At 37.3% G+C, this 144,179-nt stretch overlaps 2 protein-coding genes and 1 pseudogene across 3 annotated transcripts in view; 2 read left to right on the top strand and 1 right to left on the bottom strand.

Moving 5' to 3' along the window:
• Positions 1 to 31,290, top strand: part of PPP4R1 (protein phosphatase 4 regulatory subunit 1) — an 84,948-nt gene extending 53,658 nt beyond the window's left edge. For both annotated transcript variants that reach the window (XM_044666851.1, XM_044666858.1), the window contains 9 exons: positions 19,619 to 19,794; positions 21,239 to 21,334; positions 21,707 to 21,892; positions 22,841 to 23,002; positions 23,880 to 23,980; positions 26,272 to 26,392; positions 26,488 to 26,622; positions 27,154 to 27,295; positions 30,218 to 31,290. In XM_044666851.1, the coding sequence (XP_044522786.1) occupies positions 19,619 to 19,794; positions 21,239 to 21,334; positions 21,707 to 21,892; positions 22,841 to 23,002; positions 23,880 to 23,980; positions 26,272 to 26,392; positions 26,488 to 26,622; positions 27,154 to 27,295; positions 30,218 to 30,381 (1,283 nt within the window). In that variant the 3' untranslated portion in view covers positions 30,382 to 31,290. The remainder of the gene's footprint in view (positions 1 to 19,618; positions 19,795 to 21,238; positions 21,335 to 21,706; positions 21,893 to 22,840; positions 23,003 to 23,879; positions 23,981 to 26,271; positions 26,393 to 26,487; positions 26,623 to 27,153; positions 27,296 to 30,217) is intronic.
• Positions 31,291 to 39,158: 7,868 nt separating this feature from the next.
• On the bottom strand, positions 39,159 to 88,062 carry RALBP1 (ralA binding protein 1). Its single transcript, XM_044666844.1, has 10 exons — positions 87,951 to 88,062; positions 68,798 to 69,090; positions 61,811 to 62,269; positions 58,359 to 58,708; positions 56,580 to 56,741; positions 49,786 to 49,917; positions 48,667 to 48,774; positions 45,415 to 45,536; positions 44,985 to 45,108; positions 39,159 to 39,512 (listed from the first exon to the last, which is right to left on the bottom strand). Exons 2-10 carry the CDS (start codon positions 69,039 to 69,041, stop codon positions 39,243 to 39,245), a joined length of 1,971 nt encoding a protein of 656 aa, XP_044522779.1. The 5' UTR covers positions 69,042 to 69,090; positions 87,951 to 88,062; the 3' UTR covers positions 39,159 to 39,242.
• An 18,720-nt stretch (positions 88,063 to 106,782) lies between these two features.
• Positions 106,783 to 119,510, top strand: LOC123254070 (annotated as a pseudogene).
• Positions 119,511 to 144,179: the final 24,669 nt, after the last annotated feature.

Here is a 144,179-nt window from a genome sequence, read left to right as displayed (position 1 = left end):
TTAGCTTTGTTTTGGGGGTGAAGAAAGGTTCAACTCACCAAATAATCAGTTCTTATTCTGTTAAGGTTGTATGTGAGGTAAATTCAGAAACAAAAATGAACAGTTGTACCTGACCTCAAGGTGTTTGAATTCTGCCATAGGGTTTATATAACATGGATAGAGATGAGTAAGTATGAGGTAATTTGAAGATAGAAATAGCATTAACAGGATTTTCCTGTAGAAGGCAGCACCTCAACATAACCCTTGAAGGCAAATTAGGATTCTAAAAGGTAGTGGCAAAGAGGGAACACATTCTAGGTATTTTTCCTCCCACTCAACAGCACCCCCAGGGTTTTATTCTCTCTGTAACAAACACCCATGGGCTGCCCCAGCTTGGAACATACTGTGCAGTTACAGATATCTATGCACCTTGGAGAATGGGGACTGAGGGAGGAAGGAATAGGCTCTTGGCTAGGACAGAAGGTTGGGGAAGGATGGTGTTCTGAGACTCAAAACCTCAAGCACAAACAAGCAAGGAAATGAATCTTTCTGGCGAAGGAGGGGCCAGTTCCAGTCAAAGGGCCAGGGCTTTGTAGGGAGAGGGATTGTGCAAAGGATAAAAATGAGAAGTTAACTGTCCACTCCAGGAACATCTAGTAAATGATTCAGCACATAGAGGGTAAAGTGTAAAAATTCTAGAAACATAGATCAGGAAGACTTGCTTTCAGATCCAACCTTCAGGTACTTGTTGTGTGACTCTAAGCAGGTCACTTAACCCTGGTTTTCTCATCTGTAAAATGAATTGGAGAAGGAAATGCAAATGACTAGTATCTTTGTCAGTAGAGTCATTAAGAGTCAGATGCAACTGAACAACAATAAAAACATAGGTATGACTCAGAAAAGAAAGGCTTTTAAAAGAATTTGCATTTTAACATAGAGCTGCCAAAGATTTTTGAGCAGAAGAGTGACTTGGGAAAGGTTATTTTGGCACTCGTGTGGCCATGGATGGATGGAGAGGAGAGACTGTGGAAATCAGAGTAAACAGTTGATCTAGGTAGGGCGATTAGGACAGGAAAAGATGTGAAGGGGAGAGTAGGAAGAGGCAGGAATGACTTGGAGATCACAAATATGTGTGACTGGAAGGATAGTCCCCTTAATAGATACAGGGAAGCTGGAAGACTGTTCCTAACAACTTCTCAAGCCATCTCCATTACTCCCCTCCCCTTCCCTGTTAGTAATGGGTCATTCCTCATTTGTCACTGGAAAAAATGAGGTCTTTCATGAGCTCCTTTTCATCTCCAGTTGTATACATTATATCACTTCAGCATCCTCCCATAAATTTCTCCTCGTTTACTTCATTTATAATACTACCATCCATCCTCCCAATAAATGTTTTTGCCTTTGGTTATATCTCATCCTGTTTCTTCTAATAGCTTTTTCTTTTCAAACATGCCCTCTCTCCAATTTTCAACCTCATTTTTTATTGGTTCCTTTTCCGCAACCTTTAAAACATGCCCAGATCTTGCCCATTCTTAAATTAAAACAAAACAAAAGCAACAACAACAAAAAAACTCCTCTTGACTCTACCATTCCCACAAGCTATTATCTTTTGTCTTTCACAAAGAAACATCTACAAAAAGCTATCCCTCCTCTCACTTTCCCCCCCTTTTTTTCTTTCTTTTTATTTGGATCCTTGCCATATGTCTTTAGTATCAATTCTAAGTCAGAAGAGTGGTAAGGGCTGGGCAGTGGGGTGTTAATTGACTTGCACAGGGCCCAAAGTCACATAGCTGGGAAGTTTCTGAGGTCAGATTTGAACCTAGGACCTCCCAACTCCAGGCCTGGCTTTCAATCCACTGAGCTACCCAGCTACTGCCTCCCTTCTACTCACTTCTAAACAGCTTGCAGTATGACTTATCAAACTGAAACTATTCTCTCCAACATCACTAGTGATTGCCCTTCATGGCTAAATCCGAAATCCTTTCTCATTCATCTGTCTTTGATTTATCTGCAATGTTTGACTTTTTTTTTTGATTGAAGAATTTTATTTAATTAATTTAGAATATTTTTCCATGGTTACATTATTCATGTTCTTTCCCTTCTTCCTCCTTCCCCCCCCCCCCCCCAAAGCCAATGAGTAATTCCACTAGGTTTTACATATGCAATGTTTGACATTTTTGATAACCCCTTTTTCCATATACCCTTTCTTCTATGAGCATTTGTTACATTCATCTATCATCTTTCTATGTCTTTTTCATCATCCTCCTTGTTCTCCTTATTCTTAGGTTCTGTCTTAGGTCCTCTTCTCTTTCTACACTTTCTCTAGGTGACCTCCCGTGGATTCAGCTGCCCTCCAGTCCTAGTCTTTAGCTGACTGCTAGACATTTTCACATCAATAACCCATCAGCATCCCAAGACTAAAATATCAAAAAAAGAGCTCATTCTCTTTCCTAGCCACACCCATCCCTTCTAGCATTCTTATTTTTGTTGTGGGTATAACCAGTCTTGTAGGCAAGATTCCTGGCCTCATTATTATCCTCAACTCTTCACCCTCTGTCACTCCCTTGTATTTGATCAGCCATCAAAGTCTTGTCGATTCCCACCTCCCCAAGGTTTCTCCCAATGGTCCACTTCTCTTACTCATACCTCAACTACCATATTTCAGACCTTCATTACCTTCATTTGGGCTATTTTTTTTCTTTACAAATCTATTTTATTATGATCCAAATTGTCTCCCTCCCTTCTTCCTCCCCAGAGTTGGCAGGCAATTCAGTCTAGTTCTACATGTATTATCATGCAGAACATATTTGTATATTATTCATTTTTGTAAGTGAATAATCATATAAAACCCAAACCTCAAAATATATCCAAATAAACAGGTGAAAAATCATATGCTTCTATCTGCATTCCTACTCCAACAGTTCTTTCTCTGGAGGTGTGGACAGCATTCTTTGTCATAAGTTCCTCAGAATTATCCTGCATCAGTATATTGCTGAGAGTGGCTAAATATTTGTCACAGTTGATCATTCCACAATATTGCTATTACTATGTACAATGTTTTCTTGGTTCTTATACTTATTTCCCTCTGCATCAGTTCATGTACTCTTTCCATCTCTCTCAGAGCACAATAGTATTCCATCACTGTTGTATATCAAAACTTGTCCAGTCATTATCCAGGTGAGGGGCATCCCTTTAGATTCCATTTCTTTGCCACCACAAAGAGAGCAGCTATAAATATTTCTGTATAAACAGGTTCTTCTCCATTTAAAAAATCTCTTATACAGACCTAGTAGTCATATTACTGGATCAAAGGATATGTACAATTTTATAGCCCTTTGGACATAATTCCAAATTTTTCTCAATAGTTTGATCAGTTCACAACTCTACCAGCAATACATTAGTGTCTCAATTTTGCCACATTCCCTCCAACATTTATCATTTTCCTTTACTGTCTATTGACCAATCTGATAGGTGTGTGGTGGTACCTCCGAGTTGTTTTAATTTGCATATCTCTAATCACAAGGGATTTAGAACAGTTTTTCCTATGATTATTGATAGCTTTGATTTCTTAATCAGAAAACTTCTTGTTCATATCCTTTGACCATTTGTAATTTGGGGAATGATTTGGATTCTTATGAATTTGACTTAGTTCTTTATATGTTTGAGAAATGAGACCTTTATGAGAGAAATTTTTTATAAAAAGTTTGTTCCCAATTATTTCCCTTCTAATCTTGGTTGCATTAGTTTTGTTCATATAAAAAATTTCATCTGAATTATTGCAATAAACTCATAATTGGTCTCCCTACACTCACTTTTGCCACTCTCCAAACAGTCTTTTGCATATAATTGCCAAATTGTTGTTTTTAAAGTGTAGGCTTAATATTGTTCCTCTATTCACAGGGTTTCAGCTAACTCCACGTTGCTTTTATAATAATAAACTATAAATTCCTCCAGCATTTAAAGCCCTTTTTAATCTGGTTTCCACCCATTTTCCCAGGTTAATTGCACATTACTAAATATTGGGAATTCTGTAGTTCAGACAAACTGATTCACTTGCTTATTCCCCATGGAAAATTCCTGTCTTTTTGCCTTTGTATTACTTGTCCTCCCTCATTTCTGCCATGCTCTCCTTCTTCTTCAGCTCCGCTGTTTAAAAAACCCCAACTTCATTTAAGGCCGCTTCTTTCAAAGGGAAATTGGAGACATGCATATCACTCCTATTTGAGCTGGAAATGACAAAACAAAAATAATGATTCACCTTTGCAGGATTGGAAAATACATACTTTAAGTATCCTGTATTTATTTAGCTGTTAAGCATGTTATTTCCCTAGTGTAAAGTAACCTCTTTGAGGGCAAGGAGCTGTTTTTGGATCCTCAGTACTAAGTATAATATCTGATAAGCTATTTATTCATTGATTGTCTTTTGGTGGTTATGTTTTTTGGGGGGAAATAATTTGTCTTAAATATGTTAAGCTTGGCATTAGACATCTAAGTGGAAATGACTAACAGGGAGATACTCTCTGGATTATGGGACCAGAGTTCTGGTGAAAGATTATAGAGTTGGCTATCTCCATTTTGGAGTCATTTTCAGTGATATGACATTTGAACCCATGGGAATAGACAAGATTGCCAAGGGGGGAGGGTGAGGGAGGGAAGAAGAGAGAGAGAGAGAACACCCATCATTTGAGTGTGGAAGATAAATAGTGATCTAGCTAGGGAATCATCATCATCATCATCATCATCATCATCATCATCATCAGGCAGCTAGATAAAAAACCATGAGAGAGTAGTGCCACAGATGCCAAGGTAGGAAAAAAGCAGAGGGATGGGAAATATAAGGGTAGTTATCAATTTCAAAAGGTATGGAAGGATCATTGGTTTAAGCAGTGAAAAAAGACTACTGATAACTTTGTAGAGAAAGTGTTTTGAATTTAAGGGTGGGGTTGGAAACCCAATTATTAAGATTTCAAGAAATAAATGGAAAATAAGGAAATGTAGTCAGTTAGAGATCATTGTGTTTGCCTGACCTCTTGTAAATCTAATGAAAAGAGCTTTAAAATAAAAAAAGATGTGTAAATCCATCAAGCTAGTTACCTTTGAAGAGTAATCACATGAAAGAATAACAAATCCAGAAGTTCACAGGAAACAAAATGCTTCAATATTTATATATAAATGCATAAGCAAGAGGAACCAGTAATAGAAAGAGGCTAATTTTGACTCATTGGTAACAATGAGACTTGTTGAGATGAAACCTTGGATTGGAATCTAAGGAAATCTAGGAACCAGATAGGAAAAGAAGAGAAAAGAGAAATCCATACATTTTATTGAAGACAGGGAAAAGCAATTTTGTCATCACACTATATTACAGACCCCTTGGACATGGAGGAAAAATAATCAGAAATTTAGGGAATGTCACTAGCCCTTGGTACAATGGCATGATGTACTTAGTAGTGATCTGTTTCAGTTATTCAGGCATTAGCCAGGTAGTAGTACTTCTCCACCAAAAATAATAGCTTCTTGACTTTCCTTAATGATCTTTTCTTCAAAAGATGGAAAAAATCAATAAAATGAACTTCTGTTCTATATCTGATTCTTACAAATTGATTATTGAAGTAGAAGTGGTAGAAGTTAGAAGGGCTAGACATTGCCTGACATATCTTCTAGATATGGAGAATGCAGATTCCAAGGGATTCAAAAGAAGGATAGACAGGCATGCTTGATCTAAAAATTCTTTCTGGCAGATTTGTCTAAGAAAGATGGAAAACTTTAAGAATGAAATTCTGAATCCACAAAGGCAAATAATTCAAGCTAGAAATTAAAATTATAAAGTGACTAATATGAATGTCACCAAATAGCTTAGATTTTTGAATAGTATGAACAGGTCACAGATGTATATAATAATATGAGAGTGATAAAAAAGGGTAATGATTTCCTAAGTGCCAGGCTCTTTACAAATATTATCTTATTAGATTCTTACAACAACCCTTTTAGGCAGGAACTATTATCAATCCCATTTTACAGATAAGGAAACTGAAAACAAACAGAGCCACACAACTTTAACCTTACTATTCCTAAGACTCTTATCCATTGTGCCATGTAGCTGCCCCTGTAATAATGCCAAGAATAGAACCGAGGCTGGTAAGGAAAACTAAGGACAACAAAAATGTTGTTTGTTTTTTTAGCTATATTGGGGGAAAAGGAAGGATCAAAGAAAGGACTGCTGCCTGGGATGGATGGGACACTGATAATTGACACGAAAGAAGGTAGACCTGCTTAATTCTTATTTTGTTTTTTGTTGGCTTTTTTTTTGTTTGTTTTGTTTGTTTTATGCCAAATAAGAATGACCTTTGTACTAGAAATGGCAGAATAAAAATGGGTTACAGGGAATTGATAACCAAGATAAGTAAGGAAATACTTCAAGTAACACCTTGTTTACCCTGAATTATTGAGGTCATTTGCTCCATATGAACCACATTCTTAGGTACTAAAAAAATTGGTGGGTGTGATTCCTGTGCCACTATCAGTGGTATTTGGAAAATGTTGGAAAAGGGGAAAAATATATATCATTAGGCTGGAGAAGAACAGATGTAGTCTTTATCTTCAAAAGGATGAAAAATAGAATCTGTATACCAAAAGTAAATTGTCTTGACTTTACTTCTTGAATTTCAATTACGAGAGAAATTCTAGAATGGATCATAAAAGAGATGGTTAGTGAATATCTAAAAAAAGGAACCAAGAATATTAAAGAACCAGTGTAGCTTCATCAAGGGCAGAGCATGCCATACTACTTTTTTAAACAAGTTGTTCACCTGGCAAATCAGTAGAATAATATAAATATTATAAATATTAGTATAATGTAGCAGCTTTAAAAAGCTAATGCAATATTGAACTACATTAAGAAAGAAATAAAATTCTAGAATGAGGAAGAAGTGATCATTTCTCAGTGCTCTGGTTAGACTAAATCCAGGTTATTATGTTCAATTTTTGGCAACCTGATTTAGGGAAGGAGATTGATAAGCTGGAATGTGTTTATGATAGTGAAGAGCCTTGAGCCAGTGCTATATTTGGATTGGATGAAAGAACTAACTGAGCATATTTAGCTTGGGGAAAAAAAGCAGCTCGGGGGACTTTTGATGAACATCTTGTGGAAGACAGTTCTATTTGATTCTAGGAGATAGCAGAAGCATTGGATATGAGTTGCAAAAAGGCACAATTAGGTTTAATAGAAGGAAAAACTTCCTAACAATTAAGAAATAGAATGGGCTGTCATAGGAGGTAATTTAATGGTTTTCTGTTTATTAGGAAATCTTAAGGTAGAGGTTTTATGATCTTTTGTTAGAGAGGGGTTTGATTTGCACCTACTTGGGTCCCTTCCGACTTTGAAATTCTATAGGTAACTTTGAGAAACTCATCTGTAAAATTGAGAAATAATCACTTTAAACCATAAAATATTTAAATCTTAATATGTTTTTTAAAACCATCTCATGGTTATTTTGGCAGTTTACACATGATATTAATTTAGAGTCAGTATGGAAAAGGAGAATAGTGTTCTGAGCTTGGAGACAGGAAGAAGACCTAAGTTCAGTACTTACCTCTAATACTAGCTGGGTAACCCCTGGACATGTCACTTACGCTGTATGTCTGAGGCAATCCCTGGAAACTTAGTACAAAAATCACAAAGGGGTTGTAATGGATACATCACATAGAAATCACAGGTTCAAAATAAATGAAAATAGGGGGCTGCTAGGTGGCTTAGTTGATTAAGAGCCAGGCCTAGAGATGGGAGGTCCTAGGTTCAAACCTAACCTCAGACACTTCCTAGCTATGTCACTCTAGGAAAGTCACAACTTCCATTGCCTAACCCTTAGCACTCTTCTGCCTTGGAGTCAAATGTGCCATATTGATTCTAAGATGGAAGGTAAGGGTTTAAACAAAAAGACTAATAGAATTAATAAATCTTTAAAGGCAATTTAATTTAAAAGGGCAATCACATTAAATTATCAACAGTTATAGAGTGATAAAAACCTACTTATAATTATCTGCCAGAAAAACTAAAAATTCAAAAGATATATAGGGTTTTTCGTGAAAATATGAAATACTCAAATCAACAGAATGCCAAATATATGAAATAATTAAATCACTAGGAAATTGAACTCACTGTAAAAGAATTACTTTCCTCCCTGCCTCTCCCATCCCCCAAATAAAACAAAACAGAACCTTGACCATTTAAAGTGTGATTTTTTTCAAGTTCTTAAAGAATAATTTATGCTTTTATTACCAATTTTTTAAAAAGCTTGCCCAATTAGCTTTACAATATGATTTTTCAAGTTCTTAAAGAACAATTTATACCTTAATTATAAAAGTATTCTCAAAAATTGAGAAAAATAATTTGTCAAACTTCTTTTATGAAATACAACTTTTAATTCATAAATCAAGGAAGAAAAAAATTACCAAAAATTGACCAATAGCATTAATTTATATTACTTCAAATTTTAAAATTATAACAAAAAGACCTACAACAATTTACCCCCCAAAATTACTTTGATCAATTTAGATTTTTGTCAAGGTCACAAAGATATGGTTCAACCTTAGAAAAATGCTTAACAAAATCTTTTAAGCCAATAATATTCCATACTGATACGTTTTAGAAAGATTTTCTATAACAAGAAGAGATTCCACAATCTTCCTTGGTAATTAAATTTAACAATCTTCAGGATCCTACATATATTTTATACAAAGTTCTTCCTATTGTAATTTCAGTTTGTGATTTTGGGGTTAGCCTTCAGTTTTTGTGTGTTGGGGGTTTATTTTTTAACCCATACTATCTGTCTTAATATCAATTCTAAGATAGAAGAGCAGCAAAGATTGGGCAAACTAGGGTTAAGTGACATGACCAGGGTCACACAGCTAGGAAGTATCTGAGTTCAGATTTGAACCTACATCATTCCAACTCTAGGCCTGGTGCCCTATCCACTGTGCTACCTAGCTGCCCCCTTTATTTCCTCTGATAGCATTCTCTAAAAACAATTTTCTTTTTTTTTTTTCATTCAGTTTGTTTGAAAAGTCATAATGCATTTTTTAAGCCTTTAAAGTTTAAACAAACACCCTCTCTTAAATTGAGGTTTATTGTCACTTTCCTTTTCAAATTCAGAAATATCATTTTGTGGACGAATGAATTGGGGTCATACTGAATGTGGAGCTGATTAAAAACTTGACAAAAATGAGCAGTCATTTCAGGTCAAATGTGTTCTATTTTGGAACTGCTGGGTTGTGCAGCTTCTCAACTAGAATTATTTGAAGACCAATTTGTTGTAATTTCTGGTTTTATGTTCACTTTAAGTTATTCGTTACAATCACAAATACTTTTCCTCTCTGAGAGATTAGTATACACATATAATCACGCCCCAAATCCTTAAATAATTTTTGCCTTATAAATGAAAAAAATTTAAAACATAGTGAAAATGTCTCTTTGCTTGACCTTTTACCACACAGTTGATAAATCTTGCTTCAAAAAAAGCTTTTTTTTTTTTTAAACCCTTACCTTCTGTCTTAGAACCAATACACATACTGTGTATTGGTTCTAAGGCAAAAAGGTGGTAAGGGCTAGGCAATGGGGGTTAAGTGACTTGCCCAGGGTCACATAGCTAGGAAGTGTCTAAGGCCTGATTTGAACCCAGGACCTCCTATCTCTGGACCTGACTCTCAATCCACTGAGCCACCCCGCTGCCCTCCAAAGAAAGCTTTTGATAGCATCCATATTGAACTAAGTTGATGACGACCACTATCACGGAACCCAGTTGAAAAGAGAATGTCATGTTTCACATTCCTTCATATGTCAAGATTTCTCTTCCCTGCTACACACTTCCCAATCCCCCATATAGATCTAGTTAAATTCTAATTAGGAAATTACTTTTTGTCATGGGCACTTGTTTTCCAAAGAAATATTGGAACAGCTATAAGAATAATTTCTAGTCAGTAAATTCTCGTAACAATGATAAAAAATTCGGAAATGTCTCATGAGGTCCAGAATGAGGGGTTCTTGTCAGGACTTGACTTTCCTTAGTTGATATATTCTGACTAAATTAGTTGATATTATTCCAACCAGGTAAAGAGGAAAAGGAAGCTATAAACAGGAAAGGGAGAAGTTATAGAGGATAAGTGCAGGTACACAGATTCTTCTTCAAAACCTTGTAAAAATAGATTGGAGGCCTCACTAATGTTTTGGGCAATTGTCCAGAAACCCTGGCATTTAACTTTCTTCCTTTGACACATGGGAGAGCAATTAATATCTTTTTAGCATGTGTTTAGTAAGGACCTACTATGTTCAAAAGCACTGTACTGGGGTGGTCCTTAGGGAGAAAGTTTAAATAATTTGTATTTAGCACAAACTAGAATACATAAATATAGAAATATAGCAGTCATAATAAAAAGCTATATTGTTAAGGAAACTGTCAGCATATTTTTACATTTAAATGACAAGAAATAATCACCAATTTTTTTCGCTGAGTACTAGTTCAGCTTATACATAAAGGGCTCTGGCCTCAATTCGATTCATCAACTTTTATGATATAAACAGTTGAGACCTAGAATATATGTATAGTCTATGCAACAGGGAGAGATTTTGCAGAATCAGAAAACTTCCCTGTTATTTCTATTATAGGCATCCAGAGGTCTCTGATTAGTATCATTGGAGTCAAGAAAGATAACCTATTGGGTGCAGCTAAGTGACTCAGTGGAGAGAACACCAGGCCTGGAGTTAGGAGGACTTGGGTTCAAATATGGCCTCAGACCTAGCTGTATCACCCTGGGCAAGTAACTTAACCCTGTTTGCCTAGCCTCTTGCTCTTCTGTTTTAGAGTTGTTACTAAGACAGAAAATAAAGGTTTAAAAAAGAAAGCAAACCAACTGTTTTCCTGAGTTCTTACACCAGCCAAGGAAACCTAAAATATGTAGACTTTGCTACATATAACCTTATGCTTCATCCTCCACTGCAGGTATAAAAGGAAATAAAGGCTGATCAACTTTATAATTTTTCCCTAAACCAACAGTTTCATCTCACTCATTTACTAGGATTATCAAGTTCCACTTTCTCACCATTCACCTCTTATAATCTAGAACTATACTTAAGTATCTTTTACAAGTCAATAGTGACTTCTTCATCCAAATTTGAGGGTTTTTTAACTTCTGCTATATTTGCCACAACTTTTTGATAATTTCCCCTTTGAATGAAATTATTTTATCCAAATTATTATTTTAAATGGCTTGGGAAAGACATGGATGACATGCTTTTGCAAGCACAAAACTAGATTTAGCCAATGCTTTGGATGAGAGTGTAAAAAAGATCCTGATAGGCTAGACCAGTGATGGGCAAACTTTTTAAAGAGGGGTCCAAAGGAAAGGAAATGCTCATCTGTCAGTCTGTTTCTAAGGCAACTCTTTTGAAGTTTCATTGTATTGTATCCTACTCATTGTATTCGTCAGATTAGGAATAATGTCTCGAGGCCAGATAGAACATTTCAGGGGGCCGCAGTTTGCCCATCATTGAGCTAGAACATTGAACTAAAACTAATAACTAATAAGCTTAATAAAGATAACTGTATAAAAATGTTAAAAATAAGTTTTAAGAATCACAAGTTTAAGATGGAGATGTTGTCTATTATATTTTGTGTGAAAAAAGATGGAGTTTTTGTAAAGTGATCAAAAATAGCATAATACTACAACAGAGACAATCTACATTAATTTCATTTAAATATGTAACATTTTTAATTACTTCATAACAACTATTTAAAAGTTACATTATTTGAGGTATCATAATTGCTCAATATGTGGTACTTGTCAGTATTTCTTCAGAAATTTTTTAAAGATACTTTCTTTACATTTTATTAAAATTATGCTAAAAAGGGAACAGGCAATTAAAAAAATCTTTAATATCTAAGAAATCTATATCACCCATGAAGGAGGTAATAGTTTTACTGTACTTTGCTCTGGTCAGTTGCCCATTAAATGTTAAGTCACTTCTGGCCCCATGATTTAGGAGTGGGAGGAAGTTGCAGGTGAGGTGCTGAATTAATAGGGTTGGAGGAGAACCTTAAGACTTTATAAGTTAGATGGAGAAGTAGCTAATAAGTTTTAATATAATTAAGTTTTAAGATTGATTTTAGCTGGGGAAACATGCATTCACTGGTAGTATTTGGGCTGATAATCTCAGGGGGAGAACATACAATTATTGTCATTAAAAAATAATAATACTGATAATATGCTTTAAGGTTTATAAGCTCTTTAAAAACATAATCTCTTTTTATGTCCTCAACAGCCCTCAGAGTAGCTACTATTATTATCACCATTTTATAGATGAGGAAACTGAAGCCGACAGAAGTTAAATAATTTGCCCAGAGTCACAGACTTAGTTAAATGTCTGAGGCAGGTTTTCAATTCAGGTCTTCCTAAATACCGAGTGCAGCACTACCCACTATAACATCAACAATATATGTTGAGCCTACTCAAGAATGATATTGTAAACAACCCAGAAATTGTTTTTATCTGTATTCATGTTTTTTCATTATTATTACTAACTGTAACTGCATTGAGAATACTGTGTTTAGCTGGTGGGATCAGAGATTGTTCAGAGAGAAGAGCAATTAGTACAATCAGAGGAATGTTCTTTAAGAACACATGTAGGGGGGCGGCTGGTTGGCTTGCTCAGTGGATTGAGAGCCAGGCCTAGAGATGGGAGGCCCTGGGTTCAAACCTGGCTTCAGACATGTCCTAGCTGTGTGACCCTGGGCAAGTCACTTAACCACTTGCCTAGCCTTTACTGCTTTTCTGCCCTGGAACCAATACATAATATTGATTCTAAGACAGAAGATAAGGGTCGTTTTTTGTTTGTTTGTTTTTTAAAAACATCTAAAAGGCTGAGTCTTTATAGCCTGGGAAGCCAACAGCAACTAAAAAGGGATCATAAGATTTCAGTTTGGAAGGAATCTTAAAGGTCATATTAGAGATGAGGAAACTAAGGCAAATTGTTTACTTGGTAATAATTATCAGAGCTGGGATTCAAATCACTACTATCCTATGAGTCTTGTGTTCTTTGCATTGTGCCATGATTTAATATTGGACATGAATATTATCTTCTAGATGTATGTACTATATAGTCACCTAGGAGACGTGTTTCTTTGTAAAGCACAAGTCTCCTTCTAGACTCCTAAATAGTTCTTACTCCCTTAAATAGTACTTAGCTGCAAAAGAGTATTCTGGAGCCCAGCTCCAAACACTCAGAATGTCCATCTCAGCCAGACTTTATCAGGCAACACAGAGTCCTCTAAGACACAGGCTTATTGGAAAATGGTGTCCAGGGGAAAGCCTTTAGGTATGTGATTAGGTATGATCAGCTACCTCTTCCTCTTCTCTAAGCAAGCCAAGTTGCTATTAATTGCCCGGTTGCCCAGCATTGCATTTGACCCTCAAGGCTTACATATACTCCTATCTTTCCTTGCTCATCTAGCCCAGTGAATCCATAAGCATTTATTAACTACTCCAAGACTTGGAAATACAACTAAAGGGCAAAATCACTATCCCTGTCCCCAAGGAATCCACATTCTAATAAAAAAGACTATATGTAAATAGGTCCATAAGAGATATATACAGAGTAGATAGCAAGTAATCTCAGAGGGGAAAGCACTAGCCATAGGAGGGGGGATCAGGAAAGGCTTCTGTGGAAGGCAGTATTTGATTTGAGTCTTACTCGTTTCATTTAAAAAACAAACCTCCCCTCTAAAATCCAACTTCTGACAAATAGTGACTACAAGCGGTCAGCTCAATGCCTCAGACACCTGATGAAGATTAAGTTACTGTCTACAGTGGTAGAAGAATTTTCTTCACCAAGATTTGCTTATACCAATTAAATCATAAAATCACAGGAATTTATTATGCCAGTAAAGTTACAAAAGGGAAAACAATCACAGAAAAAAATGTCTTTTTTAAAATGTTTTCACAAACAATCCTGTGAGACAAGCAGTGTAAATATTAATATTCTTATTTTATAGAAGCTACGATTTAAGTGGCCTCATACAGCTAAGTGTTAAAGCTGAGTAATGAATTTGGGTATTCTAATTCTGAGACCGGTGCTCTTTCCACTATACTATGAATCTCAGGTCACTTCTCTCTTCAAATATGTTGCAAAGAACAGTTTGTAATAGGAGGCTATGCTGTGAGCCTTAAAGCAGATTAGTCATGCCTAGTATATACATTCAAAGAGGATATAAAATTTTAGGGGAAAGGTTCCTCTTTGTTTAACTTTGGTGATCCCAGAGGGCCAGAAAGAATATAAATAATGTGGGAATGGGGTTAGGTTTCAAGGGCTGGTTCTCTGGTTCATCTGTGATTCCTCATTGCTAAAGGAGTCAGCAGTTGATACTTGCAATTTTCCCCAGGAGATAAAATAGTTCTTAATCTTGAACTTACTGTATCCAGAAGTGCCTATACTTTCTGGCATTTTTATTTGAAATTCTACATTTCAAGGGGCAGCTGGGTAGCTCAGTGGAGTGAGAGTCAGGCCTAGAGACGGGAGGTCCTAGGTTCAAACCCGGCCTCAGCCACTTCCCAGCTATGTGACCCTGGGCAAGTCACTTGAACCCCCATTGCCCATCCTTACCAATCTTCCACCTATGGGACAATACACCGAAGTACAAGGGTTTAATAAAAAAAAAAAAAAAGAAAGAAATTCTACATTTCAGCAATGTTTTTCAGGCATTCAGACAAAACAAGATAAATACAGAATACTTGTCTGGCCATCTACTCTAACATACAAGCTACTTCCTTCTTTTACCCTCCCTATGTATCTTTCACAATGAGATAGCAAATGAGGAATGATCAGTTTGGGGAGTTTAGGGCTTAAAGTTGTAAGGAACCTCAGCATACATCTTGTCTTAACTAATCCTGTAGTTAGTAACACATTAGCTATTAGTTTTTCTCAACATTTGCAAAAAACATCATAAGTTACTTAAACATGGCTTAAATTCAACATTTCAAAAATAAATCATTTCCTACCTATTATTATTTATCCCCAATACCTCTTCCCTTCCAACTTTCATTTCTATTTAAGGTACATTATATCTTCCTTTTACCCAGGTTCCTAACACCCCCTTCTCCTTATCTTTCATATCCAGTCTATTGATTATGCCTCCTTCATAACAGCTCACATCTGCCTATTTCCCAACTTAAAAGGGTTATTACTACTAACCTAGTTTAGGACAAGTACAGTAGTCTTCTAATTGACCTCCCTGAAATTCATATTCTTTTCTTAACAATCCGTCTTCCACTAGTTGCTAAATTCACAGTCTTAAAGCACAGACTACTTTAAAAAAAAAAAAAAAAGATCCAGGGGCTTCTCTAATTGCCTCAAAAATAAAAAATAGAAATTCTTCTGGTTTAAAGCCTGTTATAGTCACTCTCAGCGATCAACTATTATTCTAGGCTGGTTACACAGTATTTTCTATACTCCCTTTACACTCCCTCTTCCCCATATCTGTATCCTAGGCAAACTGGTATGCTTCCTGTACCATCTGCTATATATATTTCATGTCCTAGACGTGCTTTTTTCCTCCCTTCCTTGTTCCCTCCCCTACTACTTATACCTGGAATGTATTTCCTTCTGACTTCTGAATCTTAGAATCCCTGGTTTCCTCACAATGTTAAATTCCTGCCAGTCTCCTACAGAATACTTGTTCTGATCAACTAGTGCTTTCATCACTGGAAATTACCTTGTATTTATCTATCTGTGTAAGTCTGTTTATCTGTTCCTTTTTTTGCTGCCTTTTGTCAGTTATATAAATTCCCTGAGAGCAGTGATAGTTTCATTTTTGTTTCAGTATCGCCAGAGCCTAGGCACAAGTTACTTGGCACATGCTTGTTGGGATGGATAAGTGAACAAAACTCAAGTTTGACTTAGTCTAAGAATAATCTGATGTGTTCCATTCCTTTTGGAAAAATAAGGGAATATTTTACTATAATTTTTGGTACCAAAAAGTGTAAGTTCTAAGTTGTTTTTCTTACTCGTTTTTTTTCTCATTTCTTTTTCACTCATTTACCGTCAATATTAGAAACTAAGATAGGACAACTCAGTTCTCAACAAATAGTTTATTTTAATAATTTTAATTATCTATTTCTATAGGTACAAAGATTCTAAAATTCAAAGAACACTTTGTATACATTTCCTTAATTTTTTTAAAACTCTTACCTTCTGTCTTAGACTCAATTCTAAGTAATGGTTCCAAGACAGAGGAGCAGTAAGGATTAGGCACATTGGGGTTAAGTGACTTGCCCAGGGTCACATAGCTAGGAAGTGCTTTGAGGCCAGATTTGAACCCAGGACCTGCTGCCTACAAGTACTGAACCACCAACCTGCCCTTATGCACATTTTCTCATTTGAAGATAGGATATGTATTTTCTCTTCATCTACCTCCCCAGGAATCAAAGTTTTCGAGTATTTTGCTTAAATGAACTCATTTTCACTGGTTCTGGTTTTCCAGAAGATAATAGATGAAACTGAAAAATGATGGTCCTTTGCAGACATTTAGTTTAGTACACCTTCAAGGAATCAAGGTTCCAGGTGAAACACTTGTTACTTTCCTATGAAAGGTAACACCTGCTTACTTCCTCTTTTGCAATATGGGAAAATTCACCCAACAGAAACAGAAAAGGTCATAGATGAACAAGACAAAATCTGCTAATGTTCCCCCAAGGAAGTATGGCTGAACACAATTTTTCTTTCCAAAAAATGTTAGAAATATTACATTTTATCATTAAAAAATACATTTAATGACCTTTAACTTTATCCTAAACATCTTTATTAGGAACAGTATTGAATAATTGAGACTTGGATACAGAAAGACTTGAGTTTGAATCCTGCCTCCTGGTTAGCATTTGACCTTGAGCAAATCACTTAACTACTCTGAGCTCCAGCTTTCTTATCTTTAAAATGATGGGAATAATAGTTCCTATAATAAATGCTGATTAGTTGGTTGATTCAAATTCAGTAATGTTTTTAACAAGCCTTTTGGTATTTTAATCAGTGCCCACTGTCATCAGTATCTATTTTCTTCTCTTTTTAAAGTACCTTATTGGGGCAACTTGGTAGCACAGTGGATAGAGCACCAGGCCTGGAGTCAGGAGAACTTGGGTTCAAATCTGGCCTCAGACATTTCCTAGCTGTACACCCTGGGCAAGTCACTTAACCCCAGTTGCCTATCAATTCTAAGACAGAAGGTAAGGGTTTTTAAAAATAGAAGAAAATTAAGTGCTTTATTAAAATTGGGGGGGTGTGAATTAATTTTCCATCTTGGACATCTGAAAAGTAGGCTTTTGAATTTTCAGAATTTATGCAGACATGTAACATAGATAGGAACATAATAGAGCACTCCCTTCACCAACCTTTCTTCTATTTTTATAGGTGTAGATAAGTCCTAGAGAGCTTCCTGAGAAACATGGAGGCATAGTGTCACACAGCTATCAAGTGCCAAAGGCATGTTTGAACACAGATTTTGCTGACCAGGACTCAAATATATACTATACCACAAATCTCTAAGAACAAGTTGTTAAAAGTTATGGGATTCTTATATGCCACTTCATACTTTGTTAAATTGGCCAGTTAAATTGTAAGGATCATGCATCATGTTTTACTGAATATAAGATGGAGCTTATGTTTGGTTTTAGTAAAGATACATGTATTTTAATAACACAAAGTAGATACATTTATTCTGTAGAATAGAACATTTGGCAATTTTGGATCTTAGGGCATTCAGTAGCTACCTTTATATCTCTGTCCTATTTTAGTAGTTGATAGGCATTTTGGGCTTTTTTTTTTTTTTAACCTACGCAAACAGTGAAATTTGAAATTAACTGAAATTCTATTTATTCAGCCACTGTAGTTTGGGTATTTTTGTAGTAGAAAGGCAAGACTGCTATGTGATTCTCTACCAAGATATTTTTCCTCAGAATAAGATTTGAAGTGTTTTCTATTTTTATTAATGCTAATGGTGTCCGTATTAACAAATTGGCACTTAGTTTGAGAACAGAATAACAATCTCTTGATTCAAGGCTCTTCAGAATTAGATATGCCCTTTAGAAGTTCTGGATTTCTTGAACAATATTTCTATAGTTCACTGTGCCAATTTTGTTTTAAAAGATACTTAATAGTCACAGAACACCTGCTAAATTTGCAATTTTGAATCTGGGGAAAAGATATTGTTCATTATTATTATAACCTATAACTTCAGAGAATATAAGATATATGACTAACAGATTTCCACCATCTCTTCCATTTGTAACTTACAAATTAAGTCTAAACTCCAGATTTGATAGAGCTTCCATTGTCAATCTATTCTGTTCCCTGCAAATACTATTTCCATCTTTAAAATTAAAAAAAGGGAGGCAGCTAGCTGGCTCAAATCTGACCTCAGACACTTCCCAGCTGTGTGACTCTGGGCAAGTCACTTAACCCCCATTGCCTACCCTTACTGCTCTTCTGCCTTAGAACCAATACACAGGATTGATTCTAAGACGAAAGGTAAGGGTTTAAAAAAAAATGTTTAATTCAGCAATGAAAACTGGCATTAAGGGTTGATTAGGCTATTAATATTCACATAAGTGGAGCCTAGTAGCATTTATTTACAAATTTTAACTTTTCTGTATCCCAACAATATGTGAATAAATAATGTAAAACTAGCCATATTACATTTCTTTACATTACTTGTATAATATGAACATTTTTTCTGAAAGTTTAAAAAATATATATTTTAGGCCATTTTAGTGGCGTTCCTTCAATTCCCCCTCCCCCCTGGGGGAAAGTGTGCGTGTGTGCATACGTGCGTGCGTGCATGCCTGCGTGTGTGTTTTAAGGATTCCATCCTGAATAAATACTTACTCCCTTTTGGAATGCTGCCTTCATTTTGTATACTCTTTATAAACAAATCCAGAAATTAGAGACAATGGCTATATAAGAAGGACATTATATTCCAGGTACTTACAAACAGAAGAAGTACTTAGACTGATTTCTCTTTTGTTACAAAGCAAGAAAACTGTTTTGAATGGGACTACCCATTATTTACTACAAGAAAAGAAAGGGAAAAGCAATTTTAGAAGTTAATTTGGATGAGATAAAGAATATTTAAATGCTAAATGAATTAATGTTTATAACTACCACCAAGAATCTATGTAATTACCATTGTTTTATATTGGCAGGATTTGTGTGACTGCTCATCTGCTAAAATGGCTTAGTAAGTAAGCCTTGTTGGTTACATTTGATTCATATGCTACCAAAACAGTTAACTTTTACTGAATTTACTTCTTTAATAAACCAAAGACTCCTTCTACAACTTCGTAGTATTTGTCTGTTTATACTAACACAAAATAATGTTTAGTAGTAGTTAAACTTTTAATCTGTCCCGTGAAAACATATTAGTTGTATCTACTTTATCTGGAGGGACTAATAATTGAATTTTCAGAGTAGAAAATTTTCAGCTTCTGTTGTTAACTTTAAAAGTTCAAATGTCAATTATAATGTGACTAAATTTACATATTTTCTTTTGGAGTGTGGAAATTCTTTTGCTCAGTGTCATTGTTCTCTTTTTTTGTTGTATACTAGCACAAGTAGAAGTATTATCTGCTGCACTTCGAGCCACCAGTATGGACACTCAGGAAGAAAAGATGGTCAGCTTAGCCAGGGAAAATGACTTACAAGATGAAATCCTTATAAAAGAGCTACAGAATTGTAAAATAAGTCAAGATGATCCTGTGCCTTTAATCAACGATACTGTTGAGGTAACAAATATTTGTCACTTTAGAATAGTTGAATAATGTTGATTAATATTAGGCTGTATGGGGAATAGGTGTAGCTAAAATCTGTAGTCAGAAATTATGTCCATTCCTTTTGTTGCTGATTTTTCAGCTTTCCATACTGCATTCAGTAGAAGTAATTGTTCTCACTACGTTCTGTCTTTGTAACATCAGCATCATGTTGAGTGCTTCAGAAGTTAGATCCCAACCCTGTCTACATGACCATTTTAGTAGCCTCAATGTTAATGTAGCTCACTGCAGTGAAATAGTCTTACTGGAAACAAAGCCCTTTTATAAAGAAAAAAATTAACTCTTTCCTTTTCTTTTTGGAGAGGTGCTTTGTTTCTGATCGGACCATTTCACTGCAGCAAGCAGCACAGTATCTGAGCAGGAGAAGATCGGGACTTGAGGCCATGTTGCGGAGGGCCAGTGGCATTATCTGGACTCTGGAGTGTGAGGGTGGGTACAATTACTAGCATCATCTTTGGTTTGTACTTGTAGCTGAACCTTTGTAATAATCCCCCAGTTCCTTATGTCCCACCCCTCCTCCTTATTAAACATTGGTGTTCTTTTACTACCTTATTTGTGTAGTGGGGCACAAAACATATTTTCATTTTAGCAAATGCTCCAGCCTAAAAGTCACTTCATAGCATGATCAGTAGGACCCATAAAAAGGGAAGGGGGGAGGGCATCTAACACCTTTGGGAGAGGTGTTATACAATTAGAGTGAAGTTCTGTTCTTTTGATTAAATCACATTGAGTATAATTAGTTTATATATATATAATGCCACAAAAATAAGCTCCTAGCCATTTGGTATTATTATAGATGGGATTGTATGATAGCCTAGTCATATTTAAGAAAAACTTTGTCGTTTTGCTTTTTTATAAATATATAAATAAAAAATATGTTGGCAAGCATGACAAAAGCCACAGGGCTACCAGGAACATCTCATGGCCTCTTTACCTACAGATTGGAAATTTGAATCTTTTTACAGATACTGTTTTGTACAGATTGGAAATTTGAATCTTTTTACAGATACTGTTTTGTACGCTAATTCAGAATGATGGTCCTAATTCACAACTTCCCCAATTCTACATTGTAAATGTGTGTGACTTTTTTTCAGAACTACTTGTTTTCATATGTTTAATAGCCTGTGCATTTTGTATGAGGTTGTTCCGTAAGTTTTTGTTAGATGAGAAAAATAATACCTTTAGAGGTTTAAGATATTTACTGTCTGAATTTCCCTGGGGGAATTAGAAGGGAGAGAGATGTGGTAAGTGGGAGAATAAATGATACTTTAGAATATGTGTTTTGAAAATAAATCTTTTGGAATCCTTGAAGGTAAGAATATCATTAAGACATTTAAATAAAGAAAATATCTAGAGATGTAACACACTTTTCTTTAAGTAGATCTTTTTTTCTAAACAGAGTATGGATTCAACTCTCCAATACATCCATAATGATTCAGACTTGAGCACCGATAATAGTTTTAGCCCTGAAGAGGAAAGAAAATCTAAAGTACAAGTAAGAAATAGAATACCCTTTGACACTGATTTGTAACTTGTCTATCCTTTCCTTGTTTCTTTCTTGACCCATATTCATTAAGTGATTTTTTGTAGTGATACACTAATTCTAATTGTGCTTTAATTTTTTTTCCTTTTTCAAATTTAAAGCCTAATTTTTTTCATGTCTTCCATTTTGTTTCCTTTGGTTGTTACTACCATCTCTTGATAAGAGTTCATTTGTTATTAAGTACTTTTAGTCTGATATTAATCTTCCTAAATCATGAATAATGTTATTTTAAGATAAATTTGTATATCTCTTTATCTTCCAGTAGACTAGATTTTTTGAAACTATTGGAGAAAATGTTAATATTGTCTTTCTTCCTTATATTAGGATGTTGTGCCTCAGGCATTGTTGGATCAGTATTTATCTATGACTGATCCCTCTCGTGCACAAACCGTTGACACTGAGATTGCTAAACACTGTGCATATAGCCTTCCAGGTGTGGCACTTACACTTGGCAGGCAGAACTGGCACTGTCTAAGAGAGACTTATGAGACGCTTGCATCAGATATGCAGGTGGGTGAAAGATTTCAACTAAGTTAAAGATAAGCAGCATAAAGTTTTTAAATTTCTTCCTTTTTCTGGAATTTTCTAAAATTAAAGAAGTTGCGTAATCTTTTCTACTGCTTCATCCTGACCTTTGAGATGCCCAAAACATTTGGAGATCCTGAACTCCAAAAACTTTCTCTCTCCAAGTCATACATACAGTTAGGCTCATTTTTTTTTTCAAAGTATTTCAACATATTCAAAACTAAGACAGTTCCCAGCCTTACGTGTCATTTTTATTCCAAAAGTTAATTTGTAATTGGTTATTTGAAACTCTTAAATCATTTTTCTATAGAAATAATATTACAAATGATGTTTAGATTTTTAGATGATCCCACAAAAGCTTATTTCATCTATAACCTTACATGGGTTGAGGAGCTATTCAACTAAGACAGGAGAAGAAATAATCAATCCTTAAATTTTAGTAAAAGAATAAAAAGAAGTAAAGTTCTGGTAGAGAGTAAAGCAGAGATTTTTGGACAGTGAAAAGGACCACAAAGTCAAGCCAGTCCTCCTGGAGAAGAGTCTCTTCCTTAAATTTATGTTTTTCATAAATTTCCTTTCTCTACATTTTTAATTCATAGATTCAAAATTTCCCATAGCAGTGTTAATAGGTGTTCTCAGGTTGGTTAGGGTATCTCTGTCTGAATTACTTTTTTTTCAAATGGGAATGGATTAATTATTCAGAAACTACATTTTATTGCCAAATAAAAGGAGTTTTCTTTATTTATTGCTCTGCTACTATACTAGCACAGACAGTGGAGAATAGATCACAGTAACATTATTTCCTGTTAGGTTTATTCATATTTCATATTTTGTGAGTTATGGACCCTTTAATTAAAATTTAATTTCATATACCATTAAAGATTAAGTATTCAATAATTTATTTACTAATACATTTAATTTATATTTTTTCAGTGGAAAGTTCGGAGGACATTAGCATTCTCTATCCATGAGCTTGCAATAATTCTTGGAGACCAATTGACAGCTGCAGATCTGGTTCCAATTTTCAATGGGTTTTTAAAGGACCTTGATGAAGTCAGGATAGGGGTCCTTAAACACTTACATGATTTTCTGAAGGTAATTTTTACATTGGTTTTTTCATAGATGCCTAAACCAGCCAGCCTTTCTACTCCATGTTAAAATTGAGTTTCCAATGGTTCCTTCCTTATATAAAACACTTTCTCATAAGCAAATTAAGGTCCCAGGGCTAAACAATACCATCAAGCTGTGCTAATTAGTATTCTGCCAAATCCTCAACAAAAGTTATGTTCAAATAACAGGTTTCTTTTGGTTTTATCCAAATAGCTCATATTTACATATATTTTGTTTACAAAGCTTTTTACATATCTCATTTGATGTATATAATTCATTAATGGTAATAGTGTGTTCAGTTTTTGTTTATTGATATATCAGATCAAGATCTTACGCTTTCACACAGTTTGTTCCAATATTAATATTGATTGAACTGTATCAAACTGTGTACTGCATTTTCTCAATTTATGTATAGTTATGTATAATTTATGTAGCAGTTCTAGAAATTAATGTGTGTGTGTACAGTTGGTGAGTAAGAATTGAGTTCCTCAGATATAAGTAGCCAGAATAGTTTCTATATATGGCATTAGAAATTAGGAGAAGGTATTGTCCTTTGCATTAGCCCCTGGGAGAAAATTCTCTTTCTCAGGGACCAGGATAACTTTGAGCCTTCAAATCAAACTTTGATATTCAACTGTCTGTCTTGACCTACTGAGTATTAAAAGAAGCAAGCAAATATATTTTATTTATTTGGTCTAGCTTAAATTATTTGGAGAAGAGCTAGTGCATTTTTGATACCCTGTTCTTATAAAGTTAAAGGTTCTTTTTTAGTTATTTAAAATATTCTCTGCATTCCACTTAATATGTTGTCAACAATTGCTCTGTGCTGTGCCTTGATGAAAGTTTTATTCTACTATTTTAGCTACTTCATATGGACAAAAGAAGAGAATATCTTTATCAGCTTCAGGAGTTTTTAGTAACAGATAATAGCAGAAATTGGCGCTTTCGAGCTGAACTGGCTGAGTATGTTACACTTTTTGTTACATTTTATATTGGACATTTGGTTTTGCTTTTGAGAAGAAAGATTATATTTGTGTTTGCTTTATTGTGAAATTCATTGTTAAGTTATAAATCATCTTCATACTTAAAACAAAAAGTCTTCAGTTCTGACCCAGGCTTTGCTGCAAATAATTAGATAGCACCAGTCAGCCCACAGAAAGGCAAAAACAAAAACAATCCTTTCCCTCAAAAAGCTCATAGTACAATATGGAGATCCCAAGAGGCATCAAGATGAAGTAGGTTGTGATGGGAGCCTTCCAGGCACCAATTACCTGGCTTTCATTGGATTCTACAACACTCCCTTATCTTGTTAGGCTTGTGAATGACTTGTAGTTGAATAAGAAAACTCTTGACCTTGACTTCTGTAGATGAGCATTAAAACTAGGCATTCTACCGCTACAATCCCTGACTTTAAATAGGGCACTCATATATAAACTGCTGCTCCTGCTCTTGCTGTGGGAGCTAAAGTTGTTGCTATTTGTTGCTGCCAGGAGATCTGTAACTGTTCCTGATGTTGATCAATCCCTGAGGAGATTAGAGCCTTCAGGGCTCCTACTCCTGCTCTTCTAGGGGACTTTCTTCCTCAAAGAAGAAGAAAATTCATACATTAATTGGGTTCAGACCAGGAACACTATCTCTCTTAATCTTGCTATTTCCTCTGGTTTAGAGGCATTATCATATACCTAGAAGTCCCTGGTAATTTTCTTGGTTATACTTGTGAAAATATCAGAACCACATTTCCTTGGACTACTTCACTCTTCTTCATTAGAATAAATTTAGAATTTTAAATTAAGAGCATAAAAAGGTATAATGTTTTGTGGTGTCTCAGAGGACTACTGAAAGTATTCAGTTAGGGGAAAATCTTTCATAGTGTAGCTGCCATTTAAGAAATCAAGAACTATACCACTGTAGCTATTTTGGAATAGCATAAAGTTTTTCAAATAAATTACCTTTGTGCCTCTTGTTTTTACATCAGGATCATTTCTGGTTATGTAATCTGTTTTCCTCTCCCCCCCTCCCCCCTTCTATATTGAACCATTCACCCCTTCCTCTGAAATAAAAAAAGAATGGTTAAGCAAAAACTGATGCAATAATAAGACAGTGTGAACAACATTCTTCCTTTGTTATCTCCCTGCCTCTGCCAGGAATAGGGTGGCATGTTTCATTATTCTCCAGGACCATTTGTGGGTTTTCAGGTACCTTAAGAGTTTGCCTTCCTTTTAAAGTGATCTTTTCATTAATACCATTCTTAATACCTGTACATATTTTTTATTCTGCTTACTCTATTTTTTTAACCTTTTATCATTTCATATAAATATTTCCAAGTTTCTCTGAATTATTTTTATTACTGAAGTTGCATAAAATTTTAATGGGACCTCCCTGGTTCCATAAAATATTACTTTTACCAACACACCCCTTGAATCCCAAAATTGAATGAACAAACAAATCGCTCTTCAAATCACGTGGGACCTAAGGGAAAAACAAGGTGATGAATTAGGAAGCTTATGGCCCTGGAGATTCTACTCATTCCACAGTGGATAATCAAGCTACCAGAAAATGCACCCAAAACACCACCCTATACATTTTATACTTCCCTCCACTGAGAAGGGTTGATCTAAGTAGTCAGGGGTAGCACCTTGTTCAGTAGAACTGGCTTATTACTGACAATTTATATCCTCTTTAATAAAGCTGTATTTAAGAAAAAATAATTTGCTTAGTGCCACATAGCCATCTGTCCATTTTTTAACCTATTTTTGGCAATTCTGTAACCAAGTATAGAAATTCATGTCTATATAAATTTAAAAGATGTCTAAAGGATTGTCCTTGATCACATAGGCAGGAAACAATAGAATTAGAATTTGAACCTGAGTCCCCCATCTCCAGCTTAAAAGATTCTCTTCACTACAACATCCTTCCACCTCTTTAAATCAGTCAGCCAACAAAGCTTATCATATGACAAGCACTGATTACACCAAAGAAAATTCTAGTAAATTTAGGGAGTTTGATAAAAATTAATCGTGATTTCCCAGCCAGTTTGATAAGATGCCAGTTGATCAGTACCTGTATTGAATAATGGCATACAATTTATTAAAATGGAAATATATTTTCATTTTAGATAATGGAGTCACCAAGATTTTTATCAAATTAAGTGGCTCCTTTGCTTATGTGGACCCATAACACAGTAGTTTTTAAGTTAGAGAATTTTTATTAATTCATTAGTAGTTATTTTCTTTTGACACTATTCATTTTTTTAGGCAGCTGATTTTACTTCTAGATTTATACAGTCCCAGAGATGTATATGATTACTTACGACCAATTGCTCTGAATCTATGTGCAGACAAAGTTTCTTCTGTTCGTTGGATTTCCTACAAGTTGGTATGTTCTAAACTTTTAAATTTGGGATAAGGAAATGGTAAATGAGTATCACAATATGGAAATTATTCTTTATTTCTCCAATTTAATATTCCTAGGTTAGTGAAATGGTAAAGAAACTGCACATGGCTACACCACCAACATTTGGAGTAGACCTCATAAATGAACTTGTGGAAAATTTTGGTAGATGCCCAAAATGGTCTGGCCGACAGACATTTGTCTTCGTCTGCCAGGTAAGTGAGGGGTCTACTTTTTGCCTGTCCTTTTTATGGTAAACCTTTCTTCTTTGAAACCCAGATACTTCTTTTCTTCTTCCCTACTTTCTCAGTCCTTAATTAGCAGTCCTTTCATATTCTGTTGCCTGCAGAATCATGGGTTGTCCTTGTTAACCCATGTAATCATTGAGATATCTGTACTGTCATAAACAATTGCCATAGTTGCCAGCATCGTCTTGCTAGCCACTGGCCTGGAAGGTAAAGATTGAGAGTCAGTCTTTGTTGCTGCAGGTATCTATAAGGTTCCTAAAACATCCAAGTCCCCTAAATGTTCTTAGAAAAAAAAATTCACAGGATTTGTTTTCAAGTTATCTTAATTTCTCAACTAAGGCAGCATTCTTCAAGTATACTGTGATTTGAATGTTAAATGAGCAGCACTTTGAAGAAATTCTAATAGATACTGAAAGATTTTTATGGACCCATTATAACTTTTATGATCTCAATTCTAAATTTATGCAAAAACCTAAAATAGTACCTTTTTCTTGCCAGACTATCATCGAAGATGATTGCCTTCCTATGGACCAGTTTGCCGTGCATCTGATGCCACATTTGTTAAATTTAGCAAATGATAGTGTTCCAAATGTTCGAGTACTACTTGCAAAAACATTAAGACAGACTCTCTTAGAAAAAGGTTGGTGGTATTGAGGGTGGAGTGGTTTTCTTTTTTCATATTTTTTTATAACTACTTGAGTAAGTGAACATCAAGAAGCAGTCAAGTCAGCAAGGATTTTTTAAACGCCTGCTATGTGTGGGACACTGTGCAAAGAGCTAGTGATACAAAAACAGGCCAAACAATTGAAATAGTTCCTGCCCTCAAGGAACTCACAGTCTGATGGGGGAAAAGTATACAAGTGATCATTTAAAAACAAGATCTGTTTGTGTAATTGGGAAATCTTGAACCCTTGGACTTCATCTCCAAGAATCCCTTTCCTTTTTGTCCCCAACTTGCATACTTACATTGTATAGATAAATGTGGGTGTGGCCCACCCTTGCTCCTTTACAGCCAGGTCTAATCCCTTTTTACTCTTGCTTTTTATTTTCTTTTACTTCAAGTTATTATTAATAAATTTTATGAAATATACTACTTGGAGTATTTGGATATTAATTTTTAATCTTATATATTCAGTGGTAAATTAGAAGATACAAGCAATCAGGAAAGGTTTCTTGCAAAAATGAGACTTTTGCTGAGACTTAAAAGGAAGCCAGGAAATCCAGGAGACAGAGATGAAGTGGGAAGGAATTTCAGGCAGTGGGGATAGCCAATGAAAATGCCTAGAGTTGAGAAATTGAGTATTGGGAGCTGGAAAGAGCAAGAAGAGCCAGTGTCACTTGAGCTTATGAGTAAATGAATAGAAGGAAAAGTAGGAAAGGGTCAAGTTATGGAGAGACTTAAAAGCCAAAGAGAAATAACAAGTAATCCACTGGAACTGGCTAAATTTGGGGGAGAGGGAGAGGCAGGGAACAGGTAGCGACATTTTGACATACTTTTGACAATACTTTTGACAACTGAGCAGATGGACTGGAATAGGAAGAGGCTTGAGACAGAGACACCTACCAGTAGCCTATTGCGGTAGTCCAGACATGACAGTTTGCACCATGGTGGTGACGGTGTCAGAGAAAGAGGACATTTACAAAAGCTACTAGATACAATGAACAGAATTTGGTAATTTATTTTCAACTGTGGGGGAGTGAGATCAAGGAACTTGAGGATGACATCCAGATGATAAATCTTAGGTGATTGAGAGAAGGGTGATACTCTTGACAATAATAGGGCAGTTAGAAAGAGGGGAGAATTTAGAAAAAAGATAAGTCTAGTTTGGGACATGTTTAGAATGGTATTGAATGTTATCCTTGTCATGTATGTATTGTGAAACACCCATTTAATATAGCAAATTGTTTATTTTTATATGTCCTATTTTCTTTTATGTCAATTTAATTCAACAAATACTGAATTTTCTGGGCAGTTGGGAGAGGGGAGGGGAAGGTGGTTTCTGCCTATAGATAATTGTTCTATGTCCACTTAATAATTTTAGTCTAATTGTGGTGAGATGCAAAATTCGCTTCCTAAAGTAGATTTCTGTTAAAAATAGAGTGGCAATTCCTGCTCTTATTCTCTAACCAAAGTGCTCTGCCTATATTTCCAGGCTTTTCACTTAGTTTCACTATCCTCACATATTATAGATCCCAATAGAAAGAAATAGATTGTGCATTGGCCAGAGTCTTCTGTGGAGAAGAGGGGTGGTTAACTAGTAGATTGCTTGGAGGAAGGACAGGGAATATTTAGTCCTGGAATAGTCTTCAGATACACACAGAATTACCCTTTACTCAGAACCATTTTGCTAATTCTGTTCCACTTAGATTATTCTTACTGTTTCAGACACTGATTTTTGTGCCTTTGCCTTAGATATTTTAAGATCATGAACCAATGTCTTCATCTTCCATAGTACCTAACATAGTGCCTTGTACAAGATTGGAGGAGTGCAAATGAAAACAGGGTTTATTTTTCTCTGACATTCATACAACTAGGTAGAATAATTTTTATTAGACAGTAAAGAAGAAATAACACTTGATTATGCTTGGAGGAACTTTAAAATAGTATATCACTTTTCATACAGCTGCAAAAAAACTCGTCTCTTCCCAGACTTGCTATATTAAGACGAAAGTAAGGAGAACTATGCTTGGCATAGTCACAGAACAGACCTTTTCAGGATTCATCAGGAAAAGACCTTATAAGAATTTTAAAGCTGTAAGCGTCACATCCTTGGGAGCCATCTAATTCAAACCATATATCTAGAGTAGAGCCCCTTTTCCAGGGTAGCTAACAAATGGTTATTCAGCTTGAAGACTTACACCTGGTTTTTATCTAAATCAGCTCTCACATTTTAATGGTCATTGTATCAGGTTTTCCAAAAAACAGATGGTTAGTTTATCTCTTTTGTCTTTAAATCATCTTTTTCCTCTGAACCCTCTCTCCTTCCTAGAGAGTTAGCTTGTATAAGAAGAAAAAAACAGTTTAACAAATTAAACAATATGTAGAGAGAGTTAACATTATCCATGGTGTTTCAAACCTATAGTCTCCTACCTCTGAAGAGAGAAGAGAAGGGAGGTACCTTTTTTTTTTTAACCTCCTTGAAGGGGCCTGGTAATTGCTCAGCATTCATTCAATTTCCTTGGTTCTGCATACTTCATTTTGCCTCACTTCCTGAGTCTTCTCATACATCATTGGTATTCATACTCATCATTTCTTTTAGCCGTCATATTCCACTATGTCCACTTGCCAAAACTTACTCAGTCATGTTCCAAGTGATGAGCATCATCTTTGTTTCCAGGTCTTTGCTACTCCAAAAGGGATTGCTCTCAATATTTTGGTGTTTGTAGGACTTGAGTTTTTAATCATTGACTTTACTAGGAAGGAGTAAATGAATAGCAGTAGAATGCATCTCTTTTTTATTGAGTCACTTAATTCAAATCACTCCAAATTATACAGCAGACATTTTCAGAATTTGTACATTAAATACTGTTGTACTTATTTTGTTTTTGTTTTCATTTGCAGAGTATTTCTTAAGTTCTGCTAACTCTCATCAGGAAGCTGTGGAACAAACAATTATGGCTCTTCAGATGGATAGTGACAGTGATGTCAAATATTTTGCAAGCATTCACCCTTCCAATACCAAAATTGCTGAAGATGCTATGAGTACAGCTTCTTCAACTTATTAAAGAGCCCAAGTCTCATTGTCTCTTCTGCTTAAAACTCCACAAGTGCTCCTCACATGGATGATCTGGGACAGCCTTTTCTGAAGGAGGAAAGATCTCCCTCTCTTGCCAGACTTACTACAGGTGCCAGTTACCTACACCTGATGCCAGGGATCTTAAGAGTCAAGTGAAAGTATGGTAAACTATCTCATCTTGACTTTAGGAAATACTAATTTCTCAGAGGATTATACTTGTCACCGAAGCCTTAAATCCTTCTGTCTTCCTGAATGAATGAAACTTGAATTGGCAGAGCATTTTGGAAGGGATGACAGTCCCATAAACCTGCATTGTTTTCTCCTCAGGAGTTAACTTAGCAAGTTTTACTTTAGCAACAAGTAGATGACATACTCATAGCCATAAAGGCAGATGTGTTATAACAGGATGTAAAAGAGACCTCCAGTATTAGCTCTAAACATTTTTTTCCAGGCAAGGACTTGATTGGGTGCTGTGGCTTGCTGCCTGGCCCCATCCTGAGTAAGTGTGAATAGTTTTTGATGTGTGTAAATTGGGAAACTAGAAATTTTTGGATTTCTCTTAAGGGCTTGATGCTAACACTAAACTAGAATCTGATTTTAACTCTTAAATGCAGCATATTGCTGTATTCATTAGCAGAAACCTTCGCTGAATACCTATGTCCTATTTTTTTTTCATGCTGGTCATGACCTGAAGGAAATTTATTAGCACGTGTACTATATGTCAGGTATTTTTAACTTGATCATGATCAGCTCTGAGGTGCAACTTTTTTCTTCACATACTGTACATATCTGTGACCACTCTTGGGAGTGCTACAGTCTTTAATCATGTTGTTTAAAACTGTTGTTGTGACACAAGTTGTTCTCCACTTGTCCAAATAAAATTTATTAATAAGATGTACATACTTTTGGCTGGTTTTAGACACTTGCAAATAAATGTGATTGATGGTCTGTATTTATAATTTAGTTCAATATGGGGGAACTAGATGATTAAAAATTTTATTTGTTTTAAGTAGTTTAGTATTTTCTCCAAGGCCCTGAAAATTTTCAGTGAACACATAATAATATTCTTTGTCCTTTAGTATTTTTGGCAGCCCAACAGTGGGCATCATTGGAATCTTAACCTTCTATCCCAGACTCTGGGGTAGTCCTCAAGAGTACAGATTGGAAAAGTCAAATGTGTTCTTTTCCCTGAGGGACTTCAATCTAGCTTTTAGTTTGAAGGACCGAGCTTAAGATGGCCAGGGTTCTGGCTTTCCCCATCCTATAGGAAGTGCTAGGGGACAATAGAAACAAGACAGAGCAGGTCACCTATTGGGGGTTGCCTAACTACTGATCCTCACTGCTGGAATGGCTGAAAGGTCCCTCAAATGATTTGGAATACATACAGGGAGAGGAGTACATAGACATTTCTGTACTTAAGGAGCTAACACACAGCTAGATTGCTACACTTCATCTTATTACTAACCTGTCTTCCCTCATTTTGAATTTTTAATTCAACTATTTACTAGTTTTTGACATTTAATTCACTTTCTAAAGCTTATTTATTAACATTTCCCCAAAAAATTTCCCAAAAAAGTCATACAAAGCTCACAATCAGTTTCGTGGGGAGACAACATGCAATATCAACAAAACAGGAAGAGAAGGAAGAAATTGGGAAAGGCCTCCTGCACAAGGTGGCATTTGAACTGAGTTTTGAAAGAACCCAGGAGAATGGGGGTGGAGGAAGGAAAACTTAAAAACTCATGTTTTCAATTCTGGGCTGTTACTATCAACCATCTGTAAATGTAAAGAATTAATTGCTGAATTTTTGTTCTGCTGCTTTTAGACTTACTGGTATTTTTCTATGGAACATCTTGAAATACCAAATACCTGCTTTGTTTTTAATGTCCAAATACAAATCCTTAAAGGCCTTTCAGTTAAAACAATACAATCAATATGTCAAAGATCTGCCAAATATCAGCCCTGATTGAGAGGCAGGCAGTAGTATGATTTGGAGTCATGAACATGGGTTCAAATTCTGCTTCTGCTTAAGTAACTTAATAATCTTGGACTAGTTGATTTCTCATCCTCAGCCTGGGCTTTTTCCTCTGTAAAATGAGAGGGGAAAGATTGGACTAGATCTTTTAGGATCTCTTCCAGCTCTATCTGTGATCCTATTTGTAAAGTTAGCCCTTGTTTGGGAGTAAACACATTTGAAATGAGAGGCTTTTAAAAGGATAGTCCCTTAGTCACATGTGCCCTAAAGACAACTAGCCAGATGTGACTTGCTCTCCTTTTTTCAGGCATGTTATGGGGAAACAGGAGCTGAGCTGAACATGGGGAACAGGAGCTGAACTCCTGAAGACAGCAAAGGGTTTTGGAACCGAATGTAGCCTCTGATCAGTCAGGATCAGTTTAAGCAAGAAAATTCTGGCTTCCAGCAGCAACAGCAACAGCAGCAGCAAGAGGCTGGGTGGTGAAAAGAGATAAGGTAGAAAAAAATGAAAATGACCTTCCTCATGAATTGTCATGAGGGGGAAAAAAAACCAAACAGCAAACTTATTTGTACTGCCCTATCTCAGTATTAACATGAGAGAATAGAGGGATTACAGCTACTGCTTCTCATATGCTTTCTAAAATTTAGGTGATCGTTGACCCTGGGGACCAGCTTTGAGGTTACTTTTTTAAAAATTTCTGAGAAGTCACTCATTTATTTCATTTAAATCAGTGAAATTGAAAAATTTTGACAGCTCCATGCAACCTTGATTAGCTAACACTTCTTTAATTCAAATCATATGGGCAGGATAACAAACTTGAAAAGTTGTTTTAGAATATAAATATGTGCGTGTGTGTGTGTGTGTGTGTGTGTGTGTGTGTGTGTGTGTGGCGTGTGTTGTGTGTGTGTGTGTGTGTGTGTGTGCACTTATATATATGCTTTGTTTTATAAAAAGCTTACCAGCCCTGTAACCTTATGAAGTGAACCTTTATTAATGAAACCAAGTTTCCTGAATCTCTTCTTGGTTTCTGGCAAAGTGAGGGGGAGACCTTATATACGAGAGTACTTGAGTTTTAAATTTGAGAAACTGCTGAGTATGGGCCCCAAGAAGGTTTCCTGGGCTTTTGCTATTTTTTGAAAGGCCTCTGAGTATATAGAGTACTTCAGGTAAATCTTTCACTTTGCAGAACTCAGCCCCAAGCTGTTCCAGGAATGTGTGGTATCTAACACAACAGGCCCATTTGGCACACAGAGGATCCTAGGAGCAAAGATATTTGACAGCGCGCCCTTGGGGAAGAGGGGAGAGAGATGATGGGGATTTAACCGACTGGATCCAGGAAAAACTGACACTACTTGAGTCCTCAAACATGGCAGAACATTTTCTTGTATGGTCATGCTCTCAAGGAGCAAGTTACAATAGAAGAGTTGGGAAAGGAAAATCCATCCCAGCTCAGAACAAAATATCTTTAAAAATCGGTGACTGATTCAAACTGAAGGAAAATGAGTTGTTTCCTCAGTTCTTCTAGAACAAGGCTCTTGGAATTCTATGTCCTAGCAGATGCTTAGTTCTTAGAGGTTCTAACCTGGTACTAGAGGTGATTTTTTTTCCCCACTTAAGTTAGGCAACCCACTCAAGAAAAAGAATAGGCTGAGAATGGCATCAGCAAAAATGCCAAATAGAATAGTAGGAAAGAATTTGGGGTGGCACAAGAAGCACAGGCTTTGCCAGATGAGGTCTTAGACCAGGCTTTTTAAAGTCAGTATGGCCAAACCAAACCTGTCCTGCCAAGCTTTCCTCCTCCCACCTTGACTCACTCATGCTGGAGGCAGGTTTTGTTGCTAAAGCAAAGATTCCTCTACCAGTGATGGTGAAGCTTTTAGGGACCCCATGCCATATCCTACCCCACCCAACTCAATTTCCACTCCTGCCGCCATAGGAACCCATCCCTGCATCCAGCTGCACCTGCCTATTGGGCTGCAATCCTCCTCACAGGTGGGAGCAGGGGGCACAGTTAGCCTTTGGGAGTCAGGGTCCCTCACCCAGACTGGTGGGGAAGGAAGTGGTGGAGGTCCTTTAAGGGGTGGGGCCAGGCCTAGTGGCAGGAGGCGGAGACCCCTTCTCCCCTGCAGCCCCTCATCCCAGATGGGAGGGAGGGGTATAACTGCAGAAGGGGCAGGGTGGCAGTTTGGGGGAGGGGAGGAGAGGAGCTCCACCCAAGTGTCTCTGCCTTTCTAGTAACTAACACCTACCCAGAGGTCTGCATGCCATCTTTGGAACACGTCCCATAGATTCGTCATCACAGATCTATACTAACATCCTAAAAGACTAAAAGAATATGGGTGAGGCAGGTCTATTCAAAAATGCTCCCTCATGCTACCCATTTGGGATTCTTTTTAAGATACTATACCCCTTCTTAAAAGTAATAAAAACTCTGGTTAAGCTCAGGTCCCAAAAAATCTAAAATTTTGTTGAGTCAATACTAGAGGGTAAGGGGGGGGGGGGAACATTGCTTTTTGGCATAACGACACTGGAATTTAGTGGAAGGGGAAGAAATGCCCTTATTGGCTCAATTCAGATCAAAATAAGCAAAACTGAATGACAAGACACTAAGTATCCTACCTTTGCAAATGTCCTTGTGAGGTACTACATACTACATACATACAGACCACAGAAGCAAGAAACAGTGAACTTCCTATTTTATGTCTGCTGTAGTTCTCCTGACCTACAGTGAGGCTAAACTTGCTAACAAAGCTGCCAGTAGCTTAGCAATCAAACACAGTCTAAGCAACATCACTCCCCTCCTCAAAAATCAATGGCTTTGGTTAACACAGCTTCCACCCCAGCCTCATTTCCTCGTCCTCTCCTCTCCTCACTCCATTCCAGCCAAACCAGCTTGTTCCATCTCACCCTTGTGCTCCCCACACTTGGATCACATTGCCTACAAGACACAGCTCAGATGCCGGGTCCTGTCTCTGATGTGTCCATAGTTGTTAGTGTTATCTGCTTGCTCAGTTAGATGAGCTTACCGGTGAATGTATCCACCCCCACACCCCTAAGAATAATAAGCTGCTTTAGCATGGAAGACTGTTGCTTTGTATCCCACGGCTGTGTACACACTCATCGTATCAGTCACAAAGGAAAATGTTCAGCAGAAATGTTACTAGGTTAGTGCAAGTTTATCACACACTCAAAAATCAGCTGTGGTATAAAGAACACTGAGGATGGGTTCACAGTGGGTACTTATTGCCAACAATTCCATTTTCACTTAAATCATTTCAGCACTAAGCAAAATAATCTCTACATCACTTCGTTCTAACGTAGTTGTCTTTTCTCTAGGTTATTTCATTAATTCTTCACATGCCCTGGTTAGAATCACTGACCCCATAGTTTTTCTTTTCATCTGTCAGAAGACCCAGGCATTTGCTGAGCCTAGTGAGAGTTGGAAAGCATGAAGGATCAAAACGAACTTTTACTTCCTAGGGGAAGAAAAATCCTCAATTGTCCTTATTTGGTTTGAATAACAAGAACAAAGCACTAAACTCTCCAATTCTTCTGAGCTTGTAACAAAGCCAGAAACAGCTTTCTCATTAGTACCTGCTGGACCAGACTGAAAAGAAACAATTATCCAAAACTCCAGAAAGAGAAGTATTTTCAGTCAGAACTGGGGTCAGTTCTAGGCATTTCCTGATTGGTTTGTAACATCACAGTTGGTTCAAAGATCTTAGCAGAGTGTATCCTTCATGTTCTAATTCAGCATAGTGATCTAGTCTAGTTTTAGTCCTGAGGATTCCTTTCAAATCCTGGCAAAATCCTTACTCTGGGGATATGACCCCTTCAGAGGCACCATCTCACACAACACATTTATACCTTGTATTTTTTCGTTAGTTTTGGAAGACTTTTAGGAAAAAATGATTCATGTACATGTAGATTTGGGAGTTGATTTATACAATTTAATCAGACCAGAAAATTTTCCCCAAAAAGTCATCTGAAACATTAGAGCCGGAGTTCTTAACCTGGGATCCCTGGAGATTTCAGGTCCCTGAACCTGAATGGGGAAATATTATGTTTCCTTTATAATTTTATGTATTCTATTTTCTATACCATTAAAATCAAAATATCAAGCATTACCTTAATATTTTTTCCTAAGCTTTAACTTGTAAAAATCTGTAAGCTTTTTTGTCTAGGGTTACATACTGTCAAAAGAAACCAAAGTATTTGCATGATTATTTTGGTAATTAATGGTAAACTTGAAGTTCATTCAGTGCATAAGTTTAAAAGAAAGTACCTATAGGTCTTATTTCCAAGCTGATGGATACTTAACTTTCAGTAGCAGAGCCAGAGAAGAGTAAAATAGCACTGATGGTGAACCTTTTAGAAACCAAGTGCCAAACCTGCATGCCTCATGTGAGCCTCCCAGCCTTACCCCAGACAGGGCCGCTGAGAGCGAGGCAGGTCATGTGAGAAATGTCCTCGGGCTGTGGCGAGGAGGGGAGTGGCCCACTCCGGCACACGTGCCATAGGTTTGCTAACACAAGTATATTACTAGTGACATTTTACCAAAAAATGGATTGGCTTCCAATTTTCGTCACTAAAAACATAGCTTTGATGAAGTTGGCTCCCTTGGTTAATACCTAAGATCCTGGTGCCAGCCCCACATAAGCCTGTTTGTTTCACAGAAAATCTGTTTCATGGCTGTATCTATACACCTAACTGCAGCCATTAGGCTGATGCAAATAGAAGCTCTTGGTCACAAAGAGAACTGAGAAACAAAAACACCACCAGGACCGAACACGATAAGTACAACTGGATCACATACCCAGCTTTACACGTGAATGGCTAGACTAGAAAATGGTGGCACTGCAGCATGAGAGAGCCCACCACACCCACCTCAGACACACGCAGGCCACGAGAGCCTCAGTGTTTCAGGACTGACGTCTGCAGTGAGAGCAGGAGAAAGTGTTCTCCTGAGGAGGAGTTCCTTACACCAGTGAAATCACAGGTCCGGCCCCTTCCCACCCACAACACACGCACTACCACCACCCATGCAGCCACCCACTCCCCCCAAAAATCCTAGATTACACGATCCCAACCTCTCTCTGGCCTCTGGCCACAAGATACTTAAAACCATCCCCCAAAATGAGCACTTAACTTGCAGAAAACTAAAGAAACTGGAAACTTTTTTTTCCCAAATGGCTGCTTAAATTTATTTGCTTGATGCTTAATGGTCCTGGCACAAAATAAAAGTTAGCCAATATTAAGAGAATGGAAACACTGATTTAAAAAAATCATAACAGCTTGATAGAAATTAGTGTTTACACAAAGTAATCTTAAATATTTTTGCCAGCAAATAGAAAATGAATGTAACAGACAGGACACCAAGAAGGCTTTACACATTTACGTTCATCACCTGACCATATTTTAGTCACCATAATATCTTCTCTCCAGATTTTAAAAAAATAGTTATGTTGTTTTCTATAACATATCAAAGCTTTTTTTTTTGTACAAAATCAAATAGTGGCCAACAATTCACAACAGTGCAATAGGTAGAGGAGGATACAACCACATCCAAGAGGTGCTGAAAATAAATACTCAAAATTCTAGGGAATAAAGATTACCAATGTTCTTGGGGTTCATTTTCATTGTCATATATTGAATATTTGACAAATTCATGGATATCATTTAATCTAACAGATAAGAATATTCAGTCTTAAACAGAAAGTGGCCCAAGAAGACAGGCGTTAGGGAAGTATCACCGCTTTTAGGTATAAACCTCAATGAAACAAGAAGGAAAAGAGCATAGCAACTATTAAAAAGTAATGTTTTTCTATTGCTGAATCCTATCAAATGGGAGGCTATAAATCAGGCTCACTTGAAAGATAGAATTTAAGATTTTGTTCGAGTATATGGCTTAACCAGGCAAAGAGACATTACATTCTAGCCTAAGCAAGCAATAGAAATCCACCTTTTAGCAAAAGATCAGTCACATTAAAGATTTACCCATTTCTGTGTGGAAAGGAATTAGGAGGCAAATGCCTCCAAACAGCTTTGTGGAAAAGTTACAAATAACATGAAGGTACGTATTGATTAATGGTGTGGCCAAAATGAGCAACAAGCGGGCCCAACCTCACTTTCTGTTCTTTGTGGCTCGTGCTGCCAAACAGTTCTGATCCAAGAGAGCATTAAGGGCCATCACATCTGTCTTACTGGGACCAAACCATGCAGTTCCGGTGTGTGGTGGAAATTTATTTTTATGCAGTTTAGAATTGCAAAGTTAGAATTTATAATAAGGATATATAAAAGTAGCCAGTTAGCCCAAGCCATTCTTGTCCATCATGAAAGGTCAGATGGCACCTCCATTATGCACCAAAAAGGTATAAAAGGCACAAGCAAAAGTGACTTAAGTAAGCAGAAATCATGATGGGTGAAACAATAGATCAATTCACAAGGCAGATACAGTAATTCATTTCGGATTTGTTTTCCCCTGAAAAGAGAGAGCGGGCCTCCAATTCTGCTGCAGTGAAAACAAAAGAACATTTTTGGTTTAAAAAAGTCAAACTATTCTCGAGAATTAAAAGTTTTGAGGTTCATTTTATGTGAACTGAAGCAAATTAATCTTCAAATAAGCTAACTCTATCTGGAAAACACATCTGTCCCCTCCAAGCCTGAAAATGCTTTCGCTGCTTTGCACACTCATATGTAACCTGAGCCTGATGGGTAGAATTCATACATAGGAAAGAGACAGGCGTCCCGGGATTAAACGACATCTTTACATAATGTACACCAGAAGAGATGCGCGCACTTGTTCTCAGCATTACAGTAAATTGCACAGTCCTTGTTAAGTCCAGTAGATTTCATGGGCGCCTCGCACAGCTGATCAGATGGGTGTCTCCTTCCGGTCTTTGCTGGGTGAGGGCTTCGCCTGCTCCTTGACTGCCTTTGGCTGCTGCTCTTTCGCCGCTTTTGTGTCGGGGACGCCGTCTCTCTGCGGCTGAGGCCCGCCCCCGCGCTTTTCTGGCTCTTCGTCTTCCTGCACCTGCTGCTCGGACTTTGCTCGCTGCATCTGAAGCAGTCGAAGCTGCACTCGAAGTTCAATGATGGCCTCTCGCTCCTCATGAATTGCTTGGTTCAGATGATTGTTCTTTATCTTTACCAAGAACAGAAAGAACAGTGTTAATGAAGCAGTGAAGGCCAAAAAATGGTTTCTCAATGGCAAAGAAATAGGATACCATGATCTCCTTGATGCAATAAGTTCAACTAGGGAAGGAAAAAAAATACTGCTTCCTCTGGTGGCTCCAGACTTGGATCCTTTAAAGAAATACGGCGGTGTTTACTTGGAGCCTCAGTCCTGTAAGCATTTCTTGTAGGCCTGAGACAGTCTACGCCCCTTTCAAAACCTTTATGACTGCCTCGTATTGTATTTAATGTACAACTGACAGTCATTGTCAACTCACTCTTGGTCATTTATCGGAAAAACAGGAGCTCCCACACGTCATCCATATTTGGTTTTAGAATACTTTTTTTTACCTAAGAAACTGGTTTATTGGGACTTATGAAGCTCTTAATGCAAAGGAATCTTGAGAAGTGCCTCAGTCCTGCTCAAAATCCACTCTGCAGCAGGAAGTGCAGAAAGTCTGTTTTAGATGCTTGGTAAGTAAATAAGAGGGTTTGTTTTGGTGTTTTTTTAAATGGTAGAACAAGGCAGAAGCTTCCTTTCCAGCTACTACCTGGTACATTCCCTTCTGGTTTCAGACACTTCCTAACTGAGAGGCAGGGCAACCTCTTGGCTCCAGTTTCTGTAAAATAATGGCAGTATTTCCCTCACAGAGGAGTTGGAGGATCAAATGAAATTATACATGTGACATCTTAAGGCACTACATAAATTATAGGTAGCTATTATTACTACTAAATTTTCCCTGGAGATACAGCGTACACTATAGTGATGTGGTTTAAATATCCTTTCCTGGAATTGAAACGTTTTTTGAGGGAATAAAAAAATTATCTAACCTCTTCACCCCACTAACAATCATTCCTGTGATGGTGTCATTTTTAGTTCACCTTTCTGGAAGGGAAAAGAATCCTGTGATGATAAAATACTATGAGCTCCAAGCCAACCTCTGTTGAAAATATTATTTAAGGGGATGAAGAGGGAAAAAACAGATCTGGCCTCTACATGACCATAAGGCAGCACAGGCCTAGGTAGAAAGTTAGTGATGTATTTGGAGCAGCTCTGCTCCTTGGGTCACTAGGACCAATTGCTTCACTTTTCAGAGTCTAAGCTTCCCTCATTTATAGCTGAGAATATCCAAGGGACCTCCAGGTCCTTATCTATGATTCTACAAAGCTGTTCAATCTAAATCAAGACCTCCCTCTTATTCTAAGTCAAGTATAGGAAGACGGGATATTTAATGGGTCCTCAGTCTCTACAAAAATGCCTTCTCTTTCCAAGAGTATGAGAATTACAAGAAGAGTGGCTAGAAGAAAAAGATCAAGAATACCAAGGGAATGAATTTAAAAAAATGTGAAGGAAGGTGGCCTAGCAGTACCAGATCTCAAACTGTACTATAAAGCAGCAGTCATCAAAACAATATGGTGCTGTCTGAGAGACAGAAGGGAGGATCAGAGGAATAGACTTGGGGTAAGTGTTCTCAGCAAGACAGTGTACAACAAACCCAATGATGCCAGCTTTTGGAACAAGAACCCACTGTTTGACAAAAACTGCTGGGAAAATTGGAAAATAGTTTGGGAGAGTATTAGGTTTAGATCAACATCTCACACCCTACACCAAGATAAACTTGGAATTGGTAAATGACTTGACTATAAAGAAGGAAATTATAAGTAAATTAGGTGAACATAGAATAGTTTATCAGATCTATGGGAAAGGAAAGAATTTAAGACCAAGAGATAGAGAATATTACAAAATGTGAAATGAATAATTTTGATGAAATTAAAAAGGTTTTGTACAAACAAAATCAATGCAACCAAAACTAGAAGGGAAGCAACAAATTGGGGAAAAAATATAACAAAAACCTCTGACAAAGGTCTAATTTCTCAAATCTATAAGGAACTAAAAATCAATTGTACAAAAATAATCAGGCCATTCCCCAATTGATAAATTGGCAAGGGACATGAATATGCAGTTTTCAGATAAAACAATAAGCACATGAAAAAGTGCTCTAAATCTCTCAAATTAGAGAAATGCAAATCAAAACAACTCTGAGGTATCATCTCACACCTAGCAAATTGGCTAATATGACAGCTAAGGAAAGTAATAAATGTTGGAGGGGATGTGGCAAAATTGGGACATTAATGCACTGCTGGGGGAGTTGTGAACTGATCCAACCATTCTGGTTGGCAATTTAGAATTATGCCAAAGGGCTTTAAAAGAATGCCTGCCCTTTGATCCAGCCATAGCATTGTTGGGTTTGTACTCCAAAGAGATAATAAGGAAAAAGACTTGTACAAAAATATTTATAACCGCACTTTTTGTGGTGGCAAAAACTGGAAAATGAGGGGATGCCCTTCAACTGGGGAATGGCTGAACAAATTGTGGTATATGCTGGTGATGGAATACTATACTGTGCTCAAGGGAATAATAAACTGGAGGAATTCCATGTGAAGTGGAATGACATCCGGGAATTGATGCAGAGCGAAAGGAGCAGAACCAGGAGAACATTGTACACAGAGACTGATACACTGTGGTACAATCAAATGTAACGGACTTCTCTACTAGCAACAATGCAATGATCCAGGACAATCCAGAGGGACTTATGAGAAAAGAACGCTACCCACACGCAGAGGAAGAACTGTGGGAGCAGAAATGCAGAAGAAAAACTTATGATCAATCATGTGGTTCAATAGGGATATGATTAGGTTTTTGATGTTAAAAGATCACTCTTCTGCAAATAGTAATAATATGGAAAGATGTTTTGAACAATGATACATGTATAACCCAGTGGAATTGCTTGTCAGTGCTGAGAGGGGGGTGGGGTGAGGAGAGAGAAAGAACATGAATCATGTAACCATGGAAAAATGTTCTAAAAAATAAAATATACTAACTCATGTCAATTAAACTCCTTAAAAATATATATACATATAAGTAAATAAAGAGTGGCTAGAGAATGGAAAATGTATGGGAATAAGTTGCTATTTGGCTATTGTCCCCCAATATGCTGTCTCTCAGTTCACTGCTGCCCAGATATGATGCTCTGAGTTAGCAGGAACCTCACAGGCCAATCAACCTGATTAGGAATTCCTTCTACAACATCCCAAATTCAATAGGTATCATTGAGATTTCTACTTTATTTCAAACACTCCAATAGGCATGATATATCAGTGGTTCCCAAACTTTTTTGGCCTACTGCCCCCTTTCCAGAAAAAAATATTACTTAACCCCCTGGAAATTATTTTTTTTTTAATTTTAATAGCAATTAATAGGAAAGATAAATGCACCTGTGGCCATCACCACCTGCCCTGGATTGCTGCAGCACCCACCAGGGGGCAGTGGCGCCCACTTTGGGAATCACTGGTATATACAAAGAACAAAAATTCCTATTCTGACATTCTACTAGGACAAAAGATATAAACAGTAGATACAAGGTAAATGGAGAACAGAAGGGTTTCACTAACACCTGGAAGGCTCAAACTTAATAGATGATTGTACTTGAGATGAGCCTTAAAAAGTTAAGGATTCCTGGAAGAGAAAAAGGGAAAGCCTCCCAGGTATAAAGGGCAAAGACTATGGAAAAGCAATCAGGAGATGGAAAGTTCATGTGCGGGGAACAGCAAGCAGTCCAGTCAGGGTAAAGCTTGCACTGTATGCATTGTATCTTAGATAGGCTGGCGCCAAATAAAGGATATGAAATGCCAAACAGAGGAGTTTGTATTTTAGCTTGGAGGCAATAAGGAACCAATGAAATTTCTTGAGCAAAGTGACATAGCCAGATTTTTATTTTAGGAATATCAATTAAGCAGCTATGGAGAGTGAATTAGAAAGGGCAGAAACTGGAGGTAAGCTAATTAGACTAACTGCCCAGTAGTCCTGGAAAGAAGTGATGCCCTATATTGGAATGGCAACCTTGTGAGTGGAGAGAAAGGGAGTAGATATTTTATATATTGCTGTGGCAAAATAAGACAAGGCAGGTAACTATCTCCATCTGATGGTTAAATGAAAATGAATTAACATTGATCCAGTGACTAGAAGACTGTTGGTACCCTCAACAGAAATCAAGAAGTCAGGAAAAAAGGGGTGTGTTTGGGATCAGGAGGGAAAAGGTGGGGAGATTGTAGATATACTGAACTTGGCCTATGGGCCATCCAGATAGAGCAGGCAATTGGCAAGGTAGACAATCCCCAACAAATGGACACCCAGCCTTCACTGAAAAGATCAACAGTGAAGGAGAACCACAAATTATTATAATCTTTAATAGCTGATACAGCGGATAGTCTGTCTTGGTGCCAAGAAGATCTAGGTTCAAGTCTAGCCCCTGGCAGGTTGGCTGTGTGACCCCACTCTAAATTGATGCTCTAAAGCAGTGATTCTCAAAGTGGGCGCTACCACCCCCTGATGGGTGCTGCAGCGATCCAGGGGGGCAGTGATGGCCACAGGTACATTTAACTTTCCTATTGTCATTAAAATTTTTTAAAAAATTAATTTCCAGGGGGCTAAGTAATATTTTTTTCTGGAAAGGGGGCGGTAGGCCAAAAAAGTTTGGGAACCACTGCTCTAAAGCAACTCTCCAAAATTTCAAATTGCAGAGAAAGTAGTTACCCTGAAAACACTGGTCCAGTCTCTCATCCTAACCCTTTCCAATCATTACAACTTTTCCCTTATGTTAAACTTAAACCTGCATCTCTATAACTTGTACCCAGTACTCTTGAGTTATGCTATCTGGAAAGGAAAATAAAGTCTATTCCTGCTTCCATAGGACATTCTTCAATTCAGAGAGGACACGAAAAGCTAGGAGCTGCAGTTCCTTCAATCAGTCTTCTTATTTCATGATCTCAAGGCCTTTCATCATCTGGTCTCTCTCCAGCTTGATCAACATTCTTCTCAAAATATACCCAGAACTGAATACCTAGATATGGTCTAACTAGGACAGAGCTGAGTAAGTGTATCATAATAATGCTCTGGATACTGGGGCCTGAGGTGGCATTAGCTGACTTGACACTGGTCTAAAACTGGTGACTCATTTTGAACTTTCAGACAACTAAAACCTCTAGGGAGTTTGCAAATATAACTGGAATCATAAAATTCCAGGTTACTCAGTCAAACACTCCTTCATCTCATACAGGAGGAAACCGTCCTGTTGACAGGTTACCTTAGAAAGGTCTTCCTTAAGTTTGGATGAAAAAAATTGGGTTTTTATGCAAATTTTTTTTTTCCTGAGGGCTCATTTTAGCCAACTTAAATAGTAGGCCGAAAAGATCTTGGCTAGCCACCAACTGTGACATTCACCTGTCCGAAGAAAAAAGCCTAATATTTCATAAGTGGCTACCCCATGTCTAATTATAATTAATACTAAGATGGAAGAAAAAAACTTCCCCAAGCAAATGTGTCGTTTATAACATTCAATTTCCAAAACTAGGACGGAGACTTTTTTCAGAAACAATTTCTCACCTCAAGCTCTTCATTCTGTCTCTGTAAGTCTTCGAGAATGACCTGCAGCTCCTCTTCATCCTCACTCTCACTCTCACTCTCAGAGGAATATTCCTCTGTTTCACTCCGGCCATGCTGCTGACGACTAGAATGGTAAAGGGGATCACAAGTTTCATGTACCAGTGCAAAGAGACATTTGCCTGTGGTTTGGTGCTTTCAATACTGATTAGGTTTCTGTGCATACTTTTAATTCGAGAAGTAGTAGTATTTTGGACAAAGGGAAAGCTGAATGTGGGTTAATATAAAGATTCTGGGGCTTTTTTGTTTTAAGTAGGGAAGGAAAATGATAAGGAATAAAAATCCCCAAATTACAAAGGTCAGAAATTATGGCAAGCCTTAGGAGAAGGATGGGGTAAGGGAATATTTCCAGAACTTTCTCAGTCTTCCTTACCTTTGAATTTCAGCAATTTCTGCTCTGAGACGTTCTATCTCTTCTTTTTCTGAAGCAATCTGTCTCCGGAGGAATTGTTCCATGGCTAGGAGCTCTTCTTGTTCAGTCAGAATCTCATTTTCCTAAAATAACCAAAAAAAAATCTCTGAAGAGGTCCTGAATTTTTCATAGAAGATTTTATAAAATCCAACATTCTTATTTTTTTAATACTACTTTGAATTTTTATTTTTTTTAAAAATTTTTCCATGGTTACACGATCCATATGTTCTTACTCCCCACCCCCCAGCCAACATGCATTTCCACTAGTTTTAACATATGTCATCAATCAAGACCTATTTCCATATTATTGATAGTTGCATTGGTATGGTTGTTTCGAGTCTACATTCCCAATCATGTCTGCCTCAACCCATGTGTTCAAGCAGTTGTTTTTCTTCTGTGTTTCCTCTCCTGTAGTTCTTCCTCTGAATGTGGGTAGCATCTTTACCATAAATCCCTCAGAATTGTCCTGGGTCATTGTATTGCTGCTAGTACAGAAGTCCATTACATTCGATTTTACTACATTGTATCAGTCTCTGTGTACAATGTTCTCCTGGTTCTGCTCCTTTCACTCTACATCAGTTCCTGGAGGTCTTTCCAGTTCACCTGGAACTCCTCCAGTTTATTATTCCTTTGAGCGCAATAGTATTCCATCACCAGCATATACCATATACAATTTGTTCAGCCATTCCCCAATTGAAGGACATCCCCTCATTTTCCAGTTTTTTGCCACCACAAAGAGCACAGCTATAAATATTTTTGTACAAGTCTTTTTTATCTATGATCTCTTTGGGGTACAAACCCAGAAATGGTATGGCTGGATCAAAGCTCTAATTTCCAAGAGCTCTAAGGCAACCAATATACAATAATAAATTCAAGATTGAAGAGACTAGCTCTGCTTCTTTTTAATTTTTTTTTTTTTTTTTTTTTTACTATTTGATCGCCCACCAATCTGAGTCAATAACTTTAAATTTCCTTCTCAAACACCAGGTCCAAAGTGACATTAGCTACATAAAACCAGTAAGATGATTGATGGAGATATAGAAACAGGTTCACAGTGGGTGTTAAGTTTCAAAATAAATTAAAATAGGGGGGCCATTAGGTGATTCAGCGGATTGAGAGAAAGGCCTAGAAATCTGGCCTCAGATACTTCCTAGCTGTGTGACCCTGGGCCACTTAACTCTCACTGCCTAGCCCTTACTGCTCTCCTGTCATGGAACCAATAGAGTTCTTAGTATTGATTCTAAGATGGAAAGCAAGAAATTTTTTTAAAAAAAAGATTATTTTTCGTTTCTACCAAATAAAAACCAGGGTGAGCAGAAGTGAGATGACTTGATCATAGCTAGTCAACACAATGACTGAAATAATTAGTTCTAAATTGGAGAATGACTGAACAAATTGTGATATGTGTTGGTGATGGAATATTATTGTGCTATATGAAATGATAAGTAAGATGATTTCAGAAAAAGCTGGAAAGACCTACAGGAACTGACGCAGAGCAAAATAAGTAGAACAGGGAGAACAGTTCTTGCAGTTTTTTGCATAATAAAATTTTTTTTAAATTAGCTTTAAATAAACTTTTTTTCTGTGTGATTCTCACATAGAGGAAATGTTTCTATTTCTTCAGAAGACCTTAGGAATTAATCTTTGGTCAACAAAGATAATTTAATTTAAGATTTCTTGAAAGCCTTTTTAAAAAACAGAGTAGGTTAAAAACACATTACAAAAGGGAACATACATCTTACTCTCTCTGAGTGTGATATTCCCTGTGGGCCAGAACCAGGCCATAGATCATAGGGCCATGGGAAATAGTTGCCCATTACTGCTCTATGCAATCACAAAAACATTGTGCAATTTAAGCTAAATAGCAATCATTTTCTCCCAAACTATGAAATTTATGTCGCATACTGTAACTATGGCATCAAGAATATCATCTCGAGAGCTTGGAAAAAGACTTTGCTCTTGCCCTGTTCTCATGTTGGTGAAGGCATGGCACGTATGCTCCAGTGGCATGGAGGGGGCTGTTCCAACACCTCTCTCCACTGTGCCCAAGGACAATTTTCACATGCCCCACCCCTCTGCCCAATTCAAGCACTTCTCCTCCTGTCCCCTATCTGGAATAATGCATGAAGGTAGCTTGAAGACGTGGTTTGGACATGTGATCTCTAAAAGGTTCACCATTGCTGCCCTATACACTTGGACAAAGCAAACTCTAACTTTATACCTACAGTGCTTACATCTTTTCCCAGTAAAAGAGTACTTTCCAATCAACTAGAAAGACAAACTAAAATTTCACTGTAATGGGAAGAAGGGCCCTGATTCTTTTTTTTTTCATTGTTCAAAACCTATTATTATTACTATTTGCATTAGAGTGATCTTTTAACATCAAAAACCTAATCATATCCCCATCGAACCACATGATTTATCATATGTTTTTCTTCTGCATTTCTGTTTCCACAGTTCTTTCTCTGGATGTGGATAGCATTCTTTCTCATACATTCCTCTGGACTGTCGTGGATCACTGCATTGCTACTAGTAAAGAAGTCCATTACATTCTATTTTACCACAGTGTATCAGTCTCTGTGTACAATGTTCTTCTGGCTCTGCTCCTTTCACTCTGCATCATTCCAGTTCACATGGAGGTCATTCCAGTTCACATGGAATTGCTCCAGTTCATTATTCCTTTTAGTACAACAGTATTCTACCAGCATCAGATACCAAAATTTATTCAGCCATTCCCCAATTGATGGATATCCCCTCATTTTCCAATTTGTTGCCACACAAAGAGCGTGGCTATGAATATTTTTGTACACACATTTTTCCTTATTATCACTTTGAAGTACAAACCCAACTGTGGTATGACTGGGTCAAAGGGTAGGCATTCTTTTAAAGAAGGGCCCTGATTCTTATGAAATATCTGTATTGATATTTGTTTTTACTTAGCCAAAAAAAATTTCAATTAATTCTCCATCTATAAAAACATTTTATAATAATTTTGGTTACATCTGCCTATTGCTAATATGGATGGCCTTTCATGGGTCACACTTTGGGAACCACAACTTCCATTAATTCGCTTTATCAAAAAAAGATCCCTTAAAAGCCTATTATTAATCTAGTCACTTCATTCTCTGCAATGCAGCACATGTAACCGAATTTTCTTGAGGCATAAAAGGAGGAAAAATAGCTAGAAAATATTAGAGACTAAAAATGCAATACCTGGGCAAGTAGAATATTTATAACTTCTTCATTTTCATTCATTTCTTCTTTGGAAACATCCTCTTTTGAAAGGCTGGCAATCTCTTGGGCAATCTTGGTTTCACATTCCTGTCAAGCCAAACAAGTGATTAAGAGACCAGTTATTTCATATTCACAACAGCTTTCAGAGAGTTGCAAAAGATTTGTCATTCACATTTTTCTAAAATGTTTCTTCTGAAAGATTATATTTATGTTTCTTTTTCTAGAATTTAAAAACAATGGTAATCAAGATAATCATTTGTCCATATCCAAAAAAAAGTATTATGAGATAATGCATTCTGTAAAGGAAATATTTACAGCTGCTACTTTTGACACTGACACTTCCCTGACATTCTAAGACATTCACTACCACACTGAATCAGAACCTAAAATCACAGAACCCTGACAGCACGCATAACCTTCCCTTCTTCCCTATCTTTCCCTCCAAAAACAGTTCAAAAAAATACCAGAGAAAAATCGGGAGCTTCAATTTAACCTTTTCCATATTGGCCTAGTCATTAAGTAAACTGACAAAAAAATGCTGTGTTCAGATTTATGTTCTTTCAGAGAAATATAAGAAAATCAAATTTGTATTGTCATCTCTTGTTAAGCCAGGGTCCAGGACCTAGAGCTGATAAGAATGAGCAGGAGTTTCACAAAATTTAAGAGTTAAAAAATTTATTTATGGATTGGGTTGGTTTGTCACTAGAGACCAATTCCAATCTCATGTTTAAAGGAAAAGAAAAGGACACAGAAAACTGGGCAAAAGGAAGCAAAAGGTTTAAGAAAATGAGGATTTGTCAGTGAGAACAAGAAATATACAGCAGTATCTGCTTTTTACTCTCTCTCCAACTCTCAAATTTGGGCTCAGATAATTCCTAGCAGTATGACCCTGGGCAAGTCACTTAACCCCCACTGCCTAGCCCTGACCACTCTTCTGCCTTGGAACCAATATACAGTATTGATTCTAGGATGAAAGGTAAGGGTTTAAAAAAAAATTTTTTTAAAGAAAAAGCTAGAGCGCCAAGATTTCCAGTCCTATATATATTGTGGATAATAAATTATAAACATGGCACACATAGAAATAATATGATTACTTACTTGTCTTTTTGCTTCTCTCAATTTCCTTTTCAGGGCTGTTAAAATTCTTTGTACCTCCCATAACCTTTCTTCCTTGGATAAATCTTTTATTCCTGCCTGCAAATCTCGGTGTAGACAGTTCAAAAGAAACTCCTAAAAAAAAAAAATAACACAGAAACATCATTTGCAACTTCTTACAATTGAAATATATAACTAGATCTTTTCCAACCTTAAAATCACTATGTGCCACTTCTAAATGTTATCTGGTCTAATAAGGCAAAGTAATGCTATATTGAAAATGGTAACTAAAAATTATTTTCTATTTGTTTTGCTTAGGATGTCTCTTACTGTTGTGTTTTCATTTCCAGTTTGCTTTCATTCCCTAAGCACTGCCCAATGATGGGGCAAATAACTCTAAGAGCACAGGAGGTGGGCAGGAGATGCAAGCCTGTAATTTCAAAATCTGCTTCAGGTAAACAACTGCAATAACAAAACAATGCCTAATTATCTCATTGAAAAAATTTCATGGAGTATTTATCACGAAGGTTTTCCTCTTTAAGAACTGTGCTATGCTCATTATAAGGTAATCATTTAATGATATTTCAAAGATTAAAACGCCTTCAGGGATTTCCAGGGGTCTTTAACCTGTTTTGCTCTCAGTAGAAGTCTAGTGAATCCAGTGGACCTCTTCTCAGAGTATGCTTTCAACTCTATAAACTACAGAGGATTATTTTTTTGTTTTTGTTTTTTTAAACCCTTAACTTCTGTGTATTGGGTCCTTGGTGGAAGAGTGGTAAGGGTGGGCAATTGGGGTCAAGTGACCTGCCCACACAGCTGGGAAGTGGCTGAGGCCGGGTTTGAACCTAGGACCTCCAGTCTCTAGGCCTGACTCTCAATCCACTGAGCTACCCAGCTGCCCCTACAGAGGATTATTTTTAAAAAACAATTATATTGAAATAGTTATTAAAATGTTTTTTACAAGTTCAGAGACTCCAGATCTTCTGATGTCATCCATTCCTTTGCCAATCTCACCTGCTTTTAATTCTTACTGTTTAGAACATTCAAACTTTTTTTTATTACTAACCCAAATTCCTGTATGTTTAGGTATACCTATTTCTAATACCTTCTCAAAAGAAACTGAGTAAAATTAATCACAATAATACTTACCTATACTTGAAAATCTTTACGATAACCCTTAACCTTATCTCATCCCTGGGTTAAACCTGCTCCCTTTTAACTTCTCATTATAAAGGGTAATTTAACATTGCTATTCTTTGTGAGTTTTTAAAAATAATATGTCACCATTCATTTTTATATTTCTCAAACCATGGCTAACAAGCTAGAACTAGGGTTCAAATCTTCTGAAGCATTGCAATTATTTAAGAAAATTAAGCAAACAAAAATAAGAGAACATTTTCAACTCTAGACTCTATTTTTGTTCATTATTCCCAGATTTTGTTTTCTAGGAAGTCATCCTTTCCAAAGTTGTTTCCACAAACGTTTATCTATAAGTGATCCTCCATGTATTCACAACAACCAAACTATCAAGTTCTAAATCAAACTTTGCTAGTAACAGTTAATCCTCCAGTTTGTCATCTATAACTATAAACTAATGTTTTATCTGGATGTGGGGGCATAGTGATTAGGGAATTGCTTATGGCAGTGATGGAAAAACTACGGCCTGGATCTGGCCCGCAGGGAATAGTTTGTCCATCATTGATTTATGTCAGTAGTGAAACTTCTAAGAGGCATAAGTTCAGAGCTGGTACTAACAATAGGCAATGTAAGTAGTTGCCTATACCACAATATGCAAGAATGCACAACATTGAACACTTTTTAATATGACTTTAAAGTGATAAAATTCCACTTTCTATGATGTATACATATTTATTTTATGCTCAAGTGAGTCCTGTGTGTCATAATGAAGGATTAAAAAACTGCCCCCTTACAATTTGTGTAAACTGATATCTTGAAATTAGAAAATTTGTTGTAAATTATATGACACTCCTACTCATATTTTTGTAATGAATTATGTTCAATTTAAATTTTGTTTTTGTATCTTATTTATTTTTTTTAAGAGCTTATTTTTCCATGGTTACATGATTCATGTTCTTTCCCTCCTGTAATCAACAAGCAATTCTACTGGGTTTTAAATGTATCTCAATTTAAATTTTAAGAACTATCTTGCTTCCTCCCTAGAAAAAGAGAAACTTATTTAAGGGGGCAGAAAGAGGGAGCCTAAGTCCTCCTGAGAACTCCAAGATCAACAAGCTATGTGATAGTTTGGGGGAAATCCCCCCAGATCAGTCCATAACAGAGTGATGATACTAGATAATATACATATAGGAAAATAGGAGAAAAATGGCAATTACTATGTGGGAAAAGGTAGAAGAAAAGATCTTGTAAAACCAACTTTGTAAACTTATAAGGACCTGCTTGAGGCCATGTATTTAGGCAAGGTCATACACCAAATCACACTGGAAAAGGGTTATAGAATTCCAAAGCAACAAACTGGCTTACTAAGAAAAATAACTATATCCAGCCCTAGCCTGGAATTAGTGAGACTTGATACTTGAAGTAAAATCTCTTGGAATTATAATTTATGTTATTCTAAGTACTGAATTCAGGTATGATTATCTAAAGTCAGTAATCTGCCATTTGAAAAAAATTCCACAAGATACTCAGAGTGTGATCTTAAATTGCCATAGGTAGATGACTGTATCTGGAAAAAAGCCAAGAGGATAATCTTGGAATGACTGAAGGAGTCTCTTGAGTCAATTTCCTTTACTTCCTGTTACTTCCTTTTGAACAGGAATGTTGCCCACCTGGTTAATCCTGAATCTGGCTATCAACTGTGACTCTTACCTGAAATCGGTTATGTTCTATCTTGATACACACACACACACACACACACACACACACACACACACACGAATCATTTTGTGTCCTTGGGCTTAGACCAGTTTGATGCTGTGATAATCAATCTGCTTTTTCCTTTTATAGTAAATTTCTATATCAGAGTAGGTGAATAGTAGAAGTTCTACTATTGCAACACTAAAGCTGAAAAGTGTGTAAAATCTTACTGTTTTCAATCTGAATATGTGGTCATTCCATATTCAAACAACTAAGTAAATCAGTGCTTGGGCTTCTCATCTGCCTAATAGTTATATAGTCATATATAAGATTAAGTCCCTGAAGAAGCTCATTCTTTCAGAATGCCATGGGAATAACTGAACAAAGACTTTTAAAGCTTGTGAAACAAAGATATGATTCTATTAATTTGTGAGGTTAAAAGTCAGAAACCTATTTTGTTTTAAGGAATAGCATCTCATTGCAACCAAAATGATTACCTTAGTGCAGGGGTCGGCAACCTTTTTGGCTGTGAGAGCCATAAACGCCACATTTTTTAAAATGTAATTTCATGAGAGCCGTACAGTGCTCACAGTGCGCACTCCTGTAACAGCGCCTGAAAAAAAATTGACTTTATGGCTCCTGCAGAAAGAGTCATACATTGCCGACCCCTGCCTTAGTGGAAAGTAATGTTTATATAATATACAATCCATTTGAATATCTTACATACATTACCAAAACAACTAAATAAGTCTTCCAATAAACTATTCTTTGTATACAACTGGGAATTACTTAGTGTACCTACAATGTCTCATTCCAGGTCTTTTGTTACAATTGGAATTAATTCAGTCTCTTTCAAGAATATTCATTTGTGTAACCACTGAACCTAGAGGTAAAAAGCATCTACTCACAAAAAGTGTTATTACCACCTATGTTATCATGTATAGGATGAGATACTTAATAGCATTTGATCAACTTAAGAGAATTGGAATTAAGAGTCAAAAAATTTTAAAAAGCAACAAGAGCTAACAATCATCTGTGTTAAATATAAAATGATCCTAATGGGGCATGCAAAAACTTAAATTCTCTGAAGTGTCAAATGAACTATATGGGTTCCTAATTCGACATTCCACAGATAGCTCTATTATTTATTCATTTTTGTAAACCCTTACCTTCTGTCTTTTGGAATCCATATTGTGTTTTGGTTCCAAGGCAGAAGAGTGGTAAGGGCTAGGCAAGCCCTCCCATCTCTCAGCCTGATTCTCAATCCACTAAACCACCTAGTTGAACCCTTGTAGCCCTACTGATGATCAGAAACATAAGGTTTGAGCTGCTTTTTACCACATGAACTAATGAAGAAATAAAATTTGAGAGGCTGCACTAACTTGTACTGACATCTATAAAAGATAGACCGTCTAAGGATCTTTTCAAGTAACTGAACAAGAGAAGCAAATCTACTGAAGAGATGACCACCTCAGAACTGCCCCAAGAACAAGAACTATCCTAGAATATTCATGAGAAGATATTTCCAGACTGGGCTACATGGAACATCTAAGATCCAAGATGAAAATTACTGATTAAATAGATATTAGAAATGGGGTACTAGAATACAAGGAAACCTGATGTTAGTTAATATAGATGATTATTATTGTATTACTTTGACTTTTTGCTTCACTGTATCTGTATAATGAGTTCTCTCAGTTATCTTAGTGTTATGTGAATTTCCCTCAAATTTGTTTATGGCTTATTATCTTCTTCCTATGACTTATGCTTTGACTGCTCAATCTTATTGTTCTTACATTAACTGGAAAAATTGTGAAAGGTCTTTCCATGAAGAAATCAAATTACTCCAATTCCATTTTGTAATTGATTTTTTATTATGTATCACCCCCAATATACTACAAAATTGCCAAAGTCATGTTTCTTTGACTCTGAACTTAATTCAGAAATTCAGCTAACCTGTAATAAGTTAAGAAATCTAATTCTCTCATTAATCACCAAATGTCATTGATTCTCTCTTCACCACTTTGGGTGGAAGAAAAGTGTAACAACAATTCTCTTTTTGGTTATATTATTTCCTGCTTGTAATTATTTTGCTGTAGTGGGTTGTATCTCCAATGTAATTCACTGTTGAGCTCCTCTTCCCTCCTCCATAAGAACTACTCATCTACTGCTCAGAGAACCTTTTGGAATAAAGTATTATCAAAAAGAATATATGAGCAAGTCACAAGGGGCAGAGTGTACAGTGGAAGCATGAATGACCTCAAGTATCACAGTTAATGTAAATAGCTCTATCCCATGGGAATACTTGCATGTGAACCTGGGCCATCCCTAGCACTATGCTTTCTTTGTTCCATTTCTATATAATATCTGGCCTGACTTGGGGTTATTGTGGAGATCTACCACTATCATCCTGCTAACAAGGACTAGGCTCCTGAGTTAGCTCCCTCCAATAAAACCTATCTCTTACCATGCTGGTGTGAACTGCCCCTCTTTCTTTGATACTTCAGTGTTGTAAGGATGGGATTTGTGAAAGGGGGATGGGACCAAAGGAGCCAGAGAAGGCAGTTGCTGACAGTTGAGACGAGATAGGATTCTGGGAACTGACTCGGGAGAGGAGAGGAGAGGAGAAGAGAAGAGAGGAGAGGTCTTCGGACAGAGGACTGGAAAGTGGGAGTAGGACAATCCAGCTTGGATCCAGTCCTGAGGGCTTCCTGAGGATCTTTCTTTGGAAACTGAAACCCTGATTCCCTGATCAAAGCCATTCCATTGCATCTCGCCCATCAAGACTTCAACCATAAAGACAGCTTTGGACTCCATTTTGGGAGCACTTCTCTTAGTCTCCTTCACCCATTACCCAACCTTGCTGAGAGACCCCTTTCAGTCAAAACTTACAATTATAGAAAAGGATAGAAACAGAAAAACAGAAATAGAAATAGAAGAAGGGGCAAGGGGAGAAGCTTAGGAGTGAGAACCACTAAGGTTCCCACCTAAGTGATGGACCCCATAGGAATAGTGAAGAGGACACCCCAAAATCCCTCTGCCTTTCACCCCTTTCCCCAATCCCTGATTTGCGAATAATAAAAAGCCATTCAACAGATAGCGTTCCAGTGTGCCTGAGAGACAACAAGGGAGAGGGGAACCACAGTTTGGTCTGGCTGCCTCCATCTTGAAGCCAGACCCCCCCCGCTGTGAATTTAACTGATTAGGGGGAGGTTTGTGTGAACCCCGTCCTTATTCAGGATCGAATTGGGGTACCACATACCTCCAGCTCCTGTGGGACAGCAGGACCATCCAGGTTACCCAGTTTCGGGGTGACACCCCCTTAAAGTCTCCTAGTATATATTCGGCCCCAGGGGAGTGCTGGAAGAGAGACTCACCCCATAGACTTTTACTATCTCGATTTCTATCAAACATCCCTAACTGGTTCCTTTATTATTACAATATTCTCTCAGGGGGTGGGACTGCCCCTCTAGATGGTCTGCCATCCTACAATTGGCACTATCAGGGCAAAACAGATCTGCCCCTTACAGTATCCATCTACCCATTTTCAAATGCCAAATGATTTATGCTATTGCATTAGAGAACAGTTTAATCTTTAATCATACTAGCTCTAAGCCAATGAATATGAACCACTCTTGAACAGAAGAATAAGGAAATCAAATGAACTTATTCAAAACCTTAGGTTTTGAAGTTATCCCTGAAGAAACAGATCACATCAGTCAAAGGAACATATTATTAAACAGTATTAAACACATTCCAGAATATGTCAATGAAAACATTTAATATTCCTGTGTCTAGTGCTGGATATATCAGCAAATTAAAAACTTTTCCCTCTATGCTAGATGAGGAAGCAAAGCACTAAAATTCAGGTCAAAGGCTTGATCTTTGAGCCAAAATATTATTTAATTTACTGGGCTAAGAAAATACACATATATGAAATATATACATATAGGATTGCAAACCTGTCTTCTGATTTCCTCTTTGATGCTTTCTTGTGTTTCTGGCAGTGTTGGCATAGTGGCCATGTTAGACCATCGAAGAGGTTTAGTCACCTGTTTTAGAGTTACATTTCCAAAGAGCTCTTGTACATGTGTAAAAAACACATACAGGACCCGGTTACTTATCTATAAAGAGAAAAAAATTTTTCAGCCTTTTTTGTAATTCCAACTTTCTTTGCACTAATGAATAGACAAACTTATAACAGAATTCTCAGGAAATCTAGTTCAATGCATTTCTGAACAAAAATATCCCTTGGGTAATCAATCAAAATTTTCTTATTTTATTAGCAACTAAACAAACTTCATTCAAATGTCCATGGACAAACATTAATTACAAATACAGAAAAAGTTAAGTCATTTTTACCTACAACACTGCAAGTGAGAAGTCAAAAATAAAACACAAATTCATGACTCCTAATTTCTATCCTTAAAGACTTATACACTGCTATTTTTATATGCCCATCATGATTTCTATATATTTATCTTCTATTAAAATCTTCAAGAGTATGATAAGGGATACTACCTTTTGATGAACAAAATTAGAACTATCATATTGGAAAGCTCTCAAAACTCTAAGTGCTCATCTTTAAATATGAATACATAACACTACAGTTTATTTAAAAGTAGCATTGCAAGGGGTTACCTATCAACTTTTTTCCTTTGGAATTTGTTTTGGTAATTCTCTGGTAAGCCACTAGCTTACTAAAAATATTTTTAAAATAACCTTTTATTCCTTTCCTATAACTTACTTTAAATAGGACACATGCAACTGAAACTTTAGTGATACTAACAGTCCTAGTACAATACTGCTATGTATCACAGTAACAAGTTACCCAATTCTGACATTGTACCTGATAGTAACAGATTGAAAATATGGGAAGTAATGGGGTCTGCATTTTGCTCCCAATACAGCATGACAAAATATCTATACAAAGGATGCTTGGCAAAAGCAAAAACCCTGATTTCCAATTTGGTTGGGCTTCTCAACAATAATACTAGATTAGAGTAAGCGGGTATGTACACAAAAATGTATGAAAATGCAAAGAATATGAATACTGATTTCATTTCAGCTAAGTTAATATACTACCCAGACCTGAATAAGGAGAAAAACACAATAGTACAAGTTCTGTCTTGATGTTTTATATCCATATCATACAAAAGAATGCAAACCAATTAAAGCTGTTGCAAAAAAACATCAATTAACATAACACCCAATTCTCTTACTAAATCATCTTTCCTCTGATTAGAAAATCATTAAATTTCTAACACCCACTGTTTTACAATGAAATGCTAAGGTCAAAGCTTGACTAAACCAATTCTAGCAAAGTCCTCTGACCTTCTTGCACAAACAATACAAGCCTGGGAACAGTATTTTAACAGTGAGTTTTATTTGTATGATATAATTAGTTAATGCTTGATGAGATAATTAAAAACTTTTAAATGACATGTACAATGGGCTCCTCCCATTTAATGATAGGTCACTGTCATTGTGATATAATTTAAAGTTTCACACCAAAGTCTCTGCAATATTCAAATCACATAATTATATGGAAGGCTAACTATTACCACCTAGCTGATGGCCATACAGTCCCTAGTATTGTGGGTCTAGTCTAATCCTGATACATGCAGTATCATTTTATTCTTAACTGCTTCTTATGCAGGCAACACAAATAGAAGGCCTTGCCTAGGCTCCCCCTGCCATTTCATCTGATCTATGAGTTTTGTTTAGAAAAGACCAAATACCTGAACAGTAGGGCTGAGCACTATAGAAATATTCTGTATGTTCATTTTTGTTTCCAATTCCTTTGATATAACATGGTCCATGTGCACAATCAGCCAGGAAATCAGAAGATAGTTACACTCTGGCAACTCTTTCAGCAAGCGCTGGAATTCCTGCACTTTCTCACCCTCTGTGTTCCTCCCACAAGCCTCTTCAAAACGGGACAAAAGCTCTTTGGTAAGCAAGTTTTCTGGAAGGTCTCGCAAATACTGCTTCAGCAAACTGGCTACAGTATTAGGTTCATATTCTTCCAAGTTTGGAGTTTCTTCTCGGTCATAAGCTGCTTTTAGCTCATCCACCTTTGATTTTATTCCTTAAAATATTTGAAATTTAAAAAGAAAGAACACGGAAAAAAAGGAATCAAACATACTTAAGCAGACTAAAACAAACCAATTTGCAAGCTATCTTCTTCACTATACAACTCTTCTCATTTCTACTAGATTAAACCAACTACAAACAATCAGATCAGTAACAAATTATCTGCTACTAAATTATTTACTTGCCTAAAGGATAACTGACTTGATCTTCAAACATTATTTGCATATATGACTGTATTCTGTCAGAAGCTGACAATTAGAAGCCTTGCTATTTATCTAGTACAAGATATGTTAATATTTATGGAATCAAAGACTCAAAATTTTCTTGCAGAAAGAACCTCATTCATACAGTAAAATTTAAAACCCAAACCAGCAAATAACTAAGAGTTCTAGTAAAAATGTAAAAAACTCAATTTGGCATGTGTAGGTGTACAAAGATACATTTCTGAAAAGACTTGGAAAATCAAATAATTAAATTTGAAAAAAAAAAAGCTAAATAAATTTCAAATGGGAATGGGGAGCTTTTAAACAAAAACCAGCCTTTTGATTTGTATTCTTTTGTGATTTAAATGATCACCTGACTGATTTAAAGATACTTTTGTATAAGGTTTTTAACAAGTATTTTCTTAAAATAAGACACCTGTCTTGGACAAAAACAAAAATGGAGGACAAAAGATATATTTTTGTTTAAATAAGGCTTCGATTTTTTTTTTGGTTGGGGCAGGATAAACCTTTGATTTTTCAAGATGCTAAATAGCAAATATTTGTATTTGCTTCATCTTTAGTCAACAGAAAATATTTTATAATATTTTATGATTTTTTGCTTTTATAAAGTTAAGTTTTTAACACCTAACCATCAATAGGATTTGGTAAGATATTCCTGCTTTAAATTTTATCAAAATTTGAAGGTGAAAATTATGAAAAATGAGTTAAAAACTTATAACTCTCAGATGTAATGCTGGAAAAACTATTGCATTCCTAGAATTACTGACAAGTACATAATAAATACATAAATAATTGACTTCATAAGACTTGTGATTATAGCAATGATAACATAAATGCAATGAATAAAACAAACCCTATTTCAAAACATTCTGTGAGAGAAATAAATTTGCGATTAAACATAAAATCTACTTCTAATCAAATGTCCATTTTGAATTTATAAGAGTTTTATAGCAATACTTATAAATTTATGTATGTAGATGACAGCTAAATATCATTCTATTCATGTTCTTAACCAAATCTTTGCCCTACCTAATTTCTACCCCACCACTGGGCACACCATGGATGGTCATTTAACAAAAGGGTTTGGGTTGGTTTTTTTGTAAGAGCTTTAAAATTTCCCCAAAATGTTTTTCCGGCTAAAAAATTTACATTTGAAAAAAAATTTACATTTGAAATAAAGCATTCCATAAAGAGAGACAATCTGGATAGACATTAATGTGCTATCATAAAGATCAAACAAACTGTATAAAACAAAATTTCACATCAGTTTCAAATTAGAATTACAAATGTATCTATTAAAACTAAATACATCACAATATACAAAAATCAATGTCTGATTATTAATTCTGCTAAATAGTTTCCAAAAATAAAATATATCATACACTTATATGCACTATGCTAAACATAACACGTCTCTACTCCTGAATAGGCCACAAGACTATTTCAATTGATAAGAGAATCAGCTTAGTCTTTAATTAATAGGGGACCAGCTAATCTTGAAAGATTTACACACAAAAAAGGGGATTTCTATCACTGAAAATAACTAGAAGAGCTCTACACTGACAAAATGTACTTTATAAAAGCTCTGTAGTTCTCAGCATCCAACAGTGAAGAAGTTGTTTAGTCTGTAAGATGCCGGTCAAGTTCACATAAAACAACTAATTTGCCACACAGTTTTTGTCTAATAATTTGTACATTTGAAAAAAGTTTTCAAACTCCTTTGAATATTATTTTGACATTGCTATCAAAGAGCTATTTCAAAGATTTCTAATTCAAAGTCAAAATTTTTCTTTCTAGAAAATGAAGACATAATTTTCCCAACTCTAATAATCAAAAAAAATTTTATGACACATGTCAAAACTTTCACACAAATTTGAAAGGTGAAAAAATAATTCAGGAATATATTATTTTCAGGTTTTTTAGGAGCCTTTCCCATCTCCCCAAATCATTCTTTTAACAAACAAATTACCAAACAAATGTGTGAAAAGAGCACTGCATTTTGTAATATAAATATGAAAACTGAAATTTATCATACACTAAGAAGCTGAATATAAACATTTAAGCAGATAAACTGCCTTGTTATACAGGGCACAGGTTGTATTATAATCAATCATGCCCCATACATGATTCACACTGAGCTATATTATATTCTTTAAGAGCAACAAATTTTGGATAATGTGAGGCCCTCCACAGAAGATATAATTTCTGTTAAACAAATGGAAAATATGTCTGTACATGTAAGTACTACACATGGCTGAAAGTACTGTTTAATGTTTTGGCCTAAAAAATTTAAGACCAAAATGTTATGCCCCTTACCTGGGGGAAATACAGCTCCTCCTGTTCGGTGGTGATGACAACAAGATATGTCTTTTAACTCAGGGGCTTCTAGAAAACATAGCTTTTCTCCTTTCTCCCACTAGGTGGTTTTGCTGCCAGGCTGTTGTCCCTGCTCTCCTACCACTGCTACGTCCAAGTGCCTCACTGCTGGGGGAGGGGGATGAGGGTGAGATGCAAGAAGGAAATAGGGTATATATGGAAGGGTCCAGATTGGGAGACAATGCCCAGAAATTCTACTAGTCTCATTTTCTATATCACTGGGCTACAGCTGAATATCAAACTGGCACAATATAAATCTCTCTCTATATAACTCAAATGTGAATCATACTAATGGAAAGAAATATGGTACAGGAAATACAGTGCCCAAATGCCAAGTTTTAAATATTTCCAATTTGGAGACATCAAGAAAATGAACTTTGGACTAGAGCAAAAGACATAAATCTTCTAACCTTAATCATGTTTCTTCCTTTGATAAATGAGGAAATTTGATGTTTTGGGGGTTTTTTAAACCATAACTAGTAATAGGGACACAATACCTGAAACTCTGTAGATGCCTTCACATTTCATGCCATACTTCTCTACATAATCTATACATTCACGAAAAACAGCTGGCAAGCGGATGCCATCATACATCATGGTCCTCTCTGCTGCTTCAGCCACAGGTATCCCAAAAATGGGTCTGAGACTTGGAACATCAACCTGAGGCATTTCTGGCTCCTGAGTTGGCTTTTTCTTTTTCTTCTTTTCCTTCCACTGTTTAACAACATCAGCTGCTGTCAAGTCTTTTGATTTCTTCTCTTTATGTTTTTCTTCCTTGTGCTTTTCTTCTTTATGTTTTTCTTCTTTGGGTTTCTCTTTTACTTTAAAATCCTTTTCCTTCTTTTTAGAAAAGCTCGGTTTCTTAAAGACATGTATTCCCTTGGACCTCTTCATTTTGGAAGGACTTTCTGCTTCATCTCCTGAGCTGTCCTCCTGAAAGGCAGCATAGCCTTCAGCTATCAAGATAAAAGTGGGGGACATTCATTACATCTTTGTTTAATGTCTAAAATTATCAATCCACTTGAGAAACAATGGATATCCTTGTTATGAAACAGATGATAGAATATAGTTTACCTCTGAAACTAGACATTCTGCCTTTGTCTATAGCGTTTTCAAAACCATCAAGACTGAAAACAGGTTTCTGTTTTCATGAAAACAAAAAAGCTGCAGTGACCTGTTCTAGCCACAAGAGGACAACATGCAGCTAGACAATTAGCACTGCCTTCCAATAGGCAGGCAGTCTATTTTCCTCTCTCAGACATATTCCTTAAAAGTTCTCTCTGTAAATTATATTAAACTACTATATTTTGCATGCACTAGAGAAACCTTCTACATAGAGTTACTAAGCTGAGTTTTCCTCTAAAACAAAAGACATGTCATTTTCTCCAATATCCCATTGAATCAATTACATGCAACACTCCTAAAATGTGATTTATCTCTGTTACATAGGCAAATTAAAACGAATCAAGAGAAGTAAAAAAATGTATAAAAACAAACATTAAGAAGTTAAGTTCCAAAATGTGTCAGGAATTTTTAAAATCCAAAACATCTAAACTTATACTAAAAAGAGAATCCTGCTGATTTTACGCAAAGAACATTTAAAGTTAATAAATATATTTGCTTCCTATGCAACAACTATCACTTTATACTTTGACTTTTAGCAAAAAAAGAAAGAAGAGGGGGCATGTAGGTGGTTGAGTGGATAGAAAGCCAGGCCCAGAGATGGGAAGTCCTGGGTTCAAATCTAGACTCAAATGCTTCCTAGCTATGTGACCCTGGGCAAGTCACTTAAACCCCCTGCCTATTACAAAGTATTGATTCTAAGATGAAAGGGTAAGGGAAAGAAGAAGAGGGAGAAAAAGAGAGAGAGAGAGAGACAGAGAGAAGACAGAGAGAGAGACAGAGAGAAGACAGAGAGACAAATGGGTGTTTGAAATTCCTCACCCATTTACAAGATTTTTAAACAAACTTGCATGAAAACTGTTATTATACCCAAATAATGATAACAAAACAAAAACAAAAAATAAATGTCCTCCAAACTCAATTTTTGAGAGCTCTTCAAGTCTGGTTTAATTTTATATTTCAAGAGTTAGAGGCCCATTCAGAAAAAATGAAGAAAAAATTGTATCACAACAAAAACACAATGAGATTTGAAAAAAGAACTGATGAGGGGACCTGAGTCTGTCACTCTCCTCCCATTCAGAAAGAAGCAGATTCAAAAAAGCAAGCAGGAGCAGTATGGTTCAAACCCCAGGGCCAAAGCAGGGTCTTAGTACCAAAATCAAGTCAGAAACTGCAGGTAAATAACCATGGCAGGAATCCTAAACCAAATGGAGCTTGCAATTCTTATGAGGAGAGCTTCCCAGGTAGCTAATAGTGGTGGAGGCCAGCAGCTGTTTGCTGCTCAGAATCCTGGTAAGATATTTGCTGAACTGCTGGGGTATTCTGCCCTACAATTTGGAATTATGGCCAAAGGGCTATAAAACAATGCATACTCTTTGATCTAGTAATAGCACTATTAGTTCTGTATCCCAAAGAGATAAAGAAAATGAGAAAGAACTTGTTTGTACAAAAATATTTATAGCTGCTTTCTTTGTGGTGGCAAAGAATTGAAAACTAAAGGGATGCTTCTCAATTGGGAAATGGCTAAACAAACTGTGGTATATTATGGTGATGGAAATCTATTGTGCTATAAGGAATGATGAACAGGATGATTTTATAAAGAGCTGGAAAGACATTCATGGACTGTTGCAGAGTGAAATAAGAAGAAACAGGAAAATACTGTACACAGTAAGTAATAGCAATATTGTGGAATGATGAAATGTGATAAACTTTGCTACTAACAGCCACAATGATCCAGAATGATTCTGAGGGACTTATGACAAAGAAAGCTAGCCACCTCCAGAGAAAGCACTGTTAGAGTAGGAATGCAGTTGAAAACAAATGATTTGTCACCTATTTGAATATATTTTGGGGTTTTGGTTTTATAAGATTATTCACTTACAAAAATGAATAATATAGAAATATGTTTTGCATTATAATGCATGTAATAACCCAGACTGAATTCTTTGCCAGCTTTGGGAGGAAGGAGGGAAAAAGAAAGGGAGACAATTTGGAACATATAACTTCTGAAAACTTATGTGGAAATTTGTTATTAAAAATTAAAAAAAAAAAAAAAAAAGATCTTGGCCTGAATCAGATGACTTTGGAAGCACTAAAAACTTGCAGATTCCTACCTTGTCAGTCAATTATATTAGGCTTAAAATAGATTTGGGGTTAATTTTGGGGGTTTAGTGGTTAATGACAAAGTGAAGATCCTATCTGAGTAAGGAGGAGGCAGAATTCCTGATAAGGGGTTCTGAGAATTCTGGGAAGCTTGAAGTTGGTTGGTTTTCTAACTGCTAAAAGGGCTCTTGGAGAAAACCTCCTCTCAGAGAGGCTGGATGGTTCCTGATCTCTGGAGTTACTCTGGAAAACTAGGAAAACTGTACTGGCAGTTAGTGAAAACAAGTTGGAGTTTGGAAGTTAAGTTGGTGAAGAAGACCAGAAGAGAAGAAGGAAAGAGAAGCTGTTTATCATCTGTGTGGTCCCAGAGTGGAGGCAGAAAGAACTAAAGTGAGCTGAAATAATCAAGAGACTGTTACTTAAGATATATAAAGGATTATAAGTAGCATGAAGTATTTAGTATAGATTTTTGGGTTTTAGTAGTAGTTTAAGGAGAATAAGGAGGTTTTTGGGAAAACCCAAGTGAGAAGCAGATTCGTGAGAATCAGGTGGGAGTAGGAAAGCTTAGCCCCTTGTTAGATTTAGGGATCCAATCCTTACCTTTTGTTATCTAGCTTTACCTTTCCTAAACCTTTTAAACCTTATTAAATATAGGTTTTTGTTTTCTTAAAAACTGTCTCTTTAATCCCAAATCTATTTGAATCCTAATAATAGTAAACACTTATTAACTGCCTACTATGTAGGAGCTAAGGATGTAAAAAGAAACAAAAGACAGTCCCTGGCCCTGAGGATTTCACAATCTAATGGAGGAGACAATATGCAAACAAATATGTAAAAACAAGCTATCTAAATGATAAGGAAATAATTAAGGGAAGGCATTAAGAGGGATTAGAAAAGGTTTCCTACAGAAAATAGGTTGTTGTACAAGAGGAAGGAGAGCACCCCAGACAGACCCTACTCTCCAGAACTGTACAGACCCTGCCCTAACATCCACAAAGTACCTAACAGAATATGGAGAAAAAAAAGACTCCCATCCTAAACAGCTATTGTGGTGAGAGATGCTCAAGAGACAAACCCAGAAAAAAGGAATCATTCTAAAACCTCTAAGCAAAGCTTAAAAACAACAAAAAAACAAAAAACACAGCATAGGCACAAATTCAATAGGAATTCTGGGAAGAGATGAAGCAAGAGTTTTAAAAGTTTAAAATATTTTTGTCAATGAAACAATAATACCTGAGGGAAAGCTGGAAAAAGAAATGAGAGCTGTGGAAGAACTAGGAAGGAAATTAACAGCTTGGCATAAGAGGTACAAAACCTTGCCCAAGCAATAAACTCCCTAAAATTTAAAATGGATGAAATAGAAGCTTCCATGGTGTTTCATGAAACAAGAAATATTAAAACAAAGGGAAAAGACTGATTTGGGGGGAGAGAGGGGGCGGAGTATCTACTAGCAAAAACAAATTGCCTGGATGACAAATCAAAGAGAAAATAATTTATGAATCACTGAACCACCTGACCAACAAAACCAATAACAAGAGCCTAGACATCCTTTTTCAAGAAATCTTATAAGAAAACTGCCAGATCTCTTAGAACTAATTAACAAAATGGAAACAGAAAAAATCCAGTGGTCATCTTTTGAAAGAAATACCAAAATGAAAAGCCCTAAGAACATCATAGTCAAAATTCATAACTTCCAAGGTCAAAGAAAGAAAGGATAGCCGATGGGGGGTGGGGAAGCATTTGAAGAGGTGCTCATCAATGGGCAATAGATAAACAAGCTATGGTTCACAAATGTAATAGAATACTATTGTGCTTGACACAGTGACCAAACAGGATTCCAAATGATTAATGATGAAATATGCTCCCTATCTGCTAATAAAGAGGTGAAGGACTCAGAATGTGACAATTTTTTTTAATATGGCCAATGTAAAAATGTGTTTTGATTGAATTGACATGTTTATAATTATTTTTCTTATAGTCTCAAAGGGGGAGGAAGCCAAAAGGGAATTAAGGGTAGAAGAGTAAAAACATAGATCCTTGTTGGGAAAAAAACCACACACACATACACACACACACACACACACTAACTTGACATTATCAAACATTAAAGCATTCCATTACAGAGGGGTCGGCAACCTTTTTGGCCGTGAGAGTCTTAAATGCCACATTTTTTTAAAATGTAATTTCCTGAGAGCCGTACAGTGCTCACAGTGCGCGCTCCTGTAACAGCGCCTGAAAAAATTTGACTTTATGGCTCCTGCAGAAAGAGCCAGATACGGCTCGAGAGCCATATGTTGCCGACCCCTGCCCTATAGCAACATATTCCATTTTTGAAACTCCCAGGAAGGGACCTCACTCATACAGGGGAAAAAAACCTAGCATAATGAGAGCTTTTCAAATATAGATACCTCTGTAGCATCTTTCTCCTCACAAGTTTTTAAATCATTACTATATCTGAAGCATAAAACAGACATAAACAACAGACAGCTATTATTAAAATTAGTCCAATAACCAAAATCTCTGTCCCTAGAAGTACAAATCTATTTAATTTACTGTTTTGTTTTGTTTTTTAATTCTTACCTTCTGTCTTAGAAGAAACAGAATTCTAGGACAGAAAAGTGGAAAGGGCTAGGCAATGGGGGTTAAGTGACTTGCCCAGGATCACACAGTCGTAAAGCATCTGAGTCCACATTTGAACCCATATCCTTCTGACTCCAGGCCTAGAACTCTATCTTCTTTGCTAACTGTCCCTATTACACTTTGAAGAGAAAAGCCAAAGGAAATATTTTTTTCCATAATAACATATAATTTTTAAATTACTTGTAATCATATGGCATTTTTTCCAACTATTACATCTGAAGCATGGTAAACTATTCATATGCTGTCTCAAGGGAACTATCTCTCATTTCAACTTTCAGGTTTAATGATTTAAAAATTAATAATGGTCCTATCAGGATTAACAATAAAACTACTATTCAACTGATTCAGATCTAAAGTTTCTCATAAAATTAACTCTTGTTATCATTAACAAATGAAATACCAGAAAAACCTTCAAGTCTATTTCAAGTATCTTAAGCATCTACTACTATGATCAATTTTATCAAGCAGGAATTTTCTTTAAAACCCTTACCTTCCATCTTAAAATCAATATTGTGTATTGGCTCCAAGGCAAAAGAACAGTAAGAGCTAGGCAATGGGGGTTAAGTGACTTGCCTAGAGTCACATAGATAGGAAGTGGCTGAGGTCACATTTTACCTGGGACCTCATCTCTAGGCCTGACTCTCAATCCACTAAGCCAACCCATTCAAATATGCGTTTTTAAGTAGGTACTGGGGGATAACAAGATAGTTCCTGTCCTCAGGGAACTTACATTCCATCAAAGGAAATAATATATACACATTAGTACCCACGAGAATCATTTGGTAGAATTCAAGGCAGAAGTAGTCTAGGAAAGAAATGCCTTGGAATGGACTTTTGTCCATTTTTTTCTTCCATACAAATAGATATATGGTAAGAAGTACATAGAAAATAAAGATATCCTCTGCCAGGTGACAATTCATGGATAGCTTCTATTTTAATGGGTGTATTAAAATGATACCAAAATAATATTTGATATTTAAAAATAAGTCTATATATATTCCACCTCCCGCAAGATTTCAGAGGAACAAAATTTAAGAATTTTTAGAAATACATTAATTTAAATAGCTCTCCACCTAAAGACCAACTTATATAAATCATAAGAGATAGTATGGTATTCTGAGCTCTAAGAAGTTTTGCCAGCTGTAAAAGCTTCTAGTTCTAGTTTGAGATATTGTTTGAAGACCAACCTAGCTAAACTGAGAAAGGTGTAACACCAAACTGCCACAAGGTAATAAGTTTTTCTGCCACAATAACTCTCCTTAAAAATTTCACTGGTGTACCCACACCCAACAAAATCACAGATCCTTGAAGTAATTTAAATAACTAGTTCTGGAAACTTTTCAATTGTAAATACTAAAATATCCATGTGGAAATTCTATTATTTTCACTTAGACTACATAAAAACATACTTTCAGATTGGGAAAAAAAAGATGTAAGTTTTTTGTAGGGTAAGTCTTGTGTTCACATATACTGCAACTTTCAAAAGATATAACAAAAAAAGGAAATGTAAATAAGACTTGGACTATAATCTCAAGAAGATTAAAAATCACAGGATTTAAATCTGGAAGAGGCGTGTGTGTGTGTAAAATTGCATACAAGGCATAAGAAATTCTACTTACTCCTTTTTTCCTTTTTCTTAAATTTTCCTTTTTTCTTTCCATGTTCCTTTTCATCATCAGACACTATATCTGGAGGCTCATGTAGGCTGTCATGGGGAGGTGATGGCTCACCAGTTCTATATAATCCAGGGAATTTAGTAGGGCTGATCTCTTCAGAGCTGGGAGTTCGAGTAAGACCACTGCCATGCTCCACCCTACGGTGCTCACTGGGGCTGCTGGTAGGAGGCAGGAAGCACTCAGTCATTTTGACTCCTTGACAAGTGAAATCCTTCTCTGTTACCTATCCATTACACCTGCAAAAGGAAAAAAGAATTTCATATGCAATCCAAATAAAAAATTCAGAAGTGCAATTCACCTAAATGAGAGAAGACCTCCCCCTTTTTTTGCACTATTTCTTCACTATAACTAAAGTATACCCTTTTTATTTCTCAAGGAATTATAAAGTAGTGAAATCTAAGCAGACTATCAAGATTGTACAGCCCTCAAAGAAGTGTTCTTGAAAGTGAATGCCTTGAAAGAAATATTATAATCACTATCTGGAGTACTCTTGGCTGTATTCTTCATCAAAATTCTTTTTTTTTAAAGTTGGAACCAACCATACCATATTTGAACAAGAAACTAGGAAAGAAGAATATATTTGTGCTTAGTGTTAGTCAAATAACGTACAATTAAGTTATTAATCTGTCATGTAATGATATACGCAATCACTTTGGGGACTTCATTAGCCATTGTACTTCTGCTGCATGACAATTTCTCATAAATTAGCAGCACATGAAATGGATTAATTGCTATTAATATTAAGTCAAACCAATTTTTCCTCATATCAACAATTTGTTCCTGACCGTGTAAAATCCTCTCAAACACTAATAAAACCTTGAATATTGTTAAATGCTATAAAGAAGTAAATACATGATCTCATTTGATCAGTGTCCCTATAAGGGGCAAAAGTGAGTCTCTTGAGAGGATGAGTAACTTAATCATGACCACAAGCTTTTTTTTTTTTTTTAATCCTTACCTTCCAACTCAGAATCAATACTTTGTACTGGTTCCAAGGCAGACAAGTGGTAAGAACTAGACAATGAGAGTTAAGTGACTTGCCCAGGGTCACACAGCTATATGTGTCTGAAATCAAATTTGAAATCAGGAGCTTGCATCTCTAAACCTGGCTCCCAATCCACTGAGCCACTTAAGTTGCACCAACCACAGGCTTTTAAGTGGTAGAGCCAGAAGCAAAGACTATCACATCTCACCCAGTATTCTTTCTCCTATATCTCCTGGATCAACTTAAATTTCCATTCAAATCATCATTTACAAAGTACCCACTACATGAAGGGTGCTGCGTAGTGCTAGATGCTAAGGATACAGACTAAAATGAAAGAGATCCTGCTTATAGAGAAGTGATGGCGTACCTATGGCACAGGTGCCAAATACAGCATGCAGAGGGCTTTCTGTGGGCATGCGTGCTGCCTGCCCCCATCCCCCAAGTTCACTAATAGAAAGGCAGAGAGACCCAGGCAGAATTGCTCCCCTCCCCATCTCCACCATGCCTGACAACATTTTTTCATATCCCCTCCCCCTCTGCCCGGCAGCCAAATGGGATCTCTCTCTCCCTCCCCTATATAGGGTAAGGGAGGGAAACAGAGAGGGTCACAACCAGTGGGGGAGAAGGGCATGGCACTCGGTGGGGGGTGGCAGGTACAGCACTCCATCTCTAAAAGTTTTGCCATCACTGTTACACAGCTTACATTCTAGTGGAAAGAGAGGGGAATAAAACTTTTTAATATAAAGTATTTTATCTTTTTTTAGACTTGATCTCATAGACAACAGTAATTATCCATTTCTAGGTAAAATGGCATGATGAAAATGGGGCAGAGGGTTCAGAAAGATTTATTAAGGGGCACTGTGCAATACAAAGTAGTAGGGAAAGAATGAAACCAAAAAGAACAGCTTACTTTAGTAACTCACAACTATAAGTGGACAGGAGAAATAGATGTGTTTGTGTGGTCTCTAAGCTTCAGGGAATGTCTTTAAACTTTTTTTTTTTTTTTTTTTTTTTTTAAATAATCCTTACCTTCCATCTTGGAGTCAATATTGTGTATTGGCTCCAAGGCAGAAGAGTGGTAAGGGTAGGCAATGGGAGTCAAGTGACTTGCCCAGGGTCACACAGCTGGGAAGTGTCTGAGGCCAGATTTGAACCTAGGACCTCCCATCTCTAGGCCTAGCTCTCAATCCACTGAGCTACCCAGCTGCTCCCTGTCTTTAAATTTTAAAATCTTTCCTAGTCCACATTTAACTAGAGAACAATCACTACCATATGTAATGAAATAAAAGGCAATACTGATATGTGGGGAGGAATAAATGAGGATATATGTGGGGATAGCTGAGTTAAGGAATGAGAGGGGAATATAGAAAGGGATGAACAGGGAGTATGGGAAGGGTTGCTCAAACAGGCTAGTCACTGAGGCTAGAGATAGAGGATAGGTACTAGGAGGAAATAGGCTGGGTCCTCAGGTAGGGGGTTATCTCTGTGATTCAAGAACTGAGTCAGCAAGAAGTAATATGGGTCTGACTGAAAGGGTTTTGTTGTTAATTTCTAAAGTCCCTTGAGGGAGGAGACAAGAGGTTCCTCTTTGCCAGTGAAACTCAAATCTACAGGAAGTCTTGGCTATCTACTTCCTACCCAAAATGGATGCCCAGGTTTGCCCTCAAGAAATAAAAGTAAAGTTATTCCTTCCCTCTTCAGCCTTTACCCTAATATCAAGTATAATGATTCAACAGAGGCTTTTGTGTAGATATCAAAGGGGATCTATTGATGTCAGGGGTAATGAGAGGGAAAAGGGGTTTGAGGGTTTTGTAACTGCTGCTATGGAGAAAGCTAGTGTTGGGGGAAGGGACACAGGAGAGGGTCCGACTGAGAGAGGCCAGCTCTCTCAGTCAGGGAAGGTTTCACTGCCCTGAGATAAAAGGATTTATCAGGTCACTAGATAAAGGGATGGCTTGATTTAGGTTGTCCTTCCTACCTACAGAAGCTAAAACCCACGATGTCTAACCACCAAACCACCCTTCCTCCCAGGGCCCAATGGGAAATACGGGGAAAATAGCAGGATGTAATGGAGAGGTCAGGGAGAGGTCTAGAAAGAACAGACCAGGTCCCAAAATGCCCCAAAGGCAAAAAGCCTTTCAGTTGGAACTTCAGGGCTATTTATAGCCTAGGTTGAGGGTTTTCCAGTAAGCCCAGCCTCCAAGCTGGTTCAACATTCTAAACTTTTCTAACTGAGATGCTGTTACAGTTGGTTTGCAAAAGTAAGGGCTTTTGCTGCCACCCTGCATTACACATACCAGTCAATATGACAGAAAAAAAGCTTTGAAGTTTAAAAGTTTGGCAGGAATTAAAAAAAAAAATCAGCAAGCAAGTACAGACTATCTCACAGAGTTAATGTTCCATCTCCCACCATTGTGCCTTCGAACAGACTTCTCCCTATTCCATCTATTGTTATTCTTCTGACCCACAGAATCTTTAATTTCTTTCACAGAATAGCTCCCCCCACACCTCAATTACTATTTACTTTCTATATATTTTTATTTTTTAAGTGTATGGGAGGGAGAAAGTGGAGATGAGGGAAAAGAATAAGCATTTATCAAGTGCATTTTTTTATATGGTTAATGCAGGAATTTGTTTTGCTTGACTAAACAAATTTACAGTGAGTTTCATTAACTCCCCCAGTTTACAGACAAGGAAATGGTGGCCCAGGCAAGTTTTCGTTTCAAGGTCAAATAGGCTGATTTAGGAGAGAAGTTGAATCCCTGTCCCCCAACTCCAGAACCAATGTTCTTTCTGTTACTCTACCGTTTTCTATTGGTTTAAGAGTTCACGAATCACTAAAATGAGTAATCTCGCTTTTCTAAGGAGAAAAAGGTTGTGGCTATGAAGCAATAACGTTAACTGCTTTTAGCACCAAACTAAGACGAGGCATAGCAATAAGCTGATGGTGGTAGTTAATAAAACTTCCCCAAGCCTCAGATCAAACAGTAAAAAACACAAATGAAATTTCCATTTCTACAAGGAAATAGAATACATTGTTATTGAAATAACCTTTTCTGTCTACATCCCCAATATTATCAGTGTACATAATAAGAATCACCCATCAGTGAAAAAAGATAAGCAATAGAAAGAGAAAAAAAAATGAAGACTACTCAATTAAAATTTCTTGAACTGAATTTAACAATAAACTTGATGGTTTATTAAACTTGATAACATCTTTAAAAGGAAACCAGAAAACCATCAGCTTGCTTTACCAGTTTTACAACTAGCAGGAAACCTGTCTACTTTAAAAATAAATAACAGTCTTAAACTCATTAAGAAACCCATCTGAAGGGTTTTAGGAAATCTATCTGAAGGGTTTTATTACTAAAATGGCTATAAAATATCTTCTCTTTCAAATTACCATTTAGAAAACTAGGAATTGCTTTGGTTCTTCAATATCTTGCATACTAAGCCAGACCTCACTTCTGAATACTAATGTTCTTTTTATTGTCTATCACAATTACATTCTCATCCCTTTCTCTCAGTAACACCCTACTTACCTGAAGAGATTGAATCCATATATCTCAGGCTTTCTCAAGTCCCTTCTGACATACCTCAAAAGTTTTTTATGCCCTCAAATCAAGCACAATTTTCCTCCAAACTAAGAGTTGGCCCTCCTCCTTACCAATGCCTAAGAGGGTACCCATCATCTTCAGGATCTTGTTCTAATCAACCCTTGGCTCTTCCTCCTTCAATCTCTCTCTTTTGTATTCTGCCTTCCCTGCACAGGTCTCCCATACTCTTAAAAAATAATAATAAAACAACCATTCTTCCTTAGATTCGGTCACCTTAAAAGTTAAGATAATAGCTCTACAATTCACAGTACAAACCTCCTCCCCCTTCCCCCCCCGAATATGATCAATGTGAGAATTTGTTAAGACTGAATGTAACAAAGGTTTTGTTTTTCTTTTTCTTTTCCCCAATGATGGGGGTGGGAAGGTGAAAAGGAGAGAAAATATATTTAACTAGAAAAAATTTAATTTTTAAAAAAGAGAGGAAGAGGGTTTTAAAAAATATAGTACTATATTTTTCCTCTCATTTCCTGTTAAAAATTCTTGAAAGAAGGGTCTATGTTCTGCTTCCAATAGTGTATATTGTCTCTACTACCTTAATTTATTGCAATCTGGTTTATATATTCCCAGAAAGCTAATGAAAAGCTTCTCTCACTACTTATTTCCTTCACCTTATTACAACATTTAATGTCACTTAACACTGTTGCCAATGCTCCCTCATTAACCCTCTCCCCACTCATGGTTTCTTTGGCATTATTCTCCTTTTGCTCTCTTCCTAACTCCTTTTCTTCTGCTGCCTTGCTTCTTGGCCTTCATTCTCTTCCCTCTTTATCAAATCTTTCCTTCTTATTGATCTCATCCATGCTAGGACTTCACCTCTATGCAGATGACTCTCAAATCTCCAATTTTATCACTCCTGGGAGGTCCAATTCCCCATGCCCCACTACCTCCTGGACACTTTGTCTCCTCTTCCTGCATATTCCCCAGCACTTCAAATTCAACTTGTCCATAATTCACATCTTCCTTTCAATCCTGACTCCTAATTTCTCTTTTTGTGGTAATCTTGCAATCTCTCAAACTCAAAAATCTGGCATCATATTTCCCTTTTCCACTCTAAATTAAATTCAATAAGCATTTACTCAGTCCCTACAATATGTAAAAGATTTCTTTTTTTTTTTTTTTTTATGGACCAGACCTGTGATTTCATTCATCTAGGGAACTTTCCTTACCAATGAAAGTTGGCACCTACTCTGCAATTTCTAAACTTTCAGCTGCCATGGGCAACAAGAGGTTATAAGATTGGCATAAACAAGTATATATGCCAAAACAAAGACCTGAACTCAGTTCTTCCAGTCTGAGGCAGGTAAGGTTCTCTAACTACTTTATCAAGTTGCAAGCTAACTGAAGAAAGATAAAAAAAAAGAAATACTTTCCCAGTCCTCAAGGGACTGGGGAATACAGTATGTAAATATATAAGCAAATACAAAATAATCTGAGGGAAAGATCATTAACAGTTATGGGGATCAGGAAAGGGTTCAGTCAGATACATGAAGGATACACTAAGAGGTTGAGGTAAGGAAATAGTTCATTACAAACAAAAATACAGAGATAGGAGATGGAATACTAAATTTATACAAAACAATAGGATAGTTTGATTGGGAGTGTATTATGCGAAGAAGAGTAATGTAAAATAAATTTTTAAAAGATCATAGGATGATAGATCCAAAGCTAAAAGAACCTAAGAAGCCATCTTGTCCAACCTCCTCATTTTACAGATAACTGAGGTCAAGGGAAATTAAGTGACTTTCAATAGGGTTACCCACAAAATTGGGAGCCGAGGTGAGATCTGAACCAAGATCTTCTTACTCCACAACCAAAACATTCCAACTATACATTGTTGCTTCTTGTGAAAGTCTTAAATGCCAAACATAGAAATATTTAAACAGAGACAACTGAAAACCACTGAAGGTTAGGTAAATTTTTTTGGCAACTGTGTGAGAAATGGATTATGGAGAAGAAAGACTAAAAACAGAGAAATCCATGAGGTTATTGTAATGGTCCAAGTGAGTAGGTGATAAGGTAGAGGCTTAAGACGGAGGAAAAAAGACTCCTTCACATATACTACAATTTCCTCCGTGCATATATCCAACTTTTGAAATCCTTCTCTTTCTTCACAGTAGGTTCTAGGCAATAATCCCTAGATATTCCATAGTTCATGGATATACTCCCATAATGAGTACTATCTAGTTTGGTTGCTGTATATTTTTTTTTTAAACCCTTAACTTCTTTGTATTGGCTTCTAGGTGGAAGAGTGGTAAGGGTGGGCAATGGGGGTCAAGTGACTTGCCCAGGATCACACAGCTGGGAAGTGTCTGAGGCCAGATTTGAACCTAGGACCTCCCATCTCTAGGCCTGACTCTCAATCCACTGAGCTACCCAGCTGCCCCTGTATATTTCTTAAAAGAATAAATAATGACTATTTAACAATTTATTAAATGCTAATTGTGTGTGCCAGGTACTGTGCTAAGCACTGGGAAATATAAAAAAAAGATTAAAAAAAAAAGATCCTTGACCAAGAGGAGCTCCCATTCTCTAATGGGGGTAACTTACATTAAATCAAAACTATAGAAAATATCTCTCATATTTGAATGTGTTTTTGAAACAACCACTTATTAAAATGGCTAGCTGGCCTACTACTGAACCACCTTGGTAAGTTTCGTTCCCATTGCAAACCAGAGTTAAGAAGAGCTACTTACTATTTTTCTAAATCCCAATGTTTTGTGATCCTCAATTTCATAACATATTGAAAATAAAATCACCAAGAGAATATTTGCATTATCTCCTTGAGGAAAATTACAACTAATCTGCCATATATAATAGAAGCCTGACAAATGCTGAATTTAATAATTGTTTTGTGTCTTCTGTTGATCAAATACACTCCAATATCTAAGTTAGTTTGATCCCAAAGTATAATTTAATAGTGCTTTAAAAAGCACTTTCCTCTCAACAACCTTGTCACTGTAGAAAGTACAATTAATTATCCTCATTTTATAAATAAATAAGTCAGATCTTAGAGTGCTTAAAAGACTTGCCCATTGTCATTCAGTGTCAAAGCCACAAAATGAATCCAGGTCTCCAGACTTCAAGTCTCCCTTCTATCTCCCTACAAACCTTCCTTGGAACTATATATACCCTAAGGATAAACAGAATCATGAATATTCTAGGTAAAATCTAATTTGCCTAATAACAATTAGTATGCCATATTTTCATGTTTATATTAAATACCACTAACCTGGCTGTCATAATTGCCATGACTTTAAAGATATAACCTACGAGAAAAATCTAATCAAGAAGAAATGCTTTTTTAAATTGAAATTACATCACCAATGGAATACTATGGTACCACAAGAAACAATAAGCAAGATGATTTCAGAAAAAGCTGGAAAGATGTGCATGAACTGACGCAGAGCAAAAGAAGCAGAAATGGGAGAACATTGTACATGATAACAGCAATATTAGATGATAATTATCTGTGAAAACTTGGCTACTCTCAGCAGTACAATGATATGAAAGATGACTCCAGGGGACAGCTGGGTGGCTCAGTGGATTGAAAGCCAGGCTAGAAATGGGAGGTCCTAAGTTCAAATCTGGCCTCAGACACTTCTTAGCTCTGTGGCCCTGGGCAAGTCAATGGTTTTATTTTGGGGTTTTGGTTACATATGACTTTGCTCTTACAATAATGACCAACATGAAACCATATTTTGTGTGACAATAAAAATTAAATTAAATTAAAAAAAGAAATTACATCACCAAAATATTAGCCTCGAGACCATATAGTTCTTTAGGGTATATCCATTCTAAGTACTGATTATGACAATGAGAAATGGAAGCTCTTAGTAATTTCTAGGATATTTTTGCTTAAAAAATCTAAGAAGTAATTATTGCTCTGGAATCCAGCATTTGGTGTGATGTCTTTTAACTTAACCTCATACCTGCAACAAAATGGTAAAGAATGTAATGAAATTATTTATGAGCTAAAACCATTAGGAATATATATATATATCCTTTCACCCTCTCTCTAAAATATTTTATGCTTTGTATTATTCTTTCCATGAAATTTACTGCCTCCAGATATAATTTTTGTACTTGTGATCACTCTTTCCCTGGGTAATATTTATTCACTCCAATACAACAGGCATTTAAATGCCTACCAGGCACCAAGCATACAAAAGTAAAACCAACAGTCCCTACCTTTGAAGAACAAGATATAAATAGAAAATTAATAACAATATATAGGATCATATAATCAAGGAGATAGAGCTAAAATAGACCTGAAAGGTATTTAAGAATAACCCCTTCATTTTACATGAGGAAACTGAGACCCAGAAAAGTTAAATGGCTATCCCAGGAGACAATGTGCCTTTCATTAGACTACACTGCCTTCTAACTATACGAAGTAATTTTCTAGAAGAGGACTAGCAACTGGAGTGTGGTGAAGAGTAAAGGAATCAGGATAATCTGTACAAAACAACAATTTAACTAAGATGTGGTATAAAGCTAGAGATACTAAAAGGTAGTAGTAAGAGAAAAGTACATTCCAAGCAGACTGGGGTCCTGGCCAGAATGTTGGGGCTTGGAATTGAGTAAAATAGGAGACATAGGTAGGCCAGTTATCTGTAGCAGATTATGGAGAAAAAAGTGAAACCAAATTGTGAAGGGTTTTAAAAAGCAAACAAGAAATTTTTTTAATATATCCTGGTGACAAGAGGAAACTACTCTAGCAAGAATTTTCATTATCTAGTCAACAGATGTGGATCGGGGGGATGTGAACTGTATAAGGAAAAAAATTACATCTCTATTTCAATATAATTAGTTTCCTATGTAATCCTATATATTTTTCTTTTATGTATTTCGGTGGAGAGAAAACTTACAAAACTTAGCAACTGACCAGTTATGACAAGATGAGGGACTATTAAGAGTCAAGAATACTATACAACTTTTTATTAAGAGTTTGACTATGAAAGGAAGAGAAATACAATAGAGTAGCTTGAGGTCTTCAACTACCCTATTCAGATAACTTCCAAATCTTGATTATTTAGTTCTGACATCTTCTCTAAGTACCAGACACACATCTCCACATGGTTACAGTTTTGATGCTCCAAAAATCAATCAATAAACATTGTTCCACGCCCTGTAATAAACTGGTACAATGAGATTTTGGTTTTGGACAAAAGCAAAAAACAATTCCTGTCTGTGGAAGCTTACATTCTAATTATTCTTACAATTTCAGTACCTCAAATTCAAAATATTCAACTTACCCCTAATCCTTCCTTTTTCTTATGTTGAGATAATTTCTGTCTGTGACACTAACACTCACTGCTCTCTCATTTTCACCATCTTATCTTTCATTTTTTTTTATACCTTTATCTTCTGTCTTAGAATCACTTCTAAGCCAGAAGAGCAGCAAGGACTAGGCAAGCAAAAGAGGTTAAGTGACTTGCCCAGGATGAAAACTGCTAGGAAGTATCCAAGTTCATTTTTGAACCCAGGTCCTCCTGACTCTAGGCCTAGTGTCCACTGTGCTATATATATATATATATATATATCTGCTCCTTGTTATCTTTTCATTCTTCTCTCTCTCCATATGGTATCATAAAAATCTCAAGAGTTGGAAGGCCACCTAGTACTATACCTGGCCAAATATCTTCACTACAAAATCCCCATCAAGTTTTTATCCATCCTTCAAAGATCTCTAATGAAAGAAAACACATTACCCTATAGAGAAAAGCTCATTCTCTTAAAAAAAAGAATCAATACTATATGTTATTGGTGCCAAGTAAAAAGAGTGGTATGGGCTAGGGCAATGGAGGTTAAGTAACTTGCCCAGGGTCACACAGTAGAAAGTGTCTGAGGCCAGATTTGATTCCATCTGTAGACCTGGCTCACAATCCACTGAACCGTCTAGCTGCCCCACTCATTCAAATTTAAAATAACTCAGTTGAACTATTATATATGAATGCAATGGAAAGTTACTATGTGGTAAGAAATGATGAAAGACAGTTTCAAAGAAAACTGGGAAGTAATATATGAACTGATGCAAAAGAGAAGTGGGTAGAACCATGAAAATAATTTATATAATAACAACACCATAAAGTCAAACAACTTTGAAATATATAAGAACTCTGATAAATTAAATAAATGACCAATCTTGACTCTAAAGTATTAATACCCACCTCCTGACAGGATGATGAATTCAAGAAACAGACTAAAACATAAGTTTTTGGTTGTGGCCAATATGAGAATTTGTCTTGCCTGATCCTGGTTTCCCACCCCAGCTCTTGTTGGGGGGGAAGGGGGGAAGGAGGCAGGCAAATAGAAGGGAATAAGATAGGATTCTTCTCCCCCTATCCTAAAATGAGAAGAGAATGGGAAGAAAGTCAGAAGAAATCAGAGACAAACAGAATGGTTTTTAAATTACCTGTTGAATTTGTCATACATTTTTTAAAGAAAAGGAAGCTATTCATAAGGTTGGCAGTTTCAGATATAAGGCCTCTTCTGTTTTTTGTACAATGTACAAGGAAATAAAAATGTCTTAAGTTAAGAATAAAAAAGAAAATGATAAAGATAAAATTTGAAAACTTAGAAATTTTTCTTGATCTCAAATCTAAATCTTTCTCTCTTCAACTTCAACCCATGCCCCTGCTTCTGGCTCTGAGGTCAATGACAGAAAATTTATATTTGAAGACTTATAAAAGAAAGAATGTTCCCCTACTGCCACGCCCAAGTCTTCTCTTTCCCAGGATAATAACTTTCAAATATTCTCGTAGCATTATCTCAGATGTCATTCTGTACACCTTCCTCTGGATGTTACCCAGTTAAGGTCATTCTTAAAGCCTGGTGCTCAGAAGTGAACACATTATTTCAGATACACTCTGAGTAACATAATGTAATCTGATTCTAACCTCCCTCTTCCCAGACGCTGTGCCTTTGAACTAAGGTAACAAGTTAGTATTTTTTGGCTGTCCTGTCAATGTCCACTAAAACTACCAGACCATCAATCAATCAACAAGCGTTTGTTAAGAGCCCTTGTACCAGGCACAATGCTATGCACTAGAGATACAAAAACAGACTCTGCATGAATTATTCATTTCTGAATTAATATAATATGTCATTTTAAAAAAAAAAATGAACTCAACTCTAGGATTTATCCATCTTTTCAATCTATTAGATTTTTAGCACTCTTAATTCAAACCAAAAGGTACCTAGGATGGCACATTATTGTTTTTCTAAGATCTCATTAACTTGATCAAAGAAATATGATGTAACAATGTTATACATTTACAAAAAAAAAAAGCTCTGAAAGTTTCATGTTCAATGTATTTTTAAAAAAGAGGTATGCATAATAGACAGTTTCAAGTACACTTGTTTCTGTTCTATATGGGGAAATGCTTATATTCAGTGTTTTAGTTCATAATTTCTTATTTTTCTTTTTTAAAGCAATGTTACATTAAATTAGTTGACAACAGTAGGGTTGTTCCAGCAGTATAGTAGTATCTAATAGGCTATCTAACTAAATAAGTGACTAACCAAAGATATAAAGAGAATTTTGTCACATTATACTGTGGACTGGCCATAAAGGAATTTTTAAAAATAGATTTTTAAAATAAATATAAAAATATAAATCAACATAAATATGCTATAAATAAAATACAAACAAATTTTAAACATAGATTTAAAAACAGTTTCCTACACTTATCACAAAGAATGGTTTGTTGAACATGAAAAAGAGAAAAAATTCAGTAAAACCAATCGCTATGATGAAAAAAATCTGGCATGTCAAATGTTGCACACCAGTGCACTTTCAACCCCACAAAGGGGAAAAGGGAAACATCTTCTAATTGGTCTTCTTTTAGGGCCCAATTTGTTCTTAATTTTTCAACATTCATTTTCAATTTTGTTGTTTCCATTTACATGTTGTTTTCTTGTATTTTTTTTCCTGGGCCTATAAGCGTCTTCATTCACATATTAAGTCATTCTTTGCTTCTCTATATTAAGCATATTAGTCATTTCTCACAGCACAGTAATATTCCATTATATTCATGTACCACAAATTTCCCCAGTCACCAAATGAAGGGTATCTACTTTGTTTCCAGTTCCTTGCTACCACAAAAAAATGATATTCTATATACCTTGTTCATTTATCAGTGATTTCCTTGGATATCTGTCCAGCAATGGAAAGAATCTGAGTCAAAGGGCAAGGACATTTCAGTCATTTTACTTACACAATTCCAAAGGACTTTTCAGAATAGTTATACTAATTCACAACTCCAACAACAATGCATTAATGTGCCCCCACAACCAGGCACATGCATATTGAATATTCCTGTCTTTTGTCATCTTTGCCAATTTGCCGGGTGTAAGCTAAAACCTCAGATGCTGTTTTGTTTTCTATTTCTTTTATTATTAGTGACTTGTAGCATTCTTATTATATGATTTGGTTTAGAGGTCAATATGCAACTGCTGATTTTACAGACTTTCATTTTTAAAGAAATTCCTACCTCTTCAAATTATATACTGTGTTGGGATTCATATTCACCTCATTTAAAAAATGACTGATAACAAGAAGAGTTCAAAACACAAAGCCTATTTATGTGATATTAAGGAGAACAACATAGTGGTCCAAAGATATTAACTCCTCATAAAGCCCAAACAACCAGTACTTATTTATTAAGCACCTATCATATGCCAGGCTCAGGATATAAAGACAAAAATGAAAGGGAATCTATGTTATTAAGGGGGCAGCCAGGTAGCTCAGTGGATTAGTAGCCAGGCCTAGAGATGAGAGGTCCTAAATTCAAATATCTCACCCCAGATACTTCCTAGCTGTGTGACCCAGGGCAAGTCACTTAATCCCTACTACCTAGCCCTTAATGCTCTCCAGCCTTAGAAACAAAATATGGTATTGATTCTAAGAGAGAAGGTTAGGGTTTAAAAAAAAAAATTTAATTGTATATAAACAAATCTGTCATTAACATAAGTCAAAGTTAAAACTTCTTTTTAAAAAATGTAAATCCTTCAATACTCCCAGGACTCATGCAGAGTGAGAAGCAACAAATGGATGATTTTCTAGCTTTTTGTTCCATGCTCTGATCATTTACATATGTGTAAATGTTCATATATACATACATAAATATAAATTTGCTCATGTGGAACTTACACAATTTTTAAAATATATACAACATACTATATGTGGCACCATTCGTCCAAACTTCTTACTATGTATGATCTCTTACAAAAAACACACTGAGTCTCTACCACTCCATAATGAAGAATTCTACTTAAAGACAGGGATAGAAATTAGGCTTATGATTCCCTGACATGAAATTCTCAGGTAAGAAAATTTTCCCTCAATAAGAGAGGTTCTTTTTCAGCTGTTATAGCTTTCTTAAAGAGCACCAATCAGAACTGCAAATAACATTTTAGTTTAGATACACTATCAATTATAAGAGATTGTTCTCTTGTTTTTTATTTCTAATACTTTTATTACTATTATAAACAAACTTTGATTAAATGGAAGAAGCCGCACAACATAGTGGATAAGGAGTCAGCCTTGAAGCCAGAAAGATCTGAGTTCTTAAAAGCTCTGTGACTAGGCAAATCACTTAAACTTCGAGGACAGAGTTAACTCTCTAAGATTGTACACTGCAGAAAAAATGATGACCTATTTGATACTGATGTAACCTAAAATACTATTTGAACTTCTTTTTTTTTAAACCCTTATCTTTCATCTTAGAATATATGGATATACTATGTATTGGTTCAAAGGGAGTCAAGTGACTTGCCCAGGGTCACAGAGCTGGAAAGTGTCTGAGGTCACATTTGAACCTAGGACCTCCCTTCTCTAGGCCTAGCTTTCAATCCACTGAGCCACCCAGTTTCCCCCACTCCTTAAACTTCTAAAAGCTGCTCTTCAAAAAGATATGAGCTAAAAAGAACTGACAAGGCAACTAAATTAAAAGGCAGATAAGTTTTCACATACACACAAAAATAATAAGGTTAGGATTTTTTCAACTTGGAAAGATGTTGATTATTAATGCTACTAACAAAAACCATTTATATAACACCTAGTATGTGCCAAGAATTTTACAAATATTATCTCATTTGATCCTCACAACAACCCTGGGGGGGTAGACCCTCAATGAGATGAAAATGATTATTACAAAAGTCTACAAAAAATAATGTGAAAAAAAATGCTCTTTCTTCTTTCTTTCTATGTAAAAATCCTCCATCTCATTATGAAGAGCTCTGCAACCAAAGTAGCCTCAATTCAATTCTGAACTCCTACATTAACACTTTACATGCTACCTAGCTCTCTGGTAATGAACCACATACCCTGTAACATCCAGAACACTAGTTATGGAGTAAGAAGATCTGAGCTCAAATCCTAGCCATGCCATTTTAGAATCTGTGCCTTTGGAAAAGTCACTACCACTGTGGGTTTTGGTTCCTTCTTCTGTAAAATGAAGATAGATTCAATAACATCTAAGGTCTTTCTCCCAACCCTAAATCTAAAAGCATAGAATTCTTTATATTATTGCTTCCTGTTAATTAGCTTTTATACAGCTACTTCGCTTTTTACCCATTTAAGATTTTGCCTTTAATTCTAAACTTTCTTTTTGATACCTTTATCCGTTCTACAATTTTCAATATCACTTCTATGCTGATGACTTGTAAATCTATATTTATCTCCAGCCAGAACCTCTCCAGACAAATGGTTAAACTCAAAAAAGTAAAAGGTAATGGCCAGCAAACACTAAACCATACATACCATACATAAGTATTCTTGCTGACAAGGACTTATTAAACTACATATTAACATTATCTAGTTTCTATTGTGTTTTTACTTTTGTTAAACATTTCCCAATTACATTTTTTTGTTTGTTTTTTTTTTTAAACCCTTAACTTCAGTGTATTGACTTATAGGTAGAAGAGTGGTAAGGCAATGGGGATAGGCAATGGGGGGTCAAGTGACTTGCCCAGGGTCACACAGCTGGGAAGTGTCTGAGGCCGGATTTGAACCTAGGACCTCCCACCTCTAGGCCTGGCTCTCAATCCACTGAGCTACCCAGCTGCCCCATCCCAATTACATTTTAATCTAATTGCGTCCCATTCAAGAACTATGGCATGTCAAGAGCATTTTTCACACTTCTGCTAAACCATTTCTAACTGCCAGTTGGATTCTCCCTAGACATCCCACAGGCAACTCAAATCAACCACAGTGTTAAATTGGTACTAGGATTATCCCCATTTTCTTAGATGATAAAACTGAAGCTGAGAAGTGACTTTTCCATTACATTTCTAGTAAGAAATGAAAAACATCTTCAAAATCATCTAGAATCTAGTTAAGAAGCCAGGAAACTGAGGACCAAAGAAGTTAAAAGTTCCTTTGATAAAATAGTTTCCTTAAATATAAACAGAACAGGAACTGAAACCAAGGTCATCTCATCCAATTTTTTGACTACAACAATTGTTTAACTTCCCTGCCCTAAAACTTTCAATACTTCTCCACTGGCTACAGAATAAAGCCCCAAATGCTTTACCTGGTTTCCAAGACACTGAGCACACCAGCTCCATTCTCCTCTCTCTCCAATCCTTGCATTTGTACCTCTCTAACTATCACATACCACATCCCTATATAGCCAATACTCCAGTTAAACTACCCATACTCAACATTTTGGCAAAACTACTTCTTGCCTCCATGTCTTTGCTCATTTCATGTCCTATTCCTATAATGTTCAATTTCCATCTCCACAAGTCCAAATCCCTAATGCCCTTCCTTCATGGTCCAGATCAAATACCATTACCTCTATAAAGAGCCTCAGAGGAGGCAGCTGGGTAGCTCAGTGGACTGAGAGTCAGGCCTAGAAACGGGAGGTCCTAGGTTCAAATCTGGCCTCAGACACTTCCCAGCTGTGTGACCCTGGGCAAGTCTTGACCCCCATTGCCTACCCCTACCACTCTTCTGCCTTGGAGCCAATACTCAGTATTGACTCCAAAACGGAAGGTAAGGGTTTAAAAAAAGAGACAATACCTAGCACAAAACAGGGGATCAATAAATATATAAGAGGCCTAGAAAAATAATAAACCCATAAAAATAAGAAGTTCATTTCTTTGATTAAACTTTAAAATAGTGAAAAAAATGTTCTGGTTATTTGCTCCACCCAGGTATAAGTGACTAGTGGTAAAGAGATGCTACTAAATAATTTACCTAGAACTGCTTAAACAAATCAAATATCTAAATGTTCAAGTGCAGTTTTAACCTTTTAAATCTTGGAATGAGGAAAAAGTATGGGAGAGAATACCTCTGTGTTGAGAAATAACATTCTGAAAGAGCAAGTAATCATATTTTTAAAAAAGACATTTTGTCTAATGAAATACTTTCCATTAACAAAGAATTTAAGTGCCTGGTATACAGTAGGTGCTTAATTAATATTTATTGACTGGCTGTTGAACTACTGTATGAGTAGTTCAAGCTCTGTTTCTAGTTCTCTCTTCGCCCTTATTATAGTTAACTATCATTAATCAACATTATAATGGAGGGGGGGGAAATCAGTGAGGGAATTCAGAGAATCTAGTCTAAGATAGCTGGATAATTACAAATAAGACTGTCATGTTATCTTTGTATTTCCAAGTTTCATTTATTAATATGAAAATGTTGACAGGTCAATAACCAAACTCATTTTCAAAATTTCTTTATCGCACCTTCAAAATAGCCACATATGAATGGCAGAAAGCTAGACATTATTCAGAATAATTCACAAACACTACTTCAAAAAACACAAAATTCAATTAGACAGTACTGCAGGTGATAAATATATTAAGTTAGCTCAGTGTTCAAATGAATACTCAGAAAATCTTTATTCTTCAGTAAAGAGTTTACTACAACTAAATAACTATTAGTTGGGGCTTCCCCAAAAACCTATTTCATGAGGTTTAATTGCACAAAACTAAATTATAAGAGAGATTTTAATGGGATGAATTTCAAAACCTTGGTTAAGATAAAAGCAGAGGTATTGAAAATTTCATTTTCATGCTATAAAGATCATTTTCACTCTCAGACTACAAAGACTTTTTAAAATATTATCAAAAGCATTCTAGTATAAAAGAATCTGAAAAGTATGTTCCAAAAAGGCCTTAATCCTGAAATGAAATATAGTAAAATAACTTTAGTGATGTGGCATATCAAGTTAACTAGCATTTATTAAGGGTCTACTATGTGCCAAGTACTTTTTGAAAAGGACCAAAAAAAAAAAAAAAAAAAAAAAAAAAAAAAGGAAAAGTCCTTTCCCCCTCAAGCTCATAATATGGGAGGCAATATTCTAATAAATATGGGTCAACATTATATACATATAATAAACTGGAGATAATCTCAAAAGTAAAGGAAGCATTTATAGGGAATCAGAAAAAGCTTCTTGCAGAAGGTGAGATTTTAGCTGAGACTTAAAGGAAGTCATGTAAACCTGCAAATAGAGGTGAGGAAAAAGCATTCCAGAGATCAGGGAAAACCAGTGAAAGCCAATTGAGGAGAAAATGCTGAATGTGTATCCAAAGAACTTGGATTCCCTTCCTGCCACTTATTTAACCACTTAACCTGTCAATTGAGTGGAGTTTAGACCTGGAGAAATCTAAGGATACTATCTTAAAAGGTTTTTAAATAACTACGTGAAAAAATGGTAAATTTCAGCTAAAGAGAAGTAAAAATAAAAGATGGAATGTTTTTCTCGTCCAAGTCCAAGGTATGTGACCCTAAGGATAGGAACACCTGTGCTAGATAATAATAGTATTTCCTAGATCTTTAAAAGTTTGCAAGGCTCCTTACAGATCTTATTTTATCCTTACTATCTTAGGAGGGAGCACTACCCCCATTTTATAGATGAGGAAACACTCAGAAAGGTTAAGTGACTTGAATACATGTAATAAATGTCCAACGCAGGATATGAATTCGAAGAACTATGCAAACTCTAAATCTAGGATCCTAATACCTGTTCACTTTTTGAAGCCACAGGGGCCAGAGCACTGTTTTAAGTTTAAAAGTTCCCCAGTAGGGGAAGCCTAGTGCCCTTTCCTGGTCCCCAACTTAAACTTCCAAATTTACTGTTCAAGGTTTTAAAAAGGGGTGAAAAAAAGTCAACGGCAGGGGAGGCCTTTTGTGGAGCTCTTGGCACATAGTGAGTGGGAGGGCTAAATCTGACCTCCTGACCCCCTAGACACCAAACCACAAACATGGCCAGAGGACTAAAAAGAAAAAGGGGCCGTACGGGGGAGCGGGAGTCAAGGTCTGACACCCCCTCCTCCCCAAAACCACGCCCCCCCGCCCAAAGCCGTGGGGAGGACAGAGTCAGGGAAAGCACCTGACACTTGAAGTAAGTATCAAACCCTCGCGTGGCCTGGAGGCCGGGAGGAGAGGGGACTCAAGCCCTGTTGGGGGGAGGGGGGAAAAGAAATCCCGCAGAGCGCGAGAGGGTCAACTGCAGCGACTCCCGGGCACGCGACTGACCTGCCCAAGCCGCAGCGCGACCGATCTCTTCCGGCTGCTGCCGCCGCCGCCTCGCGCTCACGCCGCCGCCTCAGCCACCGCCGTCGCCTCCTCTGCCGCGCCCCGGGCAAGCCCCAGGCACCCCATCACCACCCCACCCAAGCTTTTCTACGCCGCCTCCTGTTTACAATGACTGGGACGGAACGGGGCGAGCTGGACAACGCGCAAGCGCATCCCCTCCTCCCGCCGCTGCCGGCTTCCCCGGTTGCTTTTCCCCTCTTTGGACACACCGCGGAGGCCGTCAAAAGACACGACGCCCTGTGGCCTCACGCGGAGGACGTCGGGAGCTGTAGTCTCCGCGAGACCAAAGCGGTCAGCTGTACGGAGGAAACCCCTTCAAGGCAGTGAACTACAGCCCCCAAGAAGTATCGCGCTCCCCGCGGCAGCAGAGCGCGCACATCTCCAGCGCTTGCGCAGTGCGTCACCCGGGGAGGGGCGTAGGGAGAGACGGGTAGACGTGTAGCTCGGTATTAAGTTTTCTTGGGACAGTTGAGCAGTCTGAAAACAACACACCTGGAAACCCTTATCGGTGTCCCAAAGAGACAAGCGGCCTCCACTTCAACTCCGTTTGTCAGACTCTCCCATTATCCCTGCGGGACAATTATTCTTCCCGGCCGACTAACTCCCGAGAGACTAGTTAAACCAGTTTAAAAGCGCAGCCCTAGTCCCGGACCCGGGATGGGCCGTCTTCCTGGCATCAGGGAGGGTGGGGATCACCAAAAGGCTAATGGGAGGTGGTACCAAGAGGTGGAGCTGGCACCAGGACGGGTGTTACTTAGTATGCATCTCTGCAGCAAAACAAGCCATGTTATTATGCGGAGTTAGTGATGGGGGGGGGGGTGAGGGTGAGGGAGGAAACTGGGCCCATGACAGCTATCAAACGTGCAAGATGTACCTTCCTCCACTAACTTACCTAACACAGATGAGAGAAGGAAAAACTTGAATTTAGACCAAGCGGACCGACCCCATCTGAAGCATGCAGACCTAGATTAATGAATCATGAAAGATAATGAGCAAACCTCCAAGGATAGAAACTATTGGAATATCAAGAAACCCCATAAAAATGCTAAATACGTAAGAAGAGAAGTGAATCAGAAGCCCAGGAGAAACCTTACTGAAGAGCTCTTTGAACTGGACAGACTTTTCCATTAAAAGAGACACTGCCCTCAAAAATTCCCATCCTTGAATGCACTCATAACAATTCCTTTTCCACCTCCCTACAAACACACACACACACACACACAGAGCATTTACCAGGGTTCTTTTATTCTAACTCCTTTGCTCTTCAAAAATCTCACCTGCTTTCCTAGCTTTATCGTTTCTCAATTACTCCCTGGATTTTCCCCATTAACTTATACACGTCTAAAATTGAGCTCAACATTTTCCCTCATAGGCTCCCCTGGACTTTTCTATTTTTATTTAAAATCCATAGCACTTCAAAGTTTATAAAACCCCTTACAAGTCTGAGGTGGGCAGTTTGATTATCATTTTCCATTTTAGAGATTAAGAAATTTAGAATCAGAGAAGTTAAATGACTTACCCAAGGTCCAAACTATTAAGTATTGGAGTTGGGATTCAAAGTCGGGTCCTTTAAGTCCATTAGGCACTTTATGTCCTCATCCCAAGCTGCCTTTCATTCTCCCCACCCAGACAGAACTTGGAAATCTTTTCTAACTCCTCCCTCCTCTCCACCCCCTGCTATCAAATCAGTTGCCAAGTACAGCCTCATTGAACCAGAAAATGTCAGAGCTGGAAGGGACTGATTCTGCCTTTATAATTTCTCTTTTTATCTGTTCCCATCCTTGGCTTTTCCATTACCCTATTTTGTATCCTCCCACCCCTTTCTTTAGCTCAGCGCATTTTGTTCCATGTTGAATAAAGTGAATGAAGTATGCCAAATGGCATATTTCTGCTGTCTATTCTTTAGATTGTTTTTATAAAGCAAAATACATATAGAGATTCTTTAACCATGTTAACCCCAAATATTATGGTGAATTTTTAAATGAAGGTAGGTATCATACTATTATCTCTAAGCACAGATGTGTTTTTTAATCATCATAGATTTAGAGTTGGATATATTTTGTATACTATTTTGTCCAACATTTTACACAAGGAAACTGGGACCCAGAGATGTTAATAGCTTTGCTCTAGGTCACACAGATAGTAACTGACAGAACTGAAACTTGGGTCCCCTAAACTTCAGTGCTTTTTCCATTGTACCACACTGATTTCTCTTAGCTACATTTTCTGAAGTAATCATGGTATAGCCACAGAATCAAAGACCCAAAGAGTTCAAATCTTTTGGTTAGCTTTTCTCATTGTGGGTTACAAAGGCTCAGAAAGGTTAAGTGACTTGCTCACCAGTTAGACTGTTGACAAAGCCAAGATTCAAGTCAATTTAAGAAAGCATTTACTAAACCCCAAGGACCTAAGCTAGTAAAAAAAGATGAAAAACAATACTCCTACTACTCAAGGAACTTGAAATCTAAAAGAGGAAATAGGAAATTGAATGTGTATACAAAAAAGTATAAAGTGGACAGGTCTCTGGCAACAGAAATAGACAAACATTAAGTATCTACTATTTGTCAAGCACTGCGCTAGGCACTGGGGACATGAACACAAAATATAAAAGTGGTCTCAGTCTCTACCTTCATTCTACTGGGGGAATACCACAAATTTGCAACTGAATAAATGTAGAATTTGTGCAAAATAAATGCAGAGTGATTGGGTGACTGGTATTAACAACTGAGGAAATTAGGAGAAGCCTGTTATAATGGAATTGGCATTGACCTAAGACTTTATGCTAGGACATCCAAAAGGTGGAAATGAGGAAGAGCATTCCCAAGAAGACCACTGTCCTTTACAAAGGCATGCAGGGAGCAGGAGATGAAATGTCTTATCCTGAAAACAGTAAGTAGATGAACCGGAGTACCCTTCTACCCACTCTCTCAGCTAAGAATTTTACTTCATATTTTACTGGAAAAAAAATTTCGGTCATTTGCTGAGAACTCAATATTATCCCCTCCTGTTCATCTGATATCACCCAGATGTCTTCTGCCATTGTCTCTTACCTTCACCTCTGTCTCACACAAAGGTCCTTTTCCATGCCAATGCAAACTCTTCTACAAGTAATTCCATTCCATCCCATCTTCTCCATCAGATTGCCCCTCTCTTATTCCCATCCTCATTTATCTTGACTCTTTTCCTACTGGCTGCTTCCTCATTGCCTATAAACATACCCATTTCTCCACATCCTCAAAAAAAAAAAAACTATATTTGATCCATCTTTCCCTATTAGCTCTCCTCCCATTTATATTTCCTCCCTTTTGTGGCTAAACTCCTTGAGAAAACTATCCATACATAATCAATGTGTCCACTTCCTTTCTTCTCACTCTCTTCTTAACTCTCTTCAGTCTGGCTTCTGACCTCATAATTCTAAACAGAATTATTCTCTCCAAAGTTATCAATGATCTCTTGAACGCCAAATCTAATGGCATTTTCTCAACACTCCTCCTTTTTAACCTCTCAGCAGACTTTGACAATGTTGGTCACCCTCTTCTCTCTGAGGTTTTTATTAGGACATTGCTCTCTCCCAGTTCTTCTCCTACCTATCTGAAGTCTCCTTCACTGGATCTTCATCTAGGTCATACTCATTAAAAGTAAATGTCTCAATTGGTCTTGATCAAGGACACATGACAAAACTAGTGGAAATGTGCATTGGCCATGGGTGGGGGGAGTGCGGGGGGTGAAGGGGAAAGGAGGAGCATGAATCATGTAACCATGTTAAAAATGAATATTAATAAATGTTAAAAAAAAAAGGGGGGCAAGTGATCAGAAAAAAAAAAAGTAAATGTCTCTCAAGGCTCTGTTCTGGGCCTTCTCTTCTCCTTCTATACTACTTTACTGATAATCTCATGAGCTCCTATGAATTCAGTTAACATCTTTAGACTGATCATTGTCACATCTACTTATTAGCCCTAATTTTTCTCCTGATTTCCAATCTCACATCCCCAATGGTCAATTTGACATCTCAATGTCTTAGAGGCATCTTAAACTCAAAATACTCAAAATTAAACTCATCTTTTCACTCAAACCCTCCCTTTTTCCTAACTTACCTATCATTGTTTGAGGACATCACCAGGATCCCAAGTCACCCAGACTCAAAACTTGGGTGTTATCCCTTGACTCTTTAACTCCTAATATTCAGGTTGTTTTCCAATCCTATTGTTTCTACCTTTGCAACATTTCTTTTTTATACCCCATTGTCTCCTCTGACATTGCCACTGCCCTGATGCAGGCCTTTATCATCTCAAGACTGGACTTATTACAATAGCCTATTGGTTGGACTCTCCTGTCCCAAGTATTTCCCCATTAAAGGTTATCTTTCATCCAGCTATCAAACTTATCTTCCCAAGGTGACCATGTCACTCCTTCTACTCCATTCAATAAACTCCTGTGGCTCCTTATGAACTTCAGGATCATAAAAAAAATCCCATTTGTCATTCAAAATCTTTCATAACCTACCCTTGTTTTCTAGCCCTCTTATACTTTAAGATCCTCTATATACTCCATAATTCAGTGACACTGGCTCCTTGTTATTCATGTAACAAGCAGCTCGAACTCTAGATTCTCAGCATTTTCACTGGCTGGCCCCATGAGTAGAATTTCTCTCTTCCTCATATCTACCTTCTGGCTTGCTTGGCTTCCTTCAAGTCCCAGCTAGAATTTCAGTGTTGAGAAGCTTTTCTTCATCATCCTTAATGCTAGTGCTTTCCCTCTCTTATATTATCTACAATTTAGCATATGTGTATGGGGTGTGTGTGTGTGTGTGTGTGTGTGTGTGTGTGTGTGTGTGTGTGTGTGTATATATATATATATATATGTATATATGTTATATTCATATCCTGGGAAATGATGGATGTCACTTTGAATGACAGGGAAGGCAGTTGGAAGACATAGAATGTTCCCAGGTGCCATGAGGCAGGAGCAAGTGTCAGTTGGCCTGGCAGTATAAATAACCCTGACGTCCACTTGGAAGGGGTCTTGGGTCTTTGGGCTCTTTAAGTCTTTAGGTCTTTTGGTCTTTCTAGCTCTTTAGGTCTCTAGATCTCCAGGTGGTGAAAGGAGGCTGGGAGGTCTATGAAGAAGACAGTAGGAAGAATCTGAATATTTCCTGAAGACTGTGAGAGCTAGTGCATCACCAAACACTGATAGTAAGAAAGCTGAGAGAATAAGATCACCAACACCGCTGCATCAATAGCAGTCCCTATTCTTTGGCTTGGCTATGGCCAGGTTAGGCCAGAGGTGTACTGGAGAATAAAGCTCCAGCTTCTACTAGATCAATAGCCTCCAGTCCTGATTGTCAACTAGTTATAGATATTAGGTTGACAGGGTCTCCAATCCCCGTTCCTTGTCCTGTTTATCCTTTCCCTGATTTTAGATAGAGTTTAACAAGTACCTTCCCGAGTGGTCTTTATATCACGACTCTTGGGGAGGGAGTCAATGCAGTCAGATATCAAACATGATCCAAAGTAATCAGGGAATTAGTCTCTAAAAGATTCATTGTCACTGCCCTAGTTGCTAGTGTTCTCTCCTTCAAATTATCTTGTATTTACTTAACAATATAAATGTTATATCCCCCAGTGGAATGTGAACTTCTTGAATAAAGGGACTATTTTTCATTTTATGTTGGTATCCCTAACCTCTAGAATAGTGACTAGTGAATACTCAATAAGTGTTTTAATAAGTTTAATGAATGGATGTGAGGTAAGAGCCTTAAGACCTTTAGTCCTGCTTACCACCTAGCCTCCACCTGTCTTCTAGGGGAGTGAGTTCCTGACAAGAGTAGGGTCTTAACAAATAGTTACTGCCACTACCAACCTTGGGCAGCTCCCATAGAAGGACAGACAAGCCAACCTAGGCAGAAGAATAATTCCCTCTGAGATGATACAACAGTTAGCAAGTGACTGGCCAAATCAAGAAGGAAATGAAAAAACTCTGATAAATTCAGAGATGTTTTCTTTAATCAGTCAATAAGTATTTATTAAGCATGTGCTAGGTGGTTTTTCTACTGTCTACAAACATAATCATGTCTCCCCTATCCTGAAAACACCCTCACTTACAGTACCTTCCAATCCTGCTATAATTCTATTCCTCTTCTGCCCTCAGTAGCTAAATTCCTCAAACAGTCCATCTACAATAGGTGCCTCCAGTTTCCCTCTTCTTACTTCTTAACTGCCCTTAGAATCTGGTTTTAGATTTCCTCTCTCCAGAATTACTAAAAATCCCCTAGTTGCCAAATTCATTGGTCTTTTCTCAATCCTCATTTTCCTTGATCTCTTTGAAGTCTGTTGATCACTCTCTCTTCCCTGATACTCTCTTAGGGTTTTCCTCACATCACTCTCTCCTGGGTCTCCTCCTACCAAAGTGAACCTTCTCTGTCTCCTTTGCTGGATCCTCCTCCAGATCACACCCTCTAATATTAGTTGTCCCTCAGGTCTTTGTCCTGGGTCCTCTCCTCTTTTTCCTCTATACTACTATACTTGGTGACCTCATCAGCTCCCATGGTCTTAATTATAATCTTCTTATTTCTTTTTTTATTTTAATAACACATTTCCACATATGTTTTCCAAAGTCATATAATACATATTGTATCCCTTCTTCCTTCCTTCCCCTGCTCCCACAGCTGACAAGCAATTCAGTCTGGGTTTTACATGTATTATCACTCAAAACATATTTCCATATTATTCATTTTTGTAAGTGAATAATCTTATAGAACCAAAATCCCAAAATATATTCCCAAATAAACAAATGATAAATCACTTGTTTTCACCTGCATTTCTACTCCAACAGTTCTTTCTCTCAAAGTAGATAACATTCTTTTTCATGAGTCCTCAGAATTGTCCTGTATTATTTTGTTAGTAGCAGTCAGTCACATTTGATTGTTCAATAATATTGCTGTTACAGTGTATCGTGTTCCCCTGGTTCTTCTTAGTTCACTCTGTATCAGTTCGTGTAGGTCTTTCCAACTCTTTCTGAAACCATCCTGTTCATTATTCCTTATAGCACAATAGCATCCCATCACCCCATCCCTTTAGTTTCCAATTCTTTGTCACCACAAAAAGGGCAGCTATAAATATTTTTGTACAAAGAGATCCTTTCCCATTTTTAAAAATCTCTTTGGGATACAGATCCAGTAGTGGTATTACTGGATCAAAGGGTATGCAGTGTTTCATAGCCCTTTGGGCATAGTTCCAAATTGCCATCCAGAATGGTTGGATCAGTTCACAATTCCACCAGCAATGAATTAGTCTCAATTTTGCCACATCCCCTCCAACATTTATCATTTTCCTTTACTGATGCATTGGTCAATCTGATGGGTATGAGGTGATATCTCAGAGTTGTTTTAATATGCATTTCTCTCATCAAGAGGGATTTAGAACTTTTTTTATATGATTATTGATAGCTTTGATTTCTTCATCTGAAAACTGCCTATTCATGTCCTTTGACCTTAATTATAATCTTTATGCTAAGGATTCTTAAATTTACCTTTCCTATCCCAGTCTCAATTCCAACTGCCTTTAAAACATCTCAAAGTGGATGTTTAGTAGACATTTGAAACTCAATGTGTCCAAAACAGAACTCCCCCATTCCCAAACCCCTACTTCCCCTAATTATATTCAGGGCAACACCTCTTCCCAGTCTCTCAGGCTTCTGGAATCATCCCGGATTCCTCACTATCTCTTACTTCTGCATTTCCCAGCTATTATCCACGCTTGTCAATTGCACCTTTGCAATATCAACCTGAATTAAATAAAACTACCAACAATAGAGGTAGTTTTATTTACTAAACCCAAGGAAATCCATCTGAGGTCCTCACACTGGCCCAAGGTGGAGGGGTACCAAGGAGAGGCAGAAGGGTCAGGGTTTAAATATACTTTCAGTGGTGGAGTTCTCAGGAGGGGAAGCTACAGGGAGGGTTAAGTTGTATTGCCAAATTGCCAAAGGTTAGGGAGTGGTGAAATTTGCTCAGAAAAACAGGCTCCAGGTGCAGTGCTAGGAAGTTTCCAGAGGTTTCACAAGCCCTACTCCAATTCTAGGGTCCACGAGGTCAGTGTTAGGTAGCCCCCTCTGATGACAGACAGCATTTAACAGCAGCATCTCTCAAATATACCCCTTCTCTCCTCTGACCCTGCTTCCACTCCAATGCAGGCTCTCTTCACCTCATGTCCTGGTACAGCAATAGCCTGTTGGTGGATCTGCCTGCCTCAAGTCTCTCCCAACTCCAATTCATTCCCCATTCACCCACTAAAGTGATCTTCCTAAAATGCCTGTCTGATTATGTCACCCTCCTACTCAACACTTTCTCTTATCTCCTGGTGTAAATACAAAATGTTCTGTTTAAAGCCCTCTATAACCTAAACCCCTTCAACCTTTCCAGTCTTCTAACATCTTACTATTTAATCTTTTGGTTCCTCCGTTGTCCTTAGTACTCAAAGAGGACCAAAGAGGCATCACTGGTGATATCTTTGGGTTCCAACATGAATTGAGTAAAGTGAGGCAGAGTTGCACAGTTAGCTTCACTCAGCCTTCCAGAGCCACTGACATTCCAGAAGTCTAGTGGCAAGACAAAAATTAAGATGCCTGGAGGTGGCCTGGGAGGCATCCCTGATGTACACCAAGCTGTAGGCACTTCACAACAGCCACTTACATATCCTTCATGGCTGTTGGAATAAATTGCTCTCACAAACTGCTCTCACCCACAGCAGTAGGCACTTCCCAAATTCACCAATGAGTCTGAGACCTGGTGGTTATTCTCCATGTGATTTAGCCTATTTGCTGAAACAGTTTGCCAAAGTGTGGCTGTTGTGCATGCTACAGCTTCTTGGAGCCACAAGAAAGAGCTGGATTGGCAAATGGACACCAAAGGAAGAAAGCAGCCCTGAAAAGGAGATGGTTTTAGTCTTCCCTGAACTCCTGGCTGTTTCACAAACAAAACTATCTATCTCTCAGCTCCTAGCATTTTCTCTGACTATTCCCATGTTTAGAACATTCGCCCTCTGCAATTTACCCTCCTAACCACCCTGGCTTCCTTTGAGTTACAACTAAAATCCCATCTTCTTCAGGAACTACTTCTTCCCTAACCACTCTTAATTTCCTCATTTAATTATTTCCTACTTATCCTGTATGGATAGCATGCTTTGTATATATTTGTTCGCATGTTGTCTCTCCCATTAGATTATAAGCCCCATTTGGGGTTTTATTTTTCTTTTTTAATAAACCTTTAACCAGCTGTCTTTGTAAAAATTATTATTTTATTGTTATACACTTCTTTATTGGTCATTGTTGTAAAGCAAAGTCATATGTAACCAAAAACCTCAAATAAAACTGTAAATAAATGTAAAAGATGACTCTAACAGTTCTTTCTCTGGAGGTAGATAGCATTCCCCACTATCTTTCAGGATTCTCCCAGATCATTGCACTGTTGAGAGTAGCCAAGTTTTCGCAGATAATCATCATCCAATATTGCTGTTACTGTGTACCCTGTTCTCCCAGTTCTACTTATTTTGCTCTATATCAGTTCCCACAGACCTTCCCAGCTTTTTCTGACATCATCTTGTTTATCATTTCTTTTTTTATTTTAATTTTAATTTTGAATATTTTCCCATAGTTACATGTTTAATGTTCTTTACCTCTCCCCCAATCCCCCTCCCCCCCATTAGCCAACACACAATTCCACTGGGCTTTACATGTATCATTGATTAAGACCTAATTCCATATTATTGTTTATCATTTCTTATAGCACAAGTGTTCCATTATCAACATGTACCACAATTTGTTCAGTCACTTTCCAATTGATGGGCATCCCCTCAATTTCCAATTCTTTGTCACCACAAAAAAGGCAGCTATAAATATTTTTGTACAAATAGGTCCTTTCCCATTTTTTGTTATCTCTTTGAGATACAGACCCAGTAGTGGTATTAGAGGATCAAAGAGTATGAATTGTTTTATAGCCCTTTTGGCATGGTTCCAAAATGCATTTCTCTAATCAAGAGTGATTTAGAACATTTTTTCATATGATTATTGATGGCTTTGATTTCTGTACCATCCAAGACAGAAGACTGGTACAGGCCAGGCAATGGGAGTTAAGAGACTTGACCAGGGTCACAAAGCTAGGAAGAGTCTAAGTCCAGATTTGAAACCAGAATCTTCCATCTCCAGGCTTGGCTTTCAATCTACTGAGCCACTCAGCTGTCCCTAGGATTTTCTTTTCTTTTTCTTTTTTTTTTTTAAACCCTTACCACTCTTCTGCCTTGGAGCGGCTCCAAGGCAGAAGAGTGGTAAGGGTAGGCAATGGGGGTCAAGTGACTTGCCCAGGGTCACACAGCTGGGAAGTGACTAGGATTTTCTTGACAAAGATACTAGAGTGGTTTGCCATTTCCTTCTCTAGCTCATTTTACAGATGAAGAAACTGAAGCATGCAAAGTTATGTGACTTGCCCAGGGTCCCAAAGCTAAGAGTTAGATTTGAACTCAAAAACATGAGTCTTCCTGACTTCAGGTCCAGTACTCTATCCACTATCACCTAGCTACTCCTTGACATAATAGGCACTTAAATACTTATTGAACTGAATTAAATTAACTAGGATAGAAGTACAAAGAATTAAACAATTCCTACTGGCAAATAGCTTAAATTCTAATCAGATGGCCAACAAATACATATGTAAACCTATTTGGCATAAATATGAAGTAAATAAATACAAATATATACAAAGTAAAAAAAATATAAGGTAGTTTTGTTAGGGAAGACACTAATAGCTGGGAGGGTCAGAAAAGGCTCCAGGCAGTATATGGTCTCAGAGGTGCATCTTAAAGGAAGAAAAAGACTATGAAGCAGTGTGATAAGCAGGGTGGACATTCCAGCCATATGGGATGGACCCTGCAAGGTCATAAATATGGAGTGCCAGAAGACAAGTTTGGCCTGATTGTAAAGGGAGGGGAAATAGGAGTCCAGAAAGACAGACTGAGTTCAGGTAGGTGTACAGCTTTAAAAACTAAACAAAGAAATGCATATTTCTAGATGAGATAGGAAGCCCCAGGCACTGGTTAAATCCAGGAGTCATAGGGTCAGTAGAATACTATTTCAGGAAAGCCCAGTTGTTCTCCTTTGGACCCCTACTATTTAGTATCTGGCCTAACTACCTCCCCAACCCACTCCAGAAACTACAGTCTGAAGGAATTTTTTTCCTGGGCCACCATTTTCCAAATTGGAATTATTTCCACAAAATCTCAGCTATCCTTCACTTTCTCCCTCTCTTTAGGCTAGCTCCTCCTCAGCTTTCTAACTGTTCCTCCTTCCCACCTTTTCCTTCTTTCCCTCTAGTCCTAGAATCATGAAACCATAGAAACCTAGAAACAATGAAACTACCCTACCGGTGTTCCTGAATAGGCTGTACCAATCTATTCCATTCTGGGCCACCCCCCTCGCCATCCAGGTAACTCAGAACCAAAATACCCTTCCTATGCTTTCCTGTGCCACTATTCTTTATGATATGCTCTATGATTATTATCTCATTTGATCTTCACATCAACCCTGAAAAGTAAATGGAATTTGTAACCCATTTTTCAAAAAAAGTAACTTCTTTTCTTTGTATTGATTCGAAGACAGAGGGTATAGAAATCAAAGCCATCAATAATCACAAGAAAAAATGTTTTAAATCCCTCTTGATTAGAGAAGTGCAAATTAAAACAACACCTATCAGATTAGCTAATATGGCAGTAAAGGAAAAGTAAAGGCAAAGAGAAAGTTATATGACTTGCCTAAGGTCATACAGCTAGTACTAAAGTAGTGTGCCCTTTTCCTTCTCCAGCTCATTTTACAGAGGAGGAGATGAAGCAAATAGGATTAAGTCCTGAGTTCAAACTGGCCTCACTAGATGTTTTATCCTGGGCAAATCACTTAACCCTGCCTCATTCTCCTCATCTATAAAATGAGCTGGAGAAGGAAATAGCAAACCACTCCAGAATCTTTGCCAAGAAAACCCAAATGGGGTTATGAAAAGTCAGACTGAAAAATGACTGAACAACCACTTCCTAACTCCAGGCCAGCTGCTCTTTTTTCTGTGCCACCTAGCTGCTCCTAGTAAATAAAAACACATTTATTAAGCATTTACCCTGTGCCAATCACTGTGTTATTTGCTTTAAGGACTATAGTTTTATTTTTTTTTTAATTGGAGTGAATAGGGAAGTTATCATCACGATTGTCCCATCCCCTCTCCCTAAAAAAAGATTAGAAAGACTGGAGGTTCAGAGGGCCTTGGAAGCATTTTTTTTTCATTGCAAAGAAGAGAATCTAATTTTAGCCAGAAATGAAAATTAGACAAACGCCTTTGAACATAACATATTGAAGTTGTTGTATGTACTCTTTAAAAATTAAGTTTTATGTAACAGAGATTCATATTTTCACAGATAATTCTATTTTTTGAGACTTTGAATATATAGATATTTGGGAGGGTGTGTAAATGGAATTAGCTCATCCTCATTCATTGTTAGACTCTAGCCATCAGAAATAATGTCAGCCCACCCAATTTAGAATTAAGTGGGGAGGGGAAGATTAGTTACCCACATGAGACAATAAGTAACAAATAAAAAACAAGGGATTGCCCTTTGGGCAGTCCAAAACAGTATTGAGGCTGCCATTTGTCCACTTGAAATTGAAGGTGGTTGCAGGAAGTGACGAAATTGCTATCTTTTAAATATGATGGTAACTTCCTGTGGAGGCAGTTGACACTTTGAACTTGGTGTAGAAGGATCTTTGGTGAGACCCCAGGCAGCTTCCCTCTGAATTGTCACGTGGGTAAGTTAGGCTGATTTCCCTTCGCCTCCCTTGGTGTTTCTGGAGGCTCTACCCTCAAGGAGGCCTCTCTTGCCTCTCTAGTTGTAAAAGGCCTTGTAGCTAGAAGCCTTGTTTAATTAACCTCTGTGCCCCTCTGCTGGGACCTCTAAATTCTTACCTGGTCCAGACCTCAGGTAGGGGCCAGAGGTTCTCTCTCTCAATTTCCCTATCTTCGACCTTCTTAATTGTAAATAAACTTCCATAAAAGTCATCCTGACATGGGTCTATTTTAATTTGGAATCGAGTTAATCCAATTCCTGGCGACCATACCTTAAATATCTAGTTTCCCCTCTTACAAGGGTTCCTAAAATTCAAATTTTAGAGAAAAATAAACTAAAAAGAATTTCATTATAAGTTTCTAGTAGACCACTGATTTACTACAATCCTCAGACACAAAAGCCCAGAGTTTAATAAATCCTTTTTCATTCATTGAAGAAAATCCCACTTTTCCAAGTGAATTTATAAAGGAACCTAAGAGGCCTCATCTCAATAGACTAGCCTACATCCCTTCATGAGCAAGAAGACTTGCAATGCAATTAAAAGCAGTGCTTGAGACAGCATTCACTTCTTTTACACTAGACCAAAAAGAAAAAGGAGAACTAACTTCCGCCAACTTTACCAGTTTCAGAAAGAGACTAGAAGGCTGCAACTATTACAGTTGCAGAAAACTTAAGCCCATTTGTAAAGACTGGGAAGTGTTTGGGGGTTTTTTCTCCTATAAAATCTGCTAACAAAAGCTTGCTGTTCCCTCCCCCTTTCCCAGCTTAGCTTCCACAGTGGCAAATTGTGTCTTCTCAATACTATTTGCCAACTTCTAGGAGCTTCAACATCCTTATTTAGGTACTCCCTTTAGCTTCTTCTTGGCGCAGATTCTATCAGGTAGCTCAGTGTGAGTAAGTGGGATCGGCTCACAACTGCTAAACTTCCTTCTCCCAATAAGTTCCATCCATGGCAATCTATATATGTTGCTCCCTTTCTCTAGTTGGGTCCAGGCAAGGGTCCAACTTCATTGCTTTCTCTGCCAGTCTCTCTCTCTCTCTCTCTCTCTCTCTCTCTCTCTCTCTCTCTCTCTCTCTCTCTCTCTCTCTCTCTCTCTCTAGCTAACCAGGGATGTAGTGTTCTCTTTTCCCTGCACCCTTCTTTTTACTAGGAAATGACAGTATGGCCTGTACCTCGGGGTCCCTGTGACCCTGCTTGTTATATCAAGTGTTGGCTACACAGGGTCTGGGTTTGAAGATCTATAAAATTATTGATTATTGATTTATAGTGAAGAGTTTTGCTTATTGTAATAGTAACCTTTGTAGCCAATGTTTACCATTGTAAGCAAGTTTCAAAGCTTTCAGGCTCAGAACGATACTGTGCAAGTCTAACGCTTAACCCTCAATTAGTGAGCAAAACTAGATGTTGGTTGAGGAAGATAACAAAGATAGATGGAGGACAAGTTAACCTGATCACCAAATGTGTTCCCAGGGCTCCACTGGTAAAGAGAGTTATATAAATTGTTTTACATAACAACCAAAAATCCTTAGAGGAGGAAATATAACTCCTTCTCAAGGCTGTGCCTTCCTGTTCTGGTACTGTGAAGGATCCTAGGTTATAATCTTCTCACCTAGATTAAAAACCTAATTATTACTACTTTGGTAGTTTTGTTTTATTCAGGATTTTCTTTTATTTCTCTATGTTATTCAGTAGAATCTTACAGAACAAAGATCAGAGAGTCATGGATTTAGAGCTAAAAGGGACTTTATATAAGCCATCTAGTCCAGTCCTTTCCTTTTTCAGATATAGAAACTGAGGTCCAGAAAGGGAAATGATTTGCCCAACTGGCAGAGGAAGAATCTTATTAGGCAAGGAGCTCTGACTAAAGTCAGCTTTCTACTTGGGCATTATATAATGCATGAGGAGAAATAAGGAAGTTCTATCATGGTAAATTCAGGCAAATCACATATCTAAAATCAAGAGAAATCTTGCTCCAGAACATACTCTCTTCTAATCTCTGTCTCTTAGAACTCCCTAGTTCACTCACTTTTTACATAAAGCCTTTTCTGTTCTCCCTAGCTGCTAGTGCCTCTATCTATTCCTACATCCATAAATTATCTTGCATTTATTTTATACATATATAAATAATATGTAATGGCATATATTATATGTAAATATAAAATATAGTATGTAATTTTAAATTCTATTTGCTAATATATAATAATAAAAATGTAACATATAGTAAATATGTCTTTTTTTTTTTTACATTTATTTATATATGTATGGGGATGAGGGGAGAGGACTGCCCCATGGAACTCCATGGTCAGTGATTGCCTGCTGTCAACTCCATTAGAGGAAGTTGAGGATCCTTCTTCCAGGAAGGAGTGATGAAATTCAAAGGGAAGCCCCATGAGGTATTCTACAGCTGATTCTGGTCAGCTAACAATGTGGTAAAGAATTTAAAAGGCACTTTGTAATTAAATTTATATGAGAATTTCATTTGCTTTAATAGCTTGGCCCTCCCCTCTAGATAGTTTAAATATTTTGTAGTTATTTCCAATGAGACTCCCATTCCTCTTATTTTCTCATATTTTGATATTATTATATAGAAATAGAGCTGATTTCTGTTGACTTGAAGACTATAGCTTTGCTAAAGGCATAAATTATCTTAATTGATTTTCATAGCTAATTCTCTAGTTTTTTCTAATCAAACCATTGTTATTAGCAAAAAGGGATAGTTTTATCTCCTTTTCCCCTATTTATCTTTATGCCTTTAAGAGTTTTCTCTTGTTGCTATTGTTAATATTTCTAGTTATAGCAAATTAAAGCAGGGAGAATGAATATCCTTGCTTTATTCCTGTATTTATTATTAATTCTTCTACTGGTAGTATTATGGGGAAAACCAGGGAAGTTGTCTTAAATATGAAATGTGAGCTCAGTGGGGTGGGTAGGAGACAGGAAGGAACAATGGGTAAGGCTTTACAAGCCAGGGAACCAGGTTTAACTCTAAGGGGAATGACCGTTGTCAGAAATGGCAGTTAAGCCTGAGTAACTGTCACCCTGCCCCACCCAGCCTGGAATAGCTTCAGTTTATTACATACACACAATGAGGACTTTAAAGTACTAAAAACAAACAGGGAAACAGTTTAATTGTAATATGAGGGGATTGGAAAGGGGGTTAGGTGAAGCTATGACTAACTGCCCAGGACTGGAGTCAAAAGGGGCAAGTTCCTTAGCCAACCTGGCTTCTGCCAGGTTTTGACAGCTTGACTAAGGACCTGAGGAGGAGGGCTTGAATTTGGGGTCTCACAACTGTTCCAGAGATGTTATCAGGATACCAGGAACCAACTCCTCCACAGTCGATGATGCAAAGTAACCAGGTAGGGAGAGATATCTGCAAACTGTCCACCAGATCACAGGCCACTTCCCTACTCTGAGTTGACTTGCAGGATTGAGGTCTTCTGCCTTTTTAGCCTTCACCACTCTCCAAGATCCCAGTTCAAAAGGAACTGCAGGTTGTACTTCTGCTCTGAACCCCTCACAGCACAGCAGCCTGTCTGTTGCTCAGCACTCTCTTCCCTACCCCCTGCATTCTATTCAGAATGTCCATGACTTCCAGCAAAGGCTTTCCCTAATATGCTTACACAAATCTGCTTTTAAACTATACCTATTACAGTAGCCAGTCAGTTGTCAAGCATTTATATATATATATATTTACTAGGAATTGTTCTAATCATGGGGCATTCAAAGAAAGTAAAAAACTACTGTCCTCAAGGAGTTTATATTTTGATGGGAAAAACAGCATGTAGAAACCTAGATTGAAATACAGTATTGATATAAAGTTGGCAGAAGGTAATATAAAAGGGGTAAGTGTCAGAGGCACCTTAGCTATTCCTACTTTATTATCACCTCATTTTACTCTGCTGATCTCTTTTCTACTTTGTCTGAGAACGACTTTGCCCCAGTCCTTTGGCTTCTTTTTGATTCTTCAGTTCTTTCAAAAATGGCTAGGGGGCAGCTGGGTAGCTCAGTGGATTGAGAGTCAGGCCTAGAGACGGGAGGTCCTAGGTTCAAATCCGGCCTCAGACACTTCCCAGCTGTGTGACCCTGGGCAAGTCACTTGACCCCCATTTGCCCACCCTTACCATTCTTCCACCTAGGAGCCAATACACAGAAGTTAAGGGTTTAAAAAAAATGGCTAGAAAAGAATTGGCAATCACCTCTGGAAAGTCTTCCAGTACACTGGGGTATAGGCTTGTTTGGATTTGGCAAATTAAACTCACCAAGGGCATAAAGTTTCAATTTCCTAATGGCCATTTTTGTTCTGACCTTTTTAGATCAAAGATCATTCTCCTTGACAAAAAAAAAAAAAAAGGCAAAACAGCAGTTGGGCAGCTCAAACTTTGCTCTGTTGTCCATTGTCTTTTTTTTTTTTTTTTTTAAACCCTTAATTTCTGTGTATTGACTTATAGGTGGAAGAGTGGTAAAGGTAGGCAATGAGGGTCAAGTGACTTGCCCAGGGTCACACAGCTGGGAAGTGTCTGAGGCCGGATTTGAACCTAGGACCTCCCAGTCTCTAGGCCTGACTCTCAATCCACTGAGCTATCCTGTCCATTGTCTTTTGTTCTTTCCTCTCCCTCACCATCCACTTAAGTCAGACCCTCAGTTTTTTTTCTCCTACTAATATCTCTTGAACCTGTCCTGTCTTTTCCACTCCTGCTACCCACCTAAGTTGAGCCTTCATCACTCTCCCTTGGACTGTCTTTTTTTTTTTTTTTTAAGATTGATGAGATAGAGAGATGAGGAAAGGATTGCTACAGATGGGAAAGAGACTGGATTTTTTAAAGTTGACTCTTAAAGGAAGCCAGGGAAGAGGAGGGTTTGTCATATTTATTTATTTATTTATTTGTTTGTTTGTTTATTTAAATACTTGTCTTTCATCTTAGAATCAATTCTGTGTATTGGTTCCAAGGAAAAAGAGTGGTAAGGGCTAGGCAATGGGGTCACACAGCTAGGAAGAGCCTGAGGTCAGATTTGAAGCCAGGACCTCCCATCTCTGGGCCTGGTTCTCAATCCACTGAGCCACCCAGTTGCTCCCCCCTCTACCCCCTTGACTATCTTAATGGCTTCTTATTTGGTCTTTCTATCTTCATTCTCTTCCCTCTATAATCTATCTTTATGTCATATAGCTACCAAAATAAATATTCTAATGCAGAAGACTGGTTCTGTAATTCCTTTGACCCCAAGCATTCAGTGACCCTTATTGCCTATCAAATGACAGTCAGATTTTTGAATAGTTTTTCAAGGCCTCCCACATGGATCCAACTTACCTTTCTAGGCTTATTTTGCAATATTGTCCTTGAGGCATACTATGGTCCAGTGAAACTAGATGACTTACTGATCTTTCATCTTATTTTCCTGGTGCAGCAAGATTGCGCGGTGAATAAATAACTGGGTCAGAGGCAGCTGATTGGCAAGTGGGTGTACATCTAGGGCTGGCCCTGGACACCCTGGGCCATGCTTGCCATCTCAGTATTTGCTCTGCCTCGCTCGCGGCCTTGCATCTCCCGGAGATTCGGCACGTTCAGGAGGACTAGCACTCTGGCCGAGGGCTCGCCGAGTCCTTTTTCAGGGCTGCTCACCCACCGTTGGTGTCCACCTTTCACCCACGTCGGAAGAAGCTCTAGTCATACCCCCGTAAAGCCACCCAAGCCCACCGGTGAGGTCGCGGGATCACCTGGCGCAAGCGTGTGAAGACGTCCCCCGGCAGAATGGTTGGATGGGAACGATCTGTCCCCGTGGCCTGAAGGAGGCTGAAGCGGCTCCCATGGAGGGCTCAGAGCTTGCTCAGAGGTGGAAGAGGCCAAGGTCAGCGGATGCATTCCGGGCCACGGCCAGCTGTCCTCAATTTTGTCCGGCCATGGACTCGGATGACTGGAAAAAAGTGAGGCTGATGCCTTTGCACAACTCTGCCTCACTCAAATCCAGTTCACAGGTAAGTCGAGATGTTACTCCACGATGTCACGGGTCCTCTTCAAAAAAGGACAAATAACAACTTGCCCCTTCACCATCTCTACCTTCCCGGAACAAAACACTCATTCCCTGCTAGCCCTCCTCTACATGTGCTGCATTTCCCTATTAGGATATAAGTTCAAAAGGGAACTGTCTCTTTTTACAATATTTGTATCCCCAGCACTTATTTCATAGAGAGATAGAGGGATAAATGTGAGAAATGCAGTGTAGGCAGAATCAGCGAGCTCTGGCAACTAATTAGATATGGTGGGATAAGTGAAGGTAAAATGTCAGGGATGACTTGAGATTGTGAGGATAGCTGGTGACTGGAAAAGTATTGGGTTTTAGAAGAAGATATGGCAGGGGGCAGCTGGGTGGATCAGTGGATTGAGAGCCAGGTCTAGAGATGGGAGGTCCTAGGTTCAAACCCGGCCTCAGACACTTCCCAGCTGTGTGACCCTGGGCAAGTCACTTGACCCCCGTTGCCTAGCCCTTACTACTCTTCTGCCTTGGAACCAATACACAGTATTGACTCCAAGGTGGAAGGTAAGGGTTTAAAAAAAAAAAAAAGAAGAAGGTATTGTTTTGCTTTGGCCATGATGAATTTGAGATAATTATGGAGCATCTGGGAAGAGAAGCTTGGCACGTGATACAAGGTTGGACCTCAGAAGATGATGCTTGAGTAAATAGATCTGGGAATCTTGTGCATAGAAATTAATTGAATCCATAGCAATTTATGAGTTCACCAAGAGAGTGTACAGAGAAAAGAAAAAGAAGGTTGTTCAGGACAAAGCCCTGTGTTACAGTTGCACAAACAGGATAGACCTGGATGATGATCCCATGAGAGGAAATGAGAAATAATGTTCAGAGAACGTCTAAGGCTATTGAGACACCTCCTTTTCTTTTAAGGGATAGGGCAAGTGCCATTTCCTCCATAAATCCTTCTCTGATGCCTTCTCCATCCCCCAAAATAAAAGTAGACCTTCCCACCTCTAATTGTTTCTGATTCTGACCTTTTCTATGTACTTGATTACATTCTAGTTTGTAATGCAATTATTTGCTTACATGTATCTCTTTTTATCTTTCATATGATAGACTTTCTTTGGTCTGGTTTTCATCTTTGTTTCCTTAGGGCAGAGCACAAAACTTGCATTTAGCCTTAACAGTGCCTCACTTTGGGAGCAGCTAAGTGACTCAGTGAAAATTGAGGGCCAGAGATCTAGAGTTGGGAGGTCCTGGGTTTAACTTTGGCCTTAGACACTTTCTAGTTGTGTGATCCTGGGCAAGTCACTTAACCCCCATTGCCTACCCTTACCACTCTTCTGCCTTGGAACCAATACATGGTATTAATTCAAAAATGTAAGGTAAGGGCTTTTAAAAACAAACAAAAAAAAGTCTCACATTTTATGATTTATAAAGTGCTTTCCTCATAAGGACAGTTTAAAGTAGGTAATAGAAGTATTATTTTCCCTCTTTTATAGACTAAGGGTTGGAAAGTTTATGTGGTCCATGGTCACACACACTTTTAAGGCTTGGATTTCCTCTTTCTTCCACCACTCTCCCTCACCAATGAAACTTTCTAATAAATGCATAATCAAGAGAAGCAAGTTCAACCATGGAAAACTATTCTAAATTAATAAATTTAATAAATTAAAAAAAGAAAATATATTAATCATATAGAAATCATGATTTTATCCAGCACCTATCTCAAGGTATTTAATGAAGATATTATAATTCCTTCCACCTGACCCTTTTCCCTTACATGTGCATACCTCATCTCTCTCAGTTAATTCCTTCAACTTTAGAACTGCAGTTGCTCTGATTGGAGGCTGAGAAAATGAAAACTCATCTAGCCCACTTTGATTAGCCCACCTTACTGAGGCTTCTCATCTAGCCATCCGCCAGGACACACGACTTCGAGGTCCACCCAGCCCAGTATCTGACTATCTGTCTCATAGGGACATCTAGGCCCCTCCTCCCCAATTTCACCTCTACCTCTTATTCCTAAATGGGGAATAATAATTAATACAACATTACTCAATCAAAACTTCAGATAATCAAGACCAGTTGCCTTGACAATCTACTGCCCTATGGTTCCATGACTGCCTAAATGAAAACTCTCTTCCTTAACCATCTTCCCCTCTAAGTGTAGAATCTGCCTTTTAGAATGAAAGTCACCACCTTGTGCCTACAGCTGTGAATTCTGAAAAGCGGTTTTGAATTATTTTAAGAAAGTGAATAAAATGTCCTTTTTCTTTGACACAGGCGATTCCAGTGCTAAGCATATGCCCCAAGGATATCAGGGACCAAAAGAAAGGCCACCACCCTCACCGAAATATTTATAGACCTCCTTCTTGTAGTAGCAAAGAAATGGAAACAAAGTCATTACCTTTTGCCTGGGGAATGGCTAAACTGGTAGTATCTAAATAAAATGAAATATTTCTGGGATGAAACAAACAGCAAAGAATCCATCAAGAAAGCTGGATTAGGGGTCTGCTGTGTGCCCAGGACCATGGTAGGTGCTAAGGAACCAAATACCAGAGAAATTATCCCTGTTCTGAAGAAGCTTACATTCTAAAGGGGAAGACAACAAATACATTTCCACACCCCCCCCAACACACACACAATCACATCTATGTACATATTTATATAATAAAAATAAAGAGAATAAATAGAAAGTAGGAGCAGCTAAGTGACTCAGTGGATAAACAAATAGAGTGCCACGTCTGGAGATGAAAAGTCCTGGGTTCAAATGACCCAGGGCAAATCATTTACCCAAGACAAGGTTAAAAAAAGGGAGGTTAATAAATAGAAAGTGGTTAAATATGAGGTAGTTTGGGAGGGAAGGCACCACAATTGAGGGAATCAGGAAAGGCTTTATGTAGAAGGTGCATTTTGAATATGATGAATACAGAGAAACCTGGGAAAATATATGAAGTGATACAAATTGAGCCAGCCTTTGAAATAAGCAGAATTGGGAAAATAATACACAGTGACTTAAATGATGCACATAGGAAGAAGACAAACAATAAAATAATTCAAATTAAATGCAAAATTATAAAGGTTGGCTACAAAGAAAAATTGTCATTAAGCTCTTACTATGTGCCAAGAACCATCAAAACCTCTGGAGATATAAATACAAGCAAGACAGTCATTTACCTTGAAGGAGTTTCCTTCCAATGGAGAAGACAGAATACATGGGGCCTCCAAAAAGAGGAAGAGGGAGGAAAAGAAAGTGAGCCTCTCTGAGAGCCTTCTCAAAATGGTAGCCTCAGGGAGGGATGGAGTCACCAAAGAGGATGGCCCCAGAATGCATGTTTCTAAGGATGACCCTGATGTATGCCTGCAAATTTTGGAACACTAAAATCGGCAGAGTCAGTTGTGGGTGCCCAAAAGGGTTAGTGATGACCTACTTTTTTTTTTTTGGAAAAATTTTTTAATTAATTTAGAATATTTTTCCATAGTTACATGATTCATGTTCTTTCCTTGCCCTCCCAAAATCCCCTTCTCATAGACAACGCGCAATTCCACTGGGTTTTACATGTGGATGACCTACTTTTAAGTAGTGTAGGCACAGTTAGGTAGTTTGGTGGTTAGAGAGGCAGGCCTGGAGATAGGAGGTCCCAGGTTCAAATCTAGACTCAGATACTTTGTGTGTGAGCCTATGCAAATCACTTAATCCCAATTACTTATTCTTTACTACTCTTCTGCCATGGAACAGATGCTTGGTATCAATTCTAAGACAGAAAGTAAGGGTTTTTTTAAAAAGTGGTACAAAGAATATCATCAAGGAAATGTACAATTAGGAAAGGAGGAATTCGATGAGAATGAAGAACAGGAGATAGCCCCAATCCTCCACTGATAACCAAGGAAGACCTCTAGGAAGTTGGTTTTTCCATGGAAAATATATGGAAACAAATGAAGTTTAGCTCCTATTATTTCTGGGTCAGAAGTACTTAAGCAGGGGCTTATAGTCCTATGTGGGTTTATAGATAATGTGATAATTGTGATTTTTTAAATGTATTGTTTAATATTTAGTACAAGTGAAAGGACTCCACTGTAGAGTCACTTAGACTAAGAAGACCTAATGATCATATACATGAAGCAATGATAGCTAGCCTGCACCATTCTACTGTCTTGACTTATTCTGACCCTACGTTAAACATGTAAGCCATCACAGGTCCTGATTGGAGATCAACTGAAGTGGTTCTGGGTCAACACCCATTCAATTTTCTCCCACTTTTTGGTCCTGATTAGGAAACTTCCCACACTAGTGAGGTGTCAATAAGTGATCCAGGGAATTTCTCTACCCCATCTGGATCTGATTAAGTATGTCCTCACCCAAATCTGGCATCTATTCATCCATTCCTTGTTCTCAATCAAGTCTTATCTTTTTTTTTTAATCCTTACCTTCCATCTTAGAATTGATACTATGTATTGGTTCTAAGGCAAAAGAGCAGTAAGGGCAAGGCAATGGGGACTAAGGGACTTGCCCAGGATCACACAGCTAGGAAGAGCCTGAGGCCAGATTTGAACCCAGGACCTTCCATCTCTTGGCTTGACTCTCAATCTACTGAGCCACCCAAGTCTATCTTTAAGATATAAAACTTCCCTACTTCAACCACACTCTGAGTGTTGTTATAAGTGGATAACTGTGGCTAATAATATGGAGCTGGTGGTACAAGTGAGTCACCTGGGGCCTGGGAGCCTGTATCTACAGTAGCAGGAGATTTGGAGCTGTCTGTGATGTGTAGCCTGAGCTGTGGTGCCCAGTCAATCTCCCCTGCTAGCTATAGGCTCCTTTAAGGTGGGGAATGAGGGGCCCGTCCCTTCTGGAGTGCCTTCCTATTGGGTAAAAGCAGAACTCAACAGGGAGTAGAACTCGCACTTCCTGGATACAATGGAGACTTAGTCCAGTACTTCCTTTAAACTCAACTAGTTGATATTCTCTCCTCTCCTCAGTCCCTTTAGCCTAAGGTGGTGATATAATAACTACAGAGTAACTCAGATCCAGGCTAAGGATCTTATTTTAACATAAAGGAGGAAACTGAAGCAAGAGGGTTTAGAGTCTTGAGAAGCTATTGCTAGGGGCGACTGGCAAGTCTTGGCTATGGACCTAGAAGGTAAGGTCAGGCTGAGGGAACCAGCCCTCAGCCAGAGATAATCTGACACTGCCCTGATGTTAATGATCCACCAGCTAAACAGATATAGTTAATAAATTGGTTTAGGGGTGTCCCTATTCCTAGGCTACTCTAAACTAAATTCTGCCCACATTCCACCTCCCTCAACCCTGGGTCCCGAAGGGGAAGTCCAGGGGTAGCTGGGTGTCTGGGTGAAGACAAGGAAATCAGAACCCCCCAGTTGGTTTTGTAGGGGTTTTTATAGTCCCAGCTCAACTGTCAGCTCCTGGCACCTGCTGGGCCAGAGTTCCATTCTCCTAACTGACAGGATTGCCTAGGGTAATATTGCAAATGCAAGAAATCTTGCATAAATCCTGCATTACAGTGTGTAATCCCATTGAGATTTTGCCAGTGTAATCATTTCCCTTTTGGAGTAACTCTGGCCCTGTGTTTGGGCAAATCTCTATGTTGTCAAATAGTGTATGCGTCTGCTTTTGTTTTTGCCTGCTTGCCATGCCACAGAGTAATAAAGTTCATGCATGTACTTGCTTTCCAAGAACCAATTTTCTGTAAATCCTCAAACCCCTGAGATTAGGGGACCAGGACACCTAGTTGGTGATAGACTGATGCCTCTGGGAATTGGGCACCCCAAATGACAGATTTCAGGAAAATCACTGAGATGAGAGACCTCCTGTCAAGATGTGAGCAAGAAAGGGACAAGAGCAAGACTGGCCAGGAGCAAGGCAGCCAAGAGACTGGCAGCCATGCCCTTGGCCACACCTCAGCAATGGCAATGACCCTTTGGGTAAATACTATACGGAGATGAAGTGATATCCCATGGTAAGGCCACCCAGGGACAATAAATTTCAGAGGTTCCATCTTTATTTTCATTAACTTCTAAATGAAACTTAGCAATTCCTTCAATTATGAATGTAGTCAACAAGCATTATTCTAAGAAGGGGTACAAGGCTTCACCAGAGGCAAAGGGACATTTGACATCTCAAAAATATTCAGAGCTTCTGCCTTCTCTCAAATATATACTCCTGTTTGACATTTATAACTCTTCACTATTTATTTCCAACCTGCCATTCCAGTTTTGTTATATATTTCTCCCTTTCCTTCACTAACTACAATCTAGTCAAACTGGTCTTATTTTTTCACATGCAACATTTTTTCTCCCATTTTCATTCCTTTGCAGAGATTGCCTTGCATGCTTGGAATGCACTCTATTTCTTCGTTGTTGGTGTTGTTGTTCAGTCCTTTCAGTTGCATCTGATTCTTCTTGACTCCATTTGGGTTTTTTTTTTTTTTGGCAAATATATATACTAAAATGGTTTGCCATTTCCTTCTTAAATAGGATTAAGTGACTTGCCCAGCTAGGAAGTGTCTGAGGCCATATTTGAACTCAAGTCTTTCTGATTCCGTGTACCTAGTACAGTTTTCCTCTCTTCCTCAGGGAATTCTGAACTGCTTTTAAAACTCAATTCAATTACTTCCTGCATGAGTTTTTAAAAATTCCTACCCTAATATGAGGACTTTGCCCCACAATGTTACCTTATCTTTTCCTCCAATAGAATATAAGCTCCTTAAAATGAGGGACTGTTTTGTTTTTGTCTTTGTATCCCTGTTATCCAGCACAATGCATAGCACATAGTATGTGTTTAATAACTGCTTCTTGATTGATTGAGACAGCTTGGAACACCTTGCAGAATACATTAGACCTGGAGACACCTAGACTTGAATTTCTTACTGGCCAAAGGATCTTGGTAAGATCACTTAATCTCATTGTACTTCAGTTTCCTCATTTGTAAAATGAAATTGTTGGACTCCATGGCTTCTAAGGTCCCCTCCAACTTTAAATCTCTAACATCATGATTGATTACTGAATAAGGATCTGGTTGAGAAGCCAGTATTGGTTGTGATCTGACTTGATTAAAGGAATCCCCACATCTGGGAAATCACTGATCCAGTGAAGTATGGAAAAGGAGGCAGTATGACTGGAACCTAGAAAATCAAGGTGAGACTAAACTGTGAAGAAGAGATCTGTTATTCTAACTAGTTGGAGATCTGAAGCTCCTAACTCCAAAAGTTTAAAATGTTTGACAAAAGAATATAAATATTCAGTTGGATAATAATATCTCACATTCTTTTTTAAAATAGAAATTCTCCCTGGGCCTTTATATTAAAGATTTTATTATCCTTGGAAGGCATAGAATCTAAATTACCCCGCCCCAGGCTTAAGGCAGAACCACTCCTAAAATTTCCCAAAAGAGATAACAATCCACCTTGTTTTGAGAACCTCTAGCAGGAACAATTCAAGTATTAAACAACAGAAACAACAGCTGATGCTAATCAAGAGATTCTTCCTGCTGGCATTTAACCCCAATTCAATTTGTTCTCGCCTCAGAGAAGAGGTAGAATAGCTGCTTATCATTTCTAGTGTACTGAAATACTCCTTCCCTTTGCTAAAAAACCAGAAGTTCAGTCTAAGGTCAATTATATATCAATTATGTGGGTAGTTATAGCTATTCCCTTCCTCCAGTAAAATATTAATTCAGAGGTAGGGATTCTCTTAAACAATAAAAATGCATTTTTATTAATGTTTTTACAGTGCCTAAATTTCCCTCCCCTGCAATCTTCTCTTTCTCTTTCCATTTAGATACCAGTGGTAAAATAGCATAAGCAAATTAGGGGAACACAGATGGGGGTTAAGAGGAGAGTGAGAGGACAGAAAATGGAGTTTCCTATTGTAAATGGTCTTTTAGGAGAGTTTAGCTACAAAGGACAGAAGAGAATTAGGAAAACAGCAGGAATGGGATGATCAAGTGAGGGTCTTTTGAGGACTGAGCAGTGTTGGGCACATTTGTAGCCAATAGGAAATGAGCCAGCAGAGAGAGAAATTGAAAACAAATGAAAGAGTGGGCATGACAGAGGGAGCAATCTGTTAGAGAAGATGGACTGGAATAGAATTACTTAAACAGGTAGAGGGGTTAGCCTTTATAAGGTGTAAGGTCATTTCATCATGTGAAACAAAAGTGTAGATAGCAGAAGGACTTGCATGATAGGAGATGAGGAAGAAAGGAGAAGAGAGAGCTCATGGTAAATGGCCTCTATTTTTTCCTGTGAAATATGAGGCAAGGCTTTCTTTTTTCTTTGTTTTATGTTTATTTATTTAATTAAATTAGAATCTTTTCCCATGGTTACATGATTCATGTTCTTTCCCTCCCCTCCTCCCGCCCCAAATTTCATTGGGTTTTACATGTGTCATTGATCAAGACCTATTTCCATATTATTGATATTTGCAATAGAGTGATCATTTAGAGTCTACGTCCCCAATCATATCCCCATTGTCCCATGAGATTAAGCAGTTTTTCTTCTGTGTTTCTACTCCCATAGTTCTTCCTCTGAATGTGGGTAGAGTTCTTTCTCATAAGTCCCTCAGAGTTGTCCTGGATCATTGCATTGCTGCTAGTAGAGAAGTCCATTACATTCAATTATGTCATAATGTATCTCTGTGTACAACATTTTGGCTCTGTATCAATTCCTGGAAGTCATTCCAGTTCACATGGAATTCCTCCAGTTCATTATTCCTTTCAGCACAATAGTATTCCATCACCAACAGATACCACAATTTGTTTAGCCATTCCCCAATTGAAGGACATCCCCTCGTTTTCCAATTTTTTGCCACCTCAAAGAGCCTGTGGCTACGAATATTTTCGTACACATATTTTTCTTTATTATCTCTTTGGGGTACAAACCCAGCAGTGGTGTGGCTATGTCAAAAGGCAGAGAGTCTTTTAAAGCCCTTTGGACATAGTTTCAAATTACCTTCCAGAATGGTTGGATCAATTTACAACTCCACCAGCAATGCATCAGTGTCCCAATTTTGCCACATCTTCTCCAACATTTATCACTTTCCTATGCTATCATATTAGCCAATCTGCTAGGTGTGAGGTGGTGCCTCAGAGTTGTTTTGATTTGTGCTTTTCTAATTATAAGAGATTTAGAACACTTTTTCATGTGCTTATGGATAATTTTGAGTTCTTTATCTGAAAACTGCCTATTCATGTTCCTTGCCCATTTATTAGTTGGGGGATGGCTTGCTTTTTTGTACAATTGATTTAGCTCTTTGTAAATTTGAGTAATTAGACCTTAGTCAGAGGTTTTTGTTTCCCCCCAACTTCCCCCAATTTGTTGCTTCCCTTCTAATTTTGGTTGCATTGGTTTTGTTTGTACAAAACTTTTTTAATTTAATGTAATCAGAATTATTTATTTTATATTTTGTAATTTTTTCTAACTCTTGCTTGGTCTTAAAATCTTTCCTTTCCCAAAGATCTGACAAGTATACTATTCTGTGTTCATCTAATTTACTTATAGTTTCCTTCTTTATATTTAAGTCATTCACCCATTCTGAATTTATCTTGGTGTAGGGTATGAGATGTTGATCTAAATCTAATCTCTTTGATACTGTTTTCCAATTTTAGCAGCAGTTTTTGTCAAATGGTGGATTTTTGTCTCAAAAGTTGGGCTCTTTGCATTTATCATAGACTATCTTGCTGACATCACTTACCCCAAGTCTATTCCATTGATCCTCCCTTCTGTCTCTTAGCCAGTACCATATTGTTTTGATAACCACTGCTTTATAGTACAGTTTAAGATCTGGTACTGGTAGGCCACCTTCCTTCACATTTTTTTTCCTTTAGTTCCCTTGATGAGTTCTTGATCTTTTGTTCTTCCAAATAAACTTTGTTATAATTTTTTCAAATTCAGTAAAAAAGTTTTTTGGTAGTTTGATAGGTATGGCACTAAGTAAGTAAATTAAATTGGGTAGGATTGACATTTTTATTATATTAGCTCATCCTACCCATGAGCAATTAATGTTTTTCCAATTACTTAGATCTAGTTTTGATTGTGTGGAAAGTGTTTTATAGTTGTATTCATATAGTTCCTGTGTTTGTCTTGGTAAAAAGATTCCTAAATATTTTATATTGTCTAGGGCAGAGATGGGCAAACTATTTCCTGAGGGCCAGATCCAGGCTGTAGTTTGTCCATCATTGCCTTAAGCAATTCCCTAATCACTATGCCCCCACATCCAGATGCAGTGATTAGGAAATTACTTAAGGCAAGGATGGGCAAACTATAGCCTGGATCCGGCCCTGGGGGGAATAGTTTGCCCATCACTGGTCTAGGGTGATTTTAAATGGAATTTCTCTTTCTAACTCTTGCTGCTGAGATGTGTTGGAAATATATAGAAATGCTAATGAATTATATAGGTTTATTTTGTATCCTGCAATTTTGCTAAAGTTGTTGATTATTTCCACTAGCTTTTTAGTTGATTCTCTAGGATTCTTTAAGTAGACCACCATATCATCTACAAAGAGTGAGAGTTTAGTCCCCTCATGAGGCAAGGCTTTCTTAAGTGAAAGTCATGGGAGGTTTGGGGAGGGATGAACAAGTTTGGAAATACTGCTATAAAGAATGGGATAGTGGATTGATAAGGGAGATATAATGGAATTAATTGCATAATAGTATTAAGGGTCCAGCTAAGATTATGTAGCATAAATTTGTAAAGGAGCTACTCAGAAAGGCTGTTGGATTTTCTTCATCTTACTTTACAGTACAGGCATAGGTATGAAGCTGAGAAATAGTAGAAGTGATTCAAGGTTGACTTTAACTGTCAATATAAGAGGACTAGGGTTTCCAGAAAGGGGAACCATGGAGTTGATGGTTCATCAAGAAGTAAAGAGAGGAAGAAGAGGATAGTGACAAATGCAAAAGAGATGGAATCCGGGGGTCAAAAAATTGGAAAGCATGATAAAGATGAAGACTGGGGTTATGTAAAGGGAGGCAGAAGGAGAGGTTAAAAATTAATCGATTATGGTTAGATAAAGGGATTTCAGAATTCTTTCTTTCTCTTTCTTTTTTTGTTTCTTCCTTTCTTTGTTTCTTCCTTTCTTTGTTTCTTTCCTTCTTTCTTTTCTTCTTTCTTTTCTTCTTTCTTTCTTTCTTTCTTTCTTTCTTTCTTTCTTTCTTTCTTTCTTTCTTTCTTTCTTCCTTTTTAAACTCTTACCTTCCATCTTAGAATCAATACTATGTATTGGTTTTAAGGCAGAAAAGTGGTAAGGGCTAAGCAATGAGAGTTAAATGACTTTCCCAGAGTCACACAGCTAGGAAGTGTCTGAGACCAGATTTGAACCTAAGGACCTCCTGTCTCTGGGCCTGGTTCTCAATCCACTTAGCCACCCAGATGCCCCTGGATTTCATAATTCTTAAATATAAAGGTAGTATATTTGTGGGTGTTTGCAAGATTGAAGGTATGGTCATTTTTGTGAGTGATAGGTGGAGTGAAGAAGTAGCTCATGGGAGGTAAGTAGGTTAGCACAAGAAAGATGTCAGGGAGAGCAAGAAGGCTGTCTGCCTTCTTCATACAGCTTGTGAATGGGCAAAGCAACCCTCTCTTTCAGTACCTAGGCCATACTGATTCCCTCTAGGAAGGTATCGGTTTCAATACCCTCTATCACCTGGGCCTGTTTCGAAGATCTAAATGCTGACCTCTTCCGTGGCACACTGGATCCTGTGGAAAAGAAATGCCAAGCTAGATAAATCACCGGTTCATGACATTGTCTTGGTGGGTGGTTCCACTCATATCCCCCAAATCCAGAAGCTTCTGTAGAACTTCTCCAGTGGCAAGCAGCTCAACAAGAGTATCAGTCCTGAAGAAGCTGTTGCCTATGATGCAACTGTAAATATGAGAATGTGTAGTACTTACTGTTCTTGGATGTCACTCCTGTTTCCCTTAGAATTGAAACTGCTGGTGAAGTTATGATAGTTTTGATCCAATGTAATGCCACCATCCCCACCAAGCTGACTCAGACCTTTACCCCCTACTCTGACAACCAGCCTGCCATACTGATTCAGATTTATGAAGGTGAGAGAGCAGTGACAAAGGATAGCAATCTGCCAAGCAAGACTGAGGGGTGGCTTCCCAGATTGGAATTCCATTTGACATTGATGGAAAAGGCATCCTTAGTGTTTCTGCTGTGGATAAGAGCACCGGAAAGGGGGAAAGATCACTATCAATAATGACAAAGGTCATCTGAGCAAAGAAGACTTTGAGCACATGGTCCAGGAGACTGAGAAGGGCAAAGCTAAAGATAAGAAGCAGAAAGACAAGGTGTCTTCCAAGAATTCTTTTGAGTCTTATGCTTTCAACATAAAGGCAATTATAGAGGATGAGAAACTGCAAAGCAAAATTGGTGGTAAAGACAAACAGAATATCTTTGACAAATATAACCGAAACAACCAACTGGTTGGATAAGAAACAGACAGCTGAGAATGAAGAATTTGAGCATCACCAAAAAGAACTGGAGAAAGTCTGCAACCCATCATCAAGCTTGGCAGGTTCTCAGGAGGTGGAGCAGCTCCATCTGGAGGTGCTTTTTCTGGACCTATCTTTGAAGAGGTCAACGAAATGTACCAGAAGAAAGGGTTGTCCACACAGCTTTCCAAAAGTTGAAGGTCTCAAATTTGTAGCTAAGGCAGTAGCAGCCTAAAAAGTAACATTTAAGCTACTCTGTAAATATGGGCATTCTGAATATCTGAATGTATGCAAAAGAAGTGAACAACATTGTACTTTATCAGTTCTGTAAACAAGTAGAAATTCAATTCTTCTTATCCTGGAGGATTGAGCCTATTTACAATTGGCAAAAACAACAAAAACAATAACAACTCAGTGGTTAGAGTATTTGAGTGAGAATTAGTATATATGTTGTAGTCCCCAAATATGAAAGCAGAAGTTAGGGAGAAGGGAAAAACTATAATTAATCAAATTTATTGAGGAAAGAAAGGGAGTGATCTATGAGTCTGTAGACAACAGGTAAAGGATTTTGATTGGGTAGCACCTATGAATAGAATGGACTGCAAAGGAGGAGAGGTTAAGGGAAGAGATTCTGGAAGTGGCAAGGGGCAACAATGAGTCCTGGGACTCCCAGCCTCAACCAGGGAGCAGAGGAGAGGAGAATGTGTGAAGGAACAGCCAGTACTGGAAAGGGTGACCAGGGAGACTGGGTCATCAGGGGAAAGCTAGGTTTCAGTAGGACCTAGTAGACAGAAGGAGTGGAAGAGGAATAGATTTAAGATGAAGGGAAATTTGTTGCCTATGGAATAGGCATTCCAGAGGGCACCATGGAAAGGTGGAGAGGAGTTAGGATGGAACTTTGGGATGGGAGAGTTGAAAGGGATGGGAATGAAGAATAGGGTAGCAAGTGTGTTAGGCGGTAGGATGCTGAGTGGGGTATGGTACATTTGGATGATGATCTGTAGGAGTACAGAGTCACTGAAATGTGAAGGAAATGCCCAGGTGTGAAAATGTTCATCTTTGAGAGGAAGGCAAGTACAAGAGGAGGAAGGACTGATGTTGAGGGATGGCTGCTCTTTGCACTAGAGGTTCTCCATGCTCTAGTTACAAGATTTAGCTGGCAGCAGGAGGTAAAAGATGACATGTGCTGATGCAGATGGAAGTGGTTGCTTTGGAATACATGGAAAATGACTGGTCCCCAGCAGATTTTCCTCATGCAGCCAAAATTAAAAGGAAAGCAGGAAACTTGGGAGGGTGGGGGTGGGTGAGAGGGGGAGGAGATTTTTTTACAGCAAATTTTTCTGATGGAAATCTCATTTCTCAAATATGTAGGGAACTAAATCAAATTTATAAAAGTAATAGCCATTCTTCAATTGACAAATGGTCAAAGAACATGAGAAAAAAGCTTTAAATCACTAATAAGTAGAGAAATGCACATTAAAACAATTCTGAAGTATTATCTCAAATCTAGATTGGCCAAGATGATGAAAAAGGAAAATGACAAATGCTAGAAGAGATGTGGAAAAATAAGGATAATAATGCAATTTTTTTGTTTTTAATTATTATAACTCTTACCTTCTAACTTAGAATAAATACTAAATATCAAATCCAAGGCAGAGGATCTGTAGGGGTAGGCAGTTGAGGTTAAGTGACTTGCCCAGGGTCATGGCTAGGTAGTGTCTGAGGCCAGATTTTAACCCAGGACATCTTCTCTCCAGGCCTGGGTCTTTATCTAACAAGCCACCTAGCTGTCCCCATTAGTGCATTGTTAATGGAGTTGTGAACCAGTCTAACCACTCTGGAGACCAATTTGAAACAATGCTCAAAAGGCTACAAAACTTTGCAAGCCCTTTGACAAAGCACTGGAAAAGGAGAGGGGTTCATATGTGCAAAAATATTCATAGCAGCTCTATTTTGTGGTAGCAAAGAATCAGAAACTGAGGGTCTGTCCATCAACTGAGAAATGGCTGAACAAGTTATGGTATATTAATGTGATGGGATACTATTATGCTGTAAAAAATGACAAAGGGGACAGTTTCAGAAAAATCTGGGAAGACTTGAATGAACTGATACAAAGTAAATGAAAGCAGAAACAAGAGAATAATATAAATAATAAAAGCAATATTCTAACAACAATCAATGGTGAAAGACTTAGCAACTCTAATCAATGCAACAATCCTTGACAATTCCAAAAGGCTCCATGATGAAAAATGCTTTCTATCACCTCAGAGAGAACTGATGTACTTTAATACACATTAAAACATTTTTCTCTCTTTATTTCATTTTATTTTTTTTAAAACCTTACCTTCCTGGGGGGCAGCTGGGTGGCTCAGTGGATTGAGAGTCAGGCCTAGAGACAGAAGGTCCTAGGTTCAAATCTGGCCTCAGACACTTCCCACTGTGTGACCCTGGACAAGTCACTTGACCCCCATTGCCCACCCTTACCAATCTTCCACCTATGAGACAATACACAGAAGTTAAGGGTTTAAACAAAACAAAACAAAACAAAATTTAAAAACTTTACCTTCCATCTTAGAATCAATACTGTGTATTGGTTCTAAGGCAGTAGAGTGGTTAGGGCTAGGCAGTGGGAGTTAAGTGACTTGCCCAGGGTCACACAGGTAAGAAGTGTCTGAGGCCAGATTTGAATCTAGGATCTTCCGTTTCTAGGCTGGGCTCTCAAGCCACTGCTACCTAGCTGCTCCCTCTTTTTATTTTTCTTGCTTTACCCCTACAACATGCTTAATATAGAATTATATTTTAAATTACTTCATCTGTATAATGGGTATTATATTTCTTGCCTTCTCAATGGATGTGGGAGAATGAGGAGAGAGGGAAGAGAATTTGGAACTGAAAATAAAAATTTTAAATTAAAGAAAATGCAGAAATATGAATGGGTGAGGTTCTTGTTCCATGTAAATTACAACGGAATTTTTTCTAAATGTTTTGTTTCTGAATAAACTAATAATTTTTCTTGTGAGAGGTCACCCCAAACCTTAATATTCTAAATCAATTAAATGTTTAGTAAACTCAATTTTTGAAAATTGAAAATTAAAAAAATTATATATGTTAGAGCCAGATGGTTGAAGGCTATAAATGCTAGCCTGAGGAAGTTAATTTTATCTTAGAGTCAGGTGGGAACTAAAGATTTTTAAGTGGAGGAATGACATTGTTAGACTTTCATTTTAAGAAGATTATTTGAGCAGTTGTATGAAAGATGGATTGGAGAAGAGACAATGAAAGCACAGAGACCACCTAGGTGGCTATTGCAATAAAACAGAGACGATGAAGGCCTGAACTAGGGTGGTGGGTGGCCTTGTAAATGAAGAGGAATGAATAGAACTGAGAGATATTATAGAGCAGAGGCATTAAATACTAGATTAAATCAGATCAGATTAAACCAGATCAAAACATAATTAGGAAATATTGAGCAAAATAAAACCAAAAAACTCAATGGAACATAGGTAAGCTAGTGCTTAGCATGGAGCCTGGCACCTTTAGACATTTAATACATGTTTATTGATTGTTTTTTTAAACCTTTATCTTCTGTTTTAGAATGCTAAGTATTGACTCTAAGGCAGAAGAGCAGTAAGGGTTAAGCAATTGGGGTTAAATGACTTGCCCAGGGTCACATAGCTAGGAAGTATCTGAGGTCAGATTTGAACCTGGGACCTAGGCTCTCAATCTACTGAGCCACCTAGCTGCCCCCTGTTGACTGACTTTTTTTTTTTTTTAATCCTTACCTTCCCTCTTGGAGTCAATACTGTATATTGGCGAGCCTAAGGGCTAAGCATTGGGGGTTAAGTGACTTGCCCAAGGTCACACAACTAGGAAGTGTCTGAGGTCAGATTTGAACCTAGGACCTCCCCTCTCTAGGCCTGGCTCTCAATCCACCAAGCCACCCAGCTGCCCCCTATTGACTGACTTTTAATGTTAATATGTGGTTTTCTTAATCAATAGCCTCGGGGGATTATCATATATAGTTTAGTAGACTTCATTTCTATTTGAGAACAACTCTTGCCTAGGATTTATCTACCAAATTCTATTTAGTCTTGATCCAGACTCAGGTTGAAACTGATTGCTTTGGGAGGTAACAAACTCCCTTATTGGAGATTTTAAGACAAAGACTAGACTTCCTTATTCAAGATGTTGAGGAGAAGATTCTTGTACACTTAGGGGTTGAATTGCCTGACCTTTGAGGTCTTCCAACTCTAAGATTCTGTGATTCTATTGTGGATAGCCAACGCTTATTAAAATAGTTTAGAATCTAGTTGGTTAAGTAAAATAGTAAAATGTGTTCCTAATGAGCAGTTAAATAAATATCAATGCAATACCATTTGGGGAGTGGGTTGTTTCATTTAACTAACAAATTAAATTAATAATTGATTAATTTTGGGGGGATGATTAGTTGCCAGAAGGCCATATAGTTTGATGATCATCTCTGTGGCTTTATTGCACACCAGGGTCTCAGCAGTAGTTCCATTGGTCTATTAAAAGGTCCCTGGACAAAATGAAGCAACTAATTTTTTTGCATCTAGTAGTTTCACCTCATTGACTTAGCCTAAGTTCATTTGACTAGATACAATCTCAAAAGCTTAATAGTAAGCATCTCTTTTTATCAAGTTGGGAGAAAATGGAAGGAGTTGAGAGGATTAGGGCAGCAAGTGATTATATTGAGTCAACCACTCTGATTCCATTCTGTGGGTTCAGTTCTAGAGCTAATTTAGTTCCTTTTCTATTCAATTATTGACCTAGTCCAAATTCTGTCTTGTGAGAGAAATTTGTTCAATTTTAGGAATTGGGAGAAAACCTTATTGCATTCTTTGAACCTAGTCCAGCATGGTTGAGAAATTGGACCATCTATACCTGCTGTTTAGAGACCCTTAACCAAGGACCTATGTCTTAGGTTATGGTCACTAGAAACACAGTCAAGATCCTAAGATTGATGTAAAGGGTTTTCTCATAATTGCATATCTCAAGCATCTTTATGGCTTATTTGAAAGCTGGCCCTACACTGATCAATCAGTTTTTGTTTCCATATTTCTTTTTTTTTTTTTTTTTTAACCCTTACCTTCCATCTTAGAATCAATACTGTGTACTGGTTCCAAAGCAGAAGAGTGGTAAGGACTAGGCAATGGGGTTAAGTGACTTGCCCAGGGTCACACAACTAGGAAGTGTCTGAGGCCAGATTTGAACCCAGGACTGACCTCCTGTCACTAGGTCTGGCTCTCAATCCACTGAGTCCAGCTGCCCGCCTACATATTCTTTTGATTGTTTCCAGATACTTGGGGAGAAGTGGAACAAATTTTTTTTTCCTGAATTCAGAGAATTGCACGTATTTACTATTCCTCTCCCAACTTGGAAAGCCCTAATCTTTCATCCAATTAGAAATCAGATTACCTAATGTTGCATTGTTTCCTTTTAATTAGTTGGTGTTATTTGAATAATTGCTTTTAACTGTATGAAAGTTTGTCTCACTCTATATTTGGAGTCCAGCCCTAAACTGAGGAAAGGACTTGGTCCCAATTTTTGGGGCAATTGGCATAAATTGCTTAATATATCCATATGCTCAGAAGATCAGACTTTTATTTTCTGTCATTTCATCTTTTGCTTGTTACAAAATTCAGTGCCTCTTTTTCAAATGGGCATTGATTTAATTGGGAAACTCACGGGGACTGTGATTTCCTACCCAGCTCTAAAATTAGATTGTTGTCACACATAATAAAGATTTAATGTGTAAATGAGATGCATTTAAACTCTGATCCCTTTATCGTATATGAACACTTTTCAGAATGAGTCAGGAAGGAACAATTTAATTGCCTTGATAAAATAAATTCACTGTGCCTCTCAGGACTTAGGCAGTGGATAGTGCTTAGGTCTGAAATCAAGAAGATTCATTTCTTGAGTTAAAATCCAACCTCAGACACCTACTAGCTGTTTGACCCTGGTCAAGTTACTTAACCTCGTTTGGCTCTTTTTCTTCGTCAAATTAGCTGGAGAAGGATTTCGCAAGTCACTCTAGTATCTTTGCCAAGAAAATGCCAAATGGGGTCACAAAGAATCAGCTAGGGACTTTAAATAGCCAGGGTCTGAGATGCTTAGTCAAAAGGGGTGATAAATGAAGGTGGATGGAGAAGAAGAGAGAATTTCTATCTCTTCTCCTTCATTGGTCTTGGTTTCTAGCAGTGGACCAAGAAACATCCTGACCTATAATCTGAGGGTCATTTGTCTAAGAGAGTTCAAGGCAAAATTGAGTTATCAGAGAGACACTATCCAGACATAGATATACAGTCACCTAAAGATGAAAGGAGCTTTGAGGAGCTTGCCATTGTTGTTACTGCTCAGTCAATTCAGTTGTAGCTGACTTTTCCATACACCTTGTGGGGTTTTCTTAGCAAAGATACTGGTGTTGTTTGCCATTTCTTTCTCTAGCTAATTTTTTTATTTTTTTCAAATAGAAAACTTTTAATTAATTAATTAATTAATTTAGAATATTTTCCCATGGTTACATGATTCATGTCCTTTCCCTCTCATCCCCCCCCTTCTCTTCCCCTGTAGCCAAGGCACAATTCCACTGGGTTTTACATGTATCATTGATCAAGACCTATTTCCATATTATTGATAATTGCACTAGGATGATCGTTTAGAATCTACATCCTCAATCATATCCCCATCAAACCATGTGATCAAGGAAATGTTTTTTTCTTTTGTGTTTCTACTCCCATAGTTCTTTCTCTGGATGTGGATAGCATTCTTTCTCATAAGTCCCTCAGAATTGTCCTGGATCATTGCATTATTGCTAGTACAGAAGTCCATTACATTCAATTGTGCATAATGTATCAGTCTCTGTGAACAATGTTCTCCTGGTTCTGCTCCTTTCACTCTGCATCAATTCCTGGAGGTTGTTCCAGTTCACATGGAATTCCTCCAGTTCATTATTCCTTTGAGCACATCAGTATTCCATCACCAACAGATACCACAGTTTGTTTAGCCATTCCCCAATTGAAGGACATCCCCTTATTTTCCTATTTTTTTTTTGCCACTATAAATATTTTTGTACAAGTCTTTTTCCTTATTATTTCTTTGGGATATAAACCAAGCAGTGCTATGGCTGGATCAAAAGTCAGACAGTCTTTTAAAGACCTTTGCTCATAATTCCAAATTGCCTTCCAGAAAGGTTGGACCAATTCACAACTCCACCAGCAATGCATCAATGTCCCAATTTTGCCACATCCCCCAACATTTATTACTTTCCTTTGCTATCACTTTAGCCAATCTGCTAGGTGTGAGGTGGTACCTTAGAGTTGTTTTTATTTGCATTGCTCTAATTATTAGAGATTTAGATGGTGTAAAGATTAATACTGTGTAGGAACCTGGAATGTAAAATCTATAAACCAAGGAAAGCTGGATGTGGTCAAACAGGAGGTGGAAAAATTAAACATTGGGATCTTGAATGGATGTGAATTCAAATGGTTAGAAATGGGTAAATTTAATTCAAGTGATGATTACTATGAGCATGAATCCCTTAGAAGATATGAAGTCGCCCTTATAGTCAATAAAAGGGAGAAAAATTGCTGTACTGGGTATAAGCTCAAAAATGACAGCATGATGTATATTTGAATCCAAGGCAAACCATTCAACATCACAGTAATACACTTCTTTCAACCACTGATGTCAAAGAGGCCAAAGTGCATTCGTTTTATTAAGGCCTACAACATCTTGTAGAGATAACACCCAAAAAAGATGTCACATTCATAACGGGAATGGAATGCTAAAATAGGATATATAAAATATAACATATATTTATAAAAGATAATTAGAATAGCAGGAAAATTTGACCTTGGAGTACAAAATGAAGCAGGGCTGAGACCAGTAATTCTGTCAAGGTTAACTTGCTAGTCATAGAAAACATTCTTTTTTAGCAGTCCAAAAGGTGGACATGGTAAATATTTAAATCAGATTGGTTGTTTACATTGTAGCCAAAGGTGGGAAAACTCTATACAGTCAGTAAAAAGAAGACCTGGAGTTTATTGTGGTTTAGATCATGAGCTTTTCATTGCAAAATTCAGACTTAAGTTGAATAAAGTAGGGAAAAACATCAGATTGTATAGGTGGAAGTGATGAATAGATATAAAGGATTAGATCTAGTAGATAGAGTGCCTGAAGAATTATAGACAGAGATTCACAGTATTGTACAGGAGGCAGCAACAAAAAACATTCCAAAGAGAAAGAAGAACAAGAAAGTGAAATGTCTATCTGATGAGGATTTACAAATAACTGAAGAAAGCAGGAAAGAGAAAGGAAAAAGGGAAAGATATATCTGACTGAATGTAGAATTCCATGGAATAGTTAGGAGGGATGAGGTTTTCTTAAATGAACGATGCAGTTGCAGATACAAAATAAACCCACATAAGTCACCAGCATTTCTGCATATTTCCAGCAAAGTTCAGCACAAAGAGTTAGAATGAGAAACTCTATTGAAAATCACTCTAGACAATATAAAATATTTGGGAATCTATATGAATAGGAATTAAATGAGCACAATTACAAATCCTAACATCCCTGATAACCATGATGCTGTGATTATTGGTCTATAGCCAGACAACTTAGAGAATGAAGTCAAGTGGGCCTTAAGAAGCATTACTAACAATAAAGCTAATGGAGGTGTCAAAATTCAAGATGAGTTATTTAAAATCCTAAAAGATGATGATATTAAAGTACTACACTCAACATGCTAGCAAATTTGGAAAACTCAGCAATGCCTACTGGACTGGAAAAGATCAGGTTACATCCCAATCCTAAAGGAGGGCAATGCCAGAGAATGTTCAAATTACCGAACAATTGTGCTCATTTCACGCATCAGCAAAGTTAAAAAAAAAAAAAAAGATTTTGCAAGCTAGGCTTCAGCAATATGTAAACCAAGAATTATTAGAAGAGTAGACTATTTTCAAAGAGGAACAGGAACTAGAGACCAAATTGCTAATATTCCATGAATTTTTGAGAAAGCAAGGGAATTCCAGAAAAAAATCTACTTCTGTTTCATCCAATCTACTAAAATCTTTGACTATATGGATCATCACAAAATATGACAAGTCCTTAAAGAGAAGGGTGTACCATATCAGCTTACTTATCAGGAGAAAAGTATATGGGCCAAGAAGCAACCATTAGAACTGAACATGGAACACTAATTGTTTTAAGAATTGGAGAAAACATGACAAGGCTATATATTGTTGTCTTATTTATTTTGCTTATATGAAATGTCAGGTTGGATGAATCAGAAGCTGGAACTGAGGTTGCTGGGAGATATATCAACAATCTCAGATATGCAGATAATACTACTCTGATGTAGAAAGTAAAGAAGAATTAAGAAGCCTTTTGGTGAGGATGAAAAAGGAGAATGAAATCTGGATTGAAGCTTAACATAACAAACCAACCAACCCCTAAACATTAAAAACAAAAACCATCTTAGCAAATTATTCCATCATTCCTTGGCAAATAGAGGAAGAAGAAATGGAAGCAATGTCAGATGTTATATCTTTGGGCTCAAAGATCATTGCAGATAGCCATTGCAACCGTGAAATTAAAAGATGCTCTGTGGAAGGAAAGTTATATAAAATCTGCACCGCATACTAAAAAGCAGAGGATTCATCTTGCTAACAAAAGGTTCAAATATTCAAAGCTATGGTTTTTCTAGTAGCTGTATGGCTGTAAGAGTTGGACTAAGTAAAGCTGAGTGCCACAGTCAGCACTTTCAAATATAGTGCTAAAGAAGACTTTTGAGAGTCCCAAGGAGACAGGAAAGAGATCAAAGAAGTCATTACTTAAAGAAATTAATTCAGACTATTCACCAAAAGGTCAAATACTGAGACTGGAACTTAAATACTTTAGCCACATAATTAGAAGACAGGATGCACTGGGGAAGATTTTGGTGTTGAGAAAGACTACAGGCAAAAGGAAAAGAGAATGACAGAATGAGACGGATAGATGATGCCATGGAAGTAACAAACATGAGCTTGTACTGACTTTGGGAGATAGTAGAGGATAGAAGAGCCTGGAGTGCTGTAGTCTATGGAGTCATGAAGAGTAAGACACAAATGAACAACAACATGTGGAAGAGGGAATGTACTTAATAATTTCTGTTCTTGTTATGTCTCGTTTGAGTAAATGGCTTTGTGAAGAATAAATTGAGTCAAATTGTTAATGGGAAGCACATTGGTAGAAGCTCATGAGAGTAGGAGTAATCACACAAAAAGTTACAGGTATCAGCCACCTCAGGAAGACCCAACTTAGAAATTTGAGACAAGTTAGGAAAGTAACCAGAGAGGGTGCCATATTCCCTTCTAACTTACTGGGGGGCAGAAGTAACTCTCTCCTCTCCTCTCCTCTTCTCTCTCTCCTTTTCTCCCTCTCTCTTCTCTCTTTTAAAAAAAATTCTGGCCTCAGACACTCCCCAGCTGTGTGACCCTGGGCAAATCACTTAACTTCCATTGCCTGGCCCTTACCACTCTTCTGCCTTGGAACCAATACACAGTATTGATTCCAAGATGGAAGGTGAGAGTCAAAAACAAACAAAAAACAAAACAAAAGAAACAAATAAATAAATATTCTGCCTCTTTACTATGTTTTTTGTTTTTTGTTTTTTAACTTTAATCTTCTGTTTTAGAATTGATACTAAGAATCAGTTCCAAGGCAGAAGAATGAGGGCTAGGCAGTTCGGGTTAAGTGATTGCCCAGGGTCACAGCTAGAAAGCTTCTGCCCCTCCTTACTATGTAACCTTCAACAAATTACTGAATCTTTCTGGGCCTCAGTTTTTTCACATGTACAATGAAGAAGTTGGGACTACTTGAATTTTAAGGTCTCTTACAGTTCTAAATATATTATCCTAGGAGCTTATAAATCTTTAAGCTTGTTTTTCCCTTTGTCATCGTTAAAAGCTGGTTTTCCCCTGACACTGTTGGTAGCTGTTGAAGCAAGTCTGTATTTGAGAAAATGAAAACAGAATTGGTAGAAATGAAAAGCTGTTAGGCAAGAGGACAAAAGAAACATCTGCTTGGCTCTTTGCCTACACTCATGCCTCAGCACTGGTGCTGTTGCTTAACTTACAAAAATTAACAAAGGAGGATATTCAGTCCCACCCTTGGGAAAAATAATTTGTTAGTTAATATTTTGTTACAGTTTAGTTGAAAGTTCTGGAAAATAAAAGGGCCTAAAATAATTTATTTATAGATTCTTGACTATTGGTCAATGAGAAAAAATATTCTCAGGACCCATTCAATGATACTGTTATTAAACATTAACATTTTGAAAAAAAGAATCTTTTTCATCAGAATAGATACTTTAAATGTATTTGCATTTAGAAATGCCTTTCTTAGCAAAAAACATTGAATGCGATGATGTCATATTGACCTTATCTTGATAGACAAGGTGAGACATTGGGATCTATTCCATTCTCTGCCATACTGTTATCCAATTTTCCCAATAGTTTTTGTCAAATTGTGAGTTCGTGTTAAAAAAGCTTGGATCTTTTGATTTATCAAATACTAAATTGCTGTAGTCATTTATTACTAGGCATTATATACCTAATCTACTTTATTGATCCACCACTCTATTTCTTACCCAGTACTAGATGGTTTTGATGATTACTATTTTGTAATAAAGTTTGAGATCTGGTACCAGTAGACCATCTTCCTTCACTTTTTTTTCCTTTGTTTCCCTTGATATTCTTGATCTTTTGTTTTTCCAGATAAATTTTGTTACTTTATTTTAGCTCAATTAAAAAATTGATATGGCACTGAATAAGTAGATTAAGTTAGGTAAGAATGTCATTTTTACTATATTGGCTTTATAGATGATACTTGCCGATAGCTTTAGGTAATTACTACTTAACCATTTTAAGGAAAGTTCCATTTATTTCTGTGCCCTCTAGTATTTTTAATAGGAATGGATGTTATATTTTGTCAAAAGCTTTTTCTGAATCTATTGAGATAATTATGTAGTTTTTGTTGGTTTTGTTATTGATATGGTAATTATACTGATAGTCTTCCTAATATTGAGTTAGCCCTGCATCCTTGATATAAATATTACCAGGTCATAGTGAATGATCTTTGCGATATATTGCTAGTATTTTATTTAAATTTTGCATCAATATTCTTTAGGAAAACTGGTTTATAGTTGGTTTTTTTTCATCTGCTTTTGATCTTTCTGCTTTTGGTTATTAGCACCATATTTGTGTTATAAAAAATTTGGTGGGGCTTCTTCTTTACCTTTTAAAATTAAATAATTTATATAGTATTGGGATTAATTGTTCTTTGTTTGGTAGAAGACACTTGTGAATCCATCTGGCCTTGAAGATTTCTTCTTGATGAGTTCATAAATGGTTTGTTAATTTCTTTTTCTAAGATGGGATTGTTTAAATATTCTATTGCCTCTTATGTTATTTGGGGCAAGTTATATTTTTGTAAATATTCATCCATTTCATTTAGATTATCAAGTTTACTGGCATATAATTGGGTAAAACAACTCCTAATAATTGCTTTAATTTCCTCTTCATTGGTGGTGAACTCATTCTTTTCATTTTTTATTTTGATTCTGGTAATTTGGTTTACTTCTTTCCTTTTTAAAAAAATTAACCAGTTGGTTTATTGATTTTATTGTTTTTTTCACATAAAATCAAATTTTAGTTTTATTTATGAGTTTAATGATTTTCTTATTTTCTTTTAAAAAAAAAAACCCTTACCTTCCATCTTAGAATCAATACTGTATATTGGTTCCACGGCAGAAGAGCAGTAAGGGTTGGGTAATAGGGGTTAAGTGACTTGTCCAAAATCACACAGCTAGGAAGTGTCTGAAGCCAGATTTGAATCTAGGAACTCCAGTCTCTAGGCCTGGCTCTCATAGGAGCCACCCAGCTGCCCTGGATTTTCTTATTTTCAATTTTATTAATTTTGTCTTTGATTTTCAAGATTTCTGATTTGACGTTTGTTAGGAGATTTTTAATTCATGCTTTTCCTAGCTTTTTTAGTTGTACATTCAATTCATTGATCTCTTTCCCCCTCTAATTTATTAATTGAAATAAACATTTAGAGATATAAATTTTCTCCAAAGTACTGTTTTGGCTGTAACTCATAAATTTTGATATGTTGTCTCATTGTCATTTTCTTCAATGAAATTACTGATTATTTGTATGATTTGTTCTTTTGAAAAGGAAATTACCTTTATCATTTTTATTTCAGTGATTATAAAAGAAGGAGTCACATATAATCCTTTAGGTAGTAACTGTAACTGTGATTTTAGAAAGAGTTACAGTATAAGATATTAAATATAATAATATAATATTATACAGTAGTAGAAAAGATATAGTGTTGGGTGTTAGAATATTATAGCTACCAATAAAATTAGGAACTTCTTAACAGTTTTGGAATGTTAAGTGAACACCTTGACAGAATCTTGATTCCTGTTGAAGATAAGAGATTGTCAGTCATAGAAATCAGGAATGTATTATAAGGACAAGCCAGTATTTGCTTTTGTGAAGAATTTACATTCACTGTAGGTTCCTTAGAGTTTATAATCCAGAGAGATACCTTTGGTTTATCTTTAAAATTTTCCCCAGAATCAGTATAACAAATTAAGTTTAATTATGTCAGTCTACTATTTATAGTATCATTTAGAGATGTTTTCTGATCAGATTCATTCCCATATTTTCTATAATTGTTACTTTCAAACTGCAGTGATGAATGGTGCTTGTGACATACCATGAATCATACATTCTAGAGACTTAGATATTTAACAGAGTCCCTTATTTTTGTAAATCCTTCTGATGTCCAAATAAGAAGTCTTAATTGGTGCTAAATCACCAGAAGGACAAGGGGAAATGGGGGCTGCCTATCTTAAACCTTTATTTGGAATTTATTAACTCTTTTAGCAAATACTTTCCAAACTTTAGTAAAATATTCTGTACATTTGGTTATATTAATCACTTATGCTAATTGACTATAAAAAAAAACATAAAATAGACTGCTATATGTAGAAATGAGGCCTTTGCCACAGACTGCGAATGGTAAGACTTTTAGTTCTAATTTCCCGTAATTAAAGTTGGATCTTCAACTTAAGGTAATGGCCCAGATATTTTTATTTCTAACACTTTGACCCATTTATTCTTTAGAATTAGATCATTTAGTTTCAAATTAATTTTTAATCTGTCTTTCTATAGCTCTTTATTAAATGTAATTTTTATTACATTGTGATTTGAAGATGCCATTAATACTTCTGCTTTTCTGCATTTGTTTGTGAGGATTTTTTCCCCTCAAACATGATCATTTTTTGTATCGATGCTATGCCCTACTAAGAAAAAGGCATATTTTTTTCTAGTCTCATTCGATGTTCTCCAGCGGTCTATATATATCTAACTTACAAAAAATAATCCTTACCTTCCATCTTAGTATCAATCTTAAGACAGAAGAGTGGGAAAGGCTAGGCAATAAGGTTTAAGAGACTTGCCCAGGATCACACAAGTAGGAAGTATCTAAGGTCAGATTTGAGCCCAGGTCCTCCTGATTCCGGGCCTGGTTCTCTATCCACGGTGCTACCTGCTACCACAATATCTGACTTTCCAAAATTCTAATCATCTCTTTAACTTCTTTCTTGTTTATTTTTTGGTTAGATTCATCTAATTCTGAGAGGGGAAAGTTAAGGTCCCCCACTAGTATAGTTTTATTGTCTACTCCCTCTTTTAAGTCATTTAACTTCTCCTTTCAAAATTTGGATGTTATGCCATTTGGTAAATATATGTTTAGTATTGATATTACTTCATTGTCTATCCTAACTTTTAGTAAGACACAATTTCCTTCTTTATTATCTCTTTTATTTAGATCTACTTTTGCTTTAGCTTTCTCTGAGATCCTGATTATCACCCTTGCTATTTTTTACTTCAGTGGAAACATAATAGATTCTGCTCCATCCCCTGACCTTTATTCTGAATGTGTCTCCATGCTTCAAATTTGTTTCTTGTAGACAATATATTGTAGGATTCTGATTTTTATTACACTCTGCTATCTGCTTCTATTTTATGGGTAAGTTCACCCCATTTACATTATTCTTCTCTTTCTCCTTTCACTCTCTCCCTCCTCACTAGTGGTTTGCTTTTGAACACTTTCTCTCTCTTAATCCATCTTCCCTTCTATAATTGTCCCCCTCATTCTCTTATTCTTTTTTAAACCATTTATTAATATTCATTTTTAACATGGTTACATGATTCATGCTCCTACTTTCCCCTTCACCCCCCCCCCCCCGCAGTCTCCATGGCCGATGCACATTTCCACTGGTTTGTCATATGTCATTGATCAAGACCTATTACCAAATTGTTGGTAGTTGCATTGGTGTGGTAGTTTCGAGTCTACATCCCCAATCATGTCCACCCCAACCCATGCGTTCAAGCAGTTGTTTTTCTTATATGTTTCCTCTCCTGCAGTCCTTCCTCTGAATGTGGGCAGTGTTCTTTACCATAAATCCCTCAGAATTGTCCTGTGTCATTGCATTGCTGCTCGTACAGAAGTCCATTACACATTCTCTTATTCTTGTCCTTTTTTCCTCCCCTCTAGGGTAAGATAGATTTTTATAACTAACTGAATGTATATATTATTCCCTCTTTGAGTCAAATCTGAAGAGAATAAGGTTCAAACATTGCCCACCATCATCCCAATCTTTACTTAAATTGTAATAGTTCTTTTGCACCTTTTATTAAGATAATTCATCTCATTCTATTTCTTGCTTCCCTCTTCTCCAATTGCAGTCCTTTTTCTCATCTCTTAATTTTGTTTTTTTGGATAATATCCCATTATAGTTCATTCACACCCAAATTCTCTTATTCTATGTATTCCTTTTAATTCTTCTAATATTGATAACATTTTTAAGAGTTACAATGATTATCTTTCCATTGTGAAGATAGAATTAACTCTCCCTTTGTCTATGTTTAGTTAATGAAATTAAGAGCTTAAAGTGCTCCTGTTTAGCTCCTAACTAACCATAAAGTAAGAGAGTTCATGAGTCACTTTCACCTCCAAAGGCCATTGCCCTCTCCTGGGCAGTCCTATGCAAATTGGGAGGCTGTGATTAGTTCCTGTAAAGCAGGGAAGTGACTGGAAGTGATGTCGAGAAAACTATTTTAAAAAATCGAGCCTGGGTATCTATTCATTCACTTTGAGTTGGTGAGTCAGGCTGGAGAAAGACTCTTGAAAACCTGGAGCTTTCTACACTGGAGAGGCTTGCTGGGTGAGTGACTCGGGCTGAAGGAAGAGGCTGAGTTGGTGGATTTCTGGCTGAAGACTCCACTGGGACTTCCACATGGAGATTCGGACTTGAGGAAGCCCCTGCTGGGGCTGAGCTGGACTTCACTGTGTAAGAGGGAAAAAATTTAGGCATTATAGATATATATTTAAAGTGTGGCCGCCAGGAATCAACAATTCAGGTTGATTCCGTAATTAAATCAGACCCAAGTCAGCATGGAGTTGAGGCAAGTTTTATTTACAATCAGGAAGGTAAAGTATAGGAATAAAGAGAAAGGGAGAGGCTAGTCCAGGCCAAAGGCCTGGACGGAGAGAGAAGGTTAAAAGGCTAAATAAATGAAGCTGTAAGCCACAAGGCCCAACAGCCAGATAGGCAGAGTTTGGAAGCGGCCTAACTAGGCCAAGGAAGTCAGCCTAACTTACCCACGTGACAATACAGAGTGTAAGCTGTCTGTGGTCTCAGGAGATCCTTCAGCACGGAGTTCAAATCGGGAACTCCTCAACAGGAAGTAACTCACATACTTAAAGAGATAGTGTCTTTTGTCACTTCCTGTGGGTCCACCTCTAATTCAAATGGACAAATGGCAGCCTCTACATTGATTTGAATTGCCCAAAGGGCAGTCCCTTGTTCTCGATTTGTTACTTATTGTCACATGTGGATAACTTGGCTCCCCTCCCCACTAAGGAAGGTGAGGGTGACATCATTTCTATGCCTAGGGTTAGTAGATTTTTGACTATGAATGGGCTAGAGTTAATTCCATTTACACCACTGGTGCAGCACTCAGGGCGGTAGGCTATAGACAAGGCTCTGTCTCCTTCCTACATTTTCCACTTTCAATATCTCTACCTTGTTGTAAAATAAAAGCTGCTAACTGTCATTTTGACTTAAGGGCTAATATTTTATAAATGGCGACCATTTTTATAACTCTCATGTTGAATCAAAACCTAAATTTAATTGTTACACCATGTAAGAATATAAAAAACACAACTTTGTTGAATCCCTTCTGCTTTCTCTTTCCAGTTTATCTATTTATGTTTCTCTTGAGCCTTTTGTTTAATGTCAAATTTTCTATGTAGTTCTAGTCTTTTCATTAGGAATGATTGAAACTTCTTAATTTTATTAAATATCCATCTTTTCCCTTGAAGGATTATACTCATTTTCACTGGATGGGTAACTCTTGGTTATAGTCCTATCTCCTTTGCCTTCCAGAATATCATATTCCAAACCCTTCCATCCTTAATATAGAAGCTGCTGAACCCTTTGTAATACTGATTGTAGCTCCACAATTTTTGAATTAGTTCTTTCTGGCTACTTTTAAGCATTTTCTCCTTAAACCAGGAGTTCTGGAATTTGGCTATAATATTCCTAGGATTTTTTCATTTTGGAACCTCCTTCTAAAGGTGATCTATGGATTGTTTACATTTCTATTTCTAATTCTATCTTGATATCAAGGAAGTTTTCCTTGATAATTTCTTGAAATACCATGTCCAAGTTCTCTTTTTGTTCATGGGTTTCAGGTGGTTCTATAATTCTTTTTTTTTTTTTTAATTTTTTTTTTAAACCCTTACCTTCCGTCTTGGAGTCAATACTGTGTATTGGCTCCAAGGCAGAAGAGTGGTAAGGGTAGGCAATGGGGGTCAAGTGACTTGCCCAGGGTCACACAGCTGATTTGAACCTAGGACCTCCCGTCTCTAGGCCTGACTCTCATTCCACTGAGCTACCCAGCTGCCCCCTGGGTTCTATAATTCTTAAATAATCTCTCCTGGAAGCCAATTGTTTTTCCAATGAGAAATTTCACATTTTCAAAGATTTTGTTCATTCTTTTGATTCTGTTTGATTTTTTTTTTATATTTCATGGAGTCATTGGTTTCCACTTGCCCATTTCTAATTATTTTCTTCAATTTTCTTCTTCCTTTTCCATTTGACCAATTCTACTTTTTAAAAAAAAACAAAAACCCTTACCTTCTGTCTTAGAATTAATACTAAGAATCAGTTCCAAGGCAGAATAGTAAGTAGCTTTCCCACCATTTAATTTTTTTTTTATTTTCCCCATTATATGTAATAACAACTTTCTTTTCTTTTGCATTATCTTAAATTATAAGATCCAAATTGTCTCCCTTCCCCTTTCTTCCTTCCTCCATTCATCCAGATAGTAATCAATTTGATCCTGGTTATACATGTGTAATCATGCAAAGTCTATTTTCATATTGGTCATGTGAGAGAATATCATATAAAATCAAAACCACAAATAAAAATACAAATAAAATAAAATGAAATATAATATGTTTCAATCCACATTGACTCCATCAGATCTTTCTCTAGAGATGGGATGGCATTCTTTTTTTTTTAACCTTTTATCTTCCATCTTAGAATCAATATTATGTTCCAAGGTTCCAAGGTAGAAGAGTTAAGGTTGGTTGGAGAGGATATTCAATGATATCCAGGCTTTTGCTTGTCAGTTCTACTTGTTAAGGAGTTGTTTGCTTTGGTGAATGTCTATATACCTTTCCCCATTTTTTGTGCTTCCTTTATCAAGCTGATGTTTCTTATTTCATGATTTTCTTGCATTACTCTCATTTTTATTCCTAAATTTTCTTCTAACTCTCTTATTTAATTTTTGAAGTCCTTTTATAGCTCTTCCAGGAGATTGTTTTTTGTTTTGTTTTGTTTTGTTTTGTTTTTGACCTGACACCAATTCGTGCTTTTCTTTAGGTTTTACATGTAATCCTTTTGACATTATTTTCTTCTGGGTGTGTGCCCTGATTCTCCCCGTCACCATAGTAACTTTCTCTGGTTTAGGTCTTTTTTGTTTTGTTTTGTTTTTTCAATTTATTATGCAAATTTTCACCTTATATAAAAGTTGTGCTATGTTACTGGGTTGGAGAAGGCACTTTCCCAAGCTTCTTATTCCAGAGCTTGGGTTCAGGACTTACCTACTGGCTTGAACTAGTGGAGGAAGGGGCTTCATTGCTGCCTTGCACAGAGTTGGGTCTCAGTGTTGGCTTACACAGTTGGGGGCCTTGATACTGCTTTGCCCTGGAGGTGGGACCTCAATGCAGCTTGCACAGTAGAGGGCCTGGATGCTGGTTTGCACAGTGGGGGCCTCATTGGTGGCTTGCAATGGGGGAAGAGCCCCAAAGGTAGCTTGTGTAGGATTGAAGCTCTGCTGCTGTGGGGGCGGGGCCTCCCTGAAAGCTTTAATCTGATTGAAGTATTCCTAAGGACCTTTACTGGGGCTGGGCTCTGCTTCAGGGGTGGGGCCTCACTGCTAGGCTTGCACAGTAGGTTGCAGGGCTTGATGCTAGCCTACCCTGGGGGGGTGAGGCCAGTTTAGACTTATGTCTGATTGAGGCCTTCCTGCTTTAGGGGCGGGGCCTTGCTGGCTTGGGTTTAGGCCTCTTTGCTTTGGAAGCAGGGCCTCACTGGCAGGCTTTCACAGTAGGGGGCGTGGCTTGCTGTTAGCCTACCCTGGGGGTGGGGCCTTCTTAGATGGGTCTTATTGAGGCCTTCTTACTTAAGGGCTTGGGCTGGGTGCCCTGTTGGGACGCTGGGCTTTGGCCTGCCCTTGCTCTGGCTGTCTGCTCCAGACTCCTCTCCCCTCTCATCTTAGGGAGACCACTTTTTCCTGCTGATTCTCCAAGGGCTCAAGAAGTAGAAAACTGCTTCACTGCTCCAAAATTTGGTAAGAGGCTTTGCTTCGAAGTCGATGGGAATTTGGGAGAGATTGGGCAAATCTCTTTTGCCTTCTGCCATCTTGGCACAAGAAGTTTGTCTCCCATCTTTCATGTGCCTTTATACACTTGTTTCCTCCACACCACTTTCCATCCCCTGCCTTTGTGTAAATGGTCTCTGCCGCCCAGAGGGCACTCACTGACTCCTCACCTTTCCTTCCCAGAATCGTTCGCTTCCTTCAAAGCTTAACTTCCTTTGAAATGGGCTCCTTCCTGACCTGTCTGATTATGAGCATTCATTCTTTTAAACACGGATAGAGATTTAGGCTTTGTTTTTACATCATCTCTTTCCCTCCCCTTTATCTACCTGGAAAGTCATCCTTTACAACAAAAAATAAATTTTATAAGGAAAAAACCAGCACCACAAAGCTAACCCATAGCTATATGAAGCCTGGCAGTCTGGGCAGCGGTCCACCCCTCCTTCAGTGCTAAACTTAGTCATGATAATTATACGACATTTGGTTTCTATTTTGTGGATACTGTTCTTTTCATTACAGTTAGTCATTCTGGTGGCTTTAACAGGGGGGAGACTGGACAGAAGGATACTCATGCAGAAGCTATTGTAATAGGGGAGGGATTCCACGGGTGGAAGGGGAAGGATGCAAATGAATAAATGAAAAAAGCATTTATGAAACACTTAGTACACGCTGGGACATGTGCTAAGTTCTGGGGACAAAATACAAAGCTAGAAAGAGCTTGGCTTCAGATAGGTTACATTCAGATCAGGACAGATAACACATATAAGGGAATGGTAGCCAGAGAAGGGACCACATAGGAATGACCAGTTCTGGCTAAGTCTATCAGTAGCCAACTGACATTCTCTTTCCAGAAGCAACGAGGCAGAGAAGGGAAACAGATAGCAAGAATATATAGTATTTACTAGATTTAAACTCAGATCTTCCTGACTTCAGACCTGGAAGTCATTGCACTACCTAGCTGCCTCAGGGGGCAGCTGGGTAGCTCAATGGATTGAGAATCAGGCCTAGAGATGGGAGGTCCTAGGTTCAAATCTGCCCTCAGATACTTCCTAGCTGTGTGACCCTGGGCAAGTCACTTGACCCCCCATTACCCACCCTTACCACTCTTCCACCTAGGAGCCAATACACAGAAGTTAAGGGTTTAAAAAAACAAAACAAAACAAAACAAAAACAAACAAACAAAAAAAAAACCTACCTGGCTGCCTCATATATGCTGTGAAGTGTTGAACGGAGGGATTCGTGACAAAGATTGCCGTCCAGCTCTAGAGAAACTGTTGGCACCAGATGCACATGAAAGCCTATGGTTTTTCACTTTTATTTTGGGGGTTTGGGTTTTATAAGATTATCCTCTTACAGAAATGAATGATACAGAAATATATTTTGTGTGATAATACAGATATAACCCAGATTGAATTGCTTGCCAACCGGGGGCGGGGGAGGAAGGAGACAATTTGGATCCTATAACTTGGGAAAACTCATGTAGAAATTTGTTCCAGGTACTTGGTAAAATAAAATATTTATAAAAAAAGTCATGAGCCCTTTGGCTCAGTGGACATTTCTGGTGTTGATCTCAGTTTAGATGCAATACAAATAAAACACATTGGTAGCTTGGGGTGGATGGTGGGTGAGATAGAAATCTGCAGAAGATGACTCAAGTCGAGGAAAATCAGGGATTTCAAGACCCAGAATTAAGGAGGGCCGGACAGTGCAGAGAGGCATGAAGATGGTGATGTGGCCTGTTGGGTGCAGGAAGGTAGGTCTGGATCACAGACTACCCAGAAGCGATGAATGTATAACAAGCTTAAAGAAGGAAATGGCCAGGCTGTGAAAAGCTTTGAATGTCAGAGAACTTTATAACTGAACCTAGAGTTAAGAGAAAACAACTGGAGTTTACTGAGTAGGGAGGTTTGGACCCAGAATTTACACTCCAGTCACAATTTGGAGGAGGAAGAGAAACTTTAGGCAGGGAAATCAAATAGGAGACTTACTGCTGCCAGCTAAGCATGGGGTGAATTAAAAAGAGAAAAGAACCCCCAAGGATGACATATCTATCCCCAGGGCACTCCTGAAACATTCAAAAGGGAAGGAAGGCATCCTCTGATGGATGGATTTTCAGTGGAGGAGTTATGGAAGGACTTGCAGAGGATGAGAAACTGGAAGGAGTTGTGATTTCCATTTTTTTTATTCTTCTTGTTAATTTCCTCCCAATTACATGTAAAAACATTTCCCAACATTTTAAAAATAATTTTGAGTCTCGAATTCTCTCCTTTCCTCCAATCCCCTCCTCAATAGCTGAGATGGTAATCTGATATAGATTTTACACATGCAATCATGTAAAACATTTTTCTATATTAATCTTTTTGGGGGTAAGAAAACTCAAACTTTTAAGAAAGCAAGTGGATTTCAGTTGATTAAGGAAGTCATCACACTGATAAAAACTACAAGTCCATTAAACCTAATGATTTTGTTAGGTGGGTAGTGCAAGTAAAATTATCTCCTTTTCATGGATGATGATACTGTGGCTTTGCCCAGATCACATGGTTAAGCTAGTAAAAGGGAAGGTTGGAATTCAGATGCAGGTTTTTTTGAGGTTCTCATTGCTTCTTATCCCAAGCTTTCAAACATTACACTTCTAGCATTCAAGTGTCTTCTAACTTAAAGAGCTTATTTTGTAACTTTTAAGACACCTATTTTAGAATTATTCCAAATGATCATGACACATCTTTCCCCTAGAAATTATGAGTAAGCATTTGGGACATATCCAGAATATAATATTCTTCTCCTTTTCTTTTTTATACTCCATGGAATTCTGAGTTAAAAGGAAGAACTATTTAAAGTGCACAATATTTCTTCAATATTTCAAGGATCTTAGTAAGTGGTGTAAGATATCGGTTTATATTTAGTTTCTGCCAGACTGCTTTTTAGTTTTCCCAGCAATTTTTACCAAATAGTGAATTCTTATTTCAAAAACTTGGATTTTTACTTTTGTCAAATATAAAGTCACTATAATCTTTTTACTGCTGTTTGTTGTATGTCTTACCACTGCTCTACTTTTCTGCTCCTAAGCCAGTACCGGATAGTTTTGATAATGGCTGTTTTATAATACAGTTTAAAATCTGGTACTGCTAGACTGCCTTCCTTTACATTTTTTTTTTCATTAATTCCTTTGGTATTTTTGATCTTTTGTTTTTCCAAATGCATTTTGTTATTATTTTTTCTAGTTGAATAAAATCTTTTTTTGGTAGCTTAATTGGGATAGCATTGAATAAGTAGATTAGTTTAGGTAGGATTGTCATTTTAATTATATTGGCTCAGATTGCCCATGAACAATTGTTTCTCCAGTTATTTAAATCTGAATTTTTTTGTATAAAAAGTATTTTATAATTATGTTAATATAGTTTCCAGGTTTGTTTTGGCAGGTCTGTTCCTAGGTATTTAATTTAATTATTTTAAATGGATTATCTCTTATTTACAAGACTTTATTCATTCTTGTAGCACTTTGTTAATGACATATAGAAATGCCAGTGATTTATCATAATGGGTACATGACATAGGCATAAAGGGAGATATCATAAGCAAATTACAAGAACAGGGAACAAATTACCTATCAAAGAGAAAGCATTGTGAGTGTAAAATGAATACATTAAACTAAAAAAGTTTTTGTACAAATAAAACCAACGTAGTCAAGATGAAAAGGAAAGCAGTAAATTTGGGGAAAATTTTACAGACAGTTTCTCAGATAGAAGTCACATATCTGAAATAAAGGTATACCTTCCAGAACCCATGGGCTAGGGGTGTGGCGCCTCACAATTTGGAAAATCTACTTAAATTTTTTTGGCCCTCCCTTTGTACCAGAGAAGAAGTCTGAATTTTTTCTTTTTATTTCATGGAGTGTTTACAGTATCTTATTGTAAAATTTGGGCTAAGTATTTGGTCATAGGCTATATACAGTTTCTAAACTTTTCCTGTGTTGTCTGCTTTTGCTGTTGTGTGCAGTTTCCACAAAACTCCCTGAAATCTTCACTTAATTTCTCATGCTAACCTGTGATACATCAGTATAATATGCTGTTGGTGGAACTGTAAACTGATTCAACTGTTTGGGAGAGCAATCTGGAATTATACCCTAAGAATTAGAAAACTATGTATATTTTTTATGTATATGAGCAATACCACTATTTCCTGAGGTAATCAAGGAAAAAGGAAAAGAACTTATATGTTCTAAAATATTAATAGCAGCTCTCTTTGGGGTGGTAAAGAACTGGAAATTGAAGGGATGCCCATTAATTGGGGAATGGCTAAACAAGTTGTGGCATATAATTGTGATGTAATATTACTGTGCTCAAGAAATGATGAGTAGGTTAATTTAAAAAATGGAAAAGCCAATATGAAATTATGAAAATGAAATGGGGGCAGCTGGGTAGCTCAGTGGAGTGAGAGTCAGGCCTAGAGACAGGAGGTCCTAGGTTCAAACCTGGCCTCAGCCACTTCCCAGCTGTGTGACCCTGGGCAAGTCACTTGACCCCCATTGCCCACCCTTACCAATCTTCCACCTATGAGACAATACACCGAAGTTAAGGGTTAAAAAAAAAAATCAAATGACCAGAACCAAGAGAACATTATATACAGCAACGGAAAGGCTGTTTGAAGAATAACTTGTGTATGTCCACTGCTAGAAAAAGAAATGATGAATTGCAACAAGAAGTCATAGTTTTATATATGCATATCTTTTCATCAGATGATGTCCTCTCTAATGGGAGGAAGGGAAGGATTTATCTGGTAATTTTAATACAACAAAAAATAAATTTAAATTAAAAAATATTTTGAGGATCTGTAATTT

Source organism: Gracilinanus agilis, chromosome 1 (assembly GCF_016433145.1).
Source record: "Gracilinanus agilis isolate LMUSP501 chromosome 1, AgileGrace, whole genome shotgun sequence".
Lineage (NCBI taxonomy): Eukaryota > Metazoa > Chordata > Mammalia > Didelphimorphia > Didelphidae > Gracilinanus > Gracilinanus agilis.
This window is presented reverse-complemented; position numbering and strand designations above follow the sequence as displayed.

Excerpts from the sequence above, each read along its gene's own strand:
- RALBP1 (XM_044666844.1), bottom strand. The coding sequence starts at position 69,041 with ATGACTGAGTGCTTCCTGCCTCCTACCAGCAGCCCCAGTGAGCACCGT. Across the intron at positions 45,109-45,414 it reads GAAATTGCTGAAATTCAAAG|TCGTCAGCAGCATGGCCGGA; the intron begins GTAAGGAAGACT and ends TTACCATTCTAG. Across the intron at positions 39,513-44,984 it reads GACAGAATGAAGAGCTTGAG|ATAAAGAACAATCATCTGAA; the intron begins GTGAGAAATTGT and ends TTCTTGGTAAAG.